This window comes from Diprion similis, chromosome 8 (genome assembly GCF_021155765.1).
Source record: "Diprion similis isolate iyDipSimi1 chromosome 8, iyDipSimi1.1, whole genome shotgun sequence".
Taxonomy (NCBI): domain Eukaryota; kingdom Metazoa; phylum Arthropoda; class Insecta; order Hymenoptera; family Diprionidae; genus Diprion; species Diprion similis.
In genome coordinates this window covers 9,720,535-9,824,968 of record NC_060112.1, presented here as the reverse complement: position 1 = coordinate 9,824,968, position 104,434 = coordinate 9,720,535, and the positions used below count along the sequence as shown (strand labels likewise).

The 104,434-nt window shown below is 36.1% G+C and overlaps 4 protein-coding genes across 7 annotated transcripts; all 4 read left to right on the top strand.

Moving 5' to 3' along the window:
* The first annotated feature begins 438 nt into the window (after nt 1-438).
* Nucleotides 439-5,755, top strand: LOC124408607 (protein scarlet-like). Its single transcript, XM_046885646.1, has 11 exons — nt 439-873; nt 1,348-1,396; nt 1,912-2,092; nt 2,174-2,372; nt 2,936-3,128; nt 3,318-3,530; nt 3,717-3,822; nt 3,931-4,152; nt 4,493-4,734; nt 5,227-5,327; nt 5,436-5,755. The coding sequence occupies exons 1-11, from the start codon at nt 690-692 to the stop codon at nt 5,615-5,617; spliced, it is 1,872 nt and encodes a 623-aa protein (XP_046741602.1). The 5' UTR covers nt 439-689; the 3' UTR covers nt 5,618-5,755.
* A 442-nt stretch (nt 5,756-6,197) lies between these two features.
* Nucleotides 6,198-8,114, top strand: LOC124409327. The gene is made up of 3 exons (XM_046886877.1): nt 6,198-6,482; nt 6,819-7,209; nt 7,820-8,114. Exons 1-3 carry the CDS (start codon nt 6,198-6,200, stop codon nt 8,062-8,064), a joined length of 921 nt encoding a protein of 306 aa, XP_046742833.1. The 3' UTR covers nt 8,065-8,114.
* A 1,184-nt stretch (nt 8,115-9,298) lies between these two features.
* Nucleotides 9,299-11,608, top strand: LOC124409328 (ATPase inhibitor mai-2, mitochondrial-like). 3 transcript variants are annotated; one of them, XM_046886878.1, is made up of 3 exons: nt 9,299-9,473; nt 10,343-10,475; nt 11,283-11,608. In XM_046886878.1, the coding sequence occupies exons 1-3, from the start codon at nt 9,427-9,429 to the stop codon at nt 11,409-11,411; spliced, it is 309 nt and encodes a 102-aa protein (XP_046742834.1). In that variant the 5' UTR covers nt 9,299-9,426; the 3' UTR covers nt 11,412-11,608. The 3 variants fall into 3 exon arrangements, with proteins under 3 accessions (XP_046742834.1, XP_046742835.1, XP_046742836.1); XM_046886879.1 differs by lacking the exon at nt 9,299-9,473 and adding an exon at nt 9,847-9,966; XM_046886880.1 differs by lacking the exon at nt 9,299-9,473 and adding an exon at nt 10,069-10,088.
* A 578-nt stretch (nt 11,609-12,186) lies between these two features.
* LOC124408419 (syndecan) lies at nt 12,187-100,423 on the top strand. 2 transcript variants are annotated; one of them, XM_046885301.1, is made up of 5 exons: nt 12,187-12,435; nt 93,086-93,284; nt 97,287-97,372; nt 98,655-98,820; nt 99,874-100,423. In XM_046885301.1, exons 1-5 carry the CDS (start codon nt 12,361-12,363, stop codon nt 100,053-100,055), a joined length of 708 nt encoding a protein of 235 aa, XP_046741257.1. In that variant the 5' UTR covers nt 12,187-12,360; the 3' UTR covers nt 100,056-100,423. The 2 variants fall into 2 exon arrangements, with proteins under 2 accessions (XP_046741257.1, XP_046741256.1); XM_046885300.1 differs by having other exon boundaries at nt 98,652-98,820.
* Nucleotides 100,424-104,434: the final 4,011 nt, after the last annotated feature.

The following is a 104,434-nucleotide window of genomic DNA, read 5'->3' as shown; positions in this document are numbered from 1 at the left end:
GTTTGACAAACAACATAGCAGTTATAAGAATACAAAAAACCGCTTTTTTTGGGTTCATGTCCGGCACAAAAAAAAAACTATAGAAAACAATCCAGACTAAGAGCAATCCTTAGCTGATGCTGAAAATGCGCAATCGTTCGGTGATGTAAGTCTAGTGAATCTGGAAACTTAAGAAAAAATTCAATATACTTGTTACATATCTATTTTATGATCTTCGTTGCGACAGAATTCATCGAACAATAAGATAGCGTCGAACCACACTTTTTCCGTTAAACGAAACACAACTACTTTTTGATAATGTAAAAACTCTGAACGGAGGTTTTCCGATGTCTTGGAATGTGCGTATTAAAAAATAACAGATTCGGTTGTTATATTGATAAACGCTGAGGGAAATTGATGCGATGCTTCCCAGTTCAACGACGAAGATGATTTCCTAATTAATCAAAGGCTGAAAAAGTCCATTCCAGAGTACAATGCGGTCGAGGATGACGAAGTATCAGAATTTATGTAATGTAGACATTTCTAGTTCCCGGCCATTAGATAACTTGGTTAAACAGCAAAACGATAAGCAGCCAGGGAGTGAAAACAATGCGTGTACGTTGCGTGCATTGTCTCGTGAACTCTGAAAGCGACAAGGCAGTGGGACCTAAATTGGAGCCATCGTGTATCTCGGAATTCCGTGTTACAAAATGTTTTTCAAGGACTTCGAATCGGAGTCCCTTTCCCGATCGGCCGAACTTCCAATATCGCTTTCCTGGGAAAATCTTACCGTTCACGTGGGACACAAGCGCGATTTTTTTATCAAAAGTATCGCCAAGAAGGTTTTTGGAGTTTCCACCCTCGATGACGGATCGATCAAGATACTTGACTCAGGTACGATAGAACCAACTCAAAACTACCTGGTATACCATAGCTGTGCCAGAAAAAATTTTATTTGACCCAATTTGAGACCACACGACATTTGAAAGACTATAGCGAACTTGAAAAACTTCGAAATATTCGGCAGGTGTCTCACTGAAACTATTGAAAAATAATTTCTCTACGTATAATTTCAATGAATTCAAAATCGGTTATTAATTAGGCACGTTTTTTTTGTAATCTTCCTATCCCAATGTCTAATACCAGTGGATTTTGATCACTAATAAAATTAGCGTTGAAGTATTGTAAAATATCTTTTCCATAAAGTTACATTATTTAGCGGTTTATTGATGTTAAGAAAATCAGCAGAACTATAGTAATAGCTGTAAAATTAGAATAATATAATAGTTGAAGCACTAATTTGAATCCAGTCGATATGCCGCTCATAAATATGATTTGAACGGATTTTAATGAACCTTTTTGAAATAGTCACTGGCCATGCGGACTGTGGCAGTTTGGTGGCGATCATGGGTCCCAGGTAAGAAATATATTTTAAAGGATAAGCATCAAATAATTTCAGCTTACCGAAGGAGATCGAACTCACTATTAGACTAATAAAATGGCGTATAAATTGAGGCCCAATAAAGCCGTTGAATGCAACAAGAGCCTAACTCGAGCCAAGTTGTACGAGCCTTCATAGTGAGGTATATTGAGTTTTAAAATATTCCTCAACGTTTCGTATATTTTTTCAAATATTTTCCGTGCGCATGCGCGTGAGATTTGGAGCGACGCAGAGACGCGATTGAGGATTCTGATGATTTTAGATTTAATCGGTTCAGTAGTTTTCACATTATGCAAATAACGAGATGAAAAAAATTCATTCAACAACATTTTTCTAATCTCCAAACACCACGAGACATAAAACGTGGCAGATAAAATCAAGAACACCTGAGACTGAAAGGAGTAGATTTGAAATAGTAAAAAACAAAGGTTGTTCATCGCTTTGTTGAATACCCAGTGTAAACGAAGTAAATTTGTTTCCCAATCATTTAGCGGTGCAGGTAAAACGACGCTATTGGCCGCACTGGCGAGAAAAATTGAGCTGTCTTCCGGATGCATCAGACTCAATGGATGCACCGTGTCGAGAGACTTGATGACCGAGATAGCAGGCTTCGTACCACAATTCTACGCTTTGCCAGCTGCACTGACAGTAATGGAATATATGATATTCACGGTAAGTGCCTTAGAATGAATTTTTACAAGCAACTCGACTCGCCAGGAAGTTGCTTAACGCAGGGCGAATTCTTTGTTGCAGTGCGCGTTGAGGCTGGAAAAAGGAATATCGGCGAAGGATAGAAACACTTTGGCAGTGAACATCCTCACGGAGCTTGGAATTCTGAAGCATAGAGACAGTTTCATCTCGAAATTGTCAGGTGGTGAGGTGAAGAGGCTGTCGCTAGCAGTCGAAATGGTTACGAAACCGAAGATACTTTTCCTGGATGAGCCCACAACTGGTAAGCATGGATCGATTCTTTGATCGACATGATTCTGATTGTCAGACTCAATTGTAGGATGCTTTCTCCGTGAACTCAGTGACTTAATTTGCATTAACATTGCGGATGTTTGTTAGATTTTTAAGAAAAAAAAAAAAATGTATATTACAATTTCACCGAGTTTATAAAATTTAGATTATATAAGTCCCTTGAAAAATATTGACAATAATTTTTTTATCAAACACCCAAGCAACACCTTAAATTTTCTTCACGAACTTAAACATTCTTTGGAAATAATGCGCGAACTGCATTGAAGAAAAAGTCACCAGGGTGACATTGATTGGAGTTTTTATTCGCCAAATGATTCTTGGTAAAAAAAAAAAAGAAAGAAAAGTTCGCGTATGTGAATAATAAGATTGAAATGCTTCGCAAATTTTTATTAGTATCAAGTACAACTGAACTCAATCAAACCTCGTAAGAAGCGTTTTCGTCTTGCTTCCCTACTGTATATACTCGCAGCTTCATGCTCATCTAAACGTCTAATTTCTATAATAAAACGATGCCAATTTCCGGTCTGGATACAGGTTTGGATACGTGGACAGCGATGCGAGTAATTGAATCAGCAAAGGCTGCGACCAGAACAGGAACAATCGTCTTCTGCTCAGTTCACCAGCCTGCGATGGATCTCTACAAAATGTTCAGTCACGTTGTATATTTGGCTAATGGAAGAACAGCTTACTACGGAACATTGGTAAATGCAAGGAAATTCTTTAACAGGTAGGCACGTGATGATCTAGCTAAGTCTTCGCTGATTATGTGGCGTGCTATGTTATTTAACTGTTCTTTCGGATTCTGAAGTACTAGCCACAAAAAAAAAAAAAAAAAAAAAACAATTCTACACCATTCTGGCTATCCGTAACGACTCCCCTTAATATCGACCTCGTAACCAAAAGTTATTTTCATTAGCGAAGGATTTCATTGCCCGGAATCGTTCAACGAGGCAGAATTTTACGTCAAGACTGTGTCAAATACAAATCTGGTCGATTCCTTGAATGCTACAGATTTGTTACTCATGTCTGAACGTCCAGCAAAGATTTGCAGCTCCTTTACTCGTTCAACGTACTACAAACAACCAGAATCCCCAACGGAGAATGGTTTAATAGAATTCAAGTCTCAAACGTGAGTAAACTTGTTGATTGATTAAGGGGTGCATCAATATTACAGCTGGTTTCACGAAACATTGAAGATTAAAAAGAACCAGCAGTACGAACTAAAAGCTTTTCTTAAAAAATGTGACCAATCTCCGGTGGATACATGATTTTTTAATAAAATTTCGTTCGAGTTAATCGTCAATTCATCTTCTAGGCTCAAACCAAATCGGTTGGTACAATTTTACTGGCTTATGTGGAGAATATCAGTGAGGATGCGAAGAACAGTGTCGGAAGAGGCGAGCCATTATTATCCCTTTTTGGTGAGTATAATACGATCCACAGCCAGAGTCACATGATCCTAGTAAATTATTCAGGTACAATGATCAGTAAATAAGATCGTGATACATAGATTCGGTATTAAATTTCAGGTATCGTCGATACTCATCAGTGCCTTTTACTTCGGCGTAAATTCGCACACACAGGCTGGTGTTCAGGGTATGCGGGGTGCCTTGTACCTCATTAGTGCTGAGATCATCTTTTCGTCAACTTATTCCATTGCCTACGTACTGCCGGAGCAAATCCCCCTTTACTTACAGGAGAATTCAATGTACACGCCGGCAGTTTATTACATCACAACTGTTATCAGCTGGGTAATTGTCATGGAACTGATAAAAAAATGAAACTAGTAGGCGCTGAAATAATAAAGCTTTGCTTTCATACTGGGGGTACGATCGCATCGAGGTTCATTCAACTTGTTCATATTTTCAAAGGTGATAAAAACTACACTGGCAGTTTTTAAATCAAAAAGAAAGGTTTTTCTAACTTGTCACTAACAATGTCAGAAAAATTACGTCATTCTAACTTCCTTATAAATGTGATAATCAATATAGCACTTCACTTAGCGATCGTGCCTGTCTTAATTAAATTCTTCTTTCTTTCTTTCCTATCAAGGTGACGTGAGTAATGAAGTATGTATTTTCCTGTCACCAGATTCCTAAGACAGCTTGCCACTGTATTGTTTTCTTTTTAATAATGCTCGTTTCTCTGGATATGGATACCGACTTCTTTGTTCTCATACAATTCGTTTTCTGCATCATATTGGCTGCAATAACGAGCTCAGCTTACGGCGCAATGATGTCAAGCTGGATCGAGAACCCCGATATTATGATGGGCGTTATGGTGCCGATCGACCTAATTGGCTATCTGATGTCTGGAGTTTACTACAATCTCAGGTATCTTAAGGGGTTAACATCCCTCCAATCTTCCTCGCTTAGACTCAGCAATTCATATTCACGACGATCATTCGCTATGCGTATATGTATATCGTGACAGGCTCAGAAAACTGTACACTCAAACGCGCATGCGCCAAGTCATGTGACTCTGTTGGTGGATTCACCTGATTGGCGTTGCGTACTCGGCCGCTCGTCAGGTTGGCCAACTCAATAACTGCGGCTAGACTAACTATAAAAATTCGCACGCGAATCGAAGTTATGTTGCATTGAGAATTTCAGAAAGCCAGAATATGATGGATCTGCATTTAAGTCAATACAATCGCGTGGCGCTTGCTTGTACTTACGGTTCACGTCGAGGCCCAATCACACAGAGTTAGCCAACTTGTACAAACAGATAAAAAAATTGATGCATGCAGATTTGGGAATTCAGTTTCATGAAACGTCGGTTAAGTTACGAGTCGTTAAACTTGCAGAGGAAAATTTTCTGTTTAGAGCTATGCCCGCATACCTGTCATGGGTGAAATACTTTTCGATTTTTTACTACGCGAACGAAGCCCTGGCAATCATCCATTGGACAACCGTAGATTTTATTGGTAAGAAACCGACCATTGTTGTAGCTCGACAAGGCAGACAGAATACTTTTCACCGCCCAAAAAAAACAAAAACAAAAGATAATACGTTTTAATGTAAAATTATTACAGAGTGTTACCCGGACAAAGACTTGCCATGTTATAAAAATGGACGTGAAGTTTTGGCTGAATCTGGATACGACGAAGGTAATTTAAGGACAGACGTATGCGGCCTTCTGCTGCTTACCTTCAGTATGCACTTTGTAGGATATCTCGGAGTGAGAAGGCTCAGAATTGTAAGAGCGATGTACTAATGCAGGTATAAAATTTTACTGTATAACCAGAATGATATCGCGTATGAGTATTGATGAATCCCAAACTTGATCCCTCGTTTATTTCGTATTATACAACGCATCTCACTGTGAAAGTATTTTACTAATTTTTTCACTAAACTGTACGCTCAGTACATCTCCTTAGTTTATGGCTACAACTTATTCAAATAAAACACGTACAAAAATGGTTTTGCGTGTATATTTGACGATTAAAAAGGATCAGGAAGTCTTCAGACACTTGCTCGCATGTTCCCTAACAAAATACGAACTTCCGGGTCACCCAATACTTGGACTGTGTCGGAAAGGCGATATTCCGATAATCTCTTATTTTTTTTTAACAAATGAAAATGTTAAAATGTCCGTCAGATGATTTTCTGTTAGACGCCGAACCGCTGAGATATGTAGACAAATGACTACCCTAACCACGCTTAAACAAAATAACAGTAAACGACATCAGGCTAGTCAACAAATTCAGCTAACTGCAAATCGGTAATTTTACAAAGTAAATTCTGGCAGAATATTAACAGCGTAAGCGTTAATATTTGACGAGTTTATTGAGAGCATGTCTTCGTCAACAACGGTTGTCGTCAAGAAACGGGAACGCACACAGAATTGGGTACCGGAAGAAAAAAACGCTCTCTTTTCCCTTATAAAACTGCACGCACGAGCCATTGAGAACAAGAAAATTGACGCCACGGCATCCGCCATGAAAACCCTTGCCTGGCAGCAAATCCACTCCGTTTTTCGGTCCAGATTTTCAACGGACAGAGATATCATCAGAATGCGTGAACAGTGGCGGCGTATGAAGGCGCAGGCCAGACTCGAGATTTACTCCTTCGCCGAAAAGGTCTGTTCGTACACCTAATAATTGAAGTATATGTATTTTTTTTTTTTTTCAAAACAAGAACATAATGAAACTAAGATATGTGTCAATAGTGCAACTGAAGCTTATAATCAAGTTCAAACTAATTTAAAAACGTCCCGTGACTCTTGGAGGGATACAATAGATCTACATGCCGTGAAAACTCGAACTCTTCTTTATTCTCTACTTCCTTTTTTTCTCCTTCTGTTACGGATTCTGCCTCACAGTCTTTCTGGCTATTCCGGGTCAAAATTCAGCATTTTTTATTTGTATTTTGCCGCTTATGCTACTGACACGGGCTGACGGTGAAACATCTTCCAGGTTCGAACACTTGGACCAGAAGAAGCCTCGAAGAATCAGCCCTCGACTCTCTCGATCGAAGTATGGCGGTTGATGGAAAGCTCGAGAAACCGTAACGATGAAACTGGATTGTCGAACGATAGTGATCGAGATGAGGATGCCGTTAGGCCAGAAGGTTTTCAAAGACTGCTAGACAGCGTGACAAATTCGTCAACACCGACAGTATCGGTGCACGAAGTGAAAGTTGAAGCCAACAGCGATGGCTTCAATGAAAACAATGACGAACAGCCGGGAAACTCGACTGAGCAATTATTCCACCAGCAGAAAAGGGACGATGGACAAATGGAGAAAACGGCAACGAATCAAAAGAGGACCAAGATGGACGAGGATTTGCTCATGCATATCGAACAAGGTGAATATCTCTTCATGTTTCTTTTCAAAGATTGGTGGAGTTTTTTTAAACTCTGCTATTTTGAAACACTACTGTCGTTCCTATAGATAGATCGCGTAACTTGGTTTGAAATACAACTAAAATAGAGCTAAAAAGGTATTAGAACATTGACCAAAAAAACACTGGAAAGATCAGAGATTTCTGCAGGGTTACAACGAGAATGACACAAATAGTGCGTACGAATGAGAGTGAAATTCACCTAGAAGTATTAAATTTAGAAAACTCAGAGATTTTCCTCGTGATGTACCTATAACTGAAAATTAAAGACTATTTGGAGTTGCCAGTAAATTTTCAATGTTTCAGAAATTGCTTCTGAAATTCAAGTACCACGTGGTTCAGATTTTCAGTTTAATTTTTGCGTTTCGGATACCTTTTTTCATTACAAACATCACTACTCCAAAATAACTTTTTCATTTCGTACAAAATGTGAAAACAATGTATGTATTCAAAGAACAAGAAAATACCTCTGATCATCATCCCGGCGATGTTGGTGTCTGTGTTCTGTGATGAAAATTGAAGAGGTGGGCCGACTTTTGACCAGGGTTATCAATTTATCCATTTTCTTAACTAGGCGAGAGTGGAGAATACAGTAGTGATGCGTTTTCTCAGCTTCATCGAGAGTGTCAGCGCAGCGATGTGCAGAAAGAAGCTTGGATTTTCGAAGCGACGCAGCAACAGCATAACCTGAAACTTGAAATGCTTCATCTCGAGCTGCAAAGAGCTGAGCTGCAAAAACAGGCTGCTCTTAATGAGCTTAAAACTTCAGAGCTTAAAAAGCACCTGATCGAAAATCAAGCTGCTGAATTTCACAGGTAAATTTCTACGTCTGGAACGAATACGCGAGTCGACGCGCGATCATGTCTCATAATTTCGACCTAAATAGCATATACATATATGTGCGTCATTTATTCATTGGCAGAGAATTTTTTTTTTTTACTCAATGCTTATCTCGTAAACATTCTACATGAAAAATTTTCGCTCAGAGTGGCTCAACTCAATGTAGATACTGTGAAATATATTTCTTATTTGCCAATAGACTGTATTGTACATGAAGTTTTTGATGGTAACAAGTTTGAGCCATTTCTGCAATGAATTCTAAGACAGGTTTTCTCATATTTTGCTGTATGTAGAAATAAGTAATCTGTCTGAAACCGTTCGGAACATCTAGTGCAAACCTTTAACCGGTTCTGTACCATCAATCTTCAATATTTTACGGTATTTTTGTACGCAGTCTTCACTCAGATAATGACAAAGGGTTGTAGGTTAATTACGAAAAAATGTCTATTTTTACTATTTTTGAGACGGCCAAATTAAGCAAATTTCGGAATTTTTATTTTTTGAAATTAGTCTAATAAATATAAACTAATTAGTTTCCACTTTTGGATTTGGACTAAAATGATCGTATTTGATTAAGGAATTTTTGAGAAGTTTTTTGACAATTTCAAAAATAGTCTCTTGTTTTGACTTTCAAAATTTATAAAAAAAGTAATGGTTGGATAAAAAAATCTGAGATAATTCAGGAGCGCTAGTTAGAGTTACGACAATCGTATAAAAAATTACGTACAAAATCAAAAATGGCGAGGAAAAGTCATTTGTTGATTCAGCGTGAAATATAACCTTTTCAAATAATAAGACTTCTATTGTTACGTTGATACTTACTTCCGATTAATGTTCCACGCTATTAATACAAGTAAATTTGACTTTTTCGAAATTATCTACATATATGTAAAGTAAGTAAACGTACGGTAAAGGGAGTTGAAAGGCCGGTGAAAACTGCAGTGTTCTGCTATACCGACGGATTGAACATTAGAATCTCATGAGATGAATCGGCAAGTGGAGAGCAATAGAATTACCTCCAGACCCACCCAGATGAAGAAAATATTAGCCCAGGGCTGAAAGTCTATACATGGGTTTTCAGTTAACGAATTCTGTGCAGAATTTCCGAATAGTTTGTGCAATTTCCATTTTGCTTATTGTCGTCGCGCCGTGCAGTGCTGCCACCGGTTATGACGTGTAGTTTTGCAACTAACGGGCGTGACGAGTTCGAGGAAATTCTCGGCAGTCAGTATTCTTGCTTCACTCATAACTCGTGGTTGGAACATAATTTCATAAATCCGTGAAAATTCACCGTACTCGTAGTGTTGCACAGTGTTTCTGAATTGCTGATCCTGATCGAACATGCAGCGTATACCGGCCGTCTTATCGCGGAACATGGCGTTCCTGAGGTACCTTGAAATTCACATTTTTTTATCAATAATGCCATACCGAAGATCGATAGATCAAAATCATTCTCCCGGCACCACGACCGTGCGTACCCGGCTCACCCTGCGCTATTTTCGCCACTCTAGCTCGCAGCCGTCTGCTACTAGTTGCTGGCTGATTGTCAAGCAATTTACGCCACGGGATGCAAAACTTGTCGCAATACTCGATGAGACTGATAGTTGCGTTAATGGTAAATCAAATCACCTGCATGATCCGTTGTCGACACTAAAATTTCTCTAGCATTACATAACCCAGTCATCCAAATAAAAAGCAGGTGTAACGACCTTACGCAACGCAGTTAGAATTGTACATACATATGTATTTACCAGACGAGGTATCTACTAAAATGCATCACCCCCAACTGCGTTGTTGGTAGAATTTATTTGCGTAGTATTTCAAACAAAGTACGTCGTTGGCCAGAAGTGGTGGGGGCTAAAGCCAGACCAGACCCCAAATGTATAGTAATTTATTAACTTTCAAGCCTGACACACACTTCAATCTAAGAATTTTTTTTTTTTTCAACTGGTAAATATTTTTCTGGGTTGAAATATAGTACGAAAACTGGCAGTTTTGAAAAATTTTGCTTTTCGATATCTGTAGGTCAGTCCATACTCTGTGTAATGAATTTGCATGTCGCAACTGTAAACATTGGCTGGCTATGTGCGGATACACGTCCAATCAAAGGGTTAAAAGTTGTTCATATTACCTAAAACTTTGTCAAATTTTTTCAGAATTTTTTCATCGAAATTGATAAATATATACTTATCCACGTCGGCTATTATTACTCGCTACATTATTACACATGGTGATTCTATTCTGCTATTTTTTTCAGCCATATGAGAATGTCCGGTGAACCAGGTAGCGGAGCTGGAAAGGGAGGTGGTGGCGGTGGCAGTATCAGGGAAGCCGGTGGAAGTTTTGGCAAAATGGAAGCAGCGCGCGAGGACCAATATTTCTACAATCAGGTATAGCGCTGGCATAGGATAGGACAGGTGTTCAAGCAAGCCTGAACACTATTTTTGATTAACTTGCGAAATTAAAAGTCAATTGGAGTTTGGAATGTTGAAATAAATTCAGTTTTGCAAGGTTGAAATGACTATAAAGAAAAGTGAGCATATTTAGTATTGTTACAGTTTGCTGCATTTCAAATAATCCTAAAGTGAAAAAAAACGATGTTAATGTGGTGATCTTCAACCTTCTGATGTCACAATCAATGGTTGATTTCCTCAAACTATTGAATTTTTAACACAGATTTCATGATACTCCTTTTAACTGAGGAAACTTTTTTTCGGACGTTGTCATTATGTTTTAACAATCAGTTTATTCAATTGTTGAAAAATTCACTGACAGACATGTTGACTGTTTCTATGGAAACGTTACTTGGCATGAATAGAAAAAACATATATTTTACTATTGCCGAATATGATAGAAAAGCTATCTCAAATGACTCGCTGAATGATTTGAACTTTTGGAATGTCCGAATCAAAGAAATAATGAGGTTCAATTTAGTAATGCTAATGTGACGAAAGATCGAACAAAAAATTTTTATTTTTCAATACTTTAGTTAATTTGAAGGACTTGAGCTTGCAATCCATGAATTTGTTTTTCTTCGTTATGCCTTACCAAATTTTAGATAATCCTAAAATTGGTCGATAAGCAGATTTCCTATTAGTTGCAACGTTACATTAATGTTACAAATTTCATCTTCATAAGATATGTATGAATAATTACTAAGTTCAAAAAATTCAATTTCTTTCTTTTTTTTGTTCTAGCAAAAAGAGCAGCTGAAAAATCTGCGTGACGGTCTTCACGATGAGATCTCTTTTCACGAGGAACAGATAAAGCGTCATCAGGAGGCCATAGAACGCCACAAGAATCGAATTGGAAAAATGGAGAAGTAAAAATGTCTGGAGGAGTTGTCGAATAGTATGAACCGCCATACATCAAATAAATCATTGTATTTTGAAAGTCAATGATAGACAATGAAATCTTGAATTGATTTTTTTTTTTCTTAACTATTATATCTTTAAATATTACGTAGAAATAAAGTATACAGCTTTTCATAGTTAAAAAACTTGTAAAAACTCAAATTTCATCACCCAATACTATGATATAATTATAAATTGCAATTACTTTTCATTTCTAACATTTTCGATTTTATACAGTTCCAATTGCAGGTATAATACTATTATCTCCATATGAATGTTTATCTCATTGTAACTGTGTTACAAAAATCGGAAATCAACCTGTTAAATCTTACATCTGAATTCCTTTACTTCAAAGTTCAATCAAGTAACTTTACAAGCATATAGGAAAATGTTTGTTGAATATATTGTTGTTACTTTTTCCAAAGTTAAAAAAAAAAAATAAGAATTCATTTTGAAAATCACAGTCGAACAATGCAATTGTGTAAAACAACTGAAACCTCTTAACCCTGCTAATCTGCTAACAGTAATCATTATCAGTTGAAAATAACGATCAAATATGCTTACTCTAACTGAAATTCAAATAATTTTTAACCAGTTAAGATATCGAAATAATATTCGCATCTAAGCTACCCTATCATAGGCACGCATCGATCGAACTTCAGGCGACGCAAGAGCTTCGCCGTAAATCCGGTCAGATGGCGCCATCGGTGATAAGATGGCGCGAAATACAGAAGAAGCGGGGACGACCGACGCGCCCTCAGTGTCGTAGGATTCATTGATCAGTGTGGTGTGTTCGCATTGTTGCTCTCAAGTTTTGGTGGTTTTTCGGTTGTATTTGATTAGTTTTGTATTTAACGAAATAAAGTGAAACTCTCGGGCTCATCCAGGGCCCTCCCCCTCCCTCGCGAAGGAATAAACAAAAATGCAGCCAAGGATATACCTGTTTCTGGCGTTCGGTGGCGTTATTTTGTCGGGATGCAACGCTGCTGCACCAGAGGTGAGTGAACGTCTGTCACTTTTCATTTCCTCTCGGTCTTCACCCCTCCTCTCGTATCCGTATCCCGAGTCATTCCTTCCTTGCGAGGAATTCCGCATCATTTTTACCACGAATACCTGCCAACTATCCAATTCGCTTCTCCGTTTTCGTTGATCGTATTTTCTCCGATCCCTTTCAACCCCAAGTACGAGCAGTTGGAAAACTGGCGAACGCGGCAGACGACGCGATCAATTGATCCTCGCGTTATGGGGAAATGCATCTCTTATATCCGGATGCGGCTCCAGAAAATCTCGCCGAGAACCATGTGTGACGCGTCCTATAAACGGAGCGACGAACCTACTCGTCCACCCTCTCGTGCCGTCTGATACCCTGGTAACAAATAATTCAGGCACGATTACGGGATATTATATCGCATAAACAGAGTCGTTATTTATTTAATTCAATACAATCGCGGACTAAGTTCCCGTGAGAAAATATCCGGCAGAAATGTGGAGTCGAATGATATTGAAAAACACCGATACTCGATAGCGAACGGCGATGGTTGAACGGTAATATATGCTCGATTGTAAAAACAAACGAGGAACGAGGCATCGCGCGTTATTCGAAATGTAAACAATTGCGTAAATGAAACATCGGGGGAGATGATGATTGACATCTGGAAAACCGCGAGGAAGGTCAATAAAGTCAGGGAGCTTGATCGCAATACTAAAATTTCTAATCTGAATACCTAGTGTTTTTAGTTTTTTTTTCTTTTGTTTTCGTATCGAGAGAATTGCCGATTCCTAGTATCTTTCTTTTGTTTTTATTAACACGAGAGAAATGTATTCTGGGAAATACTTGCGTTAAATCATTCATACCTATTCGCATTACGCTTAGGCAAACTACAAATCATTTTATATTTCATTTGAGATGGTTTATGGACTGTAAAAGAGAGACGGGTTTTATATTCAACGCTTTTAAATGATGTACAATGAATTTTGAAAACTGCGTTTTGTACAATTGCTGTTAATAAAAGGCAGTGATTTATGTAAAACAGAAACATGTTCATGTCTGCACATGCCAATTGCAATATGGCAAAACAAAAAACTTGACTTTTTTTCACCGCTATGTTCAAAGAAACAAACGTAATTGAATTGTATATTTTTCGCATATTTCATTACGAGTCTTAAATTCGCAATGTTAACTTAAGAAGAAAAATTTCATTTCATTCGCCCCTTTGATGCAGCGAACTCTAAACGAAACTTGAAGTTAGGAATTTACGGGAATTTAACAAAGCGAAGCTTTCAACTTATATTCTGTGATCGCTGCTCTTATAAACTAATTCGAAAGTCGCAACGTAGTTCTTATTTTGTTTGCCTCGGTATTTTAACTTTATACACTTCAACCCCATAAAAACCGATTTTTAGTTTGTACTGTATCGACGTGTACTCATTAATCGTATATTTGACTGCCAATGAAACATGGTTTTGTTTCACTTGCTTTTTCACCATGGGAGACGAAATGTGACCAAAATTTTATTGGTAATAAAATTCAATAACGATGGCCGTATCAGGCCCCGATTAGACTCGTTAGAAAATTGCAGCAACTTCCTTAACTATTGAGGAATTTCGTTATTCTATTAAAGAAATATTTTCCACTCGACTGCCGTCAAGGAATGTTTTTCTAGCCAGCTGCATGTAATACACGTTTGGAAATGCGCGTCTACAAGAATACTTAGAATAATGCGTTGCATCATCCATTCATCCATTCTTCAGAGCATGTCGCATTCTGATCATGATTTTCATGTCAGTCATGGTGTTGCTCTAGTTTCCGAGTGGCTTCTGGCTAATCAGGAAAACATGGTTGCCGGTGGAAAATCCGGGATTTCAGGGTAAAGTCAGGGAATTCGAAAAATAGCCAGAAGATTTGTTAATTAGCGACGTATTAAAAAACATGCTCTACCGGCTCAACTGCGTAGAGCATCTTTACGTAGGTATAATAAAAAATTTAGCGAGCCTTTGGGGTTTGATTTTATAAAGTTTCAGAACATGCAAAAGAGAAAACAAATTATAATAACCACGAATAATCGAACAACGAATTGGTTTTTCCTGTTACACAGTTTGCAATTCATTCGCGATTGTTTTATCGTGAAGTAAGCGCCGAGTTTAGAATAATCAATGAATCACGTACATACATACTTGGCTTGGCATATTATTAAGTAAAAACGCTGAACTTGTTTAACATCATGAAGATGCTAGTAAAAAACGGAATGTCCAGTTTCAAATTTTTCCTTTTCTCGATACTCAAAGTGCGTTTTTGGCACAGGGGTAAAAGAAGCCGGGGATAATTGTTCATAAAAAAACTATAAGGATGCAAGCAAAGTTTGTCGGTGTAATATTCGATAGAACAGACTTTCGCCACGCGTATGATGATCGCTGCACGTAAATCATGAGGGGGGGGGGGGGGGGGGGGGGTATTCGTCTTGCTTGCGAGGGTCACGAACATGAAGACACCCCTTGCGTGATTCACTCGTTTTTGCATGGGGTGCAAAGTGCGTGTGTTAATGCCTGAGAGGTGATTCGTTCGTTGGGTGGTTCGGCAGTGGCGTATTTGCAACAACGTAGATCTGGCGTACAAACCAAACACGAAATAAGTATCCAAATTAAAAGATAGTATAACGACGAAGTTTGGAAGTAAATATAGCTACTAAGGTCGATCAAGTTTGAATTCAATTTGAATTACGTCTCTTCGCGTTTCTTTAGCTACAAAAAACCCGATTACTAAGAATCTTGGATATGAGTGATTTTGTTCGTTTATCTAAGTTAATTCTTAATAAATTGACCAAGATCGATTTTAATCGATGATCTTCAATTGATTTAATGCGAAAACAATATACGGAAGGAGGTATAGATTGTGATTGACGAACTCATGGTTCGATCAAAAATATATAATTCATACGTTATTTGAAATTTATTTCTGGTTATCCTAAATATGAATAAACTTTTTTTTTATTTGAATATGCAGTTTTTTTTTCTTACAACGATTTTATTTCAAAGAAGAGATGTAGTTTTCGTAAACAATTCAACTAACATTTATCAAATTGAATGTTCTACCTTGGAAATCCTGATTTTTATATTCAACTTTTATAATGATAACTTTTTCACTTGACTGTACGTCTGCAGACATAAAGCCTTAAACGGTTGGGCCAACCCACATGGAATAGCATAAGATTCAATGGGAACGATTGTCGTATTAATGTGAGGGATCCCTCTCTCCAGAAGCCCACGCTGGCTGTAATTACGCCATTTTAACCCCGCTAATGCCGGATCTTCGCTGCTATAACGAAATTGCGTTTGTATCTCCTTCATCGCTGGTTCGTCGCGGCGACGCGGCGTACTTAGACTTGGAATTATAGAGAAAGAAAAAAGACGAAGAGAAAGAGAGGGAGATAGAAGGGAATTCATATCTATTCAATTACCTACGACCTCCTGGCCCCGCGATTCAAAGTCCCTGTAGGTGTAATTATATTTCACTTGTATAAGTTTTCACGGAATTGAACTGCCGAGAATTTTTCTCCCGCAACCGCACCAACTCACCTATATATATATATATATATACCTATACCTATACATATACATAAATTCTTTTACTTTTTCTTTTGAATATATTTTTCTCGTTACTCGCCCCTTTGTGGATTTCCGGACTTTCAATTAATCGCACGACTTGTTCGCTCTACGAACCCTCTCCAAAGTTTCCCTCTTCTCCTGCATAATGTCAAGTGCAATGTGCAGTGCGCCAGAACTAACAATATGCAAGGGCGAGTTCAGCCCTGCTCAACCTGCAGCTCGACTTGACTCGATCGATGAAAACGAAGAGCGTACAACCAGTCGATATAATTATATAACGTCGACTAGACCCCTCGTGACGAATTTTTTGTTTCTGTTCACAAATTATCGAGCTATCTTTGATTCGCACGTTTATCCAGCAACCAGCTAAATTATCTTCTTTCTTAAGCGATATCAACTCTATATATTATCAAACAAACTACGATGACGTCGTAATACGATAGACAGAAAACATGTATCAAGGCATCAACGTAAGATCATATCGAGAAATGCGATGAGATGCTGGGAGATTTCGTGTAGCATGCATATTAGGGTGGCGCAAAAAAACCGATTTTTTTTTTTTTTTTTTTTTTCAGTCTCGTGTGACAAAATGTTAGTTATTGATGTTTTAAGAGCCAACTCCAAAGGACAGCTCCAAAAAAAAAAATATTTTTAAGAGGTCGCTCCAAATTTTAAAAAATGTCAAAAATCGTCAAAAAATTAAATTAAAAAAATTGTATTTTCAGTATTTTGTTCGATTATTAATTCATGTCGTGGTGTATTGTTATCAATTCTTCCTCACTAAATTAAAGAAAAAAAATTTATGAAGTTTTAATAGGAATATTAACAGGTCGCTCGAAAAGATCTAAAGAAATGCGCCAAAAGATTGAAAAAAAATTATGAGCGACCTTTCAAAATTCAAATTTTGAACTGAAACTTTCGGAAACTTATTTTTTTTTTTGTCTATAAAATTATACCGTAACGAGAAAAAAAAAATCGATTTTTGACTATTTCTGACGTTTTAAAAAATGTGGAGCGACCACTTAAAATTTTTTTTTGAACTGTCATTTGAAGTGGCCTCTTAAAACATCAAAAACTAACATTTTGTCACACGAGACTAGGAAAAAAAAAAATAAATAAAAAATAAAAAATAGTCGGTTTTTTTGCGCCACCCTTAATATATATATATATCTAGGCAGACAAAGAAAGAGAAGAGAGATATCCTCTACAGTGTCGTCCTGGGTGAGGTAAAAGGGATAGAACCCATCCTGCTGCACGTCGTCGGGCCCTCGTTGACCCTCCTCGGTGTCGCGGATCGATTGCTCGTCGCAAACCTTTCTAACAGTGTAAATATGTACTCGCTCTCTCGTAGCTAAGTTGTGTCTGTAGTCACGGCTTATCCCGTAACTTCTCTATGCTTTTCAAATCTTTGAGAGGACGCGGATGAACGGATCTCTCACCATATATATATGACTAAACCTTGGGAACTGGGAAAATATCTTTAAACAATATCCAGCAGTCTTATTTGGTCTATTGACACTGAACACGAATCGAATATCGTTCTGCTATGTGTAATTGGAGGAAATTTGAGAAAATTCAAATAAGCACAAGCTAAGATATCGACAATCTGGGAAAGAATCTTTAAAATCACACAATTCAAAAGTAAATGGGTTTCGGCTCGTTTTGTTGATACATTTACATAGAAAATATTTAACAAATTCTACGTTATATGAGGTAGTTGCACTGCACAAACATGCAATTGTCGTTAACGATTTCCAACTGATTTTTAATATCTTGAAGGATTTCCACGGATTTTTCAGTGATTCCTTAATTTTCGAAGCCATTCCATGATTTCCTGTTGTAAAAAAGAATTGCTCGAATTTCACTGATTTGATTGCTTGAGTGAATAGCCTCTCCTTATATCGACTCTTTTTTCAATCCCAAGTCCATGTAATACCAGAAATCAGCAATGTAGACGAAGAACGCTCACATTTATTTTTCCGAAAATCTGTTTTTCATCAATACCTAAAAACATACCTAATTTCAATTATCTCTGAAAAAGTATTAAATAATCACGAATAACGTCTGTCCCTCCTGAATTGTCGACTCAATAAATGCTCTGAAAAATCATCGATCAATCTTTCTATTCTTGCGACTTTCACAGTTCACATCTAGCTCCAACAATCAGTTCTTGAGTCTGTTCAGTTCGACGAACCAATTAAATCGAATTCTTTACTCGCCGGAGACCCACTCGAACGTATAGTTTTTTCAGACTTTCGTGGTATGTGACGTATGATGACGTGATAACCACGTTACAAACATATCTGTGTAACTCAATACACCCCGTGGGAGAAGGAACGGACCAATAAGTTATAGGTGCCCGGTCCTTCGGTGCTGTTTATTATCCTACTATCGAGTCTTTGTTATCTTACGACTCTGCTCCCTGCCCCTCGCTTCAACATGTCGTTTCCAATCGTAACCTAACATTATTCAAACATCGTTAATCTACAGTTTAACCGCACTTGCTTTTAATCGTGTAAATACGTATTAACCTTATATATATATAGGTATTCAAGGTGTTACTCCTTAAGGAGAGACCGAGGGAGTGAGCAAATATTTATTTTATTCGTTATTATCAGTAGTTTCAATCCTCTTGCTCTTCAAACTTTCGCAAATGATAGTTTGCACTTTTACATATATGTATCATTGTCTGGAAAAAGTTTGGAAATTTATGTAAAATTTGTAACGTAGCGTATTAACTTCGAAGTGAATGAAAATTTGTCGCAAAAATTTTCGAAACTTCTACGATTCTAAACACAAGCACCAAACGATCAATATCAATATTCAATTTAAGCACAACAATTCATTAGTTTCCAATTGTCGATGACATCTAAAGAGATCATGCAAGATTAGTTGACGTGTTGCTTTGAATTTAAGTGAAAGTTATCATTCATAATTCTAATTAGTTTATGAAAGATTCTCAAAAAAAAAAATGTGGTACGAAAGTTACTCTACATCTGAAATCTATTGGTTTACTGAGTTGTAATTTTTTTTTCTCTTCTTCCGTTATTTTGATTTTTTAATTTCGAATTCAGCGTTTAATCACTGTTGTCACAAAGACTCGGACACCAATTTTTATCCCATGAACGTAATTTTTAGAATTTTTGCGACCGCCGTGTTATTTCCGTTATTCCGAGCTTTAAAATTTTGAAATCAAGTCAATAATCGATGACCTCAAATCCGCCTAATCTTCAAATTTTTACTCATTCAGCATCTACGTAAAATTTTAGGTATAATGCGAAAAATTTTCTTTCTCATACGTTCGTCGATATGCTCGATATAGAAATTTGACTTGCACTTTACTATCCTCGATTTTCACGTAAAAGATCGTTGCGGGTTTACTGCTCGCGAGTTACGACTTACAGCTGTCGTATAAAAAGCGAGAACTTCCGAGAAGTTCAAAACAAGAAATCGAAGTAAAAAATATTCTCTACTTGTCATATTTATTTTTATTCTTTTTATCATGGTTGCGTTGTTTTGTCGTGTTTTACTATACTTACGTCATACCATGGCCGATAAGGCGATTATTTATTACACACGTCGTGCTTGATTTGCTGTGTTTAGAAACGTTTTCAATACTCACTAATCTTGTTTTAAAAATATTGAGCTCATGATTTTAAATGCACTTACATAAGAATTTTACTTCATACAAAAGTTTATACTTTTCTACGAAACAATCAGTTTCTGTCACTTCTCTGTATCAAATGAATCCAAGTATTCTCTGCGTTACTTAATAGAAGTGCTAATTCAGTTATTGAAACTATATAATTACATACTTCATCACATCGCGGTATGACTCACAATCGATAATCATGTTTGTGCGAGGTTTGAAAGTACTAATATTGCTAGTAAAAAGCAGCAACTGCATTCTTTTTTATATCCGTCGGTTTAGTTTTGTCACAAAATTGTCGCGTGCGAAATAATTGGCATAATAATAACGATAATAATAATGATAATTATAATAATCGTGCCAATGTGGAATTACAACTTGCATATATATTATTATATTATATTACTCGTAAGTCCCTGCAGATTTGATCAACTACAAACGCGTTTGTTTATATTTTGTGAATTAATTGTAAATAAAATTTGCACGAGGAGAGAATAGAGTGTAAATATACAAAGCAGAACAAAGAAATTGTTTGGATATTATTATTCCTGTAAATTATTTTATTCATCACCGTTGTTCAAGATTTTTTTTACTTTTATCTATATTTAACGATAAAATTATGCAGCCAATATCGACGAGACGACAATTTATACCTACTAATAAAGTAAAAATGCCGCGTCGCTTGATTGATGTTGCGTTAATTACGCCATTGTGGAATAGACGTCGCTTGCAGAAAAGATGAAATGACAAGCTTGCCCTCGTCCGTGTATCATAATAATTGTTATCGCTTCAACAAAATGGCCTCAACGACCGCCCGTCCCTTATCAAACTAACAACCCCTAACCTTTAACCTACACCCCGAAATTTTCCAGCTGAGGGTCAATGTTTCGAAATTATTATAATCTCGGTTTTGATATTTCATATATAAACGTTTGATTATTCTGGCGATCGTAATTAATTAACGGTGGAAATGTGGGAAGTTTGAAAACTCTAGAAATTTTAGGGAAATATATATATATATATATATAATGCTTGAGAATAATGAAATCATTATTTTATTCTTATTTATTATATTATTATTAGCAAAGCTTTAACATTCTATCGAAGTTTATAACAAAGCATATATAGCGCGTGTACTTGTTATACATATATGCAATGCAAATAGAAACTCTCTTGTAAAATTTTCAAAAACGGCCCAACGCATTTTCATTTGACGCAGAAATAAAGAAATTGCACGAACTCTACGAAATCGGTATAGTAAATTCCTCCGTCAATTGTAAACGTATTAGAGTGTTTTTGTTCAGAATTTCGTATAGAATACGGGGTAGTTAAGCCCTTATTCGCGTTAAACACTATAACTACGAGTTCACTGAAAATTACTGGTTTTACAAATTCAGTTTAAAATTCCTACTGCTGTTACAATCTAACTCACTAATTCCAGTGGAAATGTATCACGTCGACGTCGAAATCGATTGGGGCAAGACCATGGAAGCCCGAATTTCGCAACGAAGAAATTGGTAAACCTAAATGACCGACCGTAATAACGTAACGTAATCCTTATCCGTAAGCGGAATGCACGCTATGCGTTATTACCGAGTGTGGTGTGGGTGTAACGTAGGTGAATGCGCGAACGGATGCAGCGCATAGAGTCCAAGCATCGCCTTACTTGGCTGCCTGCTGCGCAGCAAGAATGCGCGAGAAGAATCTTGAACTGTGAACACCTGGCCGTGAGAGCCGATACGAATGTCAATCGAGGGGTGCCGACTTTATTTTATGGCAGCATGCGGTAATTAATTTAATAAGATTTCCGAACAGACTCTTACGAGTCTTCAAATCTGGGAGAATAATCGAAGGATTTTTACAATTTTTTCCTGGATTTGAGAAAAAATTTCTCTCAAGTTTTTATTTTATTTATTAATTTTTTTCGTACTGTTTTTTTTTTTTTTTTTTTTTTTTTTTACACCTCTCTTTCACCCGACGGGGAAATAACTCGAGATCCGAGTGACACGATAATTTTTTTTTTTTTTTTTTCTCTACATTTGAAATAATTTAAATTAATTTATGTAATTCAAATTTTGACTGTTTTTTTTTTTTTTTTTTTTTTTTTTATTCAGATCAATTTAATTCATTTAAATTCACGAATTGAAGAAGAAAAAGAGAAATTTCGCGATAATTCCCGATAATTCATTCCAATTCAATATTGCTTACAAAAATTTCAATTGACTTTTTTGTATTCCCGCTTTTTTTTTTTTTTTTTTCGACCCAATTTTTTTTTCATTCCGTAAACAAACAATTCTGGCACGAATAGAAAGTAATTCAAATTAACTTGACTTAATTTTCCACAATTAAGTTAACTTTTTAATAATTGAATTAATTTTTCTTTAATTCAGTTAATTTTCATTAATTCAGAAACCTATTGATATACATATACTGAAAATAATTTTCCTACTTATTAAAAAAATTTCTTGCTTTAACGCGCGTTGCTGCAAATACACGTTTATTCCATTTACTGTAAGCGATGTGAGTCAACTGGTTTTAGTTATATAATTAATAATTATACAATGGACTTGGACAGGTTGTATAAAATATAATTGGCCGCGTTACACGTCGAGGAAGAAAGTTTCGATGAATTGTGAAAGCCACAGGTTATTCACCGATGAGGGGGCGCGTTGAGTTGTCATTGAGTAGAATTGAGGGAGGCGGGTATACAATTACATATATATGTATATATAGACACTAACAGTGTAACACTCGTTTTGTCAGGGTGCAAAGGGTCGAACGATACGCGAAACACTGGAATTATGAGCTACTAAAACTCACCCTTTCTCTTTCTCACTCGACGCGTTGCGAACTCGTGCCGGATGTAAATCGTGACTGGAATACGATATTCTAATGAAAAGTACGGTATAAACCGGTGTCATGTAACGATTGTGTTGCAAATTTTCACACCAAATAATTCCATGCCATTCTCATGCTGATGGAAGTAAAACCATATTATTCTTGATAAGTTTTACTCCATTTTTGAGAAAAGTTGTGTAAAAACGAGGGTAAAAATTAACTGTAACGATAACGATCTTGAGTTACTTTTTCAGTTCCTTGACGTAACTGACGATTAATATTGATTGAATTAAAATTTAATAAATTTAACAATAATTCAATTTTATTAAAACCTTGTTGAAAAAAATGTCGTTTGTTTTACTTCCTGGAAAATTCGTTGGAACGATGGTTAGAATATTATCTGGATTACAAGATAATCTAGTAAAATTACTAACTATATTCAGTGTGATTAAATTTACCGGTTATAGCAACCTTAAAAAATCTGTTCGTTCAGTTAGTGACATTATTTTGGTCAAGTCAGATCTAGACATCAATTTATTGCTGCATCAATATCAAATTATCGTAAAAGTAAAAAGAAAATATGGTGCGATGATCCTCGATTATCTGGCTATGCTTATATACAAAACTTATCTTCGTTTTTTAACTGCAGAACCATTTTTTTCTGTTATGGTATAAAAATGAAAATAATTAAGAACCGTAACTATAACCACAGCTAGACACTCGCACTTCTCTCTGAGGTTTGCCGCAGTGCAGCTGGTAGGATCCCATCGCTGTGCTGAAAACCTAGTTTTCCACACAACTTTAGTTCGCTGGACGAATAATCGAGGAGCATATATCAGGTGAACCGTTTGTGCCGAAATTTATTACACCCAACCCCGGAGCTCCAAACTGCTGCGAGCCAATCTGGCAGTCGTGGCAGTGACAGATTACGTCACTGCCCATAATAAAAATGAAATAGGTTCACACGTCTGACGTGTACGATAGAAACACATTCGTCTACCCTGTATTACACGCCTTTTCATTATAATTAATTTTCAATAACTCTCCGACCTGACAGATTTCGGTTTATATTTTACTTTTTCCATGTCGTCTCGTGATGGGTAGGTAGGTTAGGTAGGTACTAAACCAGTCAGTTGCGCGTAATTATTGTCAGACTGATCGTGAGATTATTGATTTTCCGTATTTGGGTTTGAGCTGATGATTATTTGACGTATTTATACCTACGTCTTGAATGCTACAGATTTTCTTCGTCGATTTGTCATTTGTTCATTTCTTTTTAATCTCAGGTTTCAAATTAGTCGTTGAATTACTTTGTTCGATCATCCAGGATTTTTTCTTCTTTGAGGATGCTTGGAAAGTTGTGAAAAGAGAGAAAAAAAAAAACTCAGCAATGTTATTTACTCCAAAGATGGTGAATACAGATGAAAGATCATTCTTACTGTGTGACAAAAATTAATGTAAGAAAATCTGTATAACTCGAGTTGAAACGTAACCGATTGTAAAAAAATTATTGAACTTCAGTAATTTTTATACGGTTTAAATTTTTTTCTGCTCATTTACATGCAAGGACGAAAGTAATTGTACAAAAACTTTGTTGCTTTCACGCGAAAATAACTACAGAAAATGCATTCCTGTAATCAGTGGCAAGTGAATTAGCGAAATTCAATTTTTCTCACATTATTATAGCATGCAAGGAAACTTTGTTTTGGATATTTCAATTTGCGTAAGGAATTCGGTGCAGAATTGCGCTGACTACGGAATGTTGACTTCATAGTAATACGTAGGCTTCGGTGATAGTAAAAATAAGCGACATTTAACACTTTGAGTCACACATTATTGTGCTAACAATAAGTCAACTTTTACAACTAGATAGTAGTACAACAGGGTCGCTGATTACGAATCTCAAATCAAGTTTCAAAAATTCAAAATGGCAGATCTAATATGGTGGAAAAAAAATTTTAAGTTTGCTCAAATACGATCAAAAAACTATGCAGCGGTTTTCGGGCTCGCTGATTGGATCTTCAATCTTGAATTTTTCAAATTCTATTCCACTTTCGTAATCAACAACCCCAAAAACTTTTACAAAATAATTTCTGCAAAACACGTATACACCTATGTGTATAGGAATAACTTTCTGAGAAATGAATTATTCCTTCAATTTTCACCATTTTTTTCAATCAATTTGTTATTAACATTAACAATTTACATTATAATTGTTGCGACTCAAACGGTTAAAGACTTACTATAACATCCTCTTAATTGAACTGTAAATTTTTGTTTTCCATCCCACCTCGACGTTTCTATAAAGCGTTTGTAATACAAAGTATAAGGCATAACGCGATCAAAGCATCTTGCCGGATGGCGAGGATAAACTTGGCTTATATCTACACCGTTTTCGGTTTTGATAATACAAACCCGGGACGTAAGAGGAAAGGACTCGTATGCGTATGTGGGTGTGGGTGTCGTTTTTTCCGCTTCACGGACGCCACGCAGCTTTTTATCCTGCTCGATTCAGGCATTGGATAACCGGACCAAGACGAAGCCGAGAGGGAGGGTTCCTTTTGAAGGATGTGGTATTAGAACGCAGCATTACGCAACCTAAGACAGATTAGGTACGCGCCCTGATCCATATTTTTCCCTTCTTCCCCTGTACATTCACGGTTTAGTTACGCCTGATAAAAGTCCCGAAATTTTCATGAGAATAAAATTTCAGCTTATTCGCGGAGTTTTTTTTTTTTTTTTTTTTTTTTTTTTTATTACACGTTTTTGTTATTATACGTGGTATAACGTAAAAAAAAATTTTTGCGAATTTATGTTATACGTAAGTGTAGTTATTGTAGAATTTTTATAATTACAAATTCTATTTTTCCTCTTGTCATGGATCGTTATTATTATTATTATTATTATTTTTTTTTTTTAACAAAAAAATATGTTCCACGGATAATTTGGTTAGAAAATCGGTGCTTTTGGACGAGAGTCGTAATTCGTGCTGTTCACTTGCGTACGTAATTTATTTTCCATCCAAATTTGAATGACATTGGTTTTGAGAATTGTTTAGAACATTGTTTACTACGAAAAACTTGACATACCAACCTGTTTTATTGAAAATTTTGGTAACATTCATAAAACCGTGTTCAAATGGCAGAAAATTGTACTGCGAAGTTCAATGTTATTATTCTGATGTGCATAGAAATGACGAAACTTTTAAAAGTTTCAACTTTGCCATTTTATGGAAAAGTCTTAAGAAGCTTGTGAATGTTTTTTAAACACAGGAGTAGGAAGTTTGTTGTAACAGGCTTTGAAACCTTGTGCTTTTTTTTTTCTTTTGAATCTAGTTTTAGCCTGTTAGTGGCTGTACGTGCATCTACAGAATCTACTTAGTATATACTGTAAAGTAAGAGCAAAACAAGAATCGAAGACGAGAGACGATATAAATGCAAAACAATGAGAAACGGGAACTTGTGAACTTTACGTCCCATCATGGTCAGAGATATAATGAGGTCGCGGTAATTAATGAAGACCAATCAGTAATCTATCGTCCAGCAATCAGTGCAGAATTATCGTTATTGCAACTTGCGCGCATATAGTTTATTCACAAGTCATTTTTCTCCCGACTTCAGTCAAGTTCTAATTAGCTTCTGCAGCGATAAATTGTATTCTTTAGTTTGGGGTATAAAAAATTTTTAATCAGTGCGCGCTTGACCTTTCTGAAACTGGCTTTAATTTCTCACCTTTTAATAAGTAATTGTTGGTAAATGATTTAATAAAAAAATATGGGATATCGTTTTTAAAATCGCATAACTTTGAAAGGTAAAATTTTTTATTTGCTTGATTTCTTTAAATTTTATTCTTTCGACATTTGCAGAATTTTTTAAAAGAACCATGTCACTAATTTTTTTGTAAAACTTTCTATGGCTGATCGGTGGTTGATCGATACAGAGATTTCGCAGAGATAGTATAAAAATGAAAGGAAAGTTGAATTTGACGTTTTGAAAAAAAAAATTTGAGCTTCTACGTGTGAGTTACGTTGATTTTAGGGATTTTGAAAAGTTTGGGAATCGATAGGTACTAGACGTCTTTGGTTAGAGCAATAAAAAAGAAAATTCTTCCCACTCACCGAGAAAAGGTGAGGTTCAAGAAAACTGACGATATCGTTTACAGGCTTTATACCTACTTGCTTGCCTCAGCCCGGCCATTCATTGATTTTACCTTTCTTCACTCTTCTCTTCTCGACGCTCTGCTTCTATTCTTTTGTCTTCTTTTCCCTCCCTATCTGACGATCTTAGCTTTGATCCAGGCAAATCGGATTTACCTTTCTTTGACGATAATCTCTTTGACAATTTTTATCTCCCTAATCTTTGTCTGTTTAGCTCGTTTTCCATCGTTTTAGCTTTTAACCCAACTAGCTGCTAATCATCAGTAAACCGACAAACCAGTAAAAATATAGAAGGAGAAATTCGTAATTTATTTTTATTTGAACAAAGTTGATATATCGAGGAAGAAATGATTTTTCAATTTCATTGTAAGCCGAGCGATCAAAGATTTTGGAAATAATAGATTTCACGATAGAAATCACTGGATTCCAAGCAATATGACATTTAATGACTATAGAATCAAGTTCTGATCATGCCAAATTCAAAGTTTTCCAATTTCTCGAAAAGAGTTCATATAATTTTCACGCGCTTTTCATGGAGCGTTAAATGTTTTAGAATTTTTTTTTTGGGTTTCCCGAAAAATTAGACATTCAAACATAATTCCATCATAAAATGAATTTTATAATGATCTGCCTTGCAAAAAATGTAATTTTCAACAATATTTCCAAGATTTCAGAAAAATTGTGACTTTCAATAAATTTGAATGCTTGTAACATAAAAGTAATCGAATTAAAACAAAATTAAAAAATGGCGAGGTTTAAAATCAATCAACTCCACGTGGAATGCCTTGTACATATATGTATATGTGCATAACGTAAGAAAGTTTACTTTTTCAGATCTATCTCGTGAATTAAATTCGTATGGTCTAATTATTTCTTGTGAAACGAAGCAATACTTTGTGTTTTTAGATAAAAATTCATATAATTTTCAAGGTTCTCAACTTCTGGAGCATTCAGTCGCAAATGCTGTCCAACATTACTTAAGTTTCGTAGGAAATCATTAGAAAATATTGAATTTTTAGTACAGGAAAAGTCAGGGAATTTTTTTCCTTCAAAATTGTAGCCAACTTTTTATAAATTTTATTATAAGCTAGTCGTACATTGAATATAATTATTATATTATCAAACTGCAAAGATCCATTCAACATCCTTCTCTCTCTACGATCAAGGGTCGGATTTATTCAGCATATTATTTTCTGCACAATATTATTATTTATTACTCAAGTTAAATTACCGCGAAATCGTACCGCTGTGTCATCTAATAACATTAAATAACAACAACCCACATTACGATATTGACCATTGCACGAATACAGTGAGAGGCTAAGAATCGTGATCTCGCAACGCAATATAATCGTGACACATTTTACGATCGTTAAAAAGCATCCAGTTCAAGGTTCGCAACCGATATTACAGTATTAGCATTAAATATATCTAATTCTATTCTTACAATCAGCGAATCCTGTTTTCAAATCAAGAAGTTAGTTCTTTACTTATATTATACACAACCGGATACACTGAAATAAATCGTAGCTTTCGTTAGATCAATAAACTGCAACATCGGACGAGAGAAAATAAAATAAAAATAGAACTTATATATACAAATGCAGGCGTATTATTATTGATACGCAGAGTTTCACTTGATTATCATGAATTGAGAACCTATCAGAAACGGAAGGATCACAATAACGGATGAAGGACTTATACTTTCACAGTTTCTTCAATAATTTAAAACGAGCTTGTTTTTCGCACTAACTATTTCATTAATAACACACCATTTAGTCAACTGGAATTTATATCAAAATTCAATTTTGCTACGTCGCATGTTATTCGAATAGACTAGAGTGTTGAAAAGTCCTTCTTTTCTTCTTCTTTGTTTCCGGATGTAGCATCCTTTGAGCGCGTTTTGGCGTTTTAATTTTTGAGAAAGATTGATGTTTCTACGAAAATAATCGAGTTTTAGTTATTTCTTTATTGTTTCTTTTTTCTCCGAGCATCTCCCGAAAACTACAAGTCCAAAAAAAAAAACGACCTAACCTTTGACCCCGTATCCCGTTAAATTTTATTAACTCTATGCGATTAAAAAATTTGTTTAACACTATTCGATCGATTAATAAACATTGTGCAAAATGTACCTTTTTTACTGGCATCCATTTGTTCCTAATTAATTCTTAAAAAGAAAGTGCTCTTTCGGTTGTTTCGACGCTCTAGTCCCCTTAAACTTGAAACAAAATCCCGTAAAAATTTAAAATTTGTTATTTCGACTATTTTTTTTACAGTCACCTTTATCGGTTTACATCCTTCTATCTTAAGGTCAGAATCCTCTGGACAAACGTAGTTCACATTTTCCATCGGCGGATGTTTCTTCGTCCCTGGCGTCTCCGTCCTCCTCCTCCTCCTCTTCCTCCTTCTCCGGCGTCGGGAAGCCCCAGGAATTAGACGCTGAATCCCAACTTTGCGTCGCTGGTATTGGCAAAGGAATGCAGGCGAAGCCTAGGTCGCTGTGCATGTGGTTGGTATTGAACCGACATCAGCATCAGCATCAGCATCAGCATCAGCAGCAGCAGCAGCAGCAGCAGTTATTGGCAAAACGTGCCTCTCAATATTGCAGTCTATAATTGAAAGCCATTGCCACCGTTGACGGAAATAGAATAGAAATTGCTATGGAAATGGCCGCGCCTCGTCGCCGTTTCCTATCACCTGCGCAAAACCCTTCACGGCATTTCGATTCAACCATGGATCGAAGATCTCTACTCCCGGGTCTCTCTACATTCCGAACATTAAACTGATTGTGAGAGCTTATTCTCTTAAGGTTTGCAAATTTGTGATGTACAAAGAATATTCATTTTCAGTTTATAAAATATTCAACGAATTTATGAAAAAATTGGCGAGTTTAGGATCTCAATCTCGATTCATGGTTAGACTTATCAAAAATATGCTCATTTTAATTAGTGATATACGATTTTACCGGCTTAGACGGTCAAGACAGTTAACTGGATAAATCAATTAGCCGGTCAATATTAGCCGATGAGTTGATTTTAATCAATCAATGTTACAGCACTAGTTTCAACCATTTTTATACGGTCTGCACGATGACATGTTGATTGGTTTATCTTAATTAAGGACATTTTCACTATATTTTTCTTTCATCGTCAGTGTATATCTACTGGTTCGTGATTTAGCGCGGTGAAACGAAATGTTTTTTTATTTTTCTTCGAGAAACTTTTCAGAGAAGTCAAAGATTGACTTCGTTTTTAGATTACGTCCACCTTACTTTGGAAGTTTGGTTATTAATAATCTAACACAACGAAGTTCCATTTATTTTTTAGTCCGAAAATACTTGTCACTGCTGAGAAATGTGATACAAGTGAACTTTGAAATTTTCTTCTGAGATTTTTTTGTCAATGGTTCGAAAATTTTCTCTTTCAGTCTGGAGTATATATATATATATATTGTAAGCGTCTACATGTCGGGTGAATTAAAGTTATGAAACTCGAGCTGGCAGCCATTTGAACTTCTTTTAAACGAGATACTGATGTCAAGTTTTTTTTACTTATAATTCGATACAAGCATCTGTTAAAATTCCATGAGATTTGTCGATACTTTGATTATTCGTTTTCACTTACGCATTTGAATCAACCTTATTGTGTTTGGCTGGTCACTCTGGCTACGAGTTTCATCTTTATAATAAAAATTGTGAAGTGGCAGGGATGACATATAACCGCCATCTTTATTTTTAATACATTTGCTAATTTGGCAACATTGCCTCGAAATTTTTTGTAATCGTTTCACTTCTTTTTAGGTTTGATTTGTTAAGAGATATATTCGAAAACGTAATATATGTATATTTTCATTTCCGGAATAGCATGTCTTGACCATTTTCTTTAATCTACTTTGACATAACCTCTCTTTTTTCTTTGTTGCAGGTAAGGTCGCACTTCATTCTACCGGTTTGAATCCATTTCGTTTCATCCTCGTGATCCACTGGCAGCGCTACGAAAAGAAACATTTATGCATTTTGCAGAAAGTCTTCGGAGACCAGATATCGTGAGAAACTATTGATAAAATTAAAAAAATTATATTCTTGCCAAACACGTTCGAAAATCAAAGTTCGAAAATTAAGGTACCGTCAAAATTTGCTTTTCTTTTATGTATTAGACCCTGAAAAACGGTCAACATCTATATAAATATGAAACATCGTTTCATACCTACCCGGTCCTCAATCCTATTTTATTTCATCGAATACTTCGATTGAGTCTTTTGTTAAAAAAACCTAACCTAACTAAGTGCCTAACTTGGTACCTTGAATAAGTCACGTGGAATTTGGCAAAGTGTGAAATTCTTTCATCGTTTTACTTGTCATCAGGCCTTGCAGTTCAGGTAGTTAAACATATTATTTTATGGACACTGTTGTCTTCCAATCAATTTCTCCGGCATTTTTTTTCGAACATGAAGCTGGTGCACTGGTGCGGACCATCGGTTGGCGAAATTCACGTGAAACTTTTGCCATCTCGTAGCACAATAAATCCTTGTGCGATGCGCAATTTCGATTGTAAGCCCAGATCATCCGACAGAAAGCTTTTCGATTGAATATAACTTCGTGCAGTTTTAAATCTGACTGGAAAAGTACGTGCCGATGAAAAGAACCGAAATGCTTGTACACAACGTTACATATTATTCTTTCAAAACCATTTTTGCAATTCGCAAATTGTTTATTCTATTATGGAGAAGGAGGAGGGACTGTCGTGATGGATGGTTTGAATTTCGTCGGAATACTACGATTCGTTCTGTCGTTCGATTAAGAAAGTTCAAATTATCCGAAACGCGATTTTCATTAATGAATCGTTAATTTTTTTTTTCTTCCTTTCACTTTAAACACAAGTCTCTCTGGCCGTGAGTCGGAAATGAACGAGGGAGAATATTTTAATGAAAACGGAAGTAGAAAGCAAGTATTTCGTCCACTTTGAGAAATTTACCCCCGTACGAGTTCGACGTTGAAAAATCTCTCCCCCTTTAGTTTCTCAAATTCCGTGAGCATAAAATATGGGGTTACTGAGGAGCCGCGCTGGAAATTGGAGCGGAAAACTCGTTGGGTTTTGCGGTGGTGCGGAAGGTGGACGGATTTAGTAATAAGGCTCATTTGGCGGTCGTTAGCGCAACAACTGAAACTCGCAAGGGTGCAGCCGGGGCGGGTAGAAGTAAACCTGACCCGCCTTCGGGGGTGTTTTTCTTTTTCTCTATTATATACACATGGACAGGCTGCGTGGTGGAAAAAAGTTGGTGCGATAATTGGTAATTGGTTTGCCTGGTAATTTTCAGAAGGAATAATATTATCCCCGGAATTGGCTGAGAAAGAAGAACAAGCTTTGGATTATCTTGTTAATATATTAATGTATTTATTAAATCTGATAAATGGGGGGGGGGGGGGGGGGGGGCAGTGCGAAATTCAGGACTGTTTCAAGCATTTAAATACCATACCATAATAAAGACAAGACTGAAGCAATACTTATATATTTTTAGATACTCGATTACATAAAAAATTTTAAACAAATTTAATACAACATTTTTTGATTAAATATTTCGTTACGTCAACCATATGGATTCTTCAAACCGTACCAATCTTTGCTTTTCCCATGTCCGCGCGGACTTTCTACCCCATCTGATACCCGAAATTTCTACTAAGTTTGGGCGCGATCGCGGGGATACGCGATTGGGTGGATCGTCGTTAATCGCAAAGATGGCGCTGATCGTTGGAAGAATAAATAACTGACCGGGAATCGACGCTCGGTTAGTCAGTCTGATTCGAGTCTCCGGCCATTCCAGTCGCGCTCGGAACTCTCTTGTTCTCTTCCTCTCCTCTCCAATTTAAACTGTAGATTCTCGTCAGCCGATCGAACCTCCGTAGATTCACGCCTTCGGCCTCTGAATCTCACGGCAGCTCTCCACTTGCGAGACACAACCATTGATCGTACACTAACACCTCGTACAATCTTGACACAACTTTACTACTCTGTAATAATAAGGGGTTTTTATGCCTCAGCGGCTTTTCCCCTGTGAGCCAATAAATTGCAACAATTTCTCTTGGCTCAATTGAGTATTTAGACAAATTTATTTCGTTCCATATTTCATCCTTCAACCCTTATTTTTTTTCATATAGAATCACGGAAGCCTTCCATGTTGGAAAGTTTTCCCACGCTACATGGACTGAAATTAATATATTTATTACGTAAAAAAGTTTATAATCCTTATTAATTTACAACGAACTAATTTTTCTAAAAAAATCGTTGGGAAACTATTTTATTGCTTCAAACTTTGCAAGTATCTAATTTTTCATGAAAATTGTACACAGATCACGCAGCATAAATTTGTTGTTTTTTTTTTTCTCTCATATTAAATGCCTTTTTCCCACTGTTCGGTTCTCTAATATTTTTCTATGAATTTCAAAATTTTCACTTCTGAATTATTCAGTCGGTAACTTGATCCAAGGTTTTCCATATCAAAAGATATCAGTAAGTCAATGTTAATTTTGTTAAACTTTAATGAAAAATTCTAGTTTCACGCGAAAACAAAGAAAACGACATAAAAATCAAAAAAATCGTTTTAATTGACTATCGTTCCCAATTTCGTATCGAATTCGGCTTTTTGCCATTTTTCGCATTCCAGATCTGTCGACTTGCATTTATTTGTCATGAATCAAGTCAAGCACCCCCTTCATTCAAACTACAAACTAATCTCAGCCCCACGTCAGACGGTGAGTTCTGATTCTTCTCGCAGGATTGACGATTATTTCTACGCGCATTTCGCCAAACTTGCCAGCAGCTCCACCATCCGCGTTCAGTTACACCCCGTCGGGATTTACGGCACGTCTGACGGTATTGGGTGCGAAGGCTTCGGTCTGCAGGTACTCAAGACGGAGGTATTACAGTCGAGCTACGCGATCGCCAAGACTGATGTGACATGGCGGACTTTGTTCAACTGACCATCTCCCAAAACATCCTTTTTTCGCATTAATGTGCTATTCGCAGCACTTTTTTTCATCCCTTGATTTATTCTTTGTGATAAACTTTGTTGAAGATATCTGGACACTTGTTACAAAGTAATTTCAAGTGTTTGAGAAATCACGCTTTTTCATTAAACGTAGATTCGGTTTTGGAATTTTTTTCATATTCTACGAAATGCGCATCAGCTAAGACTGATGAATTATCGTGGGAATGAATAATCGAATTGTTTTTAAGAGATTTAACCTCTGAAACTATCTTCTAGCAGCGAAATAAATAGGTGAAAAATTTCTACGATATTTATTCAGCCATAGCTGATGAAAGTTCATTATCTGACTACAGTATAATCATTTTATGAAAAAATTCTGGTACATTAAAAATTTGGAGGAATGATTAGACCGATTCTTGTAGTATTGAATTTCGTTCAATGCCATTTGACGATGGCTCAGTTTATTCTGGAAAATTTTTTCTAACAATCTACCGAAGGATCATTATTTTATTTTTAATGGAATCTGCAAGTGATAAATTTGGATGCTTTGTTATAAAAAAAAAACTATGGTCATTGGAAATAAGTTCTACAGACTCGTTTCTACAGAAATATTTTTATACAGAAAGGAATTCGAAATTGAGATCAGAAATAATTTTGCATGAATTATTCTATAGAAGGATTATTTTACATAATGTTTACCTGCAGAAAGAAATCTGTAGAAAATATTCTCTGGATCATTTGGCCTGTAGATTTGATTTCTGTATAGAATCGATCCTCCTTCGTCAATAGAGTCTTAATTAACTATCAGGTTTTGAAATCGGTAAATTGATGGGGAAAGACCTGATTCTGACGCGTAATCTAAAAGTTTTAATGAACTATGAAAACACCGAGCTGCCGCCCTCGGCTGAACTTTTTTCGATAAACAAAACTTTTGATGCCTCTTTTGACAACCGGCAAAACACCTTGTGCCGATGGTTTATCAAATCAAGATCAATTATTTCACCGTTTGATACACACGAACCTACGTTTTTCTCCGCAGCTAATTTCGTTTCTACTTCTCAAGTACTAATTACCGTTCGACTTGGGGTCAAGTACAAATTTATAAACTGACTTATACCCTAAACCTGACTTAATCCGCGATGAAGATAAAGTGAATCAACATTTTTATGGCTATTGCAAGAGTCAAGTTGCTTGTCTATAAACTTTAAGCCACATTCATCTAACAGTGCGTGACTTGGTAAAATTTTTTTTTTTTTTTCCATTAAATATGATAAAATACAACTCATTGCCATTATGCACTAACAAGGAACACTAGTTTGATGTTCCTCTTCCAATTCGTTTCAGCTCATGTCTGTTGTCGAACATTGAAAACTGGAATACAGGCATTTTTTTTATCGGCGGAAAAACGGTTTAAAGAGGTAAAAACTATCTCCAAAGATACGATTAATGTATTCGAATGAAAGCAACGTCGAAATGTTTCTTTTGGTAAATGAAATATTTCTAAATTGGGTTTTGTTTTTCCGTCAATTAAAGAAAATACGTCTCTTTTAGTTTACAATATTCTACAACGTAGGTACACGAGTTGCAACGAAATCGGAAGAGGGTACTAAACTGATGTCGTTGTCGATATCGTACGTTTTAGTAACGGTGAAAAATGGATCGAGTCAACGAGTAGTAGTAACTGCAACTACAGGAATTTCTCCAGGTGTGGGAAAGCAAAACGACGCAATTTCTTTCAGAAATCGTATAACCTACTCGACTTGCTATTCGCTAATGGTCGATAGCTGCACTTGAGAGACGGAAAAAGTGCGGTATTGAGCTGGTGCAAAACGGCTTTCGAGAGTACGACGTCGAGAAGTCGTTAACTCGCTAATTAAGAGCGTCGCTAATCACTCTGTGCAGACTCGGGCTGCCGAAGCCTCGATTTATCCTTGTGTGACATCGACATCCACCTCCTCTTCTCTTCTATACATATATATGTATATATAAACGACCTACGCACTCTGATCGTCGTTTCCTTTTCGTTTTGTGAATAAGAACCAACAAACGAGAGGAGTCTTTTGGACTTCCGAGTTTTTGCAACACTCGTTTCGCCTCGCTTGGATACAATGTCACTGACAGAAGAGAAGACAATGGTTAAAACACGCGACCAGAAAAGGGTGATTGAGTTTTTTCTCTTTGATGGTATACTCTCTTTTTCTTTTCCTCTTATGCTTTTTTTCCCCCCTTATTTACACGTATGACATTTTTTGCGTGGATGTACCGGAACTCCGGGGGCAGATCAAAGAGTCTCATGCCTGTTGCGAGGAAAAATGTAACCACCTATTATTTTAATTGGATAATTCCTTCCTCATTTTTTTTTTTCACCAAGGCACCAGCACAGTGCAGTGTTGGATTATTCCATGAGAAATGCAAATTCAGTCACGCCACGTTTTTTTTTTTTTTTTTTTTTTTTGTTTCAAAATAGGAGGATTACAATTCTCTTTCGTCAAATAAAATTCTGTCAATTATTTATTTTCCTTATGTGTTAACTTTTGAGCACTTTTACTTTTGAGCACGTGGACATGAATTTTCAATACCGCATATCTCGCCGAACAAAAGAATGGTAAAATCTTCAAAGGATAATTCGGTAATGTGATACCTTCTTTGCTATTATTATGGTCTTGGTTAGATTGAATGAAAAAGCAGCAAAAATGTATAGAATAAGATTTCTTCGGAATCTGCGGTATTAATTTAAAAAATAAAATGAACGAAAGTGTGTATACCAGTAAATCGTATATATATATATATATATATGGTATATTACAAAGAAAAATACGTTCAGGGGTATGGATTCATTTCATTTCCTCATCCCCAAACGATGGAAAATGGTTCCAATTTAGAATGCTCATGATGGATGTTTCTTCGCGCGATGGAAACCCACGTTAGGATAATTTTTTTTTTTCACCAAAGCGAGACGAGCTTTGTACTGTAGGGTAACTGAATTCTCTGGATACTTATTATATATTTCTTGGTGGTGTCAGGCTTTTTGTACGGCTTTGAAAGCACTTTGTGAATCGGAGGATGATGAGAAAAGGAAGCGAATCTCTTCTCATTCTCATTGAATTTCTTATGGTTTTCTATATATATATATATGTATATATATATATATACATGTATAAGCTAGCTATATATAAGCATTGCATAAACCTCATCTCAAAATACTTCGATGATGCTGCGAGTAGTTTGCAGAATAACTGAGACGCGATGACTGAGCATCCTCATTCATCCATCGACTCTTTTCGATCAATCAATTTATAGATGGATAAATTTGGACGCAGTCGAGAGGTCCGTCTGTACAGTTTTTCCTGTTTAGATATTTTAGATGAACACCTCACAAGTAAGAAATGAAGACTGTCTACAACCTATCGAACATTGGGAAATATTTTAAAACATTATATTTCGACGCTCGAAAAATGTTGAAAGATTTCGTTACTCTTTTCTCGCATTCGTTTCACTGTACGCTTAATTTTAGAATTATTATTAAACAAAAATATCAATGAATTTTCACGGTATCCTGTTTATTGAGCAAATGTATTGAAAAATTTATAAGTAACTACATTTTGAAAGCTTCATATATATTTCAGACAGATTTACATAGTCTTTTGTTTTAAATATTGAATAGAAAATCAGAGAATTTTACATCTCATTCTCATCTTACCTATTGTTCACAAATTAATTATCTTATCAGAATGGCAGTTTGGAATGGGAAAAACTTCTTCGGATCATTTGACTGAAAAATAAGGTGAAACAGAATAGCTGAAAAGCAATCAAATCATTGATTATACATAATTGTTCATTATGCAATTGTGTTTCGATTTCTAATATACTTCAATGGCTGTTACAGATTTAAAAGGCACAATGCTTGCAATTCGTTTCACGTTCTTTTCTGTACTTGATACTTGATACTCGTCATCAACTGTAATGGTGACGAGAAATATTGCGAAAACATTGAGAATTGGTGGTACATATTACGTATTCACGACTAACCCACTTTTATCAGTGTCCGTTTATACATACGATGTAAATGTGTACGGAGAATAAGTCGATAATTTGATCCAAGGGGTTATCGCCTTGCTAATGTATTGAGAGTGCAGAAACTCTCGCCGAATATTCGGGAAATAAATCTAATAACACCACAGATGTTGATCGTTCTACGTATTTCTTCTTCATCGTAATAACACATTCGATGCTGATGTCATACCGGAGTGAGTGAAAATTATTGGAAACTATTCAGCCTTGATTTTGCATTCCAACGATACCTGCAAACTGAAACGTTTTTTAAAACTTAATTACGTGGCCAAATTTTTGGTCTAAGAATAATCATCGCACGGGTGTCATTTTTTACCGTCTAAAAACTTTTTTTTCTTTTTTTTTCTTTTTTAACAAACCTTACAGTTCAAGGATTATCGTGGTATTTTATTATTATATATATAGGTATCGTCACGAATGTAATTTATATTTATTCTGCATTGAAGTTAACAAAGCAAACTGTAATGTCGAGTAATCTCTGCAACTTCTTTTGTTTATTGTTTATTTACAATATTCTCGCGATAATTTTTGACAAGAAATTTTTTTCATTTAATCTAAGAACACCGAACTGCGCTTCGGTTGCATTCGATAAATTTTCAAAAGCGGGTTTTATGGAGTTTAAAAAAAAAATTGTTTTTTTTTTCTTTTCGTGTATTTGATTTGTCCGAATTCACAAGATATTAAGCTGTTTCATATTTATTTCATCTGTTTATTCCAAACTCACCGAGTTATATAAATTCATGATAAATATTATTCGAATATCAATTCGGATGATCTCTGACCCAGAGATTAAAGGATACAAATTTTTCCTTCTTACGAAGTTCAGACTCCAATCTACGTAAGTACCTAATTAATAAATTCCACGAATTGTCAATTGCCTGACAATATGTACAGATAAACCATGCCAGAATATCGTATACGTATATACCGTTCCCAATTAATACCCACAAGCAACGCTCAAACAAGTAAACGTGAGTAATGATTAAAAATTGAAGCGATAAATAAATTTCGTCAGCGATCCTAGTGGTTTTCCTTGTTATTTTTAATATTCGCAGATATTATAACGACGGCAATTAATTTTGTAACTTTCGCTGTGTAAGCAAATTTTTTTCTATCACGGAATTGTGTTTTTTCTGGAATAATATATCTTATCACATACAGTAAAAGTTATTGCAAATTTTATCCGAGGATTGTGAAACAGGCTGAATCACAATCGGTTATTGAAATTGATTACAAAGATGGGTTTTTCCTTTGATAGATAAATGTAAAGAAAAAATAGTATTTAGACTTTGATTTGAACCGTGTGACAACAAGTTTATCACTTCTTTGTTGAAAAATTTTAAACAATAACATCGGACAATAGTACATAGCAAAGCCGATTGCTACATTCGTGATTAACAATAAGTCAATTATGTATTATTGGTAGTGAAAATATTATGATTTTTGCGGCGTTGTAGGTTGGGTGAGTGTGTTGGTTCGGGAAATTGAGTCAGTACCTCCGGTGGCGGAAGTAGGTGGAAGTAGGCGGAAGTACATAGGCGGAAGGGCGGTGAGCGAAGCCTGCAACGCGGTCGCAATGGTAATTCGTTATTGGTTCGCAAACTCAATCCTTTGAGGGCGTCGATTGAGTTTAACTTTTTCGTCGGGGATGATGCGAGGCGTTCACTGCCTCTGGGCACTGAATTATACTTTTCAAAGGTTGGGTGGATTATTTATTTTCGTCCCGAAAGTCTCTAATCCACTCAATTACTTATACTTTCTCGCCTTGATCCGCTATCCGAATCAACTATCCACTCCGAGCGAAACATGCTGGGTTTAATTATCACCTTCAATTTGAATTTCATTGAAATATTCATCGAATCTCACCTAAACACACCGAGTAGTCGTTAGGTAATATATTTCAGCAAACAGAGATGCTTGTTTTTTCAGTTCACGATAGAAAAAAATCACGGGGTATAAATTTGAAGGAAAATGTGTTCCAAGAAAGGTTGAGAAAGGAGAAGATCAGCTTTTACTTGTCGATTTTTATCAGATTAATTTTTAACCTTACTTGGAAAATTACAAAATCTATTATCTAAAGTCTGGAAAGCTTTTATACCTCATATCAATATCTGAGGATTTAGTTTCAACTATTTTCTGATAATAGCTCACACGTTTGGGAATGGAAAAATTCTAGAGAGACGAGGATTACACGAGATTCAAACATTACGGAAATTTACGTAGCGTCGTACCTACAACTTCGACAACGAGCAACGCCACTTATCTGTACTAACAATCAGTAGAGAGTGTCGTCACATCTTCGAGGATGAGTATGACATTTTCTCTGCTCTTCATCAACGCCGACTGTATCCTGCGACTGCGGACACTGTTTTGAGCGTCGTAGGTGATAGAGAAATGGTTAAACACCGTCTATTAATTACTACTCTATAGTCCGTTGAACTCGGGCGACGATGCTGCAGACGCTGCAGCAGGAAAGACTCGAGACGAAGCTGCTCTTCCAACGCAACGTCTCTCTTTCGGAAGGTCTGCGAAGGCTCTCCTCTCCTCTCCTCTCCTCTCCTCTCCTTTCCTTGATCCGCGCCAAGTCTCGTCTCGTCTCATCTCATCTCATCTCATCTCATCTCATCTCCTTTCCTTCTTCCTGCGTCCTCCGGACACCCACGTTCAGTTCTTGAGGGAATGCCCTCGATTTTATCGAGCTCTCCACCGCTCGACGGGCCCTTCCAGCCGTTGCCCTGGCCCACAGTGCTTCCCGTGTTCGTTCCCGGCGCCCCGTTTCCACTCGAATGCCGCTCTGAAACCGGTTCTGCAACGCAACGCCGTGTGGCCAAGGAACGAACGAAAGCCCGTCAATGCAGGGACGAGATTGGATCCTGCTGAATGATTTCAGGGGACGAATCGCTTATTTTTCAATCGAGTATCTAGATGACCGCGGAGCTTGATTTAAAGAGAATTTTGAAATCGCCCGACGACCTTTCCCTTCGCCTAATCGGGGTGGTCAACCTTTTGTCATCAACTTTTAACGGAATGCTACGGAGTCACTTTTTACTGACCAACTAAAATTTCTCTTATTTTAGACATTAACCACACTTACGCATCATTCGAGATAAAAAAAAAAAAGCTGCAGATTGCGCCGTTCTATATGAAATTCCGAACGAAAAGAACTAGAAACTTTTTTATTTCGTGCGAGAACAAAGACAGGAAATTTATTCCTCCTGTAAGTGGCTATTTAATTACAGGAATTTATTGATTGGATTTATTGTTACGTGAAACTAAACTTTTGGTACAGATTATTTATCTCAAGCTTCTTCGTGTGAGTGATGCGTTAAGAATGAATAAAGTTTACTCGGTGGGTAAAGTCTAACTATAGCACACTCTTAAGTTAACTTTGAAAAATCCCTGTTGATACCGGTTGGTTCGCAAATAACCTAAGGTTATATAAACCTGCAGTTGAAAAATTGTACTTTTTATCTTTTCTATTTTAAAATTCTGAAATTTGAAAACGGGTGTGCAATTCTTTAATTAGTTGTGACGGCTTTGTCAGGCAACAGAACTTTGGACGAACTGTCCAAACTTCGAACTATGTAAAAATTTCCTGAAATGTGAAAAAATTTTAGAAATGCCAGGCAATATTTTCTAACTGCTAATATACACATTTTGTTTCTAAATACAAGATGTATCAGCTTATTGATATCATTAGAAATATTAACTTTCATTTTTTAAATTCATGGAATTGCATCAAAAATATAGAATCGCCGAAACGAATAAAAATATAGCATACCAAAATATAAAATTACATTTTAAAATTCTATAAAACAGATATTCATATTTTTGAAAATTTGATACTATGACTTTTTTATTTTGCAATTTCGCTACATTTTTACCGCTCTTGTTCAATTCCACCGAAGAATTTTCTCTTCGTTAATCATTTTTAATCCTTTTTCTGAAGGCTAATACACGTCATCTTTGCAGTACCAGGCTTAAATTGTTGATTCATTACATATAATTTACTGTATTTGAATTTCATTGGAATCAATTATATGACTGACACAATAATTTTTTCGCAATGTACTCACAAGAGAATAGGATTTATAACTCACCCTGTATATGGTATTATACATACTTTATATTGTTTCCTTGTACAAATTGACTGGCCTAAATGGCGACGGATAATTCATTATTAATTCTCGAGAGATATGAGATTGGATACAGTCACGATGGAAAGGAATTTGCTTTTATTAACACTATTTCCAGAATTAGTCGATGGTGTTTATCGACCGGAAGTCGTGGGTTTGAACAGCTTACGTTGGCTGCTTAGCTGCACATAGCATGTGAGTTCTTGGACAGATCCTACTTACTTTATACACGTGCGCATAACTGTGGAGGTTGCATCATGAATTTAATTCACACTAGGTAAAAGCAGTCGCGGGAGAAACGTACCTTCAGTAATTCCGTGGCTAAGAATTTCGACGAGAATCTCGCTGTAAAAAATGACAATTCGAAAGAGAGGCGAAGCGAAACGGCTCCCCGAAACAAATTTATACAAAACAATTTTTAAATACTGAAGAAAAGAGTTCTTGATTGAACAAAAAATTTTTTTGCTGTGAATAACTTTTTTATCAAGGCGAATTTATCTTTCATAAATTATTAAAAGTGTTTGAAAAAAGTTTTCAAATTTTATGGAGAACACACTGAAAAATCCACAATAACTTATACGAGAATTCGATCGTTCAGAGAAACTAGTTAAAAATTTGTTCGTCTTGTTACTTGATAAACTTTCAGAGAGAAGTGGGGTGATTTCCTTTTAATCGTTGCTCTTTACTTTTCTAAAGTTTAATTGGAGAAATGTTCGATAGAATCTTTCCAGGATTTTATAAAAAAAAATCTAAAGAGATTTACTGAAATAAGTATTAGCCAGGGAACAAGTTACACAATCTCTAGTAACTGATTCGTTTCTTCATTTTCATGGGGTAGTGAAGCCTTAACGAAGACTTCTGTTGAACGGGGTTTATTATAGTACGATGCTATATCTATACATACGTACTTTATACACCTGGCGAACATTGAATATGAGGGAATACACGAGGGAGTAAAATATAAATTATTCCCTCGATCGATTCATTCATAAATTTATTTATTGTTCAACACTTTCCGACCAAGCCTGATCGATCGAGATTTCAAGTACCTAGGTAGGTGGCTTATGCATATTTTTTCTCTCGAAGGATCTTGAGAAACCTCGCGTTAATCTTTTCTTTCGCCAGCAAAATAAACTCCATAAGTGTTATGTAAAATTCAAGAACGTCATCGAACCCTCCATCCATCCCGGGTCCTTTCTTGTCCACTCGAAGTCCTCAACTTCCCGCGAGAAGCCCGAGGCAGTAGCCACAACACCATCCTCGTATCACAACCGACGAAGAAGACTTTGACGGACGTTTCGGCCGACCAGCTCTCCAAATCCTACACACGTTGAAGAAGGTGGGTCACCTGCCCCGAGGCTGATTATACTCGTGGGTTCAGCCCACGTCCCGAGCCCACGACTTGGATTGCGTCTCGGGATAGTAAAAATCCTTCTACCCAGCGCAGTTAACGAACAGTCAGCTTTCCTGGCTCGTCGGCCAACTTTTACGTAGGAATAATAATCTCGTTGGTTTCTATTCAACCAGGGTGGGCGGGCGGCTGAATGAATGTTCGGCTATCTGGACGGAAGAAGTTGACTTGGATGCACGTACGTACCTACGTTGTTTCCAACATTTGGAACAAACTGTAACGTGTAACTTATTCGAGTGGAACAGCGTTAGACGGCATTGACGTATTATAGGTACACTGTTCTGCAACGAAATCCTCCTTGAAAAAAAAAAATACAATAGAATTGAAGGTATAGAAATGCAGAATCTAGATCAGATTTCCATAACGTGATATGTTTTGTTTTTATTGTTCAAAAATTAGAATTTGTCATTTTTAGGAGATTTTTTTTTTCAGAAAATGAAAACACTTTGAGTAATTTTAGGTTGAGAACTTCATTATTCATATAGTTTTAAGAATGTTGGAGAATTTTTTTCAATAACGAAATTAATAACAAAATGACAGAATGGCCCATATCGTTTGCTACTTGTATACGTCATGCCGCCATTTTGTCGTTAATTTTAAAATGATAATTTTTGATAATCTTTCTGAAACTATAAATAATAAAGCCCTTGAACACGATTTGATTTAAGCGTTTTCATTTTCTTCAAAAATATCTCTTAAATGTGGGAAATCCTAAGTTTTGATAAAAAAAAAAAAAAAAAAATCATATCACGTAACATATACGTAATAGCATAAAATGAAAAGCTGATCTAGATTCGGCACTTCTATACTTTCTGTTAGTCTGATTGTAAATCCCTTTTCGTTTCTTTAACTTCACCAGTTTGGAAGGCCAATAAGTTACACTGAAACGATGGAAAGACTTTTCAATAAATATTTTATCGGTAGTATTGTATCAGCAATATTCGATTCTTCCATTATGATGAAAATATCTTTTCTGGTACATATTGAAAATGATATTTTATGGGAGTGTTTCAACTCAACGATCCGTTGACTGAAGACTCTTGAAGTTCTAACTCCACTTAAAAAAATTTGATCGAGGGTAACCATCTTGAAACTCTTCAGTCAACGTAGGAACTCAGAGTTGCTGTAAAATAATTAGTCACATTAGCAATGAGAGATATCAAAGTGTAAGAAGAACTTTGATTTTACAAGTAATGCACCTCGACTGGCAAATGATGCACTTCAAGGAGATGACGAGTACGAATTCACACGCTATTCTAATCTTTTCCAATCCGGTGGTGAAGCCAGGTTAACGAATCGATTCGAAATGCATTTACGATTAGGAACGTTCGTGATCGCGAAAGAATGTTTGTTGCACCTCTTTCCATGCATTTTTCTTTCTCTCGATTTTTCTTCGTCTAAGTCACTCCTTCGACATGAAGCTATGATTTCTAGACTCGAAAAATTCATTTCTTCGCGTTTACTGTCCTGACATATCGTGAAGAATATATAACCTCCGAGAATCTTTCCGAACTCGAATACGTTGGTATTCAAATATTTGACTCCGCTTCTTGAAAGGGACGTAAAAAATATCGTGGGATATAAAAAACGTCTACCAATGCGGTTTACACCCGACTGACTCGGAAGACTAGCAAAGTGACGTTATTTCTTGGTAAACCGAGGAAAACGACCCAGAATTTTGTGCCATATTTTCAGGTCAACTGTTCAACAATTTTTCATTTTCAGTCAAGTAATATGACATTGGCTTGACAGATGGGTAGAACTCACTTTTAAAACTGTAAAGCAGGAAATCTGGATTTGTCTTGACGTTTGGTAAAACTTTTTCCAATTTTTACTATCAAACTTAGACGAAAAGGAAGATTCAGAATTTAATGTCATTGGAAAAACATTGATCTTTTCATTTCTGCAAGCTTGTTCCGACGTGGAGAATTTTCGAGGTGGTCAAACGAACATCTTGTAAAAAAAAAAAAAACGGAAAAAACAAAAAAAAAACTACGCACACCGAATCCATTTTACTGTTTGAAATGTATTATTTACTCAAGTGTAGAGCAACTTAGCTTCGCTGTGGAAAGTCAAGCGTTTTAATCCTATGCGTCTATCTACTTATGTACGTATGTGTTTCACGTTCTGTACCGTGTTTGTGGTTAATTGAGTGGCCGTATGCAATAGTAAAATAACTCGACCAATGCTGTACATTTAAGATTCCATCTTTTTCAACAGATTTTTTTCATGACTTGTTTTTTTTTTTTACGAAGATTTAGGAATGTTGGAAACAAGAAATTAGACCAACGGAAATGCTTTTGAAAATCGAATGAATTTGATGGAAAATTGTACTTTTTCATATATATATATATATATATATATTCGCCATGTCAATTCCAGAGAATTATAAAACTATAAAAAGAAAATGAATTTCGAGAAACTATAATCTTCTGATTACGTCTGTTGTTCTTATCCTGTTAGTCTCCAAGAACTAAGTTTATCGGAGAAAATAATCGCAAAATTGCGGAATCAACATTTTCTCGGCTTGTAAAAACTGACTGAAACGGGTAAACAAATTTTTCTGGCGCAAAAATTCTCGTTAATGTGACCTGGGTTTTTCTGCAGATGCACAACACGTGGGAAAATTAACGTACTTCAACGAATCGATATTGGTTGGCTTATCTTTAAAAGCGCAGAGCTTTCGCGGTGGAGATTATCCACACTGGAGCCGAAGAGCCAAGTCGATAAAATGCTTGCCAGAAAATCCTGTAGGGACCAATCACGTATACCTATATAGGACGGCTTTCCGGCAATTTTCGTTCGAAAGCACTTATTTCTTGTGCGTGAAAAGAAATTTATTTTACGAACGAAACGTAATCAATCTTGAAGTATTTACATACACATCACAACTTGGAAAGTTATATATATATATATAGGAATGTGATGTTCCTTTCTTTGCTACCAGTAGATATTACATAAATTACTCTTTATTTTTTATTCCCTTCAAGAAGGTTTTCACCAAACTCATTTATAATAATAATACTCTAAACTTTATTTAAAAAAAAAAACTAGTATTGAATGACTGCATTTGAAAAAACTTGTTCAGGACTTTTCATAATATGAGATTTGTTTTCGAGATTTTCACATATTGGAAAATGGATTTCGAGGTACTTGACGTCTTAGTATCAAGCTCCGGTTGTTTTTGATCTACTATAACCCAGTTTCATTAACGTTTTACCTCAAAATCGTTCTCTTCAACGTTATACATATTTTCCAATATGGCAAACTAGTTGTAATAAATCAGCTGAAACTGTAATCTAAATACAACCGCCTGCTACGGCAACTAAATTCAGAATAACATTCCTGAAACGCATTGCCTGACCATCCTCTTTGGTTCCACGTGATATTGATGGTTTGTTTATGTCTGGAACACGATGCAGCGGCTCCAACATTCAGTCTCGTCTTGCACACCAAGATGAATCGAGTCAAGGGTCTCAGCTTTGCTCGAATTTCATTCCGCCATGTTAGATTCAACGGTCGATTTATTTGATAAACTAAGTTAATATGCTATACTCTTGGAAAAATTTTGCAGCATATGACAACAAGGAAATTTCATTGATCCAATTAAATAGTGATTCACATCGTAGCGTCGAGAGATTTCACAGATTTCAGATGATATTATAAAAAAATTTCAAAGAATTTCAAATGATTTTATACAGTGTGATTGGTGGCTGCCAAATTTCGAACCTGGTCAATCCTTCGAGAGTATTTATTTTTCTAACTATCTTCACTCGTCCCATGGACAAAATTTTTTCAATTTTCGATTTTAAAATTCGATATACATCCATTTAGCAGTGTTTCATGCAAAGTTACTCTCGTATACTACATCTTATCGTAAATACGTGTTCTTCTGCTATTATTTCATTAAATATTGATTATATCGAAAAGATTGTTATCAAATTTATCAGACTAGTTTTATTATCATTTCTGTTTCTGTCCTAGAATTGGTATAACATCACAACCACGTTACAGCTGAAATACGAATGTCAATTTTTTTTCTCTCTATAATTTCAAACTAGCCAATAATTATTGATGGTTGATATATGGTCCTACTTGAAGACAATTTCCATTCAGGGAACTTGAAAAAAGAATCATATAATCAATGAATAGCCACTTTTCCTTTAATTCCTGCTGGTATCTTGAAGGCAAGATTGCACGATCTCTCATAATTTTTTTTACTACCATCATTTGAAACTGTCAAGATCCGACGTAAGCTTACGTACCCAGTCTTGTCTGTTCCAAGGATCGCTCACTACGTCCATTTCCCTTGGCTATCCATACGGTATTTGGGTGCGAAGTCCGAATGGGTCGCCAATTCACACTTCCGACGTTGCAACGTCTGTTGTCCTGGGACACGTTTCCCTCGACAGTAATTTCGCAAGGAATTTTCCTCTTTTCTTCTTCTTTCGCATATATAGATATAAGGTATATACATATACACAACTCCCCGAGGAGTTCTTTTCCAACTCGCACAAATTCGCCTTATCCCAACGGGCAACGTTCGTCCGTCTGAATGGGATGCTTTCCGTCAGCGCGCAGGAAACACATTCAAGGATGAATCGGCCAGGACCGTTTGGATGAAAAATTTTGGAAACGTAAATCTTATTCGCGCCAATGATAGTCAATGCATGAAACTACATTCTATTATAATTTGGTGAAAATAAATATCAGTTCATTCCAATTTGACAAGCTAAGGATTTTACAATCTGAATATTCAGAATTATTAAAATCTCGTGTTTGGTATCCGATTTTAGTTATTTAAGATAGTTTTGCTCGCTGACCAAATACTGAAAAATGGTATAAACAACAGATTAAATATAAAATAAAAATAAAATAAAAATATCTTTTGTTCCGTTCTTATAGAAAAGTTTATTTTCATTCACACTGGGAATAAATATTTATAAAAAATTTTCAAACCGATCTCTGAGGATATGGGGAACAAAATAATCTCAAAACATTAGAATCGGATAAGAACACGAGGGTTTCAATCATCTTGAACGTTCTAATTATGTTTCGTATTTTTGATATCTCACTTTATTTTTACATTTCAATTACACAACGAGGACGTTTCTTCATTCGCATTTATACTTTCATTAGCGTTAATAACATTATTTGAGATTTTTCAGACGGCCATTACCCTTTTCCTATAACTTCATTCATAATTAACATCGAAGATACTTGCATTTCCTCTATGAATTTTGCATACGTTTATATTTGCATACGCATATTTCGGACGAAATTTAAGTACAACGATCACAAGTTTTCACAAACTGATAAACCGATCAGACCTCAAGACCTGTGACAACCTTTGGCTGTACTAATTGCGACAAGTTGATGATGTCAACAAAATTTTATATTCATCTCTACTAATTCATGTTGCAGAAATTTGTTCACCGGAAAATATAGATGAATTAATTTTCACTGCTGCTGTCGAGTTATTGGCATAACTAAAATAAAAATTCACATGATAATATCTAAACTTTCTTCGCCATCGCCGAATAATTTTCACCTTTTATTCACGTTCTTATTCCGAATATTCGGCGTTCGTTGTGAACACGAATCTTACGATTTATTTCCGTAGCCGCCCTCGATCTTTTAGCGTAGATCTGTGTCAATTATTTTTGAGCAGACAAGTATAACCGCGGATACAATCATCAAATTTCAGGCGCGAATTTAACACATCTGGGACGAAAGTTCATTCTAATAATTGCAGGTCATACTGTAGGTGAAAATAATATTACTTTTGTATAATATAGTAACGATCAGCCATTGAAATAAACAAAATAAAAAATAAGAAAAATAGCCATTAACTTGGAAGCTATTCACATAATCTAAACCCGTGAAGTGAAAGTGAAATTATTCGCTTACGAGATATCAACTGTTTCCACCTCAACACCGGCTTGAATATTTTGCCGTAACCGAGTCGTGACTGGAATGTAAATTTCTTCCGCCACCGAGGTGTGTCCCTTTTTCATGAATGGGCTCCATTCATAAACTAGCGTAAGGTCAACGTCGACATTCACTAACTATCGACACGTCTAATGCTTATAACACGTGGATTTCGGACACACGCGTTTCACATATTTTTTTACTACTCCTGGGACGTTAATCGTATTGTAATTCGTTTATTCCGGCGTTTACGAATAACGCTAATCTACAAATTAACAAAAAAATAAATAAATAAATAAATATACAGCAAGCTAAGTAAACAATCAGTATTCATGAGGAAAAAATTAATCATTAGTCACTTACTAGTATAACAAGAAACAAATTAGTTTGCACACTTATCATCAGTAGGTACTCGGCAATAGCTATATAATGGCTGATTTTTTTTTTTTTTATTCTTAACTCATCCTGTTTTGTGCAGCCTCACAGGCTGCCAATTTTGTCACATCGGGTGACCACTGGTGTTACATGCGTATGCGTATGGTACTGGTCCGCAGAATGTCGCAGATGCAATTTGTAATTCTGCCAACTTTGATTGATAATTGAGAAATTGCAGAAATTAGGCCGTGACGTCAGACCGAGGATATTACTGTGATTGAGCACTTACTTCGCACCGCTTTGCGAAGAGGCTTTGCGGTGAAGGTCATGCATCTGATTCTCTGAGGCACCGAGACGCGTGTGCAGCTATGAAACATCATCATTCACGTGTGTTGCACCATTAGACACGTTGGAATATACTATATGGCATATATGGTCTGCAGCCATATCGAGTTACACGTCCATGTCCCAGCCATGCTTGACATCATTTTGGTCGTGGACGTTGCTGCCGTGGAACAAGAAATGTTAAGTCAATACACTTGCTCTTCATTTTTATCCACATCTTCTCAAATTTGATGATCAAAGATAAGTTGGCTGTAATAATCCAGAAGTATGAATTTCTTTATTTTTTATTTTATTTCTTAATATTTTATAATGTGAGATATAAAACCGAGCTAATTGCAAATTCGTTTTTTGCAAATGGGGTCAGAGGAAGTATACTCGTATATTGAGGCTTTTGATAGTTTTAAGAATTTGTAAAATGGAATGTTGATTGTCAAAAATGTTTGCCTAGAAGATGCCGAGAGTTGATGATGCAACGAAATCGAATCAGATCTTAATATAGAAAACGGGATGAATAATTTTTAAGCTTATAAATCATATCAATTTCTTGCAAATCATAGTATTTTTTTCAGAAATTGGTCGGATTTTTTTTTTTTCACATTTCAATATGATCTAGCAAATTTTTATGATTTATATTATTTTTATATACATATCGTTTTATATATTAGGGGGGGGGGGGGGGGGGGGGGCACTCTTCGAAACGATTGAATTGAGAGTCAGCCATATCAGTATCTGTTTACAATATATCTACACGTGACGTAGAAATAACTTAAATAAGAAAAATTTAGCAAATGTTTGATATTAAACTGTTGAAAAGAAAAAATTGTTATGACAGCTTGAAAGATTACTAATGAAATATGGAACTGAGAAGCTTCAAAGGAAAAAAAATTTCCCAGCAAGTTCACTAAAATTTGTTGTTCGATATATTTAACTAAGTAAAAAAAAAAAAAAAAAGAAAAAAAAAAAAAAACCTAATTGTAAGTAAATTAATCGAACGACAGTTTTCTCGTAAATAATATCGTCGTAAAGTCACAACTTGCACTCGTCGCGTTATCGTTGGACCTCTGAACTATATTCATCGTGCGACGCATTTGACGAGATGATCAATTATAAATATAAGTTTCCCCGGATGAGTGTCAGGGATCGAGCTGATCCCACACACTCGCGCTAATTAACAGCGACATCTTCGTCTGACCTTCGTTCCGCAACGGTATCTGTGGTAAATAAGATTAGCTGACACGTAAATCTCGCTAAGCTGTATGAAATGTATCTTCTTCTTCTCACAGACAGCACTGCGGAATTTTTAGATGAAAAATTTACGAAAGTATAAATATCGGCATTCACACGATTGATTGAAAGTCAATTTGGGAAACTGGGTCACCAATATTAATAATACAGGCTTTCTCAAATTTCTAAATACAATAGGAGGCATTAATCTTATAGCTGATATAATTTTCTTTCAGAAATGTCCCTGGGACTGTTTTTATAGTCATAAATTCTGACACCAAATAATTATTATTGTATCATTTCGTGCACGGAGAAAAAAAAAATGAACAGATTTTACTGAAAAACTTACCTCGAAAATTTCGAAACGTCACCCTCAGAACTCTACTGTTTTCTACTGAAAAGAATCGAATTTTATCGCTCACTCCAGCCAACAGCCAATTTTCAGTTTTTTTCACGTGTAAAATATGGTTTTTTGAATTACGACAGCATGTTTCTACAGAAAAAATTACAACGATATTTATATTTGAAAATTTTAGGGAACATTCGTGAATTCAACTTCGACATATTTGTAATAATTAATTCTTCTCAAAGTTACTCTTATTTTAACAACGAAAAATTTCATTCGAATAACCATAAACATGGTCAGCGAAATTTTACTAATATTTTTCAGGAACTCAAAAAACAAATTGAAGAAGAGAACTTGACGAAGGAAAAATTGATAAAACAGAAATTAACAGGTCAATTAGTCATTTAATGTCGATTGAACTTACAAGCTTTAATCAGGTAAGTTAGTTTACAACAGAGAGTGAGAGAACTTTATTAGAAATCGGTAGTTGATAGAATTGACGATAGTTTGGAACGGTAGTGCCAAGAGAATTAGGCAAAGCTAACGATAGGTTTTAACTAATAAGAAAGACTAACGTTAGTTACTGATTTACAAAAATCAATAACTTACACGAGAGAATATTAATTACAGTAAATTATGAGAGATAATTTACGAGAGATTTATCGACGGATAATCAAACTGATAACTTACAACACTCAAATATTCTCGATGAAATTAACAAAGAAATTATAATACATGCAATTCACAAGAAGGCACTCTAAATTCCTAGAGTGTGAGAAATCTAGAGAAAGGTTCGCTTGATGAAAAAATACACTAAATACTCCTTGTTACAACAAAGTCTGCGATAATAAGTAGAACTTAAATTATGAAGTATTCCAATATACCAAACAATAAACAATACAAAATCAATAATAAGCGATAGAAAAGGGCGTGATAGTAATTACTCCAAGGAATTCGATAGCACATCGGATGGTCTGTAGATGAAGTCATCGGTAGCGGAAAAGGGTAGTTGTTGGTCCCTTGGTAGTCGGGATCGTCGTTTTATGGCGCTTTGTTTGCTTGCGCCGAATCGCGAAATTACAGAATTTGCAAAGAAAGAATTATTTACTATTAATTATTGCTCATTTTGTGTTGAACTCGCCTGGAGTCACCCGACGGGGACGCATTTTCCGGAAGTTTCCTTTCACTTGTGTACCCAAAACACTTTTCTACTTGGTGAATTTTTTTCCTCGCAAAACATCCGCACCTATTGCGAGCCTCAATTTTTTCACCCTTCGTCTGACTTCCTTATTTCATACATGAGTTCCGGAGAACCGTAGTGCGAATTTCGTTTCACCAACCCTGAACCTTCAGTCTCATATTCCCTCGACACTTTGCATTGTACGGTATCATTCACATCTCATGGGTACACTGAAACCTTGTCACAAAGTTTGTCCGAGATAAGGGGGTCGTCCATAAATTACCATAGCGTCTCACGTGTAGCATGGAGAAAAGGGGGGCGAAGATGAGGTGTAGTCATCGGTTGAAGATCACGCGCATCGACTCGGGTAAAAGACTTCCAAAACTGGCAAAACACCTTCGATGGTAAAAACTGTAATAATAGACAGAAAATAGGCAGCGAAAAAATGAACATACCTAATCGCGATAACCTGTAAATTGATATCGGAAGATGAAAAGTTACTCAGGAAATCTCTCGTGAGAATAATTGTAAGGTGGATCTTCTATGGGATGTCGAGTCAATACTTGTAGCTCTAAATAAATTTCCTGTTACAGGATTTTTCAAAGTTAACGAACAGGGAAGTTGATACGTAACTATACTTTGTTGACGAAAATTTCTAGGCTTTATTTTTTTATTATTGACGAAAGCTTCTTTAAATGGAATTTGACCTAATTAGGGTGACTTTCACTTTTCAATGCTGATTGTAATACTTTTCTATTTGCTAATTGGACCAAACTCAGGAATTTTAATTTGGTCATGGATAAAACTGATAACGTCAATTTTCTATCGTGGAAATTAGAAATAATTTTTTGATGTAATAAGTTTACCTTTTTTTCGTCGAGAAAACAAATTGGCTCAAACTGACTTTTTTGTACGTTATATTTTTCATCAATTCGAATTGAATTTTACCAAGATATAGAGCTACTAAGCCGAACGATTTAGGTTTTAGTAACTTACTAGAGCTTGGAAAATGTCAGGGAAAACTAGGTTTCAGGTCCTGGAGAAACTAGAAACGTCATGGATTTTCTTTCCCTTAATATATATCAAAATTTTTGTGGATCTCGATTTTTTCGAAAATCTGCAACTGGCACACGATTACATCGATCTTCTCGTCTATTTCAACCTCTGCACACCAACATACTCGGTCTACTTTCCTTTCTTCCACGAGACGCGAACTCGAGACAAGTTATTTACAAAGCAACGACGGCTAAGCAATCGAGGGAAAAGGCACCGAGGTTCTGAGTGTTTTATGTATAATGCATGGCAGACAGGCGCCAGCAAACTCGGCCCCCGTAGGGGCAGCTCGACGCAGGTGATGCAGAATCAGCATCTTTTATGGGGCACTCTACCTGTATTTCTTCTAACTCTTCGAGGACTCCTTGCACGTCCGACGAACTGGCGAAAAGTTCATTTCTCAACTTCACAATACGCTATTCGCGAGTAGAAATTCTTCCTTCGTGATTTACTATCCGAAGTTGAAAGGGCTCGCTGTTCTTCCTTATACCTCATGGTTTATCCCTGAATATCCTGTCAAGCTAATTTTCTCCTCTTACTTCGTGATAATTTTCAAAATGGGTGAACAAGGGCGCGTGATTCGAAATATAAACTGACGAACCTTGGCAATTTTGAAAGCTTTCGAAAACTTCAAAACACAAGGAATTAAGGAATGGAACATTTATTTTCACAAGAATTTCCACATACGTATATACACTTGAAGCGCTCTTTCTTTTATGCATGTTTAATAACTAGTCAAATGGAGAAAGATAAACAATAAATTTCGGTTAATTTTTTTGATACCTGATTTGCTCTCATTCGAATATTCAGACGAACTAATTTATTGTTCAAGGAGAAGTGAACTAGAAGAACAAATCTTATTGCAACGAGAACTCAAAGTTAAAATTTTCTTTTTACGGCATATTTTGAGGATGTGATATAACGTTGATAATATTGACTAATGCAAACTTGCGTCCACGAAGAGTAAACATTGCGACTTGATCGCCGCCATCTTTATGAGTCACAATTACTCTCCAAGCCCAGCACTTACGTTTTTTTCCTTATATACGTATCGAAATACGTCAATACCCGAATGGAACGAGGTTCTTAAATGCTGCGATACATGCTAGGTGAGTAGGTATTAGTGTATTATTTGTTTCTTTATTCCCTCCGGAATTGTCAGGGGTCGATGACTTCGACTGCAGGACATCACGAGGGTTAAACTCCCGTTTCCTGGAAGAAAACCCGAGCATTGATTGGTTCTTGTTTCGTGTAAGGAAAAATTGATCCCTTCCAGTCAGAACCTAAGAGGGTATTACATGGCTGGGAGTGCATCGAAGTGTTTCAAATGAAATTACAAATTTCAAACCATATTTTACTTAGTAATTTCTGTAATTAAAAGATATTTAATTTAATTTACAAAAGTGCAATGAGTTCCGCATAGTTCAATGTTTATTAAGTATTTATTCTTGAATTGTTTCATCTCTGCTGGTCTGATTTTAACTGACGTCTTGAAATTTAACGAAATGCCTCCGTGGACGAAGGTTGAACTAGAAAAGAGGGAAATTTATGACAATTTCCGAATTTTCTTAGATTGAATCCACTCGAAATTGCTGCCACAACAATTAGACGTTATTGGCACCGATTATCGAGTTTGAGCAACTTGTAACTTAAACAGTAATAAAGCGTTGAATATCGTAACGAAAATAAATATTCTCTGTGAGCGCAGTTTGTTATATTAATTTTTAGGAAAAAAATTGTTAGAAAAGCAGTCGCCTAACAAAATAGAATCGCGTTAAGTGCTTAGAAATGTTGTTCAAAAATTGAAAAATACAATACATTCTCCTAAGCTTTCGAATTTTCTGTTTTAGATGCCTTCAACAATTCAAATTCAAAAATATGAGAGTGATAATAAAAATGTAAAACCTGTTACTTTTAATGATACCTATTATGTCAGTTGATCAAAGAATTACTCACTGTTTTAAATACTTAAGATCAATCGATCATAACAGTTCAAACTCAGAATCATTCAAATTATAAAACCTTTTCTCAAATCGGTGACACGTTCATTTTCATTATCATCAGCGCAAAAAACATTGCTGGCTACTCTTTAAACGGTTTCTTCTCCCTTTCTAATTTTCGATTCAGACGAACAAGCAGATTCATCCTCAGTCACGTGTAAAATTTATTCATCCCCTGAGATGAACGCTAATTAAATTGTCGCAGAGAAGGAAAGAATAAATAACGAAAATTAGTTTCTCTACAGGCGACGACCACCTTAGCTTATCTTCTACTTCATCCACCATACTTAGTAATAAAAAGTTCTTATTATAAATGAATCCGCAGGAGTTATCGGAAGGCTTTCACCTCATACAATCATATTGAATAAGTTCTTTTTTCGTCTTGGCGTCTCTAAGATTTACCTACAACGATGAGTCTGCTGAAGAAGTTTATTTCAAAGCCGCAACGACAGCGTGACAAGGGTAGCCGAGTCATCCCTTCATAACTCTGGTACAACGGTCCTCCCCACTATTATAAGAATAATAATAATAATAATAATAATAATAATAATAATTTACATTTCTATGTGTAGGACGAATAGATTTGTCTCTCCGTTTTTGCCCTGATTTATAAAGGGAAGCGGCTATCTATTCGCATTTGAATTGAAAATGAAAAATGTTGAGATACTGAAGTAAACGGAAATAAACGACTTACGTTATATGTATGACCGTCCTCGGCTGCAAAGCAATAATATTCAATGTACAACGTCGACGTCGACGTCGTCGTATACGCAGCAGCAGCAGCAGCACCACCACTTGGCATGCTCCTCACCTCGGCTCTTTGGAATAACTTAGAGCCGCGCGGTATTCAGAGTTTCTACTTTAATTAAGTTAATGGTATTGTCTGCAGCCGTGTTGCTTGCCCTAATTGTGAATGTCGTCCGGCTTCTGCATTTCTCTTCTCTGCCGCCGCTGGAATTCTGGATAAACGCGATATAATCGCACGCGGTTCTCTAAAGTCGAAACTTTTAGGCTAGTTAATTCCTAATTTCGACCTTTGGACTATCCATGCACGTAAATGCATTCCAGATCTATGAATCCGTTCACAGTCTGCACTGTTAGAAATTCGCCACACCATTTTGGTGTTGACTTTAAAACCACATGGTGTCAAGCAACGAACGACTTACACCAATGATTTTTAATTATACACTAATCCTGGACTTTTAATAACACCGTGAATTTTATAACAGTGTGCAGTTTTACAGATCACGGCTAGTTATTGCCGATGTTGACTTCCTCGCCTCGAAAATGTCGTCTTCCATTTCCTTATTGATTGAAACACCTCAGTCAGCTCCTGCTCAAACGTGACTTCGTGCTCGTTGGTGATTTTTACCGATAGCCTTGACGTCCAGGTGCAGAGTAACCTTATTATAACTCACACAGTGCCGAGGCGCAGTAAAATTTTATTTATACATTCCTCAACGGGCACAGAAATTATTAAGTACAAGCCAGAATAACGTCGAAACGTCATTCGTGGATATTTTTAATCTCATCAAATTGGATTTTAAATCTACAAATTTAGAGGGCTTCGTTGTCGTTTCGTCGATGAAATCTGATCGAAATTGATTACTTTCATTGAATTAATATCAGCGTAACGCGAATGATTAAATTCATCAAATCGTTATTCATTACACTTCGGTTACATTTGTATTCGTGTCTATTGATGCAAAAATCAAACAGTGACTGACACGTGAAACGTTGGAATACAAATCACGACTGAAAAATCAGCCTTGATTAACATACACGTGAAGAGAAACAAGCACTGGTCATCGGAATAAATTACTTGCCGGCTACATTGCAGCATTGTTTGACAAAATTATATTTAAATAATTGTTATAACCGATTGAGATCTGCTAACCCGTGTAGGTGCGAGACGTTGAGTGAAATCACAATGAAGTTTCATCAGGGATTGAATGGATCGGTATGTGTGTTTATTTAGGCAAGCGATAGCAATTTATATTGTCAAAATATCAGGCTTACGAAACTCATTTAACTTTATCGATTGTCAGCGATTAATATTATAACAATTATATTTTTAAGCAAATTACCTGGCTGACTTCAAATTTCAAATTAATCACTATGTCAAGCGTTACTATTTGCAACGTCTTTAAATTAGATTTTTTTTTCATCGAGTTATTAAGCGAATACAATCTTGTATTTTGTCTTGTATTATTCTGAATTTCTATTTCTTGAATTTGAAGAAAAAAAAAAAATTGAAATACAAATTTCTGTTTAACAGTGTTGATGGTAAGAAGTTTTTGTCAAAATTTTATGACAATCAGAAAACTCGTTTGCTATATTAAATTATTTGTCAAAATTCTTCACGAGATTGCTTCAGAAATCATCCCCCCCCGTGACAAGAATTCATGCAGTATTTATTTTGAAACTTCAATAACTATACCAAATGAGTTTGACAAGTTCTCGGAGATTCTCGCAGTGACACATGACATTCAAACTTGTACTTTTTTTTTGTCTTTTTTTTTTGTGGAATTCTGCACGAGTTTTAAAAGTTTTAAAAGTATATTTCTTGCTATGCTTTTATAGAAAGAGAGGGGAAAGGAACAAGTGAGAAGCACCCAAGCCGCAATGCGGAAAATTTTTCAATTCAAAAGTATCGGAGAGACGATCTTACGAATTGTAACAGAACTCTTCTAAGGCTATAATATTTCCTCCTCGGTTCAGGGGTGTGGAAACGAAACTCCCTCTTCCCTGTTCAACGTGACGGATCTTTCATTCTCAGCGGAAATTTTCTCCCTCTTTCTTTTTCCCCCAAAGAGCTATTCGCTGGTTCTGCGGCGATAAGATACCCTGGAAAAATCAGGCTTTTCGTTCGTTCCGAGAAATCTTTGCTGGTACTAAACCTCCGTATGTGGAAGCGTGAACCAAATAACATATATACTTGGAAAGGACTTGATTACTCAAAACAAAACCATTGCGATGACAGTCAATAAACCGTATTTGAAGTTGGAACTTCGGAATTCATCGACTTCATTGTTTTCCATGAAATAAAGAGGAAGTGAAGAATAATCTTTTATTGGATGAACTTGTCTCAAATGAATGTAGATTAATACTGGAGTAAAATATTTTAGCTTACCTTAAACATTTTTTAAAAAATGTCTACAGTAGCCTCTCGTTTTGAATAACATTTAAACATTCGATCTTCTTTCTCACTGCCGTGGACAATAGATTTTCTGGTTTCAATGGAATCTATTCTTTACTTCATCAACGATGTCACTTTTATGTGAAGAAAATTTTATACTTTGTATTTCTGACCGATGCATCGAAAGGTAAGAATTCGATCATTTAGTAATGGATTTTCGTATTAGATTGATTGTTTCTTTGGAACTTTGGATTGGAACTTTTTAGTGTAATGTTTCCTTGACAATCTTCCTGCCGTCAGGATTATGCCATGGAATGAGAAAAGAGGTCGGTGAATCAGTGACTGGGTTAAATTAAATTGCTTTACTGATTACAAACGCATCGAACTGCGTCCGAGTAAATCCGTTGACTTAATGAATTTGAAACACGTAAATTGAGCTTGTGATTTATCATTCAATGCGTAGACGTTTGTTGTCACTAAAGTGAAAAACCGTGAGCAACCGGAAAGTTGAAAAGAAAATAGAAAAAACAACAACAAAAATCAGTGTTTTGCGGGATTGTTTAACATTTCTTTTAATCATCGAAATTTAAGCTGGGAAACCACAACTGCAGGATTATACGATGATTCGTTAGCAAGATACGTACCTTATGGCTTCACGAGGAGATCAATTTTTCTGCACTTTTCATTAAACTTTCATTCCCATATAGATAACAATTTCAATTTTGCTTCCTAGCAGTTTCTCTCTTTTTTTTTTTTTGTCCCTCTCTAAAGTGTTTCTCTTCTCTTTCAGTTTTACTCTCGATTCAATATTCATCACTATAGGAATGATTTACGAGATCATTTCTTATCTGTATCTGACACTCCATCTCTATGTTGTCAACTCGCGTGTTCAGTTCTCCCTTTATCAGCGTCGAACCGTCGTTTCGCAGCTGGGTACGAAAATGAACGTTGGCGAGGGTGAGAGTCGAAATCGAATTTTCCATGCTACTGAAAAATTTAGTTCACATATCTGCGCAACGGCGGAGGGAACTGCGGAGATCAAATCGTCGGTTACCCTCCCAGTGCCGATAATTTACAAAATACTGCCTTTCGGCTTCGCGTTATCCGCTCCCCGCCAACGACGTATCAGCAAGTTAACGTTGTATCGAACGTTAACGTTGTCTGAATAAAAAGTTATGAAAAGAGAGAAAAAAAAAAATAAATAAACGGTTAATAAATTTCCAGAAATGTTATTTGAGAGTCAGTGATAGTGAATGTAAATGAAACTGGATGTCCCATGAAATGTCTGAAAAGCATTCAATAAACTTTACATTACAGTATAGTTGTGTAGTATACTTGTTGACAAATCTCTGTTGCACCGTAATTATTAACTTTGAATGTACTGATTATAACAAAACATTCCTTGTCAAATTTTGTTTTATTTTTCGTTAGCACCATCAATGTGCGCAAATGTGCTATCATAGCTCCAGATTTATCGAATGGTTTTTTCTCGTTTCCCAAGTTTTGATTTATCCTTAAATTCCACGTGACGCTTCGGATTACTTATGGCTATGCTTCATAAGCCATCAGATTCATTTGCAGATGAATCGTTACGTACTCAACTCGTGTTTTTTATATAATTTATATATATATATGTATACATATACCCAGTGGAAGTCAGGTATATTTGCATACGTCCACATACATATATATCGTTGACACATAGCTGTGAAGGTCAGAAATGAGCGAGCCGTGGAATTTATTCGCGCTGGAACATCTCTCTTAACGTATAAGCGTACCTACTCAGCTTTGGATGTAACGAAATACCACGGAATTGATACTTTTTGAGAGGAAATTAGAATATTAAGATTCTTCGCTATCTAGATTATTCGTTATTACGTCAAGTGAAAGATTAAAAATTCGACGTTACATGGCAAAAAAGGACAAACGTATATATATATAAAACCAGATAACGATGTGCAAAGAGCTGTGAAGTCGAGGTATTTACTTAAGGACTTTACATTGTTTCAAAACCCTGCATCGTTTGGTCAAACTTTGCTTTTTGAAGCAGTGAAGTCGAGTTTCGCGCCGTTTGTTGTTTCAGAAACAAATCATTTTATCTCTTTTTTTCGTCCAGTTATCTTTTAGATGATTTTGTCTTTCTCGTTCTTGACCATGACTCTTGACTCAGGAACAGTTATGGAACAACTTTTTATACGTTTATATATGTTTTTTGAAAATTCGTACAAATTCGTGACACTCCTATTTTTCCAACAATCGTTTTCTGCATTCGTAAGATACGATCGGTAAAAAATAATTCATTCTTCCGTTTGTTACAGGTGAGATTTCTTCTTCTTGATGACACTATCAGCAGGTTAATTTAAAAAACTTCGTTGCAAATTTTACAAGGTAAGAAGACCTTCTTCGATTTTCTATTACGGATTATGTGCCAAACACAAATATTCAAAACGAAAGGACACATTCAACGAGTTGGGTAATCCATCGCTAAAGACATGCATGTAAAGACTCGAAAAATGTATCTGTCTTATTATCTATGAAGATCGTCGGTTTAAAACGATTACAGAGAATTTCTTACAGGCAATTTGACGTTAAAATAAATACAATCACTTTGTATCCACTCTGTAAGAAATTGAGACCATCTCGATTAGGCTGAGTCTTGGAAGCAGTAGCTACGAGAACTTTTGGAGATTCCTTGGTTCGTTTCTCCCCCTCCATTCTTTCTCTATCTTTGAATACGAGGTCCCTGAGGTTAAGTTTAAGTAAGCCGGCTCACGCGAAGTAGATTCCCGAAGGATTTTATCCGCGTTCCTCTTTTCCGTCTCCGTTTATTTTATACCCATACCTTCATCCGGGCTTCACGATCTCTTCAAAGAAGCCAAAAAATCAAACCGCTTTCACGTGAAGCATGAAATCGTAATGTCCAAATTTGAATTTCATGTATTTTCAAATTCAAACGAGTATCTTAAAAGCGAAGAATTTTTTTTTTTTTTTTTCTCTCTGCATCAAACTTTTATCAAAATGTAAATCAGTGGATATTTAAGTACCAGGTATACTAATCAATAATGTATAAAACCTTTTGTGTGTTTTTGATTAGAATATTAATTTTTGTTGTCCTTCGTTGAAGTTCCAATGACAGAATCTTCTTCTCAACATTTCGTAGAAATAAATAAATACCTTTCGATTGAATTAAGGTCTCACATTTCTGCAATAAATTTTTCCAATTATTCCCAGTAAATCAAAATTATTAATATAAAGAATAACCGAAATAAAAAAATTTACTTGTAGAGTTGCGCTACAATTTGTTGAAACTCCATTCAATTTTACTGACGAATGACTCCATTATTTTATCCTTGCACAACATGATTATTCTTTGAAATCTATGTTAGAAAAACTAGGATTGCACGTATACGAACAAATTTTGACATTGAATCAGTCAGATTCGAGCGTCAGATGCTTTTTGCTATTTTATAAAAAGTTAAGAATAAAGAGACAGGCTAATAGACGACTTCCGAACGGGTGTGCATTCGACAGTGTGTCACACGGTGCATAAAACATAATAATATAATTAGTCCGCAGAGACACCGTTTCGCAGTTGCAGCAATCGCAAGGCTTAAATTGGGTCAGAGAATCAGAATGTTAATCCTCGCTCTCGTACCAAGAATAATACGTTAATTACGTGGGCGATTAATACGGTCAAAACTGCATATCCTGTGGAAATCGCATTTCACGTGACAATGGAAATTCCTAATCAACGTACGTATATCAATCGTTGCTGGCTGCTGTTTTGATTTTAATTTTCGATAACTGTCACTAGGCAATTGAACCGCCACCGCGTCATCGGATTTTGGAAATGTAGACGACACTGGCAAGTGAAAAACTGACTATTTTACACTTTGAAACTCACTCATTCTAATAAATATCTTTTTTTTTTTCATCGCGCAGTTTCTACATATATTTTTTTGCTTAAATATCTGTGTCTTGACAGTTACTTAGTCGATTTTCAACTAAAAATATTGAATATCAGACGTGTTATGAGTTTTTGTGTAGAATGATCCGTTTTCCGGTTTTTCATTCTTTTATGATATCTTTTTTATATTCAAAATTTGCCTTTAAATATCACAGTTAAAGAGTATTCCAAAAAAATTTCAAGTCATTCGAATCGGTATCTTCGTTTCTACGCAATGATTTTTCACTTGGGGTCTCCAGCGACCCCGCTGTGACACCAGTCTTACGTAAGGGTTAAGTCAGACAATTCTCCTACATTCGCCAACCAAAAGTTCGTCAATTATTCATCATCATAGCTCAATATTCTACGAGCATGATTAATCGTTGTTGATGCGATATGATGGAGCACAAAATTGCACAAGTGATTAGAGAGAATTTGTGACGAGAGAGAGAGAGAGAGAGAGAGAGAGGATTTATGAAATACAACACGATCCGTTCATACGTGGGCTTGGAAAAAATTTCCCCCGGATTTTCTCTCTATTCATAAATTTTACAGTCTTTAGTTTATGACAAAAACAAAGCTCACTCCTCACAGAAGGTTGTTTCATCATCCTTTTCTCTGGCACCTTTACACGCGTTATTCACCGTATTTTATACGCCCACGTGGGCACCCCACTGCTATTTTAGGGACCCGTTCCCCCATGACAAAACTTGCCTACACTGACCCAAATTTAGAGATCACGATCTATCGCCGTTCCCTTCCTTTTTATTTTGCTTCCGGTTTCTGCTCATGTGTAGATATATTAATAGTCCAAATATCTCGGCAGTTATGTCTTTTATAACTAATTTCATCTGTGTGAGGTCTAAAAGAAGGATGAAATTGTTCTATTATTGAAAAAACGTTAGATCAGCCCTTTTTGCAAAAAGATTTTTTTAATTTCAATACCAACTTAACGCTTTTCAAGTCGATCAAATCCGTAATCACATTAGTCGATATTTCATTTCGATTAATCGTGAGATAAATATATATATATATATATATATTGACATGAAAAGATAAAAGTTAAAATTTTTGCAATAATCACTAATTTGGAACGAATCTATGTACCGATCCAAAAAAATGATGAACGCTTCTTCCGACAGGTAAAATGAAATATATTTTACACCGAGTAAAGGAAAAAAGACGCGGATGAATTGCGCCTGTTATTAATAATTGAAAAATCCTTTAGAAAATTGAGAAAAATAGAGGGAGAGAGGAAGCGGTTGCTGGGAGTGCCTTTCATCATTTTGAAATCGTGTCAATATTGTCGGTAGAAATTTCCGAAAGACCTAGCTGCTCCTGTGTCAACAGCTCGATAAGGGTTAGCGGCATTTCGCGAAGAGAGGGGTCGAATTGCGAGGAAAAGGCGTGAACACTGATGTCAATATTTGAATACCGCGCTGCAGCCTTGCCAATAAGCCTATATCTTCACTGAGATCAGAGACGTACGCGATAGACCAGGAAACTTGCCTACAATTCAATATTCAATATTGAGGAGGTTGGTTCCTCGATAAGCTACACTTGTTTAAATTTTATTGCGAAATAGTCCTTCGCTGACTTACTCAATTTCAATTATCCGATGCGAGCTTGTGACATAAAAATGATGGATTCATTACGTCAAATCCTTGTTTACAGACAGTTAAAGAAATTTAAAAGCGTTTTCAACTTGTGAATAAAAATAAAAGCACTAATCGTCTTCTTGTACTTTATAGTTCTCGCGAATAAGATTGTCAGATTTTGCGGTATTGATTATATGTTGTTGTAAAGAAAAAAATCAGGTAACAATGGCATTCGAAATCAATTGGGACATCAGGTAAAATCGAGATAATTCACATTCCGCAGATTCGATTTAATATTTATCTCTACTCTAATCCTGTATATCTACCATTGAAATTTCAATATTCAGAACGAGATTGGCCATCGAAATGGTGGGCGGAAAGCAATATTTCATCCGATTTGCATGATAATTTATTTCAGACGTTTAAAATCTCCACCGTCGTTCCGAAGCCTCGTCGTCCTGCCTACAGTTTGTTTCTTTAATCGAATTATCTCTGAGCTCCTCCCCGATGCTTGATCTTACTCGGAATTTTAACCCGCTGTGCATCCTGCAGCAAATTCATTTATTCAAATGATACTTCACCCAGTTTCACTATCCCTGATTTTTGTCCAAAACAATGACGTAGAATTTACGCAATCCGTTTTCGTCGGACGCCTATTGCTCGATTTGTTTATTTATGCATTGAGTGTATTTTATCAATGGAATGTCTTTTTGTGTTCTTTTTTCACATTACTTATGTCGCATTCGGAATTCCTGACTTTTAAATTCCTTGAAAATCAAGTTCGATAATTTAACACCATCTCGAAATTTTGTAAAGTTTCTATCACAAATCAAAAAACGCTGAGAAAATCTAGGCAGTAAATACACTCGTCGTATCCGTGAAATAATGATTTTCGATTGTCGAATGGTGTGGAATTCTTTTACCGCAATTGAAGAATTCAAGATTCAACAGTCGCTCGCTTTTGATTAAATCAAATAAGGCCAAAGCGAATGAAGGAGAGAACAAGAGTACAGCAGCAACTTGGTAGAATTGATATTCAAAAAGTTGAAGGGAAATTCTCCACCGCTTATCTTACGAACGCCCAGCGGCGAATTCGCGATGAAAAAGTAAGACGATAAGAAATACGAATAAAGAGTCTCGAACGCATATCGCGTAGATTGCCTTAGTTGAAAACGTTGAAAACTATTTGAATTTCAATCAATTTTTCGTGGCATTTCATCTAGTGGCACAGAGCCTCATTTTTAGTCTGGGCTCAACGCCCTACCATCAAAACTTATCTATTCAACATCGTCGTAGCTTCAATTATTAAATAACAGACTCTCAGTACCGCAATCTGAAAAGAATTTGTTATTTCAATTTTCGGAAGATGTTTCGAGGGTCTTAAAAATTTTTTTTACATTTCAAATATTGTGTTCTAACTCTATAAAAATTACGAAATAGTATAATTGACGTATTTGATGACGATTTGGTGGATAAAAATGTTATTCTTACAAGTACGACAATGTTTAGACACGTAATCTTTGAGAAGAAAAATTTGTACGGACTTTCTGACTGATATCACATGACTTCATTTACTAGTCGACAGAACGAGATGCAGAGAGAGTGGAAATTGCTAAAAAAAAAAAACCATATCACGAATAATGACAAACTATTGATGGAACTTCCGGAATCAACTAATTTAAAAACTTGGTTGTTCGTCACGTGATGTCATCTGGAAGGAATAGCAAAATGAAATATAGCTTCACAATAAAAATCATAAAATAATCTCTAGACTTTGGTAGGTATCTATTAAAATGTGGAAACGTTTTACGTTTCGTTAAATTCGTTACAAGTGGTGAAACAGTTACTGCATTCCGCGTATACGCGTCTCGGAATGTAATCAGTCCGGTCTCCCTTCCAATCCGACGATAAGTGAGGAGATAATGACAATTTATTGTAAGTACGTAGTCGTTGTCTATGCGCGAGGCTAGGAAGGTCCCTCGATTTGTTGCTTAAATTTATATTAAATTGTCGTTTACGTGCGTTTATCTTACAAACGACTCATGATTCATGATTCACGATTCACTCACTCTCCGAGCTGATAATATGCAACTCGCCTCGACTATGTGTCTTCTAATCTGTCGACACCGAGTGAATCAAATACCCGATTTAACTTGATTCACTTTTATTGTCCGTTATGCATTACTAAATTATTTATTTCATCACATTAGCCAAGTTTCGTCCACACGATTATTGTCGTTGTTTTCTTCAGTCAATTTCTAACGATTCAAATCCATGGACTGAAATTTCCGAATGTTTGGTGCACCGGAAAAATGCATGGTTGGTTCTAAAATGACTTCGGCACACCTTGCTAAACCGTCTGGTAAAATATTAACCACCGAAGTATCTAGTTCCGTTTGCCAGACTATCTAGTTACATTTATAAACTTGGTGAAAATTACCAGACGTTTGGTAAAACGTGCTAAACTAACAGTGAAGTTTGCAAGGAGCATCCTTGTGTCTTTTACTAGACACCTGGTAGTAAGAACGAAGACTTCTACTAGAGTTCGTGCAACAATATTCAATCTTCTATTCGCCAGTCTGGTAATTCCAACCAGGCATTCTGTTCATCGTACTTTTTCATTGTCAATTCTCTGTTCCAGACTTTTGCCAAGGTTAACAAAAAAGCGTATAATGATAGTATAAGTATATTTGAGAGAAAGACAACAAATTAACAAGGTGGTTTCGTTAAAAAATGCTACAACCTTTTAATAGCTATAATGTCAAAAAAAAAATTTGACTTGGAAGTTGCGTTGCAAAATGAAATTCCAGCATTATTTAAACCTGTATTATGTTGAAAAACAGTATCGTTCAACGTCGCTTTACATTCCTAAAACAAATACGACCGAAGAGAGTTGACTAATGTCTTCGAGTATAAAGAGGTAAAACTTTTTCCGAACGGAGTAAACAACTTCTCGCTGTTGACTGAAAGTCGAAATATCCGCCTCTTTGATGAATAATTTCTCCTTTGAACTCAAAATCGGCGTAGCGTTAATTCATTATTGAGTTAAGATTTAATATCTCTTCTGGTATGTCGTTACCAACGGTATAATGAACCGTTTTAATGGATAGAAGATGGATTTGTCTTCCATCGAGTTTTGTCAGTTTGATGATTCCTGAAAATTCCATCAATTATTAATTTATATTCGTAAAATATAAATTTGAGCCATTGAAAATATCTTGAGGAGACTTGATGAGGAATAATTCTAAGTGATTCAAATCCACAAAGTCTTCACACGATATGTTTTTGGTGATTCGATATTTTAACGATTAATTATCCATAAAGAAATTCTAGAAGTTCAACTAAATTTTTTAAAACTATACACAAAGAAAATGAGATCAATTACTTTGTCAAACTTTATTCACGATTTTTCAATCAAATATCTCGATACTTTTCTGACGCTATTATTATTATTATTTTTTTTTAAACTAACTAAGATTTTTTTCACACTTGAGTAAAAAATTCAAATAAGGGAACTAGTTTGTCTTTTCAGAGAAATTCTGAACACTAAATAAGTAATGTAAAGAAGAAACCTGTCCTCGTCGATTGTCTCTCCTTTCATCACAATTAAATATTTTCTTTCACAAACAAAAATTTCCCTGAGAGAGATAATTACAAGAATAAAAATTCGATTAAAAAACAAAAAAAAAAAAAAATCAAAACAAAACAACGACATCAGTGAATTGGATTCTCTAGTCCAATTCTTTAGGTTGCTCGTTATGTGGTCAGTTCTTCAGATTTCTGAAAAGGAGATGGAAGCATCGTTATATCGTTGAAATATCTCCAAATAAAATGACATTGGGAGGTAATAAGGCGAAGATCGCTCTCGGGCTCCTTGTGATTCGATCCTTCGTGAAAAGAGCGTCAGATTAATTTCTCCTTTGTCCGTCGCTAATAACGAAATTATAATTAAAGCAGGAATCCTCTTTCACCGAATGATTAATGCCTTATTGTTTATACTGGCTATACTCTTTCGTTGCCCATCACGGTAGCCCGTAACCATCAGTCTCGACACACTTTGTCAGACTTTCACGGAAAAATCTTTTGTCCCTCGAGGGATAAGCTGCGACATTGAAGGTGGATTCGTGCTCTTATTTTAATTTTTTTCATCCTCAGTCTTCGTAACTTCTTTTCTTCCTCCATCTGTGGCCAATGCCACGATTATTATTATCCTCAAAGTTATTATCTTGGGACCCTGAAAAATCGAGGAAATTCTACTGACGATTTAATGAAAAGTACAGTAGTTACTCTTTGTAGTAATTGTGATGGATCTTTGGTGAATCGTGAGATTATCTACTCATCATCGTCGTCCAGTCCCAACCGGATCATGTAATTTCTCGTTTTTTGCTTGTGAGTTACTTATTTCTTAGGTAATCGCGTTATAAAATCAGCTTGAAACTCCGTACATTGCAGAATTTTTTTGCCTGGAAGGATGAGACATGCTGATATCCTAGTTCTTCAGATTCTTCTAATAGATACATAGAACAGATAGATCTGTTTTCCTGATTTGCTTCATATCTTTTAAGCCCAACGTGCTACCGACTTGGTTTTTGCTTCTAACGTTTTCGGGGTGTCAAAATGTAATGTAGATTCCGTCACGCCCCATGAATTGGCGATCGAAACCTGCAGAGACGGAACCCTTAGTATAATGTCCGACAAAAATGTGTAAGTTGGATTATGATGAGAAAGATAAACTCTTTTAACGACACCACTTGGCTTGACTTTCTTCTTCGTTTTCGTTCTCTTCACGACTTTACTTTATCTTTTATCTTATTTTACCCCGGAAAAGCCGAAACTTGCAGGATCCTCGAGTGAAAGTTTAGAATAAATCACGGTCGCAGTATACTCGACTCCTAACTTAAAGTCCGTGAAATGAGGATTTCAGCTGGCTATACTGGCGGGTGGAGAACGCAACCCCCGCGTCTGATTACATCCTTGGACATTCTTTGCATCGCAGAATAAACTATACCCGTTGGGGTAGTCATGCTCTGTTGTTTTAAACTAAAAATATCGAAAACTCATTTGGTGTACTTTTTTCATCTAACTTACTAATTCCACGAACGCTTTTGCGAGTGGCATCAAACAACGAAACAAACATTTCTCAAGCAATCTCAGCAGTCGATCATATGAATATCACCTACTTTATGAAGGTACCATATCCATCGATACTTCCAGCAAAATACGGGGTGTAACCTCTGCTAACATTCCCCATTACACAGTATTGATTTATCGCCTATCGCGTTCCGTGTTTTTTTTTTTTTTTCATAGCTGTAGATATGACTTATCGTTAGACCCTACGTGGTATCCCAAGGGGTAAACTAAAACGATATTCGTAACTTTTTTTCGTTTTTTTTTTCTTACTCTCCTTGAATCCCAAGAACATCTGTCATCGAGAACTGTACGAACAAATTTATCGGCTCCTAACGTCTCGCGACACAAAAGTATATGAGGGTAAGTTTTTCCTACAATAAAATAAAACTTGAGGTACATAAAAAAAGGGGATTTTTTTTTAATATTCCAAACGAACGCACTTGAGTCGATATATTTTCAATCTCAGCCATACATGTGGCCAGTTTCAAATGACAATTGTTATTACTGTTCAGATAATAGATCGTTTCGTAATAGTTACCTTATTCTCAGCCAATGCTGCTTCACAACCTGTTTATTGCACCTAAATACCGTTCAAAGAATCGATTTGGCCAGCCCATGCATAGCACAGAAGCGTTACCTTTCACCTACATCTGCTGTGGATTTTGAAACAATCGCTTTTGATTCGGTAGTCAACCCCATGGATCATGGAAATGATTATCGAATCTTCATTGCGTCCTTAATTCAGTGAGAATTGGGAAGGTGTATATTTGAAGTTTATTTTCCAAAAATTCGTTCACACCGTTTTTTGGTTTTTAACTTTTTATTCTGAATCCGAGTATTCTCGATGTTCATTCTTCTCTTGAAATTTGTGTTGTCTGTATACAAAATTAAATGAGGGAATTGTTTCATTTGCATAAAGCTCGTAGCTCGAGAGCAAGAGATATATACAGGTAATACGCAAGACAATATTATTTATGGTACATGCGCAGTGATGAAATTTTGCTAATAAATTAAGAAGGATTTCTCACGCCAACTCTGTTACAAACTGTTTCATTACAAATGCACCCTTTTCCAGGATACATCGACGTCTGGCGAATCCTCCTTTTCACGTTGTATCTCACTTGTTAGTACGACTACCTAATTGTGAAGGAATCGTGTTATTCGTCCAATTCTCAGATCTTATTAACGTAAAATTCGTGAGATTGTCTACAGCCTCTTAAAATTCATTAACACGAGCATTCATAATTCATAGTCAAGAGTTGTAGGAAGAATGGCAGCGTAAATTCGTCTGCAGGTAAAACTTCCAAAGTTTGGCTTGCTATTATCCTTGTAATCATAAAAAACAGGAATTTTTTCAAGTCAGTGATTGGAACGTCGAACGTCTGGTCGCTGAAAAAATTATTCTTTGCGGACACGCTTTAGCTTCAACAAGAAATGCATTACTCGACTTGTTATTGAACTTTAGTAATACTTTGATTTGATCCTTTACGAAAAAACATTATCAAAAACCAACGCCTCAAGGGTGGAGATACTAAATTATAGGGATATTTTTCCTCCATGAATATTCTTCGTATTTTTCCATCAGATGGCTATATTATGTGCGACAAACATTTCCCTCGAATCTGCATGTTCTTGGGTCCATGAGTTTTTTTTTTTCACCGAAACACCGACACTATTTTTCTAAATTTTTCACTAAATTGATGCAAACCAATAATTCACAATTTCACCAAAATCTTCGCTTATAGCAAAGATTGCAAAGATGCTTAAAGTAGTTTTAAAATTATTAGCGCACTGTAATTTTCATCAGTGCGTAATCAGCTCCTAATCTATATCTACACCCAACCAATATCCAAGCAAATTGCGTGGTTACAGCTGCACAAACTCATTCGACCGTCAGGGAATGGCTGCCAGAGATCCGCCCGGTATCCGGAAGTCATTAAAGCCGTGATCCTTCCCGGTGCTAAATCAGCTCCGTTCAAACCATGGATTTCCATTCGTGGAGGGTAACGAATAAATCCCATTTCCGGTGTTCTCGATAGCAGAAAACAAACGGGCCGTAATTCGGCATTGTGTTTCCACGGATCCTCATCTCAAGTCCGTTTTCCTTCGTTCAGATTCGACTAGTCGGTACTGTCGGTATAATAAGGTGCCGCTGCCGCTGTGCTGCCCCCCCCCCCCCCCCCCCCCCCCCGCCAAGAACCACCGGGAAAATACAGAAGAGGAGGCCTGAAATTTACGAGTCTCGCCGAAGTTATCGGAAAAGTGATAAAGTCGGAGCCGTTTTGCCTGTACGGCGTACGATGTAGCCGAAGAGAAGTCTGCGGACGTGAAGATCCGAACATTATCCACACACGTATTATGCCTTGGGGTACATGCACGACCAAGTGGCGTATATACGCTGGACGGGTGAATACAACAGCTGTTGGGGTGCTTACCCACTTCACCCGGGAAGAACTGGAAGGAGATGACGAGCCCAAGTCCTGAAGTCCCTCTGGCCTACATACGAAATATGGCGGTTTGAAGAGATTTCATGGATTCAGTTCTGACTTTTCATCCCACTCCACCCGCAGTCCTCAATTTCCATTTTCTCTCCACTCACCTATAAGAGTGCATAGGTCCTCATATACCCTCGTAGCCTTCGCTTTTCCTCACCCTTGGAATAGTGATCTTTAAGCCCTCTCGATCATTGAATTGAGTCATTGAATCTCTGAACGTGCGGCCGAAGGCACGAAGTTATTCCATTGTCAGCTTGTGATTTAATTAGGTTACCTCTTTCGTGTTTTACCGCGTACTGCCGAAGACCTTCTACATATGTATGTAATAACAATAACGGGATTCTTTTTCATACCAGAAAAGTTGAGATCGTTATGGTCGTGAGTTTAAACGACCCACTTTCCGCAACTTGAGGAATTAGATGATGGTGAGAAGATGAATACTGGTTGACCTGGATTGGGTTACATGACCTGGTTTCCCGACGAGGATCGATTAACATTCCCGATCCTTGCACGGGTACTTATTATATTATACGCCTACGTCTGCACATAGAAAGGCTAGAATTGCAAACAAAGACAAAATATCGAATAGAGATAAGGAAAAAATTGAAGAGCAGAATTGTCTTTCCATTTTAAAAGTATTCGTTCTCTTCAGTTAAATTCATATCAAATTTCATGGTGAACCAAACTTCGTCCTTCATTTTGACGTTAAGTAATGTGTAGCAATGTAACGATCCTCCTGGCTGTCCAATCCACGCTTGTATAAATTTTCAGTGTCACCAATCTAGATCAACGAACTTATCAGTTACCGGACGCTCGGCTATTCACGGATGACAGAGAAGAGGGTTTCGCTGCTAACACCAGGGTCCATGCAATGAAATGACATCTGACGATGAAGGATATATTGTTGCGCGTAACTCGCGTAACGTTAACTCGCGTTTATACGTGTCCCTGGAATTATTTAGTCTATTCAATATGAAACGTATGAAGTTGTGATAGTTTTATTTTTTAGAGCAAAATGTTACTGTTCAAAACGAGAAATTGTTTACCTTGGTGGAATTAAATGTCTCAAGATTCTGTGCGAAGAAAGAAACCATGTAAATGTACAAAACTCTCGAGGGTAACTTGATGTGTACACTCTCGGAAGAATTTAACTCGACATAACCTCTCAAGAGGTTCACTTCATACTTGTGTTATTTGTTACGTTTCTGTTAGCTTAATTTGTCATTTTATAGTTTTTTTTTCCACTTAGTAATGCATTGAAAAATTGTTGAATCAACCCAAAAAATTTAGTAAACCTGCTTATAGGATTGTTTATCCACTTGGATTTCTTATCAATTTTGGATCACGTTTAAAATCGAAATAGATTTTTGAAGTTTAGACTATTTGGAATTTCTACTACTTAGTCGGTGTAAATTGTCTCTCTGAATTTTGAGAATCCGGAACTTTCACCCGCATCTGATATCTCGACCTTCTTCACTTGCCAATAATCGGCTGTCGGATAAATGGCGCAAAAAATGGCGTAGAACCATCGCGTAATCAGCTCTAGTCCCTATCTTCTTCGCCTGAATGATTGACAAAAATCTGTCAGCGTTCCTGCAGATGGCACTGTCCCGTATCATTGACAATTAAGCCGGCCACTTTCTACGGACACGCTGCCTTGTCCAAAGGGAAGAAGTGAATCCCCAAGGGAAAAAGATACGTCCTTGGAGAATTTCGCGGAGTATCCCTCGCATGTATCATAACTTACTCACGTCATGGGGTTCTATCGTTTCAAGAATAGAAGCGTATGAGGCTTCGGAGGACGATAAATTGAGCTTAATTAGGACAGCTAATCCCTTGCTAAATAGAACTTGGCTGCGCCAGATAAATTACTCATTCCCACGGGTATAATTAACCAATCAGAATACAGCCAAGTTTCGATGTAATTAAATCGTTCGTTCCACCTATGGTAGCCATACTTTGCTCCTGAATCGAAATGATCGAGTCCCATCAAGCCAGCGTTAAGCGGGATGGTTAAATTTTAATTTGTAAAAAACCTCTGCAAAGTTTGACATCGATTTGGGATTTATTTATTCAGGTATCCCACAAGATTTTAAACAATCCACATTTCACATGATTTTATCAAACTTGGAAGATTTAAATAATTTTTAAACTAGTCAATCCCTCGTCTAATAATGTTAATCCGTGTTTGCTCATTCTCTAGCTCTACCTTTCTGCTTATGAAAATTAATGACATTTTCCATCACATGAGCGGACAGAATTTTTGCTGACAGAGAGATACGTTAATTCAAGCAGGTCACGTTGATGCGGCGATTACATATTTGAAGATGGCCAGAATGTACTTTTTACACTTTTGCTGACGAGGCTGTTTCTAAAAGCTGGCCGAAAACCAATATCATCAACAACTCTTGGATCTTTCGTATATATTCCGATACTTAAACGTCCTTCCAACTACTTTTCGTCGGTATACTTTGTTAACCTTCAGGACCTTCGGTTCTTGAGATCGATTAAAGTCGACAGCTCGACTATTTGTCATTTCACTGATATTCATCGATCGATAAATCTAGTGAAAAACATAAGTGTGCCAAAAATATCTACGTATACTTCGCCAAGCTGCCATTCAGCCATAATTATGGTAACGAGGAGAACTTCAATCAATCAACTATACAAGCCACGAATTTTTTCTCAACAAAATAAAAGTTCTTTGTTTTGTTTCAGCGTCGTAAACATACATTGAATAAATACAAAGTCATAAAGTAAAAAATTTCTTTACTTAATTCTCATATTAAAATCGACAAATTCTAATATTCTAATTTAATGTCGACTGACCTCTCAAGTAAATCCGTGCAGACAATTTGTGTTTGGCCCTTGATTGAAAGAATCATCTAGAATTTCTCAAGGTATTAGAGTCTGAAAGTATTGCAATCGCTGAAAGTCCATCAGTCACAGACCACACCACTCCCTGATCATTCTCTCTCTATCTCTCTCTCTCTCTCTCTCTCTCCTTCTCTCTCTTACTTCTTTTTGGGGGGAGGGATTCGCCCGATTACAAACACGGCTGTTAGTGAACCAAGCGTATCTTGCGCCGTCTAGTTTTCCACCTTATCAACCGGTTAGATGGGGTTGAATTAATGAACCGGACTCCCATTTGCTTTGTCAACGTTTATACGACTACGGATCCTATTCCTGACAACGATTTTCCTCAACGAATAGAGAGACCGTTTTACAAATCCACATTCTGGCCCTCGCATCGTTTGGAGACTTTCTTTTTTTTCTATCCGAAATCTCACTCCAGATATTCGAGGTTATCGCTGGCTCATAGACGGACTCCTTCAGGTCGCGGCTGCCGCTGGAGGGTGAGGAATATATAGCTCAACATGCGCTTCTCTTCCCCGAAGAGAGACACAAAGAGACGAGAGAATCCCTGGCCAACCCCCTTAACAATGACAGGTCGTAAACGCTATCAAAGATGGCCGCTCTACCGCACAGAAATTGATGGGGTGGTGCATATTTCTGCTCAATTTTACCTCGAGGTAATAAACTTTAAAATATGTATATATATATATATATATATATATACATATATATACGTGAGCGTTGCATATAATATGGAAATACGTATGGACCGTATATATATATCACTGCATTTGTTCTACAATTTGTTCGAGTGATTACGTCAAATTTTCTATTATATATATCAAGTAGACGAACGTTATTATATGTTATATATATGCTATAATTTTTCGCGTTGATTACACGTGAAATTCGTTTAGTTGGGATAGAAAAAAAATGTATATTATTCCACGCGTTTGGATTTCGGAATCTAAATCAATTCGCAATCTTTTCAACTCGTACTTGAAAACTGGTATTGTTTTAGAGAATTTTGCATGGTAATTGAGAAAAAGTGGCCCAGCTCATGCAGAATACTTGATACGTGAACTGATAAAGCTTTTCGCAGAACGTTCGAACTCAAAACGTGTAAAAACTACATTCGTGCAAACCGACTGTAACAAAAATGGTTCGTCTCACGTGTTTGAGTGATGAGATTAAATTTCTACCCTTTCACTGATCGATCGGATCCGATCCATTAACCAATCAACTTTGCTCTCCCTTCTTCGCCAAATTCTTCCCATGAGTTAACACGAGTGAATCGAAATAACCAAATTCACGTACATTCCGTGCTTCTGTACCTAAATTAGCTGTCTTTCGGATAAAATTAACAAAATTTATTGGCCGAATATCGATTACCAACAGGTATGGGGTAATGAACTATACCTAATACATGATCGAAGACCTCTCTGGAAAGTTTTACACAACGGCCGCCTTTTCACCACTTGAACACAAAAACTTTTCGCTCTGACTCTGGTATTTGGATTGTTGTTACAATCTTGAAAGCAAAAGCATTGTATGTTTGATACTTGCGGCACAATGCGCGAGTATAGTGTGTTCACACAGATGCCTCAACGCTTTTGCACCCTCATCATGGGTGAATGTAAACCCGGGTGAAGATACACCGCCATTCGAGCCGTGACAGTGGTGGTGGTGGTTATATGGTGGGGATAACTGGAGGGTTGCTTGCCCTTGTATTGATTCACAACCCCTATTCCCACTATTCCCACCTCCGGAGGCTGGGAGGCGGGAGGCGGGAGGCGGATAAAGAGGGCCGAAGCAGCGCACCCCGCACACCACTGGCGCAGGCTTCGGAATTTCTGAGTAAAAATTCCTGAATGCGGGAGCGAAATACCACAGAGAATTGGAAAAGGGTTCAGTGATGACGGTTCCGGGGATTCATGCTGGGCTGCAGAGGTCGAAGAGCATCGAGATCCGAGAGGGGGGGGGGGGGGGGCTACGTGACTCGGTGACTATACCATCCAGACGGAAGGAAAGAAATGGAAAATGCGGAGGATGGCGTCGTGGTATTATTGGAAATGGAATTTATAAGTAATTCTTAGCTCTTCTTTCGACTCTTCTCATACAGATACGGCCGATGGAATGTTGGGATTCACAATTCAGGAACGGCGGAACCCTTCGATGTGCCGTCGTGTTGGCTCGCATCGACTTGCCGTTTACGGTTTCGTAATTATTGGTTTTCTACCGGGTATTGAAGAATTGGATGAGGGATGGAAAAATTAATAGGACAATGATTTCATAGCCTGTATTTTCTGCCGGTCCAATGGTACGGTATTGGGCAACCTTAATCGACTTTTTCTTATACTTTCATGACTTTCATCGTCGGTAATGGAGGAAGCGTGCAATTCGATGAATGCGTTAGTTGAGTATGAGAATTCGCATTGGCTTAAAATTTGTGCGAATAATAAACCGTGGTAAACATTACCAAAGTTATTCTCCGCTGTAGTGGTTTTTTACTCTTTTTGATAACAGATACGCAGCAAATAAAGCAGACATTTAAAAACAAAATAATCCAGCGCAAATAGTAAATCACTGCAAATCACTGCAGAACGTGGAGAGAGCAAAAGGTTCTGTAAAACGGAGTGAGGCTGAAACGGAAAGAAGAAAAAAGGTTCGAGGGTAAATGGTGGAGGGGAATCGCGGAGCCAAGTGACACGTCGGCTGTACTTGCTCGAAGCTTTTCACGGAGTGGAACTTATTAGCTTTATTGAATACTTGAAGAGGATCTTCGACACCGGAATACCGAGCCGCGATAGAAAAGATATCGAAGAATCCAATTTGTTAGCATTACAGCCAACGTTTATTTGTCTGGTTGCTTTTTGATTCGGTTAGTTTAGATATTTTATACAAATAACTTGCGTTCATTAGTTGCAGCGTCTATAATTTATTCATCTTTAGCTTTATAGGGAATTCGAAATTGCCAATGAAGAATTTTCATAATTTTTCGTAAAATGTTGGCTTCAGAATCAGGATATCCGAAGATACTGAATAATTCAGGTTTTAATTTTTTTACTCAATTGAATTTTCACCTTTTTCTGTCAAAAGTTTGTATGACTCTACTTATATTATTCTAAAATATTGCAGTATCTTATTATTCTTCCATGTACTATACAAAGTTATTATTTTTTTTTTTTTATTATTATTTTATGTCATCAAAATTCGAACAGCTCTCTAGCAAGCTTTTACAAAAATTGAGTCATAGGTATAAAAAAAATGTGAAATTGTTGCTACGCTATGCATGTAATATTTCCAAAAATAATAAACTACTCATCCATTTCTATTACCTCGGCAAGAGAGAAAAAAAAAAAAAACAACAACAACAACAACAACAAGGATAATGGCAGTACCTCATTTTCTTTTCACCCTCGGTGAAATTATACGGAGCTGTAAATATTGCAGGGCTTATAAAACTTGGATAGGAATTATTTAATTTCATCTAATGCAACTCGGTTTCGGGACTCCCAGTCATCGAATAGTGTCGTTAAAAGTTGAACGAGTCCAGTAATTTTGGCATGCCGGACTTACTAGGTATGTAAATCTCGACCATTCGTGGTTGTAATTATCGGACAACAATTTTCGTGTATAAGCTTGTAAATTGAACGTGAAATTTTCGATTTGAATCTTCTTGAAAACCAAACGAAATTAGAATATTTTTAGTTAACAGTATTTGGACCTTTATCATCCCCAAATGCCTTGGAGTTCCTGGCACATGTTTCATTTCACTCGTTTGAGCTGTGTGACTTCATTGCAGAACTAAAACTGGAACGAATTTGTTACAATGAATAAAATTAACTGCGATACGTATTGTTGGTAAATCGATTAAGGTCGGAGCTTCGTGGAGATAATCAGTTTAATTTATAGGCAAACCTTAACTTTAATTGACAGGCTTGATTTAGTGTATACCTGCCTTGTACGGGGTTTGCATCGGCTACTGGGATCTAAAACACATTTATCAAAGATCTCTGGTGTTGGGTTATTATATAGCTTTGTTTGGCAATGCCGCTGTTAATAGGACGTCAATAAGTAATTAATCACTGGGCCAGAAGTGCTCTTTTGAAACTTGTTTACGATAACTATTGGTAACGCCTACTATAAAAGGGTTTTAACAACACTGAATTCAATACAATACTTGAACCATAAAATTTCAAGGCGTTTATTACACGACATCAACAGATGTGGATCAATGTAGCATGAAATGTTTCACATCCACATGATATAACCCACAAATTATCTTTGAGAAGCTATCAATTTATAAGGCATCTGAATAACCTCATCCATCAATAAATCTATTGTTACTGTGTCCGTTACAGCATAACGCGATACATTCAACATTAATTAATTACCAACCGCTTTGGATGACTTTGATTGATTTATTAACGAACATCGAACTTGTAATCATTTTCATGTCATTTAGGATCGCCGTGGTTAAATTGGTGAAAGTATCACTTCGGTACTATAATTCAAAGAGTTTTTCTTGGGCCAGTGCTGTTCCAACTGACCGACATGTTCACAAAACAAACTTTGCGCGAAAACCAAACTTCGGATCGTATTTTTCTTGGGAAAGCTGTCAGTTATTCGGAAATGAAGAACGCTGGATCGAAGATTGCGGACTGGAATCACCAATCGCGACGGCGTTGCCATCCCATGTGTATTGAAAGGTTTTTCAGTCCATACAGTGATTTTAGAATGCAATAGACAAACCTACTGATTCACGAAAAACGTCGATACTTAATTTGTAAGTAAATAATTCCGACCTTATTGCCTTTGACGAGTATAACCATGCAGATTGCAATTTGCATAAGCATGTGCTTGACAACCGAAGACAAATCGCTAGTCTTATGCATGTAGTTTTGCTCAAGTATCGGCACCTATACTAAGCGATTAGGGGTAATTGATGACCCGAATGCAAGTCAGGCGACCAAAACCACATGGTACCCTCGAATCCCTTGTGGTAATGACGTCGTGACGTAAACCAATCGCCAAATTTTCTATACCTTACGGCTGTCCCTCGCTATCCATCTGAAACTTCGTTCCACCGCATACATTCCACCCTCTTTCGGAGAATCGATACGGCTGCTTGCTTCCAAACGTCAAGTCTGCGCCGGTTCCCAAAGCCATCTTTACATTAGCTTTACGTCGCTCGTAAAGCCTGCTTCAGCTTAGCTATTCCTGCGGTACCTTTTATATTTTCATGCAGAAACAGGATTATACACCGAATCTTTGGTTTCGTTTGGAAATTCTTACAGAAGTCAAAGGTGTATGATGGTTCGAATGCGGAACTTTAAGTTCTGGAGAAATGCTGTAGGAATGTTTACTACTCAATTTCTGCTGACTAGATTCCTATAAATTAACTTGAAGATATTTTAGAAAAATCTTAAGTTTTAGCTCAATCACAAAGTGCAAATGTAATTGTTGACAAACATCTGTTGCTCGTATTTGTTTATTATATCCACTTTGGAGATAACTTTTTAAGACAAGTTGCAAATCTTTTTAGGTGATATCTTGAGATCTCTATGGCGAAGGAAACGAAACCAAAGATATTAGATTCGGATTAGAATTGACAGCAGAATTCATTTAGAATGTTTCAGTTATGTAGCGTTTTTTATATCATAGCTTGTGTTATTCGAGTTTCCTTAGATTCACTTCTGTTACATAATTGTAGGGATTATATTGTTTTATTCGTGTTTACTATAATTAGCGCAAATAAAGTTGTCAACGGTTTTTCCCATGTATCCTTCTTTTAAAAAAAAAAAACTTTTTATTCATACGACGTTGGCCATTTATCCTTTACAAATGTGGAAAGGACCTACATCCGTTCTTTTGACGAAAATAACTTTGTGTGTGAAAACTCTATACGTTTGCATAATTCGAGACGTTGTACACATGATTCGTGGAAGAACGCTCGGATCTTGACAAGAACGGTAAAAAACGCTGAATAAAAACCTAATATAACGAGCCTTTCAGTCTTGGGTACACGTGATATATTCTTTTAGCAAAAAAACAAGTTTTTCATTATCACTCTCCAAGCCTATGGCGAAATATTGCTGTTTTATCACATTATAGAGTCATTTGGAAGATACGAGGAATTATCGCAGTCTATTTCCACTGCGAGAAGAGGAAACTGTTAATAGCCAAGGCCGTATTAACCTCTGCTTGATTCCTTGAGAGGCCAATTTTCCACCAAATTTCCCACTGTAATGTGACCCTTATCCATGAGTTGGCCGAATTACTTAACGAAATTCTGTAAGATTCAGCGAGGCGCTGCGCTGCGCTGCGCTGCTTCAACTCCGGATCTGTACTCCAAGGCAACGTGTGCCGCTCCTAAGATGATAATAAAGTCAGTTTGGTTGGCTTAACTCGAGTTGAGTTAGGTTAGGCCGTGATTCGATCCTCCGGTTAGCCGCGCCTAGTGTTCCTAATGACGTTAGTGTCTAATTTTGTTTTCAGACAGTCGACAACCCGCAGAATCTCTATTACGCGAGCTTAGAAGTCTAACCGATATTAGATCAGATTATTCATGGTAGCGATCAGCCGGCGGAAGTCGTTATATATACTTGATCGTCTCATTTCATTCAACGGAATTTCACAAAGTCTTTATCAAGGCTGGAAGGTCACGATGGTCGAAATTTGCTCCGAAGTTTTTCATGTACGAGCACTTCTCCGAAAACGAATTTCGATTTTTCAACAACTTATACAATCAATTCTATCTGAGGTGGGATTTCAAATTTGCTATTTGGAAGCTTGGATTTGCTGGAAAATTTAGTGAAATTGATTTTTAAGTTAGCTTTTGACATGGTAAAATTCGCAAATAGACAACTCGGAAATTTGAAAAATGCTCTATCATTGTTTAAGTTACGACACGTTTAGCAGGTGATAGAATTCTCGAAGAGCTTGCACTTTTTACGTCGTAATAATGTTGTTCATTATGCGAAACAACACATAGTAAGGTATTTTCAAATTCAGTTATCATCGGGATTAAAAATTGTGATATCATCGTAATACTCATCTTTCGAATACGTGTTTCTTTATTTCAGCGAACTCTAATACGTTTTTACACAGGGTGTCCAGTATTCATGGAAATTATGGAATTAGGGAATTCTCAGGGAATTTCATGTCGTATCTGAAATATACTAATTTTCATCCTAGGTTCATAAAAAATTAGCCATTTTGTGAGAGAAAAATTTTTTCCTCTTAACTTTCAGGAAATGGTCATGAACCAAGCCCTGATTTCTTAAAAATTGTACGTGCTAGCGAATTCTTACAAATTCGTCTCACAATGAGTTATTCACTCGTCAAATATAAAATGTTCTTGTTCGTATAACTATCGTATTTTTCACTTATTATTTACATGAAAACAACCTGAATAAATAATGATTCTTGTCTGGAAAATCTGGAATTCTTAGGGAATTACGTTTTCACAAATAACTGGACACCTTGTTACAATTCATAGTGTACAGTTCAACGATATGAATGAAAATTGTCGTTTCTAATACAATGAGTACCAATTCGACCAATTATACATCGTTTTTACGTTTTGAAAACTTGATATAAACATAAAAACAGTATCCTTCGGCCAAATAATTTTTGGATGTTCGCCAACCTTCCTGCCACTGAGGTGACAACATATTGAAGCTAAAAAAAATTGTTGATTCTAATATCGCAGATACGCAACGCCGTAGAATCGGAGTTCAAAGCTTTTCGTAATATTAACTTTCCGTCTGTACATTTTCTTTTTTACACCTTCAAGTCTCTATTTTTTTTTCAGGGTTTCTTCTCAAAGGGTTTACTGTATTATCCAATAGTTGGCAGACTCGAAAGTTTTGAAGTATTGTTTATAAAAATTGATATATAAATACGAATCGATTTTATCGCAGTATTCAAATTCGAATATTTCTCACTTTTGTTGAATTATAGCTTTGAGAGTCATATTTTATCCTGTCAATTCCATTGGCTAAGCAATTTGAAATTCCCTGAAAATTCTACATTTTACAGACAAGAATCCTTCTCAGAATCGGAAATGGTTTGTTTTTTTTTTTTTTTTTTTTCTCATCGTCAATACAGACTAGAAATAAATTTCTTTGTACTCGTTACTAACCAAGTTTATTTTATTCGCATTTCATAGCAAACTAACGATGATATTATCGATTGCGCAATATCAACATTGAAAATTATTTTTAACTGGAACGTTTATGTGGAACAGCTTTTATTTCATTCATTCAACCAAGTCGTCAGTTCTTTAGAATTCGGAATCTTCCAGAGGCGAATGATTTCTTTTTAACTAAATCCATTCAATGTTCCCAAAAAATTCCTCCCCTACCTGCTCATATATGTATATCCATAATTACAATAGAATGTAAATTGCAAATTGAATGTGCAAACTGACCTTCAAAAAAAATCCTACAATTTTACTACAAACACCCTAAAATCCGATTCAACTTATTCCTCCCCAACAACCCAACCCATAGAAAATCATTAAACTAGAGTACAGTTGCTATTTGCATTTATTTAATAGGAAAATAAAACATGCACGCGATATTATATATAAGCTTGGTCGTGTAACAACTAAATATGACTTCGTAATGATATAGTGAAGGATGAAGCAAGACGTGTGTCAATTCAAAGTCTTTCCACAGACTGACCCGTCGGACGCTGACCCATGTCTATGGGTGGGAGAAGGAAGTGTCAGATATGTGATGTGTACAGAGTGACTTCCTGCTTCATTTGTTTTGACACCTGAATACCACATTTCGTTACATGTATGCACACGAATACGTTACTATTCGTGTCCGTCTATCTCCACTGAATGAAATATCTAGCTGAAATAACTATAGTTGGATTAACTCTCTCGATGCAAAGTACACAACTTGCCCAATTTTTAGAGATTTTTGTACGAGTTCAACTCGTTGGTCCATGATTGAAAATGGTGTTAGCGATGTATGTACTTATTTCTAGGTTATTCCGTGCCATTCATTTTGTTAAAACTTTTTCAAATGATAATAGCATCTCTGAAGCTAGCAAGTTACTTCTTTATTAAAATTTATCGAATCACTTTTAAGATACAAGTATTCGCATCTTCTCAAAGTTTAATCTTACCTGGAAATTTTGTTTGAAGTTATACATATATAACTTATAAGCACCGTCTTAGCAACTTATGCCTGCCCCACTTTTTGTAGATATGCTTTATCATTTTCTGCACGTCTTCGCGACAGGATTAAAGCTTATCCGTAAAATCATTCGTTGTCAAAGATCCCCTCTTTATTGCATGTTTCATATCGTTGACGTAATAATAATCAATTATTCCTCTCGCCGATGGATAATATATGTAGGCAGTTGATCAGTTTTTATCAGCTAGTTTTCCTTCCTTCACGTTTCGTAGTCTAGTACTAATGCATTATTGATTTTTCCTTCACGTAAACGTCATCATCATACAGCTAAAAGTCTACGATCACTTATCTTGAAAGATTTACAATCGCCATCGCTAACGTGGAACAGGTATTTCAATCCTTATTATGGTGTGCAAGTGTATAGACACATGTGTGAAAATGTGCGTTACGGAGGTAAGTATGGAAAGAATAAGGAGTATAAGCAAACAATCGAACGCCGAGTGCCATAGAAACGAACTAAAAAAATCTCATCACTCGTATTTGTTACAACATTCATCCCACGAATGTTCAATGTGAGCACACCACCCCCATAAATCAATATTTCGAGGTATACTCCTGTCCTTAAATGTACTCGTTGGGACGTTGAACGGTGACGAGAATCCAGAGACTGGTGGTTGCCGTTGTCCGTTGGATAGTTATTGAAAAGTGTATTCATTTCATCACATACGCATCGAAAATGTATAAATATTCATAAAACGTGGTTAGAACTAATGTCCTTAAACCTCTATTCTGACGTATTCGATTTTCTGAACACGTTTGACCGACAAGTACATTCATTGCCTGTTGGACGATCAATTTATGCACGAACATCATCTATGGTTGGTAGATGAAACCAAGTTCTCTATAGCTGTTGGTGCAAGAAGGAAACAACAGTGCTTGTGTTTGCTCAAAAACCGCGAACAATTTATCACCGAGACCAAGCTGGTGCCATGCAGATCGGATCCATTGCTGTCTGACTGCGGTCCGGCAATTGTTCTATCTTGCTCAAACCTTGTGGACATTTTTTTGGAAACCAACTGCTATTATTACACACCTGCAGAATACTCCATTCTACATCGACTGCAAATCCGACCGCAGAATATGTGGGACGCGTGTTACTATCCACGTTTAAATAATAATTGAATAATGAATTTGTCACAGCAATGGTTTCTGTGGAGCGTTATAATTATCTTTGAATTACGTATCGTCAGACTGCGTCATCTATACGTAACTTTAACTCATAGCTGAGAATGCGTGGATTGCGTTTCACGACATTGATATACAATTAGTAGAGGTATGCACACATAAACCGCATTTATCTTGTTTTATTTCTCTCCAATTCGGGTTAGCACGTAATGCCATTATAAGAAGAGTAGAATTGTTGATCGTTACAATGTAGTTGGGTGAATAAATTTCAGCGTGTCAACAGCACACTCGTTTGACTTTCTACACGCGCGCGAACACGAAATATTCCCGCACTGAGACAGGATGATATATTCTATGCAAAATTCCGCTGTCGAAGACTTCTGCAGACTAAATTTGGTGTCAATCTAAAGCTATCTGATGATAAATTTCCAAATTGATGACTAAAATTTTACTTCGGTAGAATGAGACTGACGACTGTTCGAATATGTAAATTCTGCATGAATTCCCGATAATTACTTCAATGACACTCCAATTTGATTCTCTGATATTCTCTTACTCTAAAACATCCTACCATGCACGTGTAACCGTATAAGCTGAGAGCAAGATTCAACTATCATACTTGAACTTACAAAAGGATATCAATAAATATTGTTGATCGAACGTGCTGATGTGTAAGAGGGATCGTTATAACGGCAGCAAAATGGTTAGTAACAGCTAACGAATCCCTTGAAAATCTCGGTTGAATCATTCTCTATTAAACACGACGGACAATGCTATATACCAATGATTAATTGAGGCACATCGTGGCACATAATGGTGGTATAACGCATATATATAGGAACAATAATTTCAGTTTATCTAACAACGAATGTAAGAGGTAAATTATGTACGACAGATTAAAGCGCAATTGCATTATATTGTAACGATAATATTAGTGGCTTGTTATAATGATAACGATCGTTATTTTTCCTGTTGAAAAATTGCTTGACATAGATTTTCTAGTAATACATCTTTCGGCGTATAATCTTTATCTTGTATTATATAACTGGAAAAGAAAAATCGGCGCACCACAAATCACGTTAGCTCACATCAGTTCCCAGGAATTTCCATTGGGGTCATAAAACTTGCAAAGTTGAACAGCAGGCTGAAAAATATATTCATAAGCGTTTGAGTACGCGAATCATAAATCCTCGCTTTCAATCCGATATGAAAAATTCTCCCATATTCAGATTCGTACCACATAGTAACCCGTTTGAATTTCATTAATTTCGTCGCATTAGATTTGACGAAAACTCTTATGTCCGATAACTGCTATGATAATTATTATTTCTTTACTTCTGTATAGTGGTTCAGTAAAAAATCTTTCAACTGACGAAACCAAAAATATATCCGGCCAACTTGCACGTAGGCCGGATATATACTTTTTTTCAAAAACTACCAATTTTTGCGTGCAAAAGTATTTTTTTCATTCGATTTGTAGAAAAGTATTTAATAATCTTAGAGGAAGAATTGCAGAGTCCGATTAATTTTTAATCTTCTTCTTCTTCTTCTTTTGTTTTTTATGCAACTCTAGTTCTATACGTATGAGAGTGATATTTATTCGTGAAAATTACAATTTTCGAAATGCAACATTAGAATTGCATAGACTTTCACGATCGCTGATGAGTGAACTAAATCAAAAAAATAAGACAGAAACAGTCAAAAACATGGCTGCGAAAATTCGCTACAACATAAAATTCTCTAAAACTCGATACGCCTGATATTCGATAACCCACCCACACGCATTAACCGATTTCGCGAAATTACTGGACCTAAAATTTGAAAACGACGTGTCGATCATTTGGCAAACAATTTGTCCATAACAGGCGAGGGTTGCGATCATAAGACACCCTTCCCACCGACCGAGCTTTGCTTTCCCCGTTTCAAAGAACCCCGAAAAGCTACGCCATTGGCTTTAGCCGGGGGTTGCCGGGGGTTGCCGGGGGTTGCCGGGGGTTGCCGGGGGTGGTCGAGACCTCGAGGCCTCGAAGACTAGACGGGATGCCGGCTGTCCGCGCCGCTTGGCGGCTCCTCCTCGTACTAGAGCGACGCAGTCACCACCTGGCCTAAAGCGATGGTAGACCATCCGAATCCTCCCTCCTTCGACACCAAGGCACTAGGTCAGCCGCGAAAGCATCTTAGCTAAGTTGTAAGTAGATACAGCTTGTCCTGCATGTCCTGCCTTCGACTAAACAAAGTCGAGGATTCCGTCTCTAACTTATTGGCGACACACCTGAAATTCGCAAAATTTCCAATTTCTTAACTGGCATGAATATGATGTCAGATCCTTTAGTCCACCCTGTCTCATTCTCCGTCTTTCCTTTTCCAGACATCCTCAGCTTGCAGTCTACGCTTTTGTATTTTGTAATATATCAAAGCCCACTCTAATGTACACACACACACACACACACGCACACACATCCTGGAGATGTTACTCAACTACGAAATCCGAAACAGCTATAACAATTTGCTTTATCTATCGCGAGGCAATTTCGGTCAGTTTTGACTTGCTGACAGCTTTATCGACAGCTTGTTGCTACGTGACAACCGACTGTGTGCGCAATCGTTGAAGAGCTACTCTCGTCGCGGTAACCGCCCAATTCTGCTACCTACTGACGGGGAATGAATGGACTGCTTGCTTGGCTACTCTCTCTGCTCTTTTACTCCTCTTCAAATTTATTCGCTATATCTTTTTGACGGATCGCTCATATCGCCCCGCTGGATGTCACGTTCTGAAAGCTTTCCTTCTAATTTTCTAAATGTAGTTTAGTTGCGCCCCACGGCAGGCTTTGTACCGAAGCATTATAAGTAAAGAAAATCTACGAATATTGTAAGGGTTCCTAATCCCAGAAGACATAATATATATCGATGATGCAGTAGCTCGTGCTATTTTATCAATTAGCCCGACTCGATACGCGCTAATTAGGTCAAATTATTATTATTATTATTATTTTCTTCAGGATCTAGTTATTGTATTCTGTAGATTATAATGAAATTTTTCGACAACCTCTTGTTTCCTTTTTCAAACTGACAATAATTACACAAGTTATCGGCGTTAAACTTCCATTTCCACCACACGTCATCACAGCTCTGACAATTTTTTTATGTCAATATCGAAAGATCTCATTGTCAGATGTGTCATGTTTATTTGTTCGCCATTTTCAGATACTGTAAGCTCGCTTTTGAAATGGGAACAGCAGAAAGTCAAATGAAGAACGTGTATTGTACAATTTTACACTTATTTGCCTCACCTGTCTAAAAGTAGGCTCGAGATATTCGGTTGAACTTCTTAGAACCAGTCAATACGATTCTTCTCTGTTACGTTTCAAATTATGGTCTGTCGTGGCTATCGTATTGTCAGGAACGAGAAATTCAGTTGGTGTCTAGCCAAAAATAACATTCATTAAAAACGACGTTTCCGTTGCGCCCAGCTCGCCATCTCTTCAGGCGACGATAAATAAAAACTAAACGAAAAGCAAGTATTAAAATTTGTATGATGCAATTCAACGTTAGTTTCCATTAAAAAAATATAATGCTAGAAAGCAAAAATTAAAGTAACAGGGTTTTTAATTTTACTGGTCATGGTACGGTGACTAAGCAAATTGTTCTTACATTTAGACGCGAATTTCAAGTGATTAACGGAACCACTAACTACATTTTGTTGGTAGTTTCAACTTTAATGTACTTGACGCAAGGTTTTTCCACTTGCGGTGCTTTTTGGGGATTTGGCCACGTTTTTTATGACCGAACTACAAGGTATTGTTAAAAGCTGCCAGATTGTAGGACTTGTAGTTGAAAAGAAAGACTCACCCTATATATTTTATTGCTAAGTTCACAGATTCGACGTAAGATGCGTGGTCTATACGTCACAGTAAACGAAAGAAGATTAGAATATGATATGTTAAAAGGATTTCGTCCTTGTGTCCGCCAATCAGGATTTTACAATAAAACTGATTGCATGATACCAAAATCAACTCGGATTAATCTTTTTATTAATTTCAATACGTGTCTGTCAATTTAATTTCTTTCTATTTGTTAATTTTTTTCCTCAGTTGTAAGGCGAACTTCAATTCTATCTCTATACTTTCTTATTCGATTCTTTTGCACGAGGTTAAATTCGTTTGGAATAAAGTTTCGATCGTTTCGAATTATTTGCAACCTATACTCGCTTACTGGCGTATCCTTAGTTAATAACAACCTCATATATTTTACGAGTCATATCTTTTTTTTCTTTATTCAACAGGATTCTTGCGGCATGTAATTTTTTCATAAATTTATTAATAACAGGAACAGGAATGAGATATTCTTAATTTAACAAGACTAAATGTTACAATATTAGATCGATTGTTGCCCCCAGATAATACATATCAGTTTCCAGCTGTGTGTATAATAATTTATTACACCGCCGGTTCAAAAATTTTTAGCATACTCGCGTTACGCTCAAGTGTTGTTTTTTTTCTTTTTTTTGTTCGGAAACATCGATTTCGCGTAAAATTTCTGACCCCTTCGACAAGTCGACTCTCTCGAAAAAGGTTCGTGACTCCTTCTTTCAACACTCAGCGATACGATCCTGCAGTAAATTGAATTACTTTTAAAAGGCACGACGCAGGAAAGCCCAAAAGAGAGAGAGTCTAGCTATGGAGTCACGATTCCAGTCGTTTATAGAAACCAAATAAAACCGATCGCACCACCCATCAAAGCCGCTTACTTTTCCTACAGCTTATATAAAGATTAAATCGATCCTCGTGATTTTACACCACGCGTTTTCCGTAAAAGACTTCATGCACCTCATCAATGGCTGATGGAAAACCGAAACTTATACGTTTTTAGTATATTCTGCCATTTTTAAAAAGGATATTCATATCTGTCTGATCGAGTCTCCGTCAACTGCCAAATACATCTTTTCAAAAATCAATGATATCAAATCTGATTTTTCACTTACTGTATATTAATTCCTAGGATTTACCTTTGCCAACTTCAAGAGAAAGTAGAGTTTGCACTATGTATGTACCTGGTTTGGATACCCAGAGCACTTGTCAATAAAAAATCATTGTTCTTGCTGTCAAGTTGTTTATAGACGCAAAAGATTCTTTTTCGCACTCCATTTTCATCATCCAATGTTCATATCTTGGTTTATCTCTTCTATGGCTGCAGGAATGGCGTTCCAATAACACGAGAGATTATTTCTTAATAAGAACAAAGCGATGAATAAGGCGATTATTTATTAAATACAGAAGTCACGCAAGTCAAAGGCTCAGTCGTACCAGAGAAGAACGCTTTGTTAGAATCCAACACCGTTGGTAAATTTGGTTTTGAAAGTTTTACAAACACACAATCTATTTTCAGTAGAACTAATAATGAAACCCCTCATGTTCGAAAAGGTCAAAGTCAGTCTACCACTGATCCCCCGATCTTTCTATCAACACGAGTCCTCACAGGCAGCCTGCGGTTCAAGAAGTTTAGTCTGGTGGTACAAAAAAAAGAAAAAAGACAGTAACCAAAGAGTAAAACGAAATTTTACTCATACAGGACCCGTCTACCCTAACCACAGAGTCATGAACCGACACGAAAAGAAACAACCACTATTACTTCAAGCCTTAATATTTTCATCGCAGTTTTCTTCGTTACTCAAAAACGGTCATGCAAACTCGATTGTTCTCGCAATAGAATCATTAACAATAAGTGAGAGTGCTGGATACCAAAACATTTAGCAATCAGCTTTATGAACTAATCAGATACCAGATATACGGATTACCACAATTCAGTCTTTAGCAAATTCTTTGCAATGCAATATCAGTCTAGGCAACTGAAGCTTCTAAATTTTGGGCGATTGCACTGCCATGTTCGGAGACAAATTCCAAGGCTCACAAGATCTTTGTAGGCCCAGTCTGCCCTCATTCATCGCAGACCCATGTGGATATAGTGAACACTGACTCGCGCCCCTTGGTTCGGGGACTAAAAATACAATTTAGACAAATCAACAATCTTGCGTTCGGACCGAACTCGGTCACGAGTCTAACGGCGCCTCAATCTGATCAGACCACCCAGACCACTTGACCTCCGGTGAACCCTGGTCAGCCATGGTTGGTACTTAGGGTCGAGTTTGTACTGGCAAAAACCGTTCCCGTGCAGTTGTGAATCCAGTCTTACAAACTGCTTCACTACTATTTCGCTTTTTGAAAAACAGATTGTAATCTACGATTATTGATTTTCTATACAGTCATTTCGCTGTATTTAGTTCCACTAGAGGCCTAGTACAATACTGGTGAGTCTATATTCCGCAAGATAATTTGATATATTACAAAAATCTAAGTTGACCCATTTCTCCGAACATACTTTCTTTACTTTGATTCGAGTGATACTTAAAACTTCCTTACAAATTATCATCAGATAATTCGATTCAATATAAACCAATTTCATATTGACATTTTTTGGATAGAACCCCAGCATTTAGAAATAAATCTAAAGCGTTTGACCGTGGTGAAAATTTTGGAATCTTGAAATTCTTCCAAATAATGCCACTTACTAATGAAATATTTAATCTGACTTGGATATTAATAAGTTTTACAAGTAAAAATAATCACTCTGGAACTATCAATGTTTCAAGTTGTTTGAGTTGAGATGGAATGTCCCATATATAATATGTTATTACGTTGCAGAAACATTGTTGCGATATAATTACGCTCATTATGTACTGAAAAGCTTCAGTGGGTGTAATTTGCCTGTACGCACACAGAAGGGTTCTTTGAATAGAGATGGAAACTTGTTTCATATTGGAGCAGCTATCGCAGCTGTCTTGCTTCACTGATATATGCGCTGGTCATATAACGAGAATTAATTGTTTCTTGAATGAATCCATGATTTATTTTTGCCTTGACCCTCACCGATACAAATGCTTCTGTTTTGCAATATCGTCAATAATAAGATAACCTTTTCTTTTTGTTTAACGAATGCCATATACATGCAGTCAGCAGTGGGATTTTCAACTCATCAGAATATTTATAGTATTATTATTACCAGTTTCAACACTTTATTGCCAGCCCATTCACAAGATAATTCAACTTGAATAACAATTCTTGCGGGAGGGGGGGGGGGGGGGGGGGGGGGGTGGTTTAATTCGCACACGAGTTCTAATTAAGTGGCATCTAATTGGACGAGACTATAAACCCCTCGCTACCATAACTTAGAATTGGATTCACCATTTCGAATTTCAGGATTCTGCGACAAAATTCGTATTCAGTAACCCATTGGACCCTCAGAAACCAGATTTTACGGTTACTATTTCGCGCGTGCAATTCACGCCGTCTTCACATTAATTAAATAGTATTAGTTAGTAGTAATAGTAATAAAGTTTTTTACATTCTGTGAACATTTCGTTTCGAGGATCGTGAATGTTTGACATGCCACCCTTTAAATATTATTTGCTTTATCTCATAGAACACCAACTTTTAGGTTATGCAATCTAACAATAAGAATGTAAGTTTATTGAGAATAACTTTCCGATGCATATCTTTCGTACATTCCCTTTTGTACCTTACAAATAGATCAGATGTGGTGACTTACCTATGCCTATGTGGTAATATAACTATCGACCATACATTTTCCACGCAATAGCAGACGTACCCATAGAAATTGTTGATTGTTCGTAAGAAAAGAAAACAAATCATAATAAGAAAAGTTCATTTATAATAGATATCTTCTGTTAATACATTTTAACTGACAGGTTTTTTATACCTGGCGCATTCTGAAGGATCCCATTAGATATATCTACATTTTTGCCTTTTTTCTCTTCCTATACAGAAGGACCAACAACAGCAGAATAGCAAAGAAAGGTCGGCGGGGAGCGTGTCGTACAATTCATACCCAGACGACGACATTTACTTGGAGGATCAGGGGGAATTTGAAGGATCAGGACGCGGGGGCGGTGAAGTTCGCGACGACCTCGAAGCTTCCGGAAGTGGCCTTGGTCCTGACGATGAGGATGGTGAAGACGGGAGATGTAAGACTTGGGCCTTGAACCCTTTTAGCCCATTCAGATGCTTTGAAGATAGTAAAATAGCGTTATTTCCTAGGTCTCGATTTCGAAATTGGAAGTCTCATTTTTATCATGACAAAAATCAAGTATCAAATTCAGTCCATATTTGTTTAGTGTCAGAAGCGAAGGTAAATACGTTTTAAGTATATTGTATGTACCAAAGCTTCGAACGACAAACCCATCTTCCACCTTTAAAGGTTTAGTTATATTCGATTTCGACGTGGACACAGGTATCCATAAATATCCAGGTCCACGGATCACGAACGCCAGAGAAAGAATACCCTGGAAAATAATATTCTACATGCAAATCTGAAGAAAACACTGGAAGATTTTAGTCTTACGGTAAAATAAATATATGCCGTGATAATGCATAATAGAAGACATTTAACGCGGTCGGTAACGACTGACTATAGCATCACCTTAAAATAATAATAATCTCAAAATTAATCGAAGTCGAAGTGACCATTTGAAAGTTAGGTATTTAATACGAACAGAATGGATAGTCAATTGATTTGGATGAAACTCGATTATACGCGAAAGTTGATTGCATGCTTGAAGTCGAAATTAGAAAAATCAAAAGAGCAGATATGAGGAATTAGTCGTTCAGAATTTCAAAATTTAGATTTCAAATTCGTAATCCGTGGCCTCAGAAATTCCCAGGATATAATCGAGTGTCATACAAATAAATTAACTTCTTGCATTTTCAACCACCATGTTGGATTTGCCACTTTGTATGCCCCATATTTCGAGTTCAGAATCATAAGACCGGTCAACATGAATTTTAAGTCTGGTTTTCAGATATCAAATTATGATTTCTGCCGCGTAACTAATGAAAGAAAAAATGGTTTCATTAGATCAATTTGGCTTTTTATTTCAGCGTGCTGCTTATACTAATATCACCCAAAAACTCCAAGTCTTGTTTATCGACGTAAAAAAGACAAAAGCAAACTTTGCAAAAAATAAATTACGATTTCGGTTATTATTCAATGTGTAGAATGAAAATTTATTCATTAAAATATAAGCTCAAAAAAATAATTTCTCCTTGTTCACCTGTGTAATCAGTAACCCCGATTTTTAAATTTCGCGTCCATCGGAAGCAAGGAGAAACTTAGCTATATCCAAAATGCGTAAATGGCGATCTTTGTTGCATCATAACTTTGTCAAGATGGATGATGCAGGAATTTTACTTATAGGTATATGATGAACTCCATTTTTTTACGCAGAACACTGCTGTACGGACTTACCATCCGCGAGTTACGAGACACCCTGTGTATAACGCGGTTCGGTCGAACGTGAAATGCCGCAAGACTCTTTACCGATCGAGCAATTTTCCTGCTGCCATAACATTAGCCATAGCTGAAGAACTTTACAAAATCCAGAGTAAAATGTCATACTTAGCACTATTCTCAAGACATATGTATGACAGTAAAGTTAAAGTATTAGACCTATGAATGTCAATCATAGTTTAGAACATAGTTTACCTGCCGTAACTTCTGCATAAAAATAGTGCTATTATATATAATTAAACTCCGCGTTACTTGTTACAAAGTCTGGCAAAGTCCCCCACATGTGAATATTGCTCGAAAGTGCATATAATACAAAAGTCCATTGACCCGTAAAAATAGGACGATTTATACGTAACTTTAACTGGCCTTCGCCAAATTCTGTATATTTAATGCCATAACTTCTTGAATAATAATGAAAATGAAATGTATGCACGTTGTCGTGGTATACAGAGACAATCTATGATGGAAACAAAGCGGGGAAAATGTGTCTTGTTTCTCTTAAAAAAGTAAGTTCACATGCCTTCTCACGTGACTCACTAAGGATCATCAGGTTGTACAGTCTAGTGAAAAAGGCGAAACGCTGAACTAAAAAATCGACGCTCAGAACGTGAAACTTGAATTAATTGAGTTGAATTATATTAAAATATTACTTTTTCGAAGTAAAAAATATAGCATAGTATTAAATCGCCAACAAAATGTGCTCCGATTTATCAAAATTGAAATAATAATACGACTTTGTCCCCGTGTAGGGTAATGTATTGTGTTCCTCATTGATATTTCCTTATCAAAATTACCTATTTAATTAATAACCAAAGTCTACTTAAATTTGCAGTTTTAAATTTTCTTTATATTAAGAAAAAAGTTTTTAATAAAATTCAATTATCCTAAGTTCAACTTTCCAACTTCGATTTCATTGTCTTTTATTTGACTAATTTTTCCACTAGACTGTACGGCTCAACATCCTTAAGTGCGGCATACTGAAAATTGAAATACGTTTTCCATATTCAACATTCACGCCCAAATGAGGAGCATTATAAAAGAAATACCGTCAGCCTTTGATCTTATAAAGTTATAATCTCAGTTAGATATGTTTGAATGCATCCTTTAGTCCTGACGGTTTTCCGTTTGACTCATTATATACTGGGAAATAACGCAGGCTGTACTGTCTACACCGTCTATTGCGCACATGTGACTCAACAGCTGAGAAGTACGTGGCTACCGACGAATACGAGTAGGCTGATACAGAGTCAGATAGTGTTACAAAGCTGAAGTATACGAAACAAAATTAAAACCGATATTAAAGGAAAGGAAGAGCAAAAGTGCAGAGAAAATTGCTGTTTTGGTATTCATTTTTTTACTCATTATCCGTAGCTTATGTGCAGTAATCCAACAAATTTTTTATTGGGTTTCGAGCCTTTTGTTCCTTAGTAAGTGTACTCGAGGTTCGAAATAAGGACACTTGGGGAACGCCTATAACAGTTACAAACAAATGACCTAAACTCAACAGATCTGGAAATACCAAATCATACCTTAATGAATGTCGGTGTATGTGTGTTTTTTTAAACTGTATAAATGCTAAGTTTTCTCTGTTTCAATATTTTTCTCTAATTACAAAATCCCAGCTTTCAATTTGCAACCACAATTTATACCGCAAAGTTGTGCTGAAATTACACTATAATTATTGTGAATAAGTCTGTGAGTGTCGCTCATTTTTACTGATATCAAAGCCTACTTCACACACTGATGTAAAAAAGATGCAGCAGCATAATTCTACATGCAAAGTATTTCTTATTTTACACACCAATAACGCCACAAAATGTATTCTCACAGTTGGCGGTAATTGAAGTATATTTATATAAGTGCATTCTCTTGAAAAATTCTTTGGATGTTTGCATTCGGTATTTTACGTAGAATTGCGCTACCTGCGATTTTTTCCCGTCATTCATATGTAAGCTTTGATATCTAGAGTAAATGACACTTTACGCGATCGGTAAAAACTATCTCTCTTACCGACCGGAGTCTTATTTGTATTATGTACATACAAAGGAGCAAAATAATGAATCACTAAACTCTTATATTTTTATGCAATACTTTTCGGTTCACATACACAAACCGACTAGTTAACTTAGCACAAAAATTTCATTAAAATACTGCTGTAATGAACGATTTTATTTCATATTCATTCTACAATCCCATATTCAAAGGATTCACTTTTGTACCACTCACCGACAGTACAATTTTGTTAGGATCTGTGTATGTTTCGGTGAATTCAATTTTGTTTTTTGATTTGGAAACGTCCAACATGCATTGCGTAATTTTGGTATAATTTTGAAGTCCTTTTTGTATAAAAATAGCCCTGAATTGTTACAATTTTTGTAAAACACACTAGAAAAACACTTATTTAGGTTGCTGTACTGTGAAATCCTGACAAAAATCGTCACAGATTTTTATGTAAAATTTTATGTGGACTGATTTTTCTTTGTTGCACTCAGAAATTCTATATTTCCTTCTGAAGCCTATACGTATCAACATAAATCTAAATATATCATAAAATATTTACTATTTTGGTACAACGCATAAAATTGCCTAAATACCAACGGTATAAATATCTCCTTAGTTTTAATCGTCAAGCCAATTTTTAGAATCGATATCATGTTAAATCAAAATTTATATATTTCAGCATTCATCCCAAGCAGAAAAGAACCAGTGCCAAAGAAGGTCGAAACAAAGGCCCCATACGTCGAAGATACTGTCGACAGAACAAAGGTAGTGAGTTATTCAACTTGAAACATTTGATTTCGAAAGTTGTACATTTCTTTCTCTTTAAAAACATGTTCAGGTATAGATGTTTACATAATAGGTTGCTTCAGTTTTTTGTTACTTTGTGTTCTTTGTTTTCATCTCTTGCTGTACAAAAAGTAAGTTTCAATCTTCCAGACAGACTACATCAGAAAATGACGCTGTGAAAATTTTAAAAAAATGTGGCACAGTGTGATCTAGTATCTGCTATCTGACCGAAATAATTAATATAATGTCAAACTTTAATGTATTGAAATAGCTCGCCAATAATCCCTTCTTTGATTAATTTTTCATCTGTGATGCCTAAATAAATGATCTAATCGTCACATTATTAAAAACAAAATATACTCTGTAATCATTTATTTAAAATTTCATTGTAGTATATTTATTGAAAATTTATTTTATTGTGATTGTAATATAATTTACGGTAATTCTGAACAATTCGGAATTTTTATTATTTTTACTTTAAATTTTTTGTTGAACCAGTGTTATATCTTTCGACCAAAGTTAATCCTCTCTCTGCAATGTTGTGAACAACTTGCAGGCTTTTTAATTATTCTGAACATCTCAAATAACTCTCGTCTATTTCCTACAAGTCAGCGTTGATGTTGAGAAAATGAAATGAATTTTCAATAAGTTAGTCGGCATGAAATTATAAAAAGTTGAGTACGTATTATCGTATTTTATCTTTAATAATATGACAATTTAATTATTTATTCAGGTTTCACGAAGATCTATTATTCAGAGAAGCCGTATTTCCCGAGATATTTTTATTTATTGAAGTTCAATATTAAATTGATTACTTTATGACAGTAGCGGATAAAAAGTCGCTCTGCGCCACCTTTTAGAATTCATTCACAGATCTATTCTTTGATATGTCCTTTCTGGAAGACCAAAATTTAGTACGTTTATGATGGGATCTCGAAAAGAAATTGATAAAATAGTCTAGTGTATAAATTCATACTTGCATCTGTGAGTATTGAATAAACACTTTCGTATGAAACCAAAATATTATATTACAAGTGCTCAATAGCTGACACTTGACGAAATTTAAAGTTTCTCCTACTGTAAATTCATAGCAGCAATTCTTTATGTATAGATATTTCAAAATTTGGAGCCTTTGAATAACCTTTGTCTACACGTGGGTACCTTAGATATTTTAAGCCCAAACCATTGTACCATTTATTGTACACTTTTTTCACATGCTACCAGTACAAAAAATAGGCTTTAAATTTTATTCCCTTTCCAGCCTGTCATTGAGACAGTAAACAAACCAGATCCCGGAGTTGATGTGAATGAGCCTTTGGGCGAATACGACCACGACGAAGACACCGGAGACAGTAACGACCCCCTCATGAATCCTAAGCAGGAGGACCGTACAAGTTCTTTCTTTGCACAACCTGGCATCTTGGCCGGTAAGTTTTTGCCATTATTACTATCCTTAATGGTTTCCTTATTCAATAATCTCAAATATGATATAGAGATAGATAGGTATATAAAAACAGATACTAGTAAATATAGGACTTTCGAGAAGAGTTATTGAAAAAACGGTTTTCAAAATTACCTGACGCGATGATGTCATTTCGTCAATGCTTATGGTTATTGGGGAGAGTATTCTTGAAATGCCAGTATTTTCAAGTAAAATATCTGTTCTCACTACAAACATGTAACAAACTCGCTGTACATATTATATTTATTGAATACGCCCAGAACAAGTTCTCCCTAATATCAAGAGTAGCTAACGACGATCACAATTCATAAATTTCTCTTGCAAAGACTTAAGAAAAAACGGTTCGAACTTACAAGGTAATAATTAAAACTCTAATTACGAAACAGCAATGTCTGAATTAAACTACCTCAGGTATTAAAAATGCAACATTATTTATTAAAATCAAAATTTGGAAAGTAGTCAATGCATACTGTGAAATGGTCTGATAAAATAATATAGCAACTTTAAATGGTAATTAATGATTCGGAGCAGTAGTCGTATCTCACACTATGCTTACTTATAGCGCAAGAATCACAAACTTATTTCGGCAAGATATTACTTAACTTATCTAATCTAGCCCAAATGACACTCAAGACGAGACACTCGCAGTGCTTATTTGCCTGAATCACAGGCTGTTGTACTTATCGAACAACGGATTGAACTGTGATATATAAAATGTCTGGTTAGTAATTCAATATTCATATACTTACCGATCAGTAACTGATCAACAATAGCCACTTATGATGAAATTGGTGTGAACGTGTGCGAAAAAATTGCGTCAAAGACAATGCACCTGAGTTAGTTATGATAGAATTTGAAGTATGAATATAGTGACCTTCATTGTGAGAAGATGCTAATATTGCATTAAAAAGAAGTGCAGTTTTAGTTTATCAAAGAAAGGAAAGAGAAGAAAAACTAAACTAAATAACAAGTATCAAAGACATAATTTTATTCTCTGATTGAATTTTCTTTGTTACAGCTGTTATCGGAGGTGCAGTCGTTGGACTACTTTGTGCAATCTTAGTGGTAATGTTCATTGTATACAGGATGCGTAAGAAGGATGAAGGATCTTACGCGCTGGATGAACCTCGTCGATCTCCCGCAGCCCAAGCATATCCAAAACCCGGAGCGCCACACCATAACCGAGAGTTTTATGCTTAGAGCAATGGTTGTCTAGAAACTGATTCATACCCTTCACAGCCTCAAGATAGATACTGACTAATTGGCAATTACACTTGTCAGTACGAAAAACAATCTTGACACTGTATTCAGAAAAAAATCATAATTGGAAATTCCAAATTATTCCAAAGCTCGTTGAGACAGCGCGCTTATGTTAGGGATGGACGTGAACAATTATAAATTAAAATTTCCTTTCATTTATGTAATTACTCTAAAATTTTTGACGCCTATTCGAACAATAATAGATTCCACTGGGCAATGACTACATTCACGTACAAGCAGTGTTCTATATACTTGACGCCATATACGAATTCCTTCTTCAAGAGTATCAAATATTGAATTCACACATAAAACTGACGTACATACGAATTGCTTGTTTTATAACTCAATAGCAAAGACCTTTATCAGAACTCACAGATTATGGAATTCATAATATTTATAATAGGTTGTAATCGAATTGATTATGTAGATACAATGAATTGGTGGTACTTTTTGACTTAAATACGGTTGAACGAAATCATAAACTCTTCTCTGATATAAATATTTGGAATTTCATCTCTAAGTCCTTTGCTTTCGATAGGTTCAGACCCATGCGTGTTGCAAGTGCACGATAGCGTTTGCCACACACACAACTTTCTAAAATGATTTTAATACCTTTAAAAGAAAGTACATACGCATCGACAAGAGAGTTCATACTCACGAATTTGATTCAAAATTTATACGTTCAAATATTCATGAAGTGATTGGTCAATGTTATGATGAGTATTGCAATGACTTTAAAGAAATTGGTATACATAATATTTTTTCTTGATTTTGCTATCGAAGCACCCTGGCTACAAGTATGCAACCGCAGTTAATCTTTCTACTTTATTTGAATACGAATCCAGATTAGAAAATGAATAGAATTTGTACATTTCAATTTAAAGTATTTTGCTGTAGATACAATGCTTCAATCATCACAGTTATATACTGACAGCTGCGTGGACAAAGTCCGCAGTAAATCATGATGTATAGAATTTGGTTTTGTTACGTTTCCTATATTTTTATGTTATTTTCTCATAATGCATACTCGGTATCGACCAGTTGAATCACAACATCACATTCTCAGTACGATTATGATATCAAATAATTTTAATTAGTTTGCCTTTCAATACCAAAAATGACGCAGGAACAAATTAATCAGCGTATGGTGAAGAACAGGTTCTCAGCATCAATCTTTTTTATAATTTAAGCATGAATAATCTTGTATGTCATACGAGCATATTGATTGTCGTTTCAGTAATTCCAAATCCATCATGCCAAACACAAATTGTTCAATTTCAAACTACGCCAGATTCTCTGAAAGTGTAAAATTAACGCATACGTTATTCATTTCCTAAAAAGAACAACCGATCTACACATTATGTGTCGTACATCTCATGCAACTCATACCTTAGCTATTTTTGACCATGAGATTAACCGTAAGGTCCATTCTAAATCGTTAGACAACTAATTATTGTATTAGGCAGAATGATAAATATTGAAAGTGAACAAATTTCACAGTGATAAGTGAAGATGCGTTTTGCCATAACTCATGCTGCGCTGTTACATAATGCAAGTGCGATTTGTCATAAAAATCGGCTAAATTCACATTTGGCTGTAGCCTAATTTATAAAAATATTTGCCAACCACTAGTAACAGCGAAACGTGTAATACACATGTAGAAATTACTATTTAAAGAGAGATGCATTTAATTATTATGTCCAATAGTGAAACGCATGCGCGACAAACTATGTGAATGACGCAGTTCAGAGCTACCTACATTTCAATACTGGTATGATGACATACAATCTTAGAAATGGAAATCTCTGAACTGAAGCATTGATAGTACCTTAGCGTAACAGAACCAAATATACTTCTTAAACTGTGTCTACCGCACAAGTGAAAACGTGCAGGATACTTTAGTAATTACTATCAAAACACTGTAATGACCAATGGAATGTAATCTCATCAAAAGAAACATGTGAATTAATAAATCACATAATGAGCATCCTAGGCTAGCTGAAAAAATGGCAACTTACTAAACTTATCTACTTTCCGACTCCTCTTCTGACATTCGTACCTATAATAAAGTTAACCAACAACTGAATGAAATAAAAAAAAAATATGTTCTTTGAAAAATGTTTACAATATTTCGAAATATTTGTAAATGTCCTGACGGGTCAGTACAATCGATATAAAAATAAGTAATTACGATTGTTTTGTGTTCGAAACTGCATGAAAAATGTTTTCCAATCTATGACTAAAATATTCATGATAATTCACATGTAACAAGCAACCGTAAGACGCTCTAGACAAGCTAACAGCGCACATAATTATAATCAAGGACAGAACACGTGTTGCCATAAGTTTTAATTATGTTACAACTATTATTACTGTATGTAATTAATTACAAAAAATTTATCAAGTATCTGAACTATTTATTGATTTTAGGACTAACTAATTTCTAGGCATATTTTTTGTTCTCAGTTCGGCTGCGATGCCTACCCATATCGGTAGTACATCGTTTTATATCTACGTATAATTATTATGTAATATTTAATATTAGTACTTGATGATCACTAATATTTGCTTCTGTTGAATTTTTCTTCATTAGATGGTAATTTTTTTCTTTTTTTTTATTAAAAAAATGTGACATTCGGTTAGAAAATATGGAACTGAAAAAATATCATGCCGATACTGCCATATTACGTAAGGAAAGCAATTTGGTACAAAGCCAGAATTTCATGAGGTTATCGAAGCGACATATTTTAACTTGGTTGGCTGAAAGCAGAAAAGATTCATATTCATCTTATTTACGTTATTTTACAAGTGAAAAATTATGCTTACATGCACTTGGCTAGGTACCAAAATATTGATGGTTTAAGAATTCTCCAATTCAACAGTTTTTTATTGTTAAATGTCCAATATAATAATACTAATAATTAATTATTAATAAATAAATAATAATAATAACTAATAATAATGCGTAATTATAAATAGCTGTATGATGTTAGAATTGACAAACACAATGTTACCTATTTTTTTTTTCCAATCAACTATATTTGAATGAAGTGAAAATTTACTAATAGCCAGCTACATAGTTTTGAAATAAAAATATCATGGTAGAAATAGCTTTTCGTCGCATTGAAAATTGTTGTCTCGGGAAAAGCTAATTGCAAACCCACTCTTTGAAATCATGCAAGTGTGTTCCTACGAGTAAATTTTTATACTCCAACAGATCTCGTAACAGATCCTTACTATTTTCCTCTCTTTTCCTCGAAGGGTATAACATCTTTGTCTTACCACTTCGACTGAATTTTCGCAGAAACTTAGCTCTCGTATTTACGCTATTTGCGTACAATTCAATCATATTGAATATTGATTCCCAAGTCCATTAGCAGATACACATGGTCACTGGAAAATACGCTATTCTCAACCACTTACAAAAATTCGCGCTTTGAAGATTGATACGCTGCTAGACGACTAACAAAATTCAATGAAGCAAAACAGGACTGATTAAATACGCACCTGTCATCTTCATTTAAAATATTTGACCGATACATTGATAACGTTTGGAACTATGAAATCATATTTCGCGTCTAACAATTTTATTGTTGCTAAAGTTGTAAAAAAAAATGTTTTCTCTCTCATCACAGAACCCACTGAACTTGAAGGAACGAATTGTCACAAATAACTGAGATGTACGTATTTTTCAGTAACTGCACTTATTTCTATTATGAAAGTACTGCAACATCGGTCAGATCAGCGTTGTAAAAGAGTTGTTAGTACAGTTTCTGTACTCACTGGATAAAAAGTCGTTCAAATATCTTGTAGCTCGAAATCTATAAGTGATTTTAAAAGCAAATGAATACTCAAATGGCATTTTTATATATTACATATATGCGTACATGACATTATACGGACACATGACACTGACTCGTTTATGTAGAGTTTACCTTGAAGAGAAGAATTTTTGTTTGTAAAGATGAATTTGCAGAGAAATATCTGTTATATACAAACACCAAATTAGTTCTTATATCATATTCTAGTAATTTCATTTGAAATAAAATTTCGCGTCTGCAAGTTGTTTAAAATTAATAATCAGGGTAGCATTTTTGTATCAAATTCTACACTGTTACCATGTCTCTACCTAAATTTCTGGGTAATTTAATTTTATTATATCCGAAGACTATGACAATTTTGCACGTATTGAGGCATGGATTAATATTACACGATGTAAACATAATTTAGATTAATCATCAAACGGAGTTGGGTAGTGATTGATTATTCATCTGAAATTTAATTAAGTAAATGCCCCATGAAGTATACTCTGCAAACTA

What these genes read in the sequence shown, in the direction of transcription:
- LOC124408607 (XM_046885646.1), top strand. Translation starts at nt 690, where the DNA reads ATGTTTTTCAAGGACTTCGAATCGGAGTCCCTTTCCCGATCGGCCGAA. An exon ending in GTGGCGATCATGGGTCCCAG is followed by an intron (nt 1,397 to 1,911) that starts GTAAGAAATATA and finishes CCAATCATTTAG; the next exon opens with CGGTGCAGGTAAAACGACGC. An exon ending in ATAGAATTCAAGTCTCAAAC is followed by an intron (nt 3,531 to 3,716) that starts GTGAGTAAACTT and finishes TTCATCTTCTAG; the next exon opens with GCTCAAACCAAATCGGTTGG.
- LOC124409327 (XM_046886877.1), top strand. Translation starts at nt 6,198, where the DNA reads ATGTCTTCGTCAACAACGGTTGTCGTCAAGAAACGGGAACGCACACAG. An exon ending in TTTACTCCTTCGCCGAAAAG is followed by an intron (nt 6,483 to 6,818) that starts GTCTGTTCGTAC and finishes AACATCTTCCAG; the next exon opens with GTTCGAACACTTGGACCAGA. An exon ending in GCTCATGCATATCGAACAAG is followed by an intron (nt 7,210 to 7,819) that starts GTGAATATCTCT and finishes TTTCTTAACTAG; the next exon opens with GCGAGAGTGGAGAATACAGT.
- LOC124409328 (XM_046886878.1), top strand. Translation starts at nt 9,427, where the DNA reads ATGCAGCGTATACCGGCCGTCTTATCGCGGAACATGGCGTTCCTGAG. An exon ending in CGGAACATGGCGTTCCTGAG is followed by an intron (nt 9,474 to 10,342) that starts GTACCTTGAAAT and finishes TATTTTTTTCAG; the next exon opens with CCATATGAGAATGTCCGGTG. An exon ending in ACCAATATTTCTACAATCAG is followed by an intron (nt 10,476 to 11,282) that starts GTATAGCGCTGG and finishes TTTTTGTTCTAG; the next exon opens with CAAAAAGAGCAGCTGAAAAA.
- LOC124408419 (XM_046885300.1), top strand. Translation starts at nt 12,361, where the DNA reads ATGCAGCCAAGGATATACCTGTTTCTGGCGTTCGGTGGCGTTATTTTG. An exon ending in GCAACGCTGCTGCACCAGAG is followed by an intron (nt 12,436 to 93,085) that starts GTGAGTGAACGT and finishes CTTCCTATACAG; the next exon opens with AAGGACCAACAACAGCAGAA. An exon ending in GGATGGTGAAGACGGGAGAT is followed by an intron (nt 93,285 to 97,286) that starts GTAAGACTTGGG and finishes TATATATTTCAG; the next exon opens with CATTCATCCCAAGCAGAAAA.